Genomic DNA, 123,636 nt, shown 5'->3' on the forward strand with positions numbered 1-123,636 from the left:
CAACAATAGCAATGATTACCGGTAGCGCAGCAAAATTACGTATACTTTCGGAACATATTGCTAATACTTTCCTTCGTAAACATATATGTCTCGCGGAGGAACGGCATCGAAAGATAGACAAAGAGTAGTGGAGGGGGGGGGGGCGATAACTTTCGTCTAAAACCTATGAATTTCGTTTCGGGCCACACATGTGCACGGCAGTGTATTTATGCACGCGTATATATTTACAGGAGCCGCGCGTTGCAACTGTGCATAAATAAGTTCGGGGCAAAATGTATGGTACTCCCCCTGACCTACCCCACGTGGCGTAAAAAGGGCGTGAGAGGGGAGGGGGTTAAAAAAATAGGATCAAGAATATATGTAGGAGGGACAGAGAGTTATAGGGCGAGGGGAGGGTAGGCGATTTCTAGGAAAATGTACACCACCGGTATTTTTCCGCAAATTGTTTTCGCTCGGGGGCTATCGCGCGACTACAGCGGGCCACGCATCGCTAAACTGCGCTGGGCTCCCCTCCCGCTTATGCCAAGCTTCTGTTCCTTCGATCGCGCGTGTGCCGATGCAGCATCGTCCGGAGCTTATTGTTTTCACTGCTGAACTGCACTTGGATTTTGAACGCGCGAGTGGCAAAGTCCTGATGGCCTACATGCGGGAGCTGCAATTATCTGACTGGCTGCCGTTCAAATTATAAGCAAACAAACGACGAGCCAGGGATTTTTTTCTTTTGATTCTCATTAGGCAATCGACACAAATAACGATTGTTTTGCTTGAAAAGAAATCAGAAAAATAAAAAATTTTTTTAAAAAGAACTCTGTGGTGGGTCGGGGCAACTCGAGCCGCACGGAAGGATCTGACCCGATTCCGAGCCGATAGAATCAAATCGGGAGAGCAAAGAGAAAAATCGGACGTTTTCATCAATGTATGATACAGTATACACACATACACACAGCGCGGTCAGTCCGAGGGATGATTCGTTGGAGATTTCGCGGGCTAATGCACGCCCCTGCAATTTCTCTCTTGTCATCGGGTGTATACGGGCACGCGACTGCAGCACTCGTCCTCGTTGTCGTCCCTGATGTTGTCAGAGGGTCGTGTAGAGGGGGTGGGTCGGGGCAAGTCAACACCGCACCACGGGGCTGAAAGAGTCCGGTGATTGAATGTAGCGCTATACGTGAACTACGGCCTCTCCCGCTCGCTCTATCCGTCTCTGTGTGTGGCTTTTCAATGCCGATCCCGTAAATACGATCGGGGCAGGAAAAAAAAAAAAAAAAAAACCACACCTATACCCACGTCTCAGCGCGCCTGTGCATGTCCACCCTCCATTTCCTCCCACCCCCCATGTATGTATGTGCGCGCTACTGTTGGGGGTAGTCTGGTGTGCTCTCGCTTTTTCTTTCGGCTCTCGTTGGTCTGTCCGCCTGGACGTGGAAATGGATGGGTGTTTGCGTCTCTGACCTGTGTGTGTGTGTGTGTTTTGCGTTAATTGAACGAGCTGAAAAATCAGAAGATAAATCCGTGGCTCCCACCCACCCCGACCCTGCCCTACCTTTCTTTTTTCTTGGGAGTCTGTTGGTTGTCAGCCATACCGTTTGAAACATTGATTAGTTGAACATGTGCGGATTGGAGTGTGGATCTGTCGATGGTGTACTCGTCTAAAAGTATACGTCAAAGCTTTGCTCGGCATCTAAATAAACGTACGAATAAAAAAAGTCTCTGTTCAGCTCTCAACGATGCTAATACTCCTCCCACGACTTTTTTCGTCTTGTATAATCTCTAGCTTCGTAAATGTTGTTTTTGCTCTCTCTCTCTCGTTAAACTTTTGTACAGGTGAACTATCAAATGAGCTTGTGTTGATTAGCTTGAAAATACAATGTTAGTCACACTGATAACGAACGACGTACGTATGTTTTGATTTTAACAACACTCGATCGTTTGTCTCTTTTTTTCTTTTATTTTTTTTTTTTTTCTAAATTATAACATTGATAAATTTATGTCTCAAACAATCGTTTCCTTTTTTTTCTAGCAAATATAAACAATCTCCGTATGGAAGATACAATTTTTTCGATCCAACGTATACTCTTTCTCTCTCGTTGGCAATGACACGGCTGTTGGATACATAAACATTTAATAAAAATTCATTAAAAACTCAACTAAACAGCGATCGATCGATTGATTATCGGAACATCAGTCGTTAGTAGAAATAGTTTTGGAATTGGAAATTTTTTCAAAAATGTATCGGAAGAAAAATTGGTTGAAATATTCAATTAACTATTGATAGAAATCAGCGATAAATGGACAAGTTGAATAGGCAGTCGTCTGCCACTTTATTTCTCCGATCCAACAATCTGACGTATCGAGCGATGCGTGACTCCTCCCGTATAGTTTGTGGCACACCAAACATTGCAATTATGGGAATCATTCATCGAACCACTCACTCACACACACACACACGTACTCTGGCATACTCACTTTGCACTGACAAGAGCTACAGTGTCACGCCGCAAATATTGTAGTCCATATTTTCCTGTACGGACGATTCAAAGGTACGCTCAGTCCGGGCAGCTGGTATCTCGCTTTTTATATACAACTTTCCTGAATCTGGTTGGCCCTCCGGGTGACGACTTCGGGTCGATGGATCTTGCCGTCGGCGGATATCGACGAAGGAACCGGCCTGATGTGGGGTATCGTCGGTAAGCCGGTGTTTGGCCTCTGTAGACTGTAATATACCTGTGGAACGATCGATAAACAAAACAGGATATAACCACGTATAAAAACGCCATTTCCATGTATACGTATGCATTTTTCAGACTACTCTTTGTGGAAAACTTTTTTTTCACAAGAAAAAAAGAATTACTACAATTATGATTATTTAATTATTTTCACAATAAAGTAATAATATGAAGTTCCATAACCCCGAATCATAAAAATTTTTGCACATACGATCAGAAATGGCACTGTTGAATTAAAAATTTGCGGACAATATCGAAAACCGCAAAAAATCACCACGTCCAATCTCCGTGTGGTAACACCGGAGTTCACTCGGATCAGCAATTAATCAGCGTGAAATTAATACGATCGTTATGGTAAGGACGAAGAAACCAGATCATACGGCACGGAAACAGGGATGAAAACGATACCCACTGAGAGATTGGATCAGGGTATAAAAAAAAGCCCGGAATATTCGTCTTGGCTCATTCCTGCGTAGCGAAGAACCCAAAGTTCCGCGGGAAGGAGCCGAGCGCGAAAACTACCCGCTGACGGAGAGTACATATACACCTCGAGGAGGATAAAACCGGCCTCCCGAATTATCGAGAAAACTTCGGAGGTAATTAAACTTGCGAAAGTGCAGATAAACCCCGGGGGCCTCTGTATACATGTACCATGTATATACATATATATACATGTATACGTGCACATAACGAAAGGAGGAAAGTTTAAGTGGATGACTCATCATCCCCCTTCGCTCTTAATAACCTCGATTGAGCGATCGTTTACTCTATAGAGCCTTTCGTTTGTCCGTTCGGGGTGTATCGCCCGGAAATTAAAATATCCAACCCTCAAAACCCCCATCACCCCTATACCCATGATCTTGATAAAGCTCACAAGTATAATAATAATGATAATAATAATATTGATTGATAGTGGTTGGTGTCTCACATTTTGGTTGTGGTTACGCTGGTAGGCGTTGAAGGCCATCTGCTTGAAGTCGTCGATAGTGGGTGAGTTGGTGTACCCGGCGAGTTGGGCCAAGCCGGGCTTGTTGTAAAAGTGGTTCGGGGCGACGTAGGTCCGGGCCGACAGCGGCTCGTTCATCAGGTCGGCCTCGCCCAGGGCCCCGCTGACCCCCGCGTGCTGCAGCTCGAGGTTCGAGCGCTGCACCATCGGCTTCATTTCCGGTGACGAGCTCGGCTCGTCCGAGGGGCTGGCAATGCTTCCGTTGTTGTTAGCTCGAGCCCGTCGCCTCTGGGGTGGCGTCTTGTACTGCACCGGGGCGCTCGTCAGGGGTCTTCTCTCTGCCAATCCACACACGAGGCTCGGTATACTTCCAGAGAGAGAGAGAGAGAAGCCCTCTTCGGGGAGCTTAAGCCGCTGCTATTGTGCGTTACTCTAAGTCGATTAAGACGTGAGAACCCTTTTTCGTTCGTATGGGCGTCCCACCAACATCATAGGCTCCACGACATTTGCCGCGTGAAAAACCATTTTTTTTTTTTTTTTTTTTTTTTTTTTCGGTACCCGAGGTTTTTTGTTTTCCCCTCCAGTGCCATATATCGCCGGAGCTGTCAATGTTTTCAATTTCGATTCTCAAGCAAAGAAATACGCTCGAGCGGGAGAGGTGGAAAAAAAAAAAAATGCCTCGGATGGGCACTATTTTTTCAATGAATAGCCGCGCGCACGTTGACACCGAAATATATTTCACGTCCCGGTTCCATTCACGTCGGCCCGTCGATGATTTGTGGGGGGGTCCCGGAAAAATTCGCCAAACGAAAGAACAAAAAACCCGCGCCTCCATTCGTAAAACCTCAGCGGCGACTTAACAAAGCTACGGAAAAACAAAGGGCACCCTCCCCATTGTGGTTTTACATACACATTTTTTAATAGACGTTACACGCATGGATAGTGCATTATAAAATGTTGGCTTGCAAGTACATGGAAAAGGAGGTGGAAGGGAGGGTATATGTATGTATGTGTATACACGATGGGGTGGCAGCTTACCGTACTCGTTGGGTATGATGTCGGGGTCGATGTCGTCGACCGCCTGCTTGGTCTGCGGATGCACCGGAGTGGTGGAGCCGGCGTTGGCCGGCTCGCACGCGATGGCATGCTTTGGACTTCCGGCGAGACCGTTCGAGTGCTTCCTGTATATGCTGGCCGATATTTTGGCGACCAGCAGGGCCAGGATTATCGCCACCCCCACCAATCCAAGCAGCAACGGGTTGATCGCCGTGGCGTCTGCGTTTTCTGCGCAATCCAAAAGAAACAAAAAAACATCAGATTTCCAAGTTGGAGGACACGAGGAGGAGGAGAAGCTCCATATGTAATTCAAAGCCTTTTCTCGAATGGATGCGGATAAAAAGAAGAGCCCAAGAGCTCAACGAGCCGTCTAATACCAGTATATATACGTGTATAGCGGATGAAGGCCGTACTCGGAGCAAATTACACGCTCATCTTTGTCGATTTATCAGTGAATAATAGAGGACGTCCTCCCAATATGAGCCAGGAGCTACCTATCGCATTCCCTCTTTCTCGTCCTCGATATTGAGCGTCGCTATCGGCTTAATCCATCGTTGCCGGGTATTGGTGCTCCCCGTATATACCGCGCATACGTCGTTCGCGCGCCCGGACAATGCCAGCGGTGTGCATATATATATATCTAGGGTCCACCGCCACTATACCGTTACGTGTGGCTTAATGAGCGGGACAATAATTAACGAAGGTATGTCTATTACTCGGGCGTGTACTGTTCTGAACACTGCATCCATGGACCTGCCTGATTTTGGCGTCCAACGAGGGGAGGCCGACCCCAGCATCAAGTGTCGGGGAGTCTGAATTAGCAATGAACAGGAGTGGGCGCAAAAGTGTTTTGTGCGGTTGATTATTGAAAGGTAAAAAGAGTCACGCGCTCCCCCTCGGTCGTCTCTTTAATTTTACAAGATTAACGCGCATACGCGTGTTACTTTATAACCAAGGTGTATATAAACGTGTACTTTTTGTTTTATTTTCATTGTTTTCGGTTCGAAGGGCAATCATTTTTTATTTACAGCTTTTCTTTCCTTTAGACTGGCCGCTTCGGCCGATGAGTAATTAAGTTTTCATACTTTTGCTCGACGATCCCCCTGGACGGAAAGATCCTTCGTTTGAACGCGATTCAGTCATGGCTTATGCTACATGAATGGGTACGTCAAAGTTTTGTTCGTTGGCTCCAAACCGTGCAGCGCTTCCATAAGCAGATGAGCAAACAAAACACACACTCGACGCGTACTGCAGCGAAGCAGCACATATATATATATATATATATATAGAGAGAGAGAGAGAGAGAGAGGAGACAATAGTAATTGCATCGAGCTCTCAAGTCCATCAGGCGTCTTGTTCCTCACTCGCTCGGAGAAAGGTCCTGCACGGGTAGGTGCGTAGCTCGAGGCAAGACAGGAGGTGGCCCTTAAGTGCTCGCTGCGAGAGGATGCACCTCGGAGAGCGTGCAAATGGCGCTCGAGGCGGTCAGCTAGATGTCCTTCCCTTGTATAACGGTCCAAGGAAGGAGGGAACTGGTTTAGATGGACGAGCCAAGGAAATAATTGGGCTCGAGGGTGGTTTTTGCTTGTGGTCACGTGAGAGAATCTTGGATTCAATTGAACGCGCCTAATGACCTCTTTCTCTCTCGTCCGTTGGACGAACGGGATACATTCAGGGTACAGTTGGTCGCGAGCTTGACTTTACTATTAAACGGAGCAGGACAGGGGCTGCCGTGTGAGTGGGAAGGCGCGAGAAAAAAGCAGGACAGATGAGAGAGGGGAAAGAGGCTCTCTTTTGCTTTCTTGTTTCGCGTTGCAGCGGCGGCTCCGTAGTTAAACTTTCATGGAACTTTGATGGCCGGCTTGGAGAGAGCAAAGCAATTTAAAGTCGAGTGTCGCCGCCCGTAAAGCTCCGGGGTAGCGCCGTTTGCGCTGCTTTAGCTTCTTTACGGAAGCGCGAAATGCCATAGTCTTGCTAAACCGAGCGAGGGATGGAAAATACGGGGAGTCGAGGGATGCTAGATTTTTGCTTGGGTAAATACACGGATATTCCGAGCTCAATCAATGGTATCGCTATGAGTACCATTGCGCATATTACAGTAGTTATTTTAATAACAACAGAATCTTTATGCTGCACCAGACTGTAAAACAAAACAACAAAAAATTTTGAAGAAAAAAAATGGTTTGTCTCAATAGAAAAAGCAATGTCATATAATTTACAAAGTGTCAATTTTATTTTTCTTAAAATGTTTATCAATATTACTGTTATGCAATTTATAAAAAACATTCATTATTACACGCTATAAATCTGCAGTTTAACACACTCGGATTTAATGTATAGAGTTATGGAGTGACCTTTATGGTCTTTTGTCTGTTGTTGAGCTCGGAAACTGCGTTCGAAAAAAGTATTACACCAACTGAATTCGACTAGACCAAGTTCATTCGATCAAATGATTCACAAAAAAAAGTAATTTACAAAATAAAAAAAAAATAAAAAAACTTTACTACCATTTGAAGAGATAAAGCTAAATAAAAATTCGTAAAACCAGTTACAACCAAGTTTTATTGAAAAATGCCCATTTTAATTAACAATAGGTACATCGATCGCCGAACTTTTTGAAATTAAACACCAAAGTTTCCAACCCCGGGAATAACAGGCTGTGCTTCCTCCAGTTGTAATTATTCCTCCACGTATATCCGCAGCACCGCTTGCGACCGATGCAAACGGATAATCAAGGCAAGTGCGAGTATTTCCGGTTTTTGGCAAAATTAAATAGCCCGAGAGCCCCTGTAACCAGCTCGCTAAATGGGCTCGTAAACGAAAAATTTCACCACCACTTGCAATTTCTGCAAAATCGATCCATATACAGACACGACGCGTGTATATAGGCGATTTTTCAATTTCATCCGCGTCAAATGAACGCCCCGTGGTCTTCATTAAACTGAGTGAGGAAAAAAAAAAAAAAAAAAGAAGATGAAGAAAAAAGTTAAAACTCCTAGGCTTGTAACGGCCCCTGCAACACCCAACACGCACACGCGGCGCGGAATTACATACACGTGACGCCAGCGCGGTCCGGCGCAATTTGCCCTAAATCAAAGCGATTCCGCGGAAAGCCGAAACCAATTTTCGTAAGAATTGCATTCTAAAACCATTTGCACGCTCACCCGCTAAGCTCGGCCACACTGTATGGTGCAGTGTACCTACACACAGAGCGAGAAATATCGAACGCGAGAGCGCGCTTTGTGCTCTTCGTTGCAGCGTGCGCGGAAGGTGGTTTGTTTGCCACGTGAATGCGGCTGTGGCTAAAAATTGCCCTCCGCGTAATGGGGCCCGAGTGTCCCGCTGAGGATACGAGTTGGGTCGTTTCTGGGTATTACGTTTATTTGTCACTGGAAAAAATGTGCCCGAGAGTTCTCTGCTTATGGTCGGTCAATGAACTCGCGTTGGCTTTTACCACCCCTTTTTTTTATGCTCACTTTTTCAAACTCTTCTTTGAGGCCTATACTTGGAAAATTGGAAAAAAATTACAACAATGTGTAGGATGTACAACTAAATTCAATAAACATTACTTCATCACGAATGAAGAGAGTTTTGCTATTCATACCTATTAGGTTTAGGTAGGTACTCGTTATGCTTTTTTTTTTTTTTTTAATTAAAGTAAGAAAGATAACGTTGTTCCTATAGCTAACATAAGTTTGATTGCCAGCTACATCTGGTACGACAAAGAGGTGGTTTCGGTTCTTGATTCGTTGTGAGGATTGTCCGTGGCATTAAATTTCTCAAGTGGCCCTCATTTGAAAAATTAGGCCAAGAACAGAGGGAAAAGTTTCATTCCTTATTCGTTATTCGCAGCAGGAGTCGTTTCAAAGTAAAAGGACAAGGAAAATTTTGTCTACGTGACTGGTGGGCTCCAGGCTTCGTCATGCCTTAAATTTGCTAATGGATTAATCCGAACCAGAAAATAGCTTTTTTTTTTGCTTACTCATTAGTATTATTTGTTTCTTTTCTTCGATCCTCGACTTCTCTACGTACTTATTATTAAATAATACCACAGCTCACCACATCCAACACCCATTTCATTCAATTACAAAACATCAGCGTCATTCCGTAGCAATAAATTCATCAGCGTTTGTTTGTCAGTCACCAACGTGTACTTTCGCTTCGTAAAAATAACTCGAGATCAATAAATATACGAACCGGCGGTAACGAGAAGTATATATGTGTATGTAATACAAAGCACGTAATATTGCCGACGCCGATATTTCATTTTGCTCCTTGGGAGTGTATATACCTACTTCCCTCCTTTGCTTCCTCGACCTTTCGATATTTAGAGAAGAACAAACATCGGCAAAGGAAGAGAGGGCAAGGACCTCCGTCGTCATCGCAGCTCGTGATTTTCAATATCCCCGAGACTGAAAAAAAAGGGGGGAGGGGAGATAGAGGGCCAATACTACCTACGGCTGCTTATTGCTTCCTGCGAATATACGAGCGTACAATAAGTTCCCGGCGCCTCGTGCGTCCTCGTAACAACTAGGCACTTTGGCAAATATATGATCGTAGAAAAGGGAGCCGAGGAAGACGAGAAGGGGGATGGCTCATAAGGTGGTTCGAAGCCTATGACTTTGAGGCGATGGTATTACTCGCTTGATGACGAAACCTATTCAAGTGTGTACGTACGTCGGAAGCTCCATTGTGGTGGACAATAGGAAAAAAGTACCATTCTCAACACAGGACCGTATAATTAAACGTATAGCTATGTAACTAGTGATTTTCGGTACCGATTAAGCGCGGTTACCGAAATGAAATCCCCAGCTAAGGTTTGCCGTATGGATATTTTTTTTTTTTGCATCGTACGGACGTAACAATAATTACATCACTTTGGCCATTTTTTTTTCTGTTTACCATTAATATGAAACAAAGCAGCCTTTGTCCTGGCCATTTGCTCCATTTCTCGAGCACGCAATATTCAGGCTGCATGGGTATCGATTTTCATACATGATATACAACGTTGCGTCCGTTAAAAACTTGAATTTGAGGAGCAAACAAAAATTTCACCCTCAAAGGGCTCTATATAAAAGTGTACAGGAAAAATCACAACTATAAAATAAAAATCTATAACGATGGGAGATCCAATGCTATTCCCCCATCGACGCTCTTCTCGGTCTCATCCTTGTGTTATCCACAGGGCTGTACGAATTATCGCTTTTTCTTTCCCTTACGGCATTTCTATCTATACTATTCCCCATCGGGGTACCATTATTCTCGCTCCCGACCCTCGATGCATTTTCTCCCGTAAAATCTTAAAAATTGGGCACACGCTCGCGAATAAGAGTACATTGTATGTATATACACCAGGTGAAAGCCACGCAGTAGCCCTTCCGAATAAGTCGCGTTGTTTTGAGTAAGTTGTAGGGTAGGTACACATATTGACTCTCTCACACGCCACAATCGCCACACTCGTTACCACCGTTTACCCCCATGCACGCACCGTCAATGACTTTCCATTAAACGTACACGTATACGTGTATCCCTTCAAAGTTCATTACGCAACGTTGGCCTGCGAAGCGAATTTTCGCGCCGAAGCGACTCGGCCCTTTGGGGGTTGCTGCATCTCGCAATACGTACGGTGCGAACAATAGCCCCCCGTTTATGTTATTATCGCGAGATGAGGGGAGGAGCGTATGGCTTTCTAGGAGGGGGGGAGCACGCGAAACAAGGAGTTTGCAGTACACTACATCACGTTGTGCGTACTGGTGCGTGGGGGGGGGGGGGGCAGCAACGTTGCAGCTATTTTCGAGCGCCCTTGCCTATCCGCGTGGCGCAGTGCGTGTGTATATATACTTACACGCCGCGGTGGCTCTCTCAATATTTACCTTAGGCTTTTCAATTGCGGCTGCCGGTAATTTATAGATCAACGTGCACAACTGTGACACATATGGGTATACACGTATATATTGTATGGGTGGTCGACGATCGCCTTTGTACTCCACTGCGACGGTATACACGCAATACAAATAGGGATGATGGAGCGCGACTATTTAGGTGCTCTTATACCCTCTCCCCCTCCGTTTCTTTGGGTCCCGACTTTATTCGCTCGATTTTGTCGTCTGCGTGTTATTTGGTACATACCCATGAGGTAGGAAAGTGCACATATCTGCGAAAGAGAGAGGTATGGTGATTGAAGGAGGGAGACGGGGGCCACGATATAACGAGAAATCCCTACGAGTTTTGGTAGTGCCTTGCGAGTCTTCTTTATTAAATACATGGGAAAACGGAGGGGTGCTATCGTTTTGTTCGATTTCATGCCCGATAAATTGTTATCTTTTTTTTTTTATGTATACGGATGCTGTTACTAGTTATACCAAGTCTTCAAATTCAGTTATTTTAAATTGTTTGTGATATCGGGTGAGTGTATATTTTACGAGGCTCGAAATAAAATATTGATCAATCAATACGTGGAAAATCCGTACGACGCACGTGAACCAGGTCGCGTGACTTTGCAACCGATTCTACACACGAAATCTACGCGGCTGAGTGTTATTTACGGCTTAATTTATTAACGCACGATCGAGTGATCGTTTTGTTAATGCCTAAAGGCAAAGTAGCGGAAAAACCGCTGGAAAGAACAAATGTGGCGATCTAGTATTATTTTTTTTTTTGTAGGACACACAGTGAAATATGAGATACAACTGTTTTAATCACGTTTCACGGGAAGGGGTAATTTTCACCCTTCAAGTGCATGGATATGTATTTTTTTTTTTTTTTTTTTTTTTCATCAAGTTTCAGCATTAAAAAGTACTTTATTAAATCTACATATTTACCAGAGTTTTCATCATCATCAAGGAAATGTCCTGACGAGCGAAAGTATCTGATAAAATAAAGTATTGTTAAATGAAAAAAAAGCAACCCCCAGTATTAGAGCCACATCCAAAGACTGATTTTTTTTTTAATACAGTAAAATACTAGGATATACACGAATACTACGAGTCTTGGTCTGGTGAAACTACAAGGCACTCTCCTACTCCTAAAAAAAGGTAAATCCAAGCCATTTACAAAAAACTTTGGTTAATCCACCCAGGGTGGAGTAAAAACCCCACGAAATTTCAAAACCATTGACAATTGGATCGACGAAACCTGCGGGTCTTTTAAGGACGCGCTACAAACGCTCTCGCAGTTTTGCGGCAGACGCAGCCGACCGAACACGAGGGATATCCGAGAGGACGAAAGGGGGGCAGGGAAACGACCAACAGCAGTAGCACCTACACGGAAAGGAGAGTGCCCGTTGATTGAGAGTAATCTGTTTTGTTAATTGCAAACTCCGGCGAGAGCTGGGCCTCGATATCCGCGGTCGAATCCCTCCTATTCGGTCTCCCCCTCTTTTTCACCCCTGCACACATATACCCCCCCCCTCTCCCATAAACATGCCCATACCCACAGAGAGGAGGTTGAGCTACTCCATGCCATCACGGGAGGCCGGCTGCGCTCGGTTAACCGACTAATTGCAATACTGACGCGACTACTATCCACGGCTAGATACACCGGCTGTTTGCGCGATCGCCATCACGTGCAGTTGCGCCTATACACGCGTACATTCAGGCAGGACGGTATAGTTTGTCACCTATATGTGAACCTAGGTATAGGTACGCCATGGCACGGGGCCGTCAAAGGCATGACCCACCAGACGCTTCTTCGGTATCGCGTGGCTCCTTTGGCACCACACGCGCCCCGTAAACGCTCTCGCTTGTCCTTTAAGGATGTGGTGGGAAGTCGCGCTCCGTGGTACCTAATGAACATTCGGACGGAGAGGCTCGTGCGAGGGGCTACGCACTCTGAAGTCTTTTGGTGACTTACGAGATCTTCGAAAGACTTGGAATGACTTACAAAGTTTTTTTGAATGACTTCAAGAGTGCGCAGCCCCTCGGGCTCGTGAATAGTATGAAATCGTCGTATGGAGTACACCAATTTGACATATTATTATGAATTCATTTGCCAGCGGTAAGATGTTGGCACAAGGGAATGTACAACTCACCGGTGGTGTACATGGCAGCACCCTTGAGGGTGACCGGCTCGAGTACGGTGGCTTCGCTCCTGCCCTTGGCGTTGACCGCGTACAGGAAGAGCTTGTAGTTACGGCCGGCGGTGAGGCCGGCTACCCTTATCGTGGGTCCACCGGCACCGGAGGTGGCGAGGACCGTCTTGTTGAGGATCAGTTCCGAGCCCTCCTCCTCGTCGATCACCACTTCCACGAAGTAGTGCTGAATGGGCAGACCGCCGTCGTAGCCCTCGATGCAACGCACCAGTAGACCCGTAGCTGATGTTGCCCCGGTGCCGCTCGCCGATGCGGGTTTCACCAGCCCCGGATTTTCCAGCTCCGTTGCCTGCGACATCTCGGTCGCCGTGCAGTTGTGCAGGGCGTACGGTCGGCCGGCTGCTATTACCTGTTTCGGGGTTAGTTGGACATTTATAAGGGTTGGACGCTGTTTCACAAACTTTTCGTGTAAGGAGTATAATATAGACTGATATCAAGCACCGCAGTAAAAGATAATCCAAATTGTATTATTTTCCTTCATCTGCGGCCAAGAAGGGTGCAATAATAAAATGCATATTAGTTTGGCATATTTTTGAAACAATAGGGGGTATAGCGTTTAGATGCAGCATCTTTTTTCAATGATTACAGGCATAAAAAAAACGGATATCAAATCGAGACCGTGAGCTAATTTGGTACAACATCACGTGAACATCCATAAGGATTGATAGTTTCCAAAGAGCTGAATGTATTTCAGGAGTGCAACACAGTTTTCAGTGATAAAACAAGTTTGGTTTTTTACTACTTTTCGACCAAACAAACGTTAAAAATAAGACCACTCGATCCACAGACGCCAGGGCATGAACGTGATCCCAACTGACATTAAACTTGACAAGGTGCAATTAAGCATATCGCGTTTCGGGTGTAACGCGAAGAAAAAAAAAAAACAAAAAAAAACACAACTTCAAAAACACCGATGATCCCCCATATATATATATATATTACAACTGCAAGCGCATATATACATACACGAAGAGCCCAGAGTACAACTCGTAAATAACGCTAATTAAATCATCGTGGCGCTATTTTTGAGAATATAAAGACAAAAAAAGAGAGAGAGAGAGAGAGAAGGGCCTTTGGATGATTCGGATAATTAAGTAAGTATACAAGCGTGCTCGCGGCTGCTGTTGAGCGCTCGTATAAATAAACCACTGACGCCTGCCGTGCGTTTGGGAGATATTCCATAAATTAAGAGCCCCAGCAGAGTTGAAAAAGGAGAGAGATGGATACAAGTGAGTAATCACGCGCGTGCTACTCCAAGGAGGAGGGGGAATCTTATCCGAGCACGCGCCAGGCGGTAAATCTATAATAAGAAGAAGAATGGGGGAGGAGGAGGAGGAGGAGGATGGGGTAGAAGACGCGAGAAGGTCGAAAGGAGGAAAAAAAGAGATGTGGATTACCTGAAAGAGGCAGGGCGAGCCTTGCTTGCCCACTTGATTGCTGGCCCAGCAGGCGACGGTCCCGTACTCCATTTCCGTCGTGGGCGTGTAGTTCATCAGTGCCCCGCGAAATTGCTGGTACTCCCTTAAGTGGTTGTCCGTCTGATGCTGCTGTTGGTGGGACGTGGCTGAGGCTGGTGGAGTCGCGGGTGGTGCTCCGGTCGCCGTCGCGTGGTGAGAGTACCGGAGCTGGGGCACCTCAATCGGCTCGCCCGAATTGTTGAAGGTCCAGTGGAACGTCTCCGGGGGTGGGTGAGACTCGACCGAGCAGATGAGCGTCACTGTTTCCAGCTTCAGGGCACCTACCACCACCTCGCTCTTGCCCTCTTTGCACACCGGTGCGTCTGCAACACCATTTTTATTTCCACGTGTATTCTAAGCTTGATACGAAACTATCCTCGATAAACGATATAAATTGGTTAGAAAAATTCGAAAGTTCTTGAGACGCGTCAAAAGTATTGAAAATCTTATATATGGTCGAAATCGATGGTGCACTCTTAAGAAATACAGATTCATACAATATTGAAAGTTTGCAGCGATTTTAAATTAGTAAAAATTAAATTTACTTTTGATAATATTACAATAATAATGTACGAAATAAGTGTTCCGTCGGTTCGGTATCGAATATACATCTATAATAGCCGCGTCGGTCCAAAATTCGAGGAAGAAAGACTTTGCTTCCGTGCCACACATCCGCACTTGTACATGTACAGCAAGAGATGAGGAGGGAAAGAGAAAGAGACAGTTTTCACACTAATTAGTCGAGACATGGATCGAGTCTCCCCCTGCCTGAGTTGATGAGAGGGAGGGGGGAGAGTCTTGACCAGCGCCGACGCATCAGAACTAATAACCTTTTGTTTTAACTAATGAGGTGACTCTACGTCTGGCTCTCTTGGGACTCACCGTAGTAATTCGTGCCTATAGTTTTTCTGTGACCTCGTGTTTTGCTCACGTAGAGATTACGTTTAACTAACGCCGTGCTTTCTTGTGTGCTCTTTCTCAATCTCGCTTTCTGATCGATACGCCGGGGTATATTCACGTGTTCGCGACCGCGACGCACCAGCGTCCTCGTGGACACACCGAAGTGATCCGTGCCGCACGCGATCAGTGGCCCAGCCACCCACGACACCGTCGCTCTCGCATCAGCGCGAACGACCAGGCGCCGACCACCAAGTCAGCGACGCGCCGTCAACGAGCAGCTCTGAGTTGCATTCACACACACACACGTTGGCTCACATCTTTGTATTGTATTTTTTGTTCTTAGTTTATTCAGTGTATCATTTAACGTTCGTAATATTCAATTTAATTTAGTTTGCATTTAAATCCGGATAGTATTTGTTTTTATTTCATTAATAAATTGGGTTTTTTTTATGCCTCCTGGCTTTTTTCCCTAAGTGCAGTTTTTTTTTCTTCATCCTCTTCCCATAAAACATAACTACGAAGCCTAGTCAAACCGACAAGGTTTCGAGCGTACAATAAGATTTACATAATAAAAAAAATCTTTCATTTAAGGTAAAATTGTGTTAAATTTCGAAACAACTTGTTTAGCAGAGAGAACACAGAGTCTCCCTTTTTTTTTTTTTTTTTATAACACTTTGAGGTAAGTAAAAGCTCCAGCAAGTTGGCGTGTCGCAACGTACATGCACGTGTACGTACACATGCAACGCGGGCCCGCTCAAGTTATCGAAAAGTTCTCAAGCGGTTGGAAAATTCGATATCTAAAAAAGTCGAGCGACAATTTAAGTGAAAGTCTTAGAGAAGGATTTAAAAGTTCTGAATGCTTTTTGGTCTCCCTCCGTACTTTTATCCCCCCCTTCCTTCCGCCACCCCAAACTCTCTTTTCGTGGAAGGGTCTTTGGAAATTTTTAATTCATCGTACTCACTCGCGATAAAATTCACCATTGATATATATCTCCCCCCCCCTCGAAAACTCACGTGCGCGCGATCGAAACTTTCAGCGATGAAATTCTATTGAAAAACTGACTCGAACAGAGAAAAATCACTGCAGCTCTTTTGTTTTTGTTTTTTTTTCTCTCAAAAATCCAAGTCAAGTCGAAGCAATATGGTAGTATCGGCATCCCAAAAGTGATCGAAAAAGGAGCCACCTCCCATACACCTTTGCATCAAATCTGCATGACTCCCCGGAGAACGCTTGGACCACTTTGTCCAGCACCCAAGAGTCCAAAGTTACACACATATATTATCCATGTATACAGATCGGGGGGCGGGGGTGCCTTGCAAGAGTCCCGAACGTGAGGCGCCACTGGCGATTTATAGGCTAGATACCAAGGCGACACTGTCTTGTGGTGTCATGGGGGGGGGGGGTGTGCTTGCGGGCGACCGATTTCAATTCAATTGCCGGAGCTGCATTCGATTAACGAGCAAATGGACGCGTCTCTTGGGACCGTGGATTATTCTGTTTCGGATCCTCGGACAGCATCCGCTACAGTATGTATGCACGCGTATAGTTTACAAGACCATGAGAGAGAGAGTCGAGGAGCAAGAGAAAGATCCCTGATCACTCGAGTAAGGGGAGGCGGGGGTGGGTTGGGGTAAGAGAGACACTTGTCACAAGTAGAGGCGTCGTTTCGGTAACTCACCTAATGGAGCGAAACTCACCCCCCCCTCTCTCTACCCTCTGGCTTCCTTTGCCCGAGTTGACGCGCCACTTAGCATTTCACTCGAGCAAGTCGTCGTCTTCGGGAGAGATATACTGGGGGGGGCAAAAGTTCTTTTCCCGAGCGTAAAGTTGCTCAGGAGGTGCCAATCAAAGTACCATATCGAGTCTCAATTCCATTGTACACAGGAAGAGCCCGGAGTGTTGAATATCGCGCCACGTGGTTTGTCCATCCATGTTACATGTATTTTATAGCTATACGTAGAGAGAGAGAGAGAGAGGGGCCCGTGGTGTGGCTTAGCGCATTGCCAGGCAACCGACCGTACATGAATATGCAGCCGTGCGCGCTTTACATACATTGAATATGCATCGCGCGTGGGCTCTCCTTCCTTTCCACCCCCCACACCCCGAACTCTCTGCTCTTGGGTCATTTACGAGATGAAGATACGACGAGTTGGAAGGAGACCGGCCGGGAGAAAAGTCGCGCCGAAGGAGGAAACTGACTGATTTAATACAATGCAGCTCCCCCCCCCGCCCCCTGTTGCACACGATTTTTTTCACTTTCACTCAACGAGAGATCGATCAAACTCTTTTGTTATGTGTATACGATTGAAACATACGCGACCGCGTAAATCGGTAAACAATCAACTTTGTGATACACAATGTGCGTGTCGCGAAGAAACTGTACAGGTTGATATTGCAAATGCCCATCCGAATTCAGAGTCAAAGGAGGAAAAAAAAAAAAATCAAGCCGATTGGATCTTATTAGCTCGAGCGACGCCGAGAGCCATACGTTAGTCGATCGATATCGGTGTCGCCGTCGTCGTGTAAGAAAATACATATCGCTAATTACGCGCGATGCAGGCCGCGCAAACTCGATTATCCGGAGATAGCGTCCTTAATAAGTCCCTATCACCCCGTACGTGTATATACATACCGATCTTGAGGCCAGGGTGGTGTAGCATGTAGATGCACAGGTAAAAGCAGAGCACCATATATAATATACGGGGAGAAATCTCGCTGAGCTTTTAAGGAAAAACCGATCGAGGAGGAAGGGGCGTGTTTGGCAGGTTGACAAATTAGCAATTACTCACACTTGACGCGCAGAGGGACGGGGTTGCTCGAAGCTCCGCCCTCGGTGTTGACGGCCGTGCAGGTGTACTCGCCAGCCGAGCCACGGCTTATGCCCTGCAGGACGAGCGAGTGGTCGCTCCTCACTATGCCCAGGGTCACGTTGTTCCTCAGCTCTTTGCCCTGAAAATTCGACCAAGTATATCGGTTAGTTGCACAATATAGGTATCATATAGGTAATCATTAGAGAAACCGGAGCATCATACTCACGTCCTTGAACCAGGAGAGCTTGTAGATCTTGGGATTGGCGCGAACGTCGCACTCGAAGTATACGTCGTCACCCTCCTTTATGTCGTCGGGATTGAGGGAGGGGCCCATTTTGAGGCTCACCAGGGGCTGATGGTGCACGTCGAGGTGCCACTTGTCCTCGAGCGCGCTGTTGGTGATGTTGGGGTTTTCGGCGCGGCACGTCAGGTAGGCCCCGTTGTCCTTGATGCTCGGCACGAAGCTCAGTATGCTCAGGCTCTGATTGTTGCCCGGCGTGTACTGCAAAAGAGAGAGAGAGAGAAAAGACCAGTGAGACGAGGCACGTGATTTTATTTTGCACACGTATGCGCCGACCAGCTCTCCATATGTATATGTAGTTGGGTACACATCGGTATTTACGAACGACTCGACCAACTGGATTAAATTGATTCCCGGCAAATGCAATCGAGCAGCGCTGGTAGCCCGGAACTCTTTTTTACCCCCCTCCCTTACCAGCTTACTCTGGCTGCTTTAAAGTGGATGGCTCGAGTCAATATTCCTTCGATAGTGTACCTTGATATTTTTGCTCGAGTGCCACACTGCACGGCACGCGAGTGCTCTCGTGGTGTTAGCCGGGATCGAAAATCTTTGGGTGCTATTTTCAAAGTCGCGATAACTCCAATGGCTTACTCTATACTTTTTCCGCTCTGGCAAACTCTCGGGTACAAAAAATAAAAAAATAGTTCATTAGACTTAAAAAAAAAAATTGTAAGTAGTGTAGGCACTTGAGCCTTGCAATACACCGATATTGCGTTCGTCTCTCCGCTGAAAAAAAAAATCGTACATCCACTGTTGACGGTGCAACGCGCTGTCGCGAATACACAAACAGGTGGACAGGTCCCTGTTTTTCGCGATCCATGAAAAAAAAAAAAAAAAAAAAAAAATAAGAAAAGTAGTATACATACGTGCACAGAAAAGAGTCGAAGAGGAAATCAACGAAAAACAAACAGTAGCGGGGGAGAGAGTATACATGAGAAAAAGGCTGAAAGGTTAATGATGTAAACGGCCGTCGATACCCCGGCAAACAGCTCCGATTGCAAAGGCGATCGGTCGCTCTGACCCAAGGACCGGCTCTCACGTAAACGTTGGGAAAAAAAAAAAAAAAAAAAAAATTGGCAGAGCAGGCAAAAGTCAACAGAAGCCAGACGAGAGTAACATGTAGCTACGTCACATTACATATATTATATACAGACGTGCACGAAGCAGTACATAAAGGCAGTCCCTGTGGGCCTCCACGAGCGATTCGTTTGTCCATCCGTCCGTCGTCCACGCGTTTGTGTACAGGTATATATATATACACTCTCTGCGCTGCACCGAACCAACCGGAGACACACGCACGTGCAGCTGCCGTTCAATCATTTGATGGAGCGTTCCCGCGGTGTGGCGTCGAATTCGAGTCACACGCTCGAGCTTGCATATCTTTTTTTTTTTATTTCACTTTCCGGGCAACGCACTGCCCACGGAAGCATTTTCTCCTCTGATTGTAAGAGCCTTCGCCTACGAATAGTAATGGGCGCAGTGGAAGGGGGTTTTTGTGCGGACCCCCGAAATGAAAATCGGAGCGAGAAATATCGCGATGCGCGCTAAAGATGACGATTTTTCGTTGTACCCGTGCACGCGCGAGGATACGCGTGCGCCGAATGGAAATCGTCGGGTCGGAATGTTTATTACAGAAATGTGTAAACAAAAAAAAAATAAACCGAGCTTTTAGTAAGCGTGACCAGGGGTTTTTTTTTCTCAACGCGAATTTTAATCTTTGGTGGGAAAAAAAAGTTAGTTTCGCCGTTGATTAAATCGGGGGAAAAAGGGAGCAACGAGGGGGGATTTGGATATTTTTTCCCAAATACTCGGCTCCGGATAGTCAGAAATTTTCACTCGGTGCATGGCTTGATTATGGAAATTTTATTCCGCGAAAGATAAGCGGGTTAATATCACCGGCTTTGGGAGAAAAAAAAAACTGATCAGCACAGGGAGATAGCGGGACAATGACTGAGCTGCAAGTTTTTTTCTCCACTCTTTTTGGCTCGACTATCTGATCGTTGGAATGGTTACAAGTACGGAGCTAATAAACTGACAAAAATTACCGATCATTTAGATAATGTTTCAATAATTGAGTACCACTTGAAATTTAAAAGACAACAAGGGGTGTATTATAGTTAGAAACAAATACCAGATTTTCTACCCCAAATGATAGTAATTGGCAAAAATAATCAAAGAGGTGCGTGTATCGCCACAGGGCGTGTTATACGTACGAACGGCGTACGGTGTACGATAGTACGCGCGCGAGTAGGTATACGTATCATCCTTTGACGGCTCGTACCTAGCCTGATGAGGTCGAGTTGAAGGCTTGCCGCTGCATCGCTGTACCTGTCAAGTACATTAGCGTAGCAAAATCGATCCTCCCTCCCTCGGTGTAGTTTCTGTCTCTTTCGTTAGCGAGGATCGAGGGGGCTGTGTGGAGCTCTAACGAAGGTAACGCGAACGTAAAATTCACAGTCGAGCTGGCTGTAATTAACTCGATGCCGTTTAGCATGGCACCCTCGACTTTCCTCTCTCGCTCTACCGTATTACCACCACCGCTGCTACTACTACTATTACTACTTTCACTCGCATAATGAAGTAGCCGACAAGAGAGATTTTTAATTAAAAAAAAAAGAAAAAAAAAATGTAATCACTCTTCCGTGAAATACGCATCCGATTTGAATCATCCCATCAAATTGTCGGAGGTAATTTATAACTGCTTTATTTCGGTTCCCCCAACCCCCCCCACATTAGTCCAACAGAGGAATTGAACGGTGTTGGTCGGTTGGGTGAGCTTGAAAAGGCTTTTGGTTGTACATTCACGAAAACCACCCACTTTGAAAATTAAAGAAAATTAAAAAAAAAAAATCGAAAAAACAAGAAAGGAAAAACTCACAGTTTCGGTTTGGTTGTCGATTCGCTTGTTGGCCTTCCACCAGGTGATCACAGCTGCAGGCCTCGAGCCCGTGCTGCGGCACTCGACCTTGTACTTTTTGTCAGCTTTCACCGACATCTCTTTCGTCAATATGTGCACGTCCAGCGGCTTCACTGGAAAAAGAAAATAACAACAACATCACCCGAGTGTTTGTAGAACAAATAGCAACTGATTCCAGCGAAATGCGCAATCGAGAGCCGATCGATCGGCCTCAAAGTCCTCTCCGAACCACGGCTGGCGAACGATGAATCTTCATTATTTAATTTGACTTGTATTATCCCCCCGGTGCTACTCGTTATGGTGCAGCAACATATATATACGCGGATCACGGACGCGCGGATCGCGTTATCGCGCACCATCGGGAGGATCCAGGGGGTGTCTCGTGCAAACTCACGTGCGTGACGCGCACCACGAGGGCTGTCACGAGCGCCAGTCCGTCTATTTATGGTACACGCGTGCCCCTCCCGCTTTCCCTACAATGTATATAATATAACCCACTCGAGCTCGCAATCTCACAGTAAATCTCGCCTCGAGTCGCTTTGATTTCGATCTCTGGCGCTTTATTTATACTCCATCTCATCAACTCCTTTGATCCGAGTTTTTAGTTTTCCCCGTGATTTTGTTCGCCCTGCCTTCTTTTGAAAATACCTATATGTACAGAAAACCGGCTCTCTTCTCCTACTTTTTTTCATCAAAAAATGGGTAAAAGAAAAAAGCACGATACAAAAAAAAGTTTCTAGCACACGAAAGTATTTACCTGTGATACACGTAAGTATTTCCGGGAAAACCTAGTTAAACACGTATTGAGCGAAGGTGTTTAGCGTGACTCTGTATAAGGTGGGGGGGGGGTGAGGGTGCATTGGCGCTGTAGCGGTCGATTACCCCGGAGCGTCGATCGGTATAAGCCTAGTGCCAACACTAGCTATGTATACTGAATTAAGTATATGAAATACCCAGAGAAGAAGTTTTCTGGCTTGAGCGAAGCTCTTGGACGCGTGGCGGTGCTCAATCGATGGAAGCACTTGAAAAATCAAGCGAGCTGTAGATTAATCAAACGGCGAATGATTGCCGAAGACGCCGAGCTTCCGTTCTTTTGTTGCCTTTGATGCTGAATTTTTTTTTTCTTCCTTTTTTTTTTTATTTTTGCTTTCTCGAAGAGTTACGTTATTCGCGTTAAGAGTTATTGTATCTAGACTGGAAATAAAATGTAAAAAGTTCGAACGCGAAAAAAAAAAATAATCGAAAGGCACGTCTGCAGCAAGAATCAAAAGGATTTTTCTTTTCTCAATAGACTTTTAAAAGTATTATAGTTGTTGCAATTCTTACTCGTATACGATAAAACAACGGTCTGAATGTAATTTCGAATGTACTTGACGTCTAATGAGTGACATAAACCATTTTCCGTCAAAAAACTACCTTAGAATTAGACTACACATTATGTATATCAGCGCCCAAGCACACACAATATCTTTTTACTCCTACCCTTCGTGATACCCCTCCTTTAATATCATAAACGTAGCTCACATTCACACACCCAAACTCAGGGATTCGTATACATGCTATGAGCAATCACGACAAATATTAATTATTCAATTACCGCTTAACGGGATATAAAAGAGTTGTCACTGTGCGCGCTCGTAAAACGCTTCTTATTACCAACCCCTGATACAGTACATGAGCTTAGCGCACATACCCACGAGACTACAGAAGCAGAGAAGGACAGAAAGCGAGAGACGTCGACGATTGCAACAGTAGAGTCTTGATATACTTGTACGATTGTCTGTAGCACGGCATCCTTGCAGTAGGTAGGTATGTACAAAGGGACCTCGAGCTCTAGCTGGCCCATCAGTATATTATATACTTATGCATTCATCGGGAATACGTGTAGGCAGTATAAGGAAGGAAGGCAACGGTGCGGCTTCGCGTGTCGACGAGCCTTGATTGCCGCAATCACTGGTATTTTAACGGCTTTACAGAGGCCCCAGCAGCGGGGACCAGCCCCACCGGGCAATACACTTTTTATACCAGCCATCGGGTATTCGCTGCTACTGTTTATGTTGGTGTACAAAGCTATGTATACGTATTTACTTGTATGTATATTACATACACAGCCACACTCTGAGCGACTGCTCGATTAACTCCTTCGTGTTGAGCCAATCTCACGTGGCCCGCAAGCAAAGAATAAGGGAATTCACAATCCGTACTTACCTGTAGGATCAAGTTCCTGACGGGCAGTGCTTGGAACTTGCATGGTGAATCTTGGCGAGGGAAATTGGTTTCACGTAACGAGCTGGTGCTTTTTTTTTTTTTTTTTTTTTTCTTTTTCGAGAAACCAAAAAAAGAGGAAACGCGAAGAAAGCTCGGAGAAAATTGTTTTTCGTTGCAAGTGCGCTTGGGGTGTATCATTTTTATTTCAACTTTCGTCTGTTTCGACTGATAGATTTTTTTTTTTTTTTTCCCCCTCCGACCCGTAACTAATGAACACTAACGATTTTTCTGTAACGCCTGTAATCCTTCATCCTAAAAAAAAAAGACCGCGATTTTCCGATTTCGTAAAATTAATTACACCGATGGTATGGAAGCGCTTACGCTATCGGCAATACCTACGTGTATACAGACTACTCGACAACCAACAAAAAAATAAAAGCACCAAAATCGGCCGGTAATCGAACGACTGCCGTGCGAACCAGTTCCGACCAATTGGCCGGTTATTGGTCCCATCAGATTTTTTTTTTTTTTTTTTTTTTTTTTTCATCCCCCTCCCAAGTCGACTAAGCTCTACTAGGGCTAGCAGAGAGAGAGAACGCGTTGATTTATTGGTGCGACGCCTCCCTGTTTTCGGCCTCTCTCTCGCCGTCCGTCTGTGTTAGTTGGCCTCTGATGCCGGTCGGGCGATCGATTTTGGTTAGGCCACGAGCGTCGGCTACTGCACGGCTACGTCGTCTCTCACATTCGTGCCCAGCCGCATGTGCATTTATATTGGCGTTAACAAATTATTACCGGCAGATATTCGGCGGAGCGGTGTATGTATCACCGGCCGCCACCCCCTAATGGTCCTTTTCCCTTTTACTTAGCGTGTACGGCCGCTGAGCTCGTTTGCATAATTATATTCGTCGCATGTGACGTCCTGCGCGTGGGCGTGGGCCTCGGAAAAATACGGAAAAAGTGTTATTGTTCGTTGCGTGTTTTTTCAGGCCTCGCGCGGAAACACTCGGGCTCCTGATGGCACGCGCGCTCGTGACATCTCTCATTTGGACTTTTTTCTTTCTTTTTTTTTTCCACCCAAAAAATACGAGAATCATGTGTGTATATGAGTGTATTTTTTTTTACAGGTTGTGTTCCAAAAATGCGTGTATTTTTTCGAGGGCCATTAAGGAACGAGGGATATAAATTAGTGCTGGACGTGGTAGTTTTAATACGTGCAGTGACTGCTACTGCGGTTGTTATTGTTATTTTTTTTTAAGTTTCGAGGGTGCAGCTTTTATTAAAAAAAAAATAACAATAAACACGCTGATGTGTACTATGCCTGTATCTTATAATATTTGCTTCCGCCAAGGGTCAATTTTTATGACTTCACATACAATATCCTGTACATGAAATTCTCAATTTAATTAATTCCAACTTTTTTGGATAGCCCTTCAATTAAGTGGTTTACTTTATTATATGCGGAAAAAATTGTAAAGAGCAAACAATTAGTGTTAATTTAATTTTTTTTTTTTTTTTTTTTTCAGTTGGTCCATTTATTCGAGCAAAATACGCCATTATCTAGAAAACAACGTAAACTTTCGAGAAAAAACTTATGCACTCGATAAAATCGCATAAAAAGTTTTTTGTACGAAAAAATATCGGTTACACGCATGAAACATTTTTAAAATGCGCTTTTAAAAAACCTCGTTAAAAAGCTGTCTCTGTGAAAAAGCAGAAACAGAATAATCGCAAAGAGAACGAAACACGTATTGTTCGTCACCCCGGAAATCTCATTAAAAAGCAATCTGCGCGATTTCCGCCTAATAGCGTAAAATGAAAGTAAAGTAAGCTACACCCCCGCGCAATCCATGGAGAGTCGAGTACTTTTAATGTTGTTTTTTTTTTTTTTTTTTTTTTATTTTAAAGCTCATAAAAAAAAAAAAAAAAAAATGCTTTGCATTACAAAGAGCCGTCGTCATATAGAGCGTAGCCAAGCCTCTTATCTTCTCTACTCGATCTCAGCTGCGGCAAACACGATTCGACGCGTAATACTTTGAGCAAAACCACACGTGTGTCCCCTTATAATATTATTTATTTTTATATCTCGATTCAGCTAACGCGCACGGCTCCAATTTCTCGACGTCGATGAAAAACAAAAGTCTGCAACGAAAACAAGTGTGCATGGTAAAGTTGCAAAAGTATACAACGAGTGTTCCAAAAATGATAGCCAACGCGAAACGGAAGAGAAAAAAAAAAAAAAAGAATAGGGCAGCAAAGGGGTTGGAAACTTTTCTCACGTCGCGTGGACTGTTCACGACAGGTTCGCGGAAAACTACTGGCTTACTTGTGTAAGCCAGCCGAGAGCCAGCCGTCCACGTGTAAGAAAGCAATGTAGAAATTGATTGTACACAGCGTCGCGTCGAGCCCCTCCCCACGTCTCTCACCCGATGCCCAATGCAAAAACCCCCCCGTGGCGTGTCAGTGTGCACTTGTAAAGGTACACCTCGAGCTGCCGTGCGCGGCTGGCTGGGTGGCGTCTGCGAAACACAAAATCGAAAAACAGTAGTACAGAGGGTAAGTGCGAGCCTAATACGCGCGACACGCGATACTCTGATCCGTCTTCGGAGAGGCGTTACCCTTATCCCTCGGCTATCGCGCGAGTACCTCCCTGTAAAACCCCAAGTGGAAGAAAATGACCACCCTCGAGTGTCCACGCTTTGGCTAACGCTATGGCCAAAGGTCCCAATTCTCATTCCACCGTCCTAATGTATACTCTAGAGGTGTTTGTAATACCCAGTGTCGCTGTTGTCACCTAGAACGGGGTGAGCAAGAGAAGACAGCTGGTACACCATGTGGATGCAACAATATATACGTACGTAAAAGGCACATGTCATACAATGGGGGCCGAAGGAAACTGTCACGCGTCCACGGGAGACGTCGAGCATTATCGCGATCTCCGGGACTGACTTGCTCCCATTCTCTGGCGCTTCGAGCTTTATATGTGCAGCATATATACATGGTAAGCTCGCACCTACGGGAGTATACGCGTTAGGTAATTCTTGGCTTTCCTGCAGACCGGAACGCCACCCCCTCTTCTTCTTCTTCTTCTTCTTCTTCTTATTCCCCCTTCTTATTTTCTATGCAAGCTCGGGACGGTGGCAGCTTGAGAACACCTCCCGCTGGATTTGATTTAATTTCTCGCTCGCTCGCTCCGTTTCACGTTTCCGGGCGTTCCTCCCTCGCGTGACGCCTCCGTGTGTGTATAAATACATACACGCGTATACACCAACATTTTATGCATATACATATATAGATGGATACACGTGTAATTTGTACCTGGAGCGTAAGAAGGAAGCGCCGAAATTGGTATTATGTAAAGTCGCGTGATGTACGTATATTTTATTTTTCCTACCCCGTGGAGTGTAAGTGGGTGCATGTAATACGTACGCTTTCTCGTACCTATATAGACACACATGTTTGTATTTTTTTTTTTTTTTTTCATTCTCAATCTCGCTCCCACATCACCTAGTATTTTGGATGTTATTTCGTTATTCGTCAGGTAAATTGCCTTCCTCGTTACTTTCGTTGTAAAAGCTTGAAAAAAAGAAAAAGATAAAGAAAATAGTACTCTCTTCGCGTTGCGATGTTTTTGATCGCGAATAAAGGGGTCGAAGGAACGAGGGAATTTCCAATTAACGCGGCCCGTGTAGTAGTAATGTATACACGGGTGAGTTCAAAGTGACAAGCCGGCAAAAGTCTGGAAAGGCTCCGCCGGTCTTCTTTGGTAGCCAAACTCTGATGGGCCCGTGCGGTTCCCTCCCGCGGACGAGCAGACAAAACTCGATTCACCCGTCAGTCCATAATAGAGTTTGGACGAGCCGACCCTGTCGAATCGACATTTTGCGCCTGGTAAAAATGTTCTCGCTCCCCCCAAAAGAGTCGCACGAGTATTTTTTTAAAAAATTGTACGTAAGATATGTATACACTCACGATTGACGTCGAGAGTGACGTAGGCGCTCTGGGGCGTGCCGAGATTGGTGTTGCTGGCCTGGCAGATGAGCTGGGCGTTGCGGTGCTGCCGGTTTATACGCAAAAAGGACAAGTGATTCGTCGTTTCGCCACTCCCGGCTTTGTAATCGTACGAGTTGTCGATCACCGTGTTGTCCAGGAACCACACGAGCCTCGGCGCCGGTCGGCCACCCCTCGTCCGGCATATCAGCCGCAAATCGCTACCCTCGTTGTAGCTCTTGGCCTTGATCTGGATCGGCTTCAACGTGTCCCCGTCAATTATCTCCGGCTTACTCGGTGGCTCTGTAAATATACATATAATTAAAGCATTTGCACCGATTGCCACGCAAAAATTAAGTGTCCACTGGTTGGTTAACCAATCGAAGGCAGGGGCTGTTCGTACCGATCACGGTTAAATTTATGGTCTGCTTGGTCGTCGGCGAGTTGAGAAAGTCCACTCGGCACCTGTACAGCCCCTCGTCCTTGGACTTGAGGTCGTTGATGCTCAAGTGGGCGGGCTTCGTGGCAGTGCTGAAGTAAGCCCGACGGCCCAGCGCCTGTGGGGACGACCAGCGCGGCACGTCGTTGAACTGGCCCCTTCGTCGCGTGTCGAATCTGTAAAGGGTGACGCGTTTACTTTCGCCTTTTTCAGGATTACATTCATCTCTTACAGGGAAGTCTCTGACTGACATCATTAAAATCATTTATAAGCATCGGAGTGATCGTGTTTTGATAATAATGATTTCCATATGAATTAACCATTGTTATGTGTAGTGATAGTTTTGAACTAGTTGCTAATAACAATATACGTTGATGATGCTACGAGGAAAATAAGTCAATTTATATGGTTGCTTGTGAATTTTTCATATGTGTGCCCACCTGCTTTGCTCAATTGTTCTTGTACGAAAAAACTATTACGTTGTACGGTACTAATAAATACTAATTTTTTTTTTTTTTTTTTTTTTTTTACATTATAATTGGATAAAATCTGGTACTTAAAATATGTCAAACGTTAATGAAGATCAAACACATTGGTTAAAATGGAAATGTCATTGATTGCTCGTAGATGTTATTTTAATGATATTCCGACAGCTCATACATGATTCATACTTCACTGGTGATTGAACGAAAATCATAAATATTCGCTTCAATATATTTTTCAAATACAAATGGCATTATATACTCATATGTTTACTATTTTAATTCCAACCAAGAGGCCATGACACACCGAACGTATTTAAATATTGTAATTGGCTTTTAAAAATATCGTCACATGTTTCAAACGGCATCATAAATGCTTTATAGACCACTATTATTTTAATTAGGACATAACATATATCTCCATTTGTACGAGATGAAACCAAAATTATTCGTTATTAATCGAGTATAAAAATCGAAAGAAAGGAAAAGGCTAACGAAAGCACGTGGCACCATCGTCCCGACAGGGAGAAGACACGGGGAAACGGAGCGTTATAGCCCGGCGTGCGATTCCCAGCAAACGATCGTCCCCCTCGGACGAATCAGACCTCGGCAAGGGAATACGAGTACAGCAGACACAGCGTGCCACGCGGGATAATAATCTCTTTGCGATGACGAAGAAGGAGAGTATCGCCGGCAGCAATATACAGAGGGTATATATATATATAGGCTAAAGCGAGCCACCAGGGGCCCATCAGCGCGCGTGATTGCATACAAAGCATCCAGCCGAGAGAGAGAGAGGGCGCGTTTGATCTAACAGGTGCAAAGAATGCGCCGAGGACGAAAAGAGAAAGTTTTACAAGAGGCGCTTCGAGGTGGATTCCTCCCCCTCGCGAGCGAGCGACCGAAAGTTAAATTGCGTTCCAGGAGTGTGTACTCGCAGAGGGGGGGGGGGGTAGTTTAGATTTCCGGCTGCTCCCGCGACCAAGCACTATACTCCCCGAGCTTCGTACGGAAAAAGGAAGGCGACGACGTCATTGACGTTGAAATACGAGACTTAATCCTTCCACTTTGCACCCCCGCTCTGACTTTTCCTCTGTTGCTCGCGTTACAGGTTCAAATGACGATGGGCGGTGTCACCGATTCTGTCCACTTGACCGTTCATTTTCTCATTCCGTATAATAATTGGCATTGTCGTATCAAGCAACTGCAATCGCTTACTTTTAAACCGGCACTGCGATCAATAACGCCCCGGGGGTACATAGGTATACAATATATATATATAGCGCTGCGCAAGTCAGTCACACACGTGTAAGGTACAAAAATATGCAGTAGCGCGTAATACACGCCATTAGGATTCTTCCTTGGGGCTTGGCAACTTTCTTGTAATGTTCTTGGATGAAGTGCCTGGCGCGAGGACGATAAGCCCCGGGAAATTCATCGGGCACTAAATAATTTGAGCGCGGAGGAAAGTTTGCCGTGTAAAAGGTCGCTGCGCGGCGGGGTTGTCATGTACCTCGTGCACCTTGTCGGAGTCGAGGTGGAAAATTTTTCGAGCGCGGGACACGAGATAAGGCGAAAGTCGAGGGGGTTTTAAGGAAGAAAGCGGGGGATAAGGGAGAGTCCAAAGTGAAAGAGGCAGCGATTAGATAGCGTCACAAGAAATCGCTGCATATACATTGCACACGTGGACGGGAAATTAGAGCACGGAGGTTGGCGTAACTACATACAAAGCACGTTACACGTGAGATGCGTATGAAACACCGGTTTTGGTATATTTATATTTTGGTACTAAACGCGTGTACGGAAGTCACTCTTTGTTGTTGTTGAATGTCCAACGATAAGCGTCGCTGTAATCCTGCAATCGAAAAAAATCGTCTGAACTGCGTACACCGTAGCACCATGCACATGTAATATTACACGACAAACAATGTCACGACAAAATACCGGTGCATAAGCGTATACGTATATATGTAATACACCACACGAGCTTGTAATGGTAGATTCCCGTACGAATGACTGACATTAGCATAATTGCGGCAATAAGCGTATCCATTAAATTATATACGCATTCTATGGCCCCGGCTTTGATACGTACACGTGCCCCTTTTCTCTCTCGAGCGTACAGAGTACATACTAGATCTATGTATACGGTGTACGTACAAAGACGCGATGCGTATATATATATAATATACCTGTATACCATAGCAGCTTTGAGTTTGTTATACCTTATGGCCATTATTATGCGAAAGTTGCAAGTGAGCCCCAGGTTTGCAAGGATAAATAAAACAAAGAGAGGAGAAATAATAAGACGAGAAGACACGGGGCTCGAGAAAGGGGGGAAGGGTATTATGGAACGGGGCTCCGTGCATAGCGGCGGTCGGCGTATCTTACACCTTATTACGTCTCTTAAGTAGCATCTACCTGTATAGCCCGCGATACGAGAGAGAGAGAGAGGGGGGGAGAGCTCCGTCGTCGGCGTTTTGTATGAAAATTTCACGATTCGCAAAGCGGAAACTCTGCCCCCCATCCGCAAGAGCACGACTTGGCGTTCGTATCTCGAAGAGCCGAGAGTGGAGTATGGAAGGGGTGGATGGTTAAAGTTTGCCCGAAGGCGACGCGGCGTCGGCGGCGCGCAGTAAAGGAATTTAAAGCGCGCGCACGGCTATCCGCGTCGTGGAACAAGTGGCTTTTAGTCCACGTGAATTGTGGGACTCTAGCCGCTGCTTATTGCCCGATAAGGGGCAATTTGGCGTTATAACGTTTCCGGGTATCTGTACACGCGGACTGGGAGCTTTTTTTTCCAACCCTTTAGGGGTAATGTGCGTTTTAAAGTTGGGTATGAGATGCTGATGGGTGATTTTGTACTCAGTCGTGCCATTTGACGGTTCGGAAAATTAAATATTACTTGTCTTTAGTTGATACTTACGAATAAATTGGCTCGTTGCTCGATCCTTTGTACCAAACAACTATTAACGCCGTATCGCCCTCGAACTCGGGCTCCAAGTTGCAAGGCAATTGTACGCTGCCCTCGGCTACGCCTGAGACGCTGGTTACGTTACCTGAAACACAATGTGAACGGGTATAATTAATTTTAACGCTTCGTAGTAGATGAGGTTGAATAGTGTAAAGTAACATTATCATCATGAATAGTTTCGTAAAAGTATGCCAAGTGGAAAGTAATATAATTTTAAAAATAAGAATTTTTACGAAGCTTAAGGCGTCTCTTAATGTAGCATCTTGTTATTCGTATTGGATTTCGTTTGCTTATTTTCAATGGTTACTTATTCATTGATGTTGCTATTTTTCTTGGTGTTTTTTTTGTATCTGAATCAGCAATACAACATTTTCCATGGGACTGATTTGATGTATATCCAAGCAGAAAAGTACTCAGCAAGAATTTTATTTCTTTACGTAAGCTATAATAGAAACAATGGCAATAGTACACATTGAAAGAAACACGTGCAATATAAAATATATTAACTTTTAATAATAGTAATAATAATGGTAACTATGATAATTATAAGAGTAACAGTGTGAATAATAGTAAAAATAACAAAAATAACAGTTGTAGTGAAAAGTGTAAGAGAGAATATACACATGAGGGAAGTACAATTTATAGAAATAGTCAGTGTCTACATACAATGGTGTTGTCAAGCTTCAGTGTTTAGTATTATTGAAACATAAAAAAAATACGAAGAACGAAAGTACAAGGTATAAGTTTGTTTTGCAATGAAGATGATGATCTTCCAGGTGCTACGAGTTAAAAAAAAAAAAAAAATTACCAGTATTGGCTTGCATCTCTGTTTGCAACATTGGTAAGCGGATCACAACATACTTAAGCCTATTTTGTATCACAGGAACCCAGAAAATAAATGTTTATATGCATATAACCGTAACTTTAAAGGGGATTTATGTCTGCTGGCACACTGCAATAACGTATTTTGCTAGAAAATACACCCTTGGAAAATGTCCTCTTGAGAAAAAGCAGGAAATATTCAAATATTTGTCCAACACCGTAGAAAAAGCCTGTTATCGTAAGAAATACATTTTGTCCCGAGTCAAGAGAGAGCACTAAAAAAAAAAAAAAAAAAAAAAAAAAATGGAACGAAGAAAACCAGTTTGGCAGAATGAAACGTTCCAACAATTAATACCTTCCATCCGAATTTTTAACGATGAAAAGTTTCGGGCGATAAGGGTATAAATCCAGCCATCACCTCTGACCCTCAACCCACCCATCTTTACTTCATCCAGCAAAGCTCCGTTTTATGCGCCATTCTCCTTTACTGCATAGATCATCTGCTTCATCAGATTTACACGCCGATAGTTCGGAAGGAAGGAGGAGAGGTTGCGGGTGGCGGCGATTTAACGAATTTCGCGGTTCAACGTGCGACCAACTTTTCGCGCCCTTATCCCCCTTAAGCATAGGCTGGGGAAGAAAATTCTCGATTATCCGCGCGAGATGTGTAGAAAGAAGAAAGTGGGCGGAGTGTAGAAAGGAAGAAAGAAAAAAAGGGTATACGAGGGTGAGGGGGAGAGAAAAAAAAAAAAAGATAAGAGCGGAGGCAAGAAAGGGAAAGCCCCGACGACTGCACTCGTGGGAGGAAACCACTTTACTTCTAACAAATTACGCCGACCATACTACTAACACCACTGCTGGTATTGTGATTGTGACCGAGTCATTTTTTTTTTTTTTTTTTTTTTTTACGTCCAATTCGATTAACTTTACGATTTCCGTGAAAGCTCGGCGATGCGGGTTTTTTTTTGTTTCCCCCCCCCCTTTTTTTCTCTTTTTCATTTGCCCTGCTCAACTCATTAAATTCCCCCGTTTTTTTTTCTTTTTTTTTCTCTCCCCCGTTTGTTTTTTGTTCGACTTTTCGAGAATGAAATATTTGCAGCTTATTCGGCGGGGAGGTAAAAATTTTTCATCAAGTACCGTAAAAGCAGTGGAACTATTTTCCAGCGAATTTCCGTAAGTCGGTCGAATGAAAGAGAAAAAAGACAACTAGAACACGCACAGGTACTGCAAACTTTTTTTTCAAACACCCACGTGCATCTCTTTTCCGGGATTTTTGAAAGGGAGATTTTTACAAATAATCCTCTTTCGACTAATCCTCGATGAGGCTTAAAAATTCACGAGATTGTTATCAAACCAGTGCTTCAACGAAAGCTGCAAAAAATGATTCCTGCATACGAGAAATCGCTCCATCGTAATCAGACATCCCTATGGTATTATTTTGCATAAGGGTTTCATTGTTTCAAGAACCAAAGAAAAAAAAAACTAATAAAAACGTAAGACTGATTCATCCGCGAAAGCAGAGATTGGGAAAGCCAACGCCACAGCTGTATACATCATGACGATTAATCAATAATTCCGTCGTCAACAAGAGTCGCGCGCGAGCGCATAACGCCACGGGATTATAAAGGTGCGCGCGCCCGTGGAGATACTCGGGAACAATTTCATTTATCACGGGGAAAGAATGCGGGTTAAACTCGCTGGAAGTCCCCCCTCGCGGGTGCAGCTGCGCCTCCGTAAACTTTGTGGAGGCGCGCTATCTCATAGTGGCATCGCGAAAAGAGGGTTGGGGAGGGGCGAAAGAGGCACAGTCCGAAGGAACCCCGTGACTTTAAGGCAGTACAGTGGATTGGGGTGCTGGTGGTGGAGTAAGGAATAACTTGTACATTGCAGGGCAAGGGGGTGGAATCGAATGGGGTTGGTTGTATTTTGAAGGCAAAGGAAGATAATAATAGATGCGCACAACTAAATAAGGTGGGTGATACCCTTTTGTTCACGGAAGAACATTTGATTCAATAATAATAGGTGTATACGTGAGTACCGATGAAAGAAAAACACGATATTTGCTTGTATGAGAAGAAAACTCTTATTAGGGGCGCTTATGAGAGTCTAGCAAACGGCACAGTTGTATTTTCAACAAAAATATCCATGTATGATATTGCGAGAGGAGTTACGGAAAATTTATGTGCCGTACAATTTTAATACCATTTAGTCGTACGTGTGTGTACATTCGAGCTTTGCAATATGAAAAGCTCTCCAAGGGTGTAGCACAGGATGAAATTACAATATGTTATCCTAAAGTAACGTTACTTTTACTTCCGGGACTTTGAGGGTTGGCTTCCTTCTTTTTTCTTCTTTTTTTTCTCTTCTTCAATCATAAAAGTAATCTGGTGAGTAAAAGAAACGCTGATGGTACGTTTCATCATCCAGTCCCTCGGAAGTGAGAAGAGCAAATTGTATAAATCAAAGTTATCGTTCTTAATTGCATTCCGTAAGTATCCATGAAAACTACTTGAGTAACCTCATCAACTAAGTTTTATAATCCCAGATCATAAGTAACTCGTCATCCGTGACTCTTTACTGTACTTTATCGTTTGCTTTTTTCATCCCTTAAGTGATTAATAAAAAAAAAAACAAAAAAAAATAAAAAAAACCCTCATTAAAAATACTCAAGGTGCACGAAAAGAAAATAAAGTCCAACCGAAACGTGGACCAATCTACTTTCGATCGACCTTTGGCTTATCCATCATCCAATACGAGCCTACTCGAGCTTCTGTAGAGGAGTTGTCATTTAAAAATAAATACATCAGCCCTTTTTCTCTCTCAACCACCTCAAAGCCCTTTCCCCTCCCCAGTCCTTGCATGAAAATATCAAGGCTCAGTCCAGCTACGGATAGAATCCCTTCGCGAAAAATACAAAGGGCTACGTGCCAACAAAGAGATGGGCGGAGGATCTCTCGCTAGTTATTTTATCAGCCATTCGACCCGGTGCGACTACGAAATAACACAGGGTGTCTTTTGCATCGAGAGCTCAATGGTACTGTTTTTTTTTTTTTTTTTTTTTTCTGTTAGCGCCCGATCGACCCGACATTCTTTTGTTTTCCGTATATATACACGGTTCAAAGAGAGAAGGGTAAAGAAAAAAAAAAAATAAATAAAGATAAACGGGGGACATTTCGAGACACAGGCGCAACGCGAAATCGTTTCGTTTGCATAATTGCACCATCGAGAGCCCCCGCTAATTGAATTCTTTGAATTTTAATGCACCGCTTGTTCGGCTCCATTGAGCTGCGCTCTCTCTCTCTCTCTCTCTCTCTGTCGCGTATTTTATAGTTGTATGTACAGGTGTACGATTTTCACCCCCCCCCCTCCGTAAGTAGAGTATATAGTATTTGAGAAATTCTAGCTGGCTATACCTACTGATGAATAATTCATTTTAGCCTTAAAAGATTTCCGATCGCTCAGTTATCTAATTGAATCAAGTGCACCGAATAAAATATTATATGGGAAATACATGTCTCTTGAGATTAAAAATGTAACGAATAACGTGTGTTTGCTGCAGTTGACAAACTTGGGCCAACTGCGAGGTATATGGTTGCAAAGGAAGCGAAAGGAGAAATCGGGAAGAAAAAGCAACCCGATGAAACAAGAACGAGACGAAAGAGGGAGGAAATCATCGGCGTGATCGATAATAAATGTCTGGGTGTCTCCCTCGGCGTGTAACGAGAATTTTCTCGACGGTATTAAAAACGAAATCTCGAGAGCCGCTGATCGCCCCGACGGTCGCACTTATAAGTATGTATATATACATATATAAGGTACGCGTAATGAGAATACCGCTGCTCCGTCTTCGAGGCGAGGGATAAAAGATTTCCCAAGCGCAATATCGAAGCCGCAATATCTTAGGGGAAGTGAAAACAGCGACCGAGAGAGAAAGAGGCGAAGGGAAATAGATTTTCCTGCGAGGAGTCTCGGGGCATTTCTCGGCCCACAAAGCAGAGAGAGAGAGATAAAAAGGGGTTGGCCGGGGTGTACGCGGAAGGAGCGCAAAAGCCGGGTGGAAAGGCGAACCAAGATTACCTCATCGTGCGGTATGTACAGTGACTAAGGGAGAGCGCGAATCACAAACGTCGTCTACTCTCCCGAGGAGACAATAAAGGACCAACGCTGTATATGGGTATACAAGCTGTGGAAAAACCTTGAAAAATGAATAAAAAAAAAAAAAAAGGGGGAGAGGAGCTCCGTATATACACCTTAGAGGAGGCGCCGGGGAGAGGAGAGGAGCAGCATCCGGGACTTTATTTACGAGTTCCCTCTCCGTCTATACTCCTTTTTCCCGCTTGCACGGCGCTCGACGGCAATTACAAGGCGATTTATCGCGATTACAAGCTTGCCGCGCGGCCGAGGGAGATGCACTGCGCGTACGTGCCTCCTTCTTCGCGATGCTGCCTTCCCCGCAGGCTTCGGAAAGATCCTTGGCGTGTGCACTGCAGACAACTGGCTGTTCTTTCGCAACGAAGGGAGTACGGCTGATAATTATATCTCAGCCATCACCTGCTGGTTACCACGCGGATGGGACATAAAGGTTTGCACTGGTGCGCTAAACTGCTGGATAATCGACTAGTTACTCCTGTCCATGCGTTATACGGAACGAACAATGGACTCACGAGAGGGGAAAAAAATAGATAACGGAACGACTAGTGAATATCTCATTATTATCCCGGGTAGCTTTGAAACTGTACTGTCGCATCAGGTCGGCAAACGGTTATACGGGCTTATTATTGTACCCGTACCACCAATGAGAAGAAGGGGTGGGGAGGGCGATAACAGAGGGAGTTGAATGCAGTTATTAATCGTTAGCTCGCGTTTGGCGTTTGTCAGTGTCTCGTGTGTATTTAATCGTAGCGATGCTCTTTGTTTGAATCGGCTGGGGGGCATCGATAAACGTTTATAATCGTACCTACTGTGTAGCTATCTTGTTTTTTCTTTTTTCTTTTTTTTTTCCTACAAAGTAAATATATGTAGCTGTAAAGGGACGCTGATGCTTTTTCGAGAAAACTAGCGCGCGATCGGCTCTTTTTAAATTCTGATGGTATACGAGGAGGACTCGACGGATGTAAGTACACTCTACTGCGAAGATCGTGAGCTAAAGATATTTGTTCCGCCTGCGGGGGTGCAGATTAAAAGAATCGCGGGTAGTGTGATGAATCGGCACCTACTGCTACATCGTCGCCAATTACAATACTCACCATACACGGTTTTTTTGCGCACCTCCTCCACTTTTTTTTTTTCCTTTTTTTTTGGGTGCAACGATAATGTGTGCGCTCATAAGAGAAATATGGGCCCATATGGTGTGTACAGTTACGTGTATTTGATACGCATTGGATCATCGATTCGATGAATTATTCAGTGTTTCGTATAATACATACACTGGCGATGAAGATGATTTATGTGATTCCGAGGAAAAGAAAAAAAAAAAAAAAAAAAGAGAGAAAGGAAGAAAGAAACTGTTTAAGCTTACGACAGTGGTATCGATTCATGCGGGAACGTAATAACTGAGATTTAGCTCGGGTGCCGCTGCAGATTGGTAGCCAGGCCTTCCTATATACGGCTCCCCGTGAATAATGAGCTCTGTATCGCACACACATGTACATGATATACAATATAACGCGGAAACACACACGTGATGTATAATTCATGATGTGCTCTTTTTTCTTTTTTTTTCATTTGTTACAGCTCCTCTGCTATACCATCTCCACTTTTTCGGCACTATATTCTATAATATGAAGGATAAGTCTCGAGTGACGGTATTAATTAAATATGTTTGCGATGTGGCGCGTGTGACCCGTAAAATCGCGAAAAATCTCTTGAATGAGCAAAAGGACCGAGAGAGAGAGAAACGGCACAGGACTCGAAAAACAAAGTTAATAACAGGAGGTGCCAAACAATCGCGGGAGTTTTTGAGCATTACTAGAAAGCACAATAAAATACGTGCTCTATCCGTCCAAGCGCGCTTGTATACGGCAAATGGAGAGCCAGTGGGTATATGGGTCGCTAGGCTGCGTATAATTAAATTTCCACATGGAAAACATTCTCTCCCTGACTCTCCCTCTCGGTTGGTTTTTTTTTGCGTACACACACACACACACACGGAATGAGCACGAGCTCGCGAAATTGAGACACGCGAAGGTGCATACGCAAACAAATACGCGTATAAGGAGAGGTAAACACGGCGCTCCGCGAGATTTTCCGAGAGCATGCACTGGCTGTACAGTGTACACGTGTGCGTTTGCTGCTATACTGTATACACACAAGTGCCGCATGAGGAGAGAAGGAGGAGTGTATACCTACGTATTTTTTTTTTATCGCTAGCGAGGGCATGTACCGCGCGAGCCGATGAAAAGCTCGGCAAAAATATATTGGAGCGAGCCCGCCCTTTCTGGACCCCCCATTTCTGTGTTCCGTAATTTCTATCTCTGGGCGCGTGTTCTCGGGTTTTTTTTTTTGTTTTTTTTTTTTTTTTTTGTTTGTTCTCTCCCCTTTTCTTTTGCTTTTGTCTTTTTCCTTTTGTGTACGGATGCCGAGGATGGCCAGGAAAGGTCAAGGAATGGTCAATGATTGCGTGCGTCAAGAGATAATTAAATCCATGAATCACTTTATACTCTTGTAGGTGGATGTGGTCAGCGTGGCTCGGATTGAAAAAAATTCGACTCGAGTTTAACGGCCATTGCCTATCGATCAATGCTCTCGAGGCAGCTAGCCCACCCACGTTATCGATGATGGGCTATGATTTTCAATTTTCGTATTGAATAAATTCTCCGAGTCGGTTGAAAATTCAACGATATAAAACGAAAATAATATGCACGGAAGAAAAATGTGCCATAGCAGCAGTTTTCAAAGATTTCATGGCCTTTTGAGTAAATTAACGACAAAGAAATAAGAAAATAATACAAGAATACTGAAGGCCGAGGAGTTTATAATAGCTTGTAGACGCAGGTGTATCAAGCCAAAGTATTTTCCGACGGTGTGGAAAAATCATCGCAATGGCAACTCGATTTGGGTCAAAGATCTTTGTTCTTCCTCGAAAGTAAAAAAAAAAAAAAAAAAGAAAAAAAAAAGGTTTAGGCATCCCCAAGAGCAAAAGACGGACATACCCACTTTTTCCTTCCCTATAATATATAATGTACGCTGATATTGAAAAACTGGTACAGCTATACCCACACTGCTGGGCGAAAGATAACGAAGAAGAAAATACGGTCGCAGGATTCAGCCTACACTTGCAGTTTCAGCATCAGGGGGCATGCGGATGGAGGAGGAAGAAAATGGCCGACAGTTTCCTGCGTGCCAAATTCTTTTACATCGCCCCTCCCTCTCTTCGTTACCTCCTTATACTCAGTATGTGTCTATATTATGTAGGCGTAGGAGGCGTTCGTCCTCTTCCTCCCCTTTTCCGTAGCCAATTTCGAGCATCTCGATTGCCACTTGGGCATCTGTCCTACCCCTTTTTTTTCATCCCCTTTCTTCATCTGTGTGGGATATTTTTTGCTTTGTTTCACTCGCGTCCTATTCTTAGAATCCAAACATTTATTTTGCACTCGAAAAAAAAAAAGAAAAAAATAAAAAATAGAAGCAAGCAGCCCATCGTATAAAAGTTCGGTCTCCAACTTGTCGATTATAAGATTGTTCGCGAGACTAGTCCACCTTTGGCCTGTACGATTACGAAAACAATCGAGTTGAACACACCTGTTTTTCCTCCTACCTTGAAAACACACGAGTGTGCTCTTGGCCTCTTATAGGATATACTATTGTTACGGATCTGAGTACTGTGTAGGACCTCCAAGTCAAAACAGTACACTGAGTAAACAACCCCAACCAAACGACTCGTGCAAGTTGCGCGTGAAACACTCTATATATCACATCCCAGACAGGCTTTCCAGTGACGCCGAGCGAAAAACTTTTTCGCCTCTTCTTCTCAACCTGTAGGACAGCGCACCGACAGCCAGCCAATTCCATTGATTTTGTCACACCCCCCCACGGTGACACTCGTACACGCCACAGTATACTTTCGCACCCCATACTCAAGAGAATCAACCATTGACTCGACAAACATGGAAAACAACTTTCAACCCACCGCTGTATCGAACAACGAGGAAGTACTTACGGAAGTCTCGCGCGGATCGATGAGGTATTCCATCGGGCACGCGTCTTGCAAATCACCAAAAGCAAGGGGTATACGAGAGTGGGATTTGATGGAATCCCAGACAACCAGAACTCACAAATCGCTCGAGTTTCTCGAGTCCAATTTCCCTCTCTGTCTCTCGCGTTCTCGATCAGCCCTTGATCAACGCAGCGCGTAAGAGAGCAACTCACCTGTTGGTCACTCCGAGACACGTTCCTCTCTTTGGCGCTCGCTTTGCGTTCTTTTCAAGCTTTTTCCCCCTTTTTTTTTTCAACCGAGAAGTGAACGAATCATCGGGTTAGCACGCGTTTGTTAAACGAGTATACCGATGGTGACGACAGCCCACATAGCTATGCGCACACAAGCTGGCTCATTCTCCGGGATGGGCACGGAAGCGAGGGGAAGTTTCACGTCGGTCTTCTTTTATTCCAAGTGGGGGCGAGTTTGCTCGTTTCTGTAATATTCATGGTACTGGCTGGCGATGACGGTATATGTACATATAAACGTCCTTGACATCGCGATGATATGTTTGCGAGCTATGATTAGCCCACCCCGTTGACATTTGGCTCGCAATTGCTTGTTACTCGATACGTGTCGTTTATCGCGACGTTTTAATTTTTTTTTTTTTTTTTTTTTAATTACTATACGAAATAGAACACGAATAACCACACAGCCAAAGCAAATGAGCTTTGACGATCCTTAACTTTGATGTACAGATAAAAAAGAATACATCCATCGAAGCAGAGACCGCAGTTGGAATAAACGTCACGAAATGGCCATTTATAAAAGTACATGTACAGTAATTACGACACCGATAAAATTAGGTATTTCCTTGTCCTTTACTCAATGACCCACTGTACACATTATTCTTCGGGCATTATAAATGATCCAGTGATTCTTTGGACTGCATCCACCTTATATGTAAATTGGCATGAAAATTTTAGTGGGTGCAGTGTCTCGGCGCAGCGTCAACCAGCGTTACAGGACCTCTGAAACGCAAACGTCGTTATTCCGACAGTTTGCCCTACTAATGCATCCCCCCGTCATCCCACGGTAATATTTACTCTAGCCGTGCAGTGGCATAGTGTCTCGGTAAATTTTCACTTTGTCGCTCCCTCGCTGAACGTACACGTGTACACTGTAGGCCGCGCAGCAGTCGCTCTCTACACACACTGCCAAAGTGGATGCGCCTTTTGCAGGCGTCGATTTGCTTTTCGGCTTTGCCTCGGTTTATTAGGTATTCATGCGAAGCGGAACGTTTAGCGAGACCAGTTACTCGATGGCCGTGTTTTTTTTTTTTTTTTTTTTTTTTTTTTTTTCGGCCCATCGGTTAAAAATGAAAAGCTGCATTGCTACGGCCGATTAGAAGGGGGGAAAAAGAATATAAGAAAAAGCTCGTGGTAAGTCCGGTGTAGGCGACGAGCTTGGCTCCGCGGTGGAGGGGAAAAATTGATTCGACCTCTCGGGGATTTATTCCTTCGAAAATCACGCGTCTTTCCGGCCAGATGGATACCCCGCTCATTTCTCACGGCCGATAGCGCGTATAAATCGGATGGAAAAATCGCTACGGGCCACCCAGCGGCGCCGATATTTTATACACTGCAATAACTTTTTTAAAAAGCGCGGTATCCATGGTGCGGTGAATTTTATCGCCGTCGTTGTTATTGATAAAAAAAAAAAAAAAAAAAAAAAAGGAATGGACGACGCTAAAAATGCGTATACATGAGGGTGTATTATTATCGAAAATATATCAGCGGGTCAAATATTTATCCAGGTGTTGTTTCAATCAATCAGGGATGCAAAAGCTTTTTTGGCGAACACACAAAAATCAAGCTTTTAATTTCGCGCTCGCGCGCTTGTTTTTTTTCGCGGAGGGTATCGAATGACAAATATTTTCGTACCACTCGATAACATTGTCCAAACAATGAGAAACGTGTAGCGTACGAGAATCGAGCCAACGCGGCCCGAGCTTTGAAATTGATAAATAATCAAAGCGTTATTCGCTCCAATGAGCAAGGAAAAAAAAGGCGATACTCTCGGGAGCACATAAAACGAACGGTCGAATTATTCACTCGGTTAATATGAAATTTTCCCTCGTTTTCTGGCCCCGCGAACATTTCATTATAACCAAAGCCACGAAAGAACATTTTCATGCTAATGCAAGCGCCGCATCAATTCTCCCATCTCCGCCTTACCTGCCTCGTTGTTTTGGGATTGTACACTCTACTGTCCTTTTACATCCCTCCTTTCTTTTTTCCATGGCTTACTTTAGGTGCAGTAGAGGCGAATCAATCCCCCCAGCGTACGCATACAAATACTTGGAGAGAGAGAGGAGGGGGGGACGTATGTACACACCCAAAACGACGTATCGTATAGCGATGTATATCAACAGAACTGCCGTGGAGGTGGCCCACTTGGTTGTTTGCACGAGACAAAAAAAAAGGAGCTCGGGGGAGAAAATATTTGCGTTCGACCCTGTTTGACGAACGATGTAATGATCCAACGGAGGAGTATACACGTGCACACCCAACCATAACGAGCCCGCAAACTTTGGAGACACGGCCGAGCGGGGGAGGTACGACAAAAAACAGGTACTCAACAGCCCTTGAACTTGTCGCCAACAACAACAACAACGCGTACAATTTAATTCGTAATGAGCGATCGAGCGACGTGTATACATGTATGTATACATACAGGGACGAGGGAAAGAATAAGTTTGCCCGTCCGCGGATGTCTGCGGCGAACGAGAAACACCCGCGGGTGTATGACAGCGCCCCGAGCTCAATAGTAGCGAGCTCCAAGTTTGGTCAGACATACGTACTCGCGTATAGTGTATATAGAGGTATATATATATGTATATATGTGTGTACAGGCGCGTGCAGCTGTCGTGGGCTCTCCCTCTGCGCGGGACAGCGAGCTGAGCCAGCGTTTCGAAATACCTAGCCTGCAAAACTTTCAAACTTACCTCTCCTCCTCCGCGCTTCGTGTATCGGTGGTGCGCTGTTTATGGGTGTGCGTTATGGCAGCGGGGCTCAATGCACCACGGCTCTGACGACCCACTGCCATGGGAGGGAGGGGGGGGGGGGTGCAGCTTCCCCGGACGAGTTGTTGTTGACTGCACTGTTTGCTGGTTTATCGACTTGTTTGTAGGGGATCATCTTTTTCTTTTTTTCAAACCAGAACGCTTTTTATTTTAATGGCGAGGAGGGGATGTTCCTCGAGAGCTTTGCTGTATTTTAAGTTGGAGTACATAGGGACGTGGTGTTCTTTTTTTTCTTCCAAAAGTTCGTCAAGTAATAATGATTAGTCTTGGAGGGTATAAAAAAATAGAACCAAGCGAATCGTGAGATCGAAACGATAAGGAATAACCATCGTGTAGCTTCGACATGTTCATCCCCAGAGTGTATCCCCCGTTACGCTCAAGCAAGCCCAGTGGCCATAACGTGTCCATACACGGTGCCTTGTAATTACACGGTATATATATATACATATGCAGGACGACGGCTGGTGCTGTCACTGCGCTCCAACCGACCCGTCTCTCGGGCTCTCACTCTTTAACTGCGCGCGTGCATCGGGAATCTGGCATAACTCAGGGGCCAGAGGCCGCGGTAAGCCAACTGACGTCGTAAATTGCGGGTTTCCAATTTCCAGAAGCCGGTCCCCCCCCCTCCCTTTCGACCCTGTTTACTGCATATACGTGCATGTGCGCTCTCCCACACTGGTGCGTGTACGCTGTCTCGTTGCGTGTCGGTCAAAGGGATATAGGCGCTCAATTATCCAAGGGCCCTTTGCTGCCTCCCATTCCGCAGTGTCCCTTTTCCTCGTTCCTCCGAGTGTGTGTATACGCGTCGAGGGTCCCGTTGCAGTTTCAACTATTCATTAAACACCTTTGGCTCGCCAATCTACTGGATGCTGTGTATGTATGCGCACCAGCACGGCCATAGTCACTCGCGCGATGTAATAGAAGACGCGCGAGCTCAGACTTCCGATTGCGTCGATGCAAAGTGCATCGGGTATTTCACATCTCCCCCCCCCCGTCTTTTCTCGGGTACAAAGTCTGGAGGATAGAGGAGATAAATCTCTGCCGCGAGTGTTGGCTGTAGGTACAACTTGCGGAGGTTCACGCGGGGTGTTAGCTCAAGCTTCCCAAGAATGTGCCGGAAATGACGCGAAAGTTGGTCGAGCGTGTGTCGTCGCGCGTGCACATTCACCTGTGGTCAAGCGTCGATTGGGTCGGTTACATATATACGTTTTGTTGTTGGGTTGTTAGACGCCGATAAATTGCTTCCTCCTCCTCCTCTGTACCATGTGATGTATACACATATATCTACTTTGAGTAATATCGTCCATTGTTCAAGTTTTGATCGCCTAAGAGCTTTGGTGAGGTCACGTTGATGTTGCATGGGTCATTAATAATGATTATAATGTCTGGTGCTTTAAATTGGTCAATGTGTGTACAGGAGTCGATAAAGATCGTTAAGTCTTGATCCAGAGATTTTTGTCGTATTCTTGTACCTCCTGATTCTTAATTATGCCAACCATAAATTCTATATTAAAGAAAATATATTGTAATAAATTAAGTTAAATTGATAGGTGTTTTAGATGTACATGTATATGGGCTAAGTTTTGAAATCATTGAGAGAAGAAGCGATGCTTCATGGACCCCCACAAACAATCATCGCGAGTGTGTACTAACTCGAGCTCTCTATTATCTAGGCAATTACGATAGGAAACGCTTTTATCACGGGAAGAATAAACGGGATGTAAGATGCACTGTACGAAATTGGGTTGTCAAGCGACCGGCAAAAACCTAAAAATTTAATTTCTCTGCAGGGTGAAAAGGTCTTGTAATTTAATTTGCGTGATGAAACAAAATAACCACGCGACTAATTTGATGAGTTTTTTTTTTTTTTTCTTTTTAATTCCTATAAGCTTCCTGACTGTGACCCTTACACGCAGAGTTATTCGATCTAATACGACTGTTTGGAGAAACCACAAACGTTGATACCCCCACTTTGGACGAGCTCTCAATATTAGATGCAAAGGAAAAGCCCCATGAAAACACCCGCGTGGTTTTACAAGCTCGTCTTGCGCGAGTTACCTGGCCAGCCCCGTGAACCCGTGACTTTTTACAAGAAGCAAAGAACAAAAGAGAGGCCCGCAGGACGAACAAATCGTCCGATAAAAACACCGGGACGCGCGTAACTTTTCTCCCTCCACCCCATCCCCGTCCGGTTCCTACACGTATATGCCATTTCCACCATACCTTATGACCTCCCTCTCTTCCTTATTCTTCTGTCTTTTTATCGGTCAGAGCGAGAGAAAGAGAGAGTTCAAACTTTCGTTCCGCTCACTGTGTCTGTACTCCTACTTCCACCTCTTTGCCCTTCTGCAGCCCAGCATTTGTCTGTTGGCGCGCGTCCGACGTCTGTTCGTTTTACGACCATTCAAACTTTACTACCACCCCCCCCCCCCCTCCTTGCACCAGCAGCCCTTCGGTGCGTTATATACCTACGCTTCCTCCCACTTTCTTCAGGGTCCGCAAATTTAGAGGCCGAAATTCGCCACACACACACACAGACGTACAGGGAAGAAAGGAGAGAGAGTTTTATGGATTGCCACTTTTCTCTCTCGCCGCGCACTGCACAAACATTTGCTCCCGGCCGCGACGAACGGAAAATAAACAGAGAGAGAGAGAGCGAGTGGGCCACTATTTTTCCGTCCCACCCCCCTCCTTTTCTTTCTTTTGGATTGTACTCCTCTCGCTCTACTTTATCTCTCTCTCCTATCTCGTTCTCCTTGCTGCTGCAGCGCGATTTCTCTCCCCTCGCGCTCTACCCCTCCCCCCTCCCACCGTGTGTATACGTAACGCCGATGTTATTACTCGGCCTTGGGTTGTGCGCTTCTCCGTTCGTTGCCCCATTGCGAGGCGTTTCTGATCCCTCCTCCCGTTTCTTACTCTATTTTCCGATAATCGAGATCGTTTCGTCGTTCGATCCGATCGAAAGACGCGCTTCTTCCCGCGCCCGTCGTCAGCGACTCGCGGCTCAAATTAATTTATCGGATTGAAATCGCAAATCCGACCCTCCCCCCAACCGGTGACTTGCCGAGGGATGGGAAAAGGGGAGATTTATCGGGCTGGCTGAAAATCGTCTCCCAAAGGCCGACATCCGCGTGATTAAATTCTAGCTCGAAAGTCAAACCAAGGGAGGGGGCTGTCGGTCTTTTTTTTTTTTTTTTTACCTCCCACCCCTTTTTTAGAATAGAGGCAGAGTTGTTATGGGGGGGGGGCCTTTTATTTCATCCCCTCCCCCAGCGGGTAGCGGTTGCGTTATTTATTTCGACGCGAAACGCTTGCGCCCTGAAAAATATATGTTTACGCATCAGGGCGGGCGTTTATCAAGCTTTGCGGGGGCGCGTGGCTTTATCAATGGAAACTTTTCAGCGCGGCAGAACGCGAATGGAGCGGTATGAGCGATGATTGAATTAGCCGGGTGTATATTTTCAAAACAAGTTTCATCGAGGAGGGGAAAAAAAAACTCGATTGCCTCGAGCGCGTCCACGCGGTATATGGTGTAATTTATTATAATAAGCGATTTTACCTCGGCGTCACTTTGCGACTTGTTTGCTCTACGTCGTACCGGTATCGCCTATCGGGTTCCATTGGAATTCGCTGTATATACGCGTCCATGTGATCGCTTTGAACGTGAAATGGGTAATTTCGAGATGATTATGGGTACAATAAATCGAGATACGCGTACCATGAGCTTCCGTGTTGTGGGCAAAGTTTTTCCCTTTTTGCCTGTAGAGGGATATATCTTTTACCTCGCCAACTCTGAATAACGTAGGGTAATCGGTAACAAAAAAATCGTGCAACTGTCATTATTGGCTCCCCTCGGTGAGTTCACCGTTTGGGTGGGTTGTGCCTTTAGCCATAATTGTGCGTCGAGAAGGATGAGCAGAAACGTCGGGGATTCCCCTCTTTTGCTCTTAACGGACAAACAATGTTGGATCATCGCTATGCTGTATAAATATACCATATGGACTGAAATTAATCGAGGAAGATCTCCCCTTCCCGTCGACAGTATAAACCAACAGCCAACAAAGGAATTTTATGATTTTTCATGCCACGAGCTAGCCTCCCCTATTCCCGTTTCAACTCACGCGTCGCTGCCGATTCTTACGCAGTGACCAGAAAAATTCGGCTGGTTCTCGAGTATATACATGTATCTTGATATTTTTTTTTTTTTTTTTTTTTTTTTTTGGTCGAACGATGCGACGTTCGGTCAGTTGGCTCGCTCCACGTTTATCGGGGATCCGGGAGATTACGGCTTACCGAGGCGATTTGCCGCGCTCCACTGGAAATAGTAGATTCGCGTTTGGTGTGTATCATATTATCTGGTATTTTCAAGGTATAACGTACGTGTTAAATTTGATGCCGATGCGATCATTAGTTTGTTTCATGTTAAATTTCGAGGGACAGAGCATCGATGAGCCATTAAGGGATTGTTGTCAACGAAATTCACACCATCCAAGGGTGAATAGCACCAAGTCACGTCGTTTGTTTGAAAAACTGCATACATAATTTATGACAGGAAAAAGAAAAAACGGTCTCTCTATTGATGAACGCATCAATACATGTAATATATATTACGCAAGGGTGTCCAGTTGAAATTCCATTGATCACAAAGTGTACCCACGGACAAGCGCCGATACATCACGGGAGTTTAAAAGATTTTCCCGATCTAGATGGGCAGGTGGGGCGCAACCCTCGACAAAACTACCATCCCCTCAAACTCCTCAAACGCACCCGAGCCCATGCAGCAGTGAATAGGGGCTGGGGGAGGTGGCAGACAGATAGGGCCGTGCAGTGGCTCCGCGGGGGGAGGAGGAGAGGCGCCCAAAGTTTCGGCATCTGGCCACCACGAGCTCTGAGGGATGCATGCCTGGCGGTACGTAGCGCCGGGAGAGTTATCAGAGATGAGAAATGGCTCCCCTGGCGCTCCTTAGCTATTTTCTCCAAGACCGGGAGGACAAACGATACCGGCGAGCAAGCGAGACTTACTCGGATCTCGAGCTTTCATTGTCGCGCGGGACAGCCACGGTCGCGCGTCCTCGGGAATGAAGCGAGGACTTTATATAACAGCCCACCCCTTTTCCTCTTCCCTTCTGCCGACACTCCTTTGCTCCGATGCTTGTGAAATACGAGGGGAATTTGTCGCTTGTGCGCCTCATATGCGCTAATCATCACACTCTGGCAGCATAATAACTTACTTTTTCATTTGTTTATCTTATACAGCGGTAAGGGTTTTTCTTTGATGTAGCTTTGCAGCCGTATGACTATATATATTACATCACATGATGCGTCCGAATTTTTTATTGTACTCTTGGTTAAAATGAATCACTCAACATCGCCTGTGATGATGGAAAAATGATAATATCAGTTCTCTACGTTTACGCTGGAAATTAATTGCGATAACAGCACTTTGGTATACTTTTTGTCGAAGCACAGAGTGTGCATTTAGTGTTGTCACAGGAGTCACGAGCCTAGCTATGATACTTTTCTTTGGAAAACATCAAGTGTTGTTTGCTTACTTTGAATGATAAATTTAGACCCCCAGCATACCTATACGTGTAAACCCTTTGTTTAATATCCATTGCATATACTCATCATTTGTATCTATTTTTTCTTGGTATAACTGTATGCAATGTACTTTACGATGTACGTCTATGAAAAAAAAAAAAAAAAAAAAAAAAAAATAATGAGAAATACCTTATCTAAATATTTTTTTTCTACATACATTTCAACAAATCATTATTTGATATCAACCTTTTTTCAAACGAATGCAACATTATAAGTACATGTAGGTACTGTTCGTGTAATATTATCTGCTAAAGATGCACCGACACATTCACGTATAGTATTACATCTTATAGGAGTTGGGAAAAAAAATAAAAAAAATTTTTGTATATATATACGGATGGGTGGAGGCGAGCGAAATAAAGATATGTATAATTTTAACGCCAGCTTGTACTTTTAATATAACCTTTGCCGGTCTCTTGAGTTTCAAGCTTCACCCTTGAATGCCCGTGTGCGCGCACGTGTGCCCTTGCTGTTTGGCCCAACAAGTGAAAATTTACAACGCCAGAAGTGACATCCTCGGTCTTGCCTCCTCCTCTTTTTTTCCCCGATCCCTGTCTCTTCAGCTTCTTTCTTTTATTTTACACACCATGTTTTTTTACCGTGAAAACAAAAAAAAAAAAAAAAAAAAACTCATGCTAGCTTAACAAGCTTCCCTGAACCTTTTTAATTAGAGAAAAACGTGTTATTCCATGTAGAAATGCAAGCGAATGGTACCGGCATACCGTACAACGCGTTCTCGTGCGTTTTCATTATTGTGACATGACTTTTCATAAACCCACAGGAAAGGAGGAAAACCATCAAAGGGAGGCCTCGCGCGTTATGCCTTACCTCTTTGCAATATTAACGCAACTAGTGCGAGTAACGCGCGCGCGCGATGCTTTTTTTTGTCCCTCGAAAATTAAGTGCTCGACGTGACACAAAACTTTTTTTTTTATAGAAATGTGTATTCTATGCACACATCGATATTGGAGTTTTACTTACTCCTCCATTTATACCTCACTAACGACTACATAACACAACACACAACCTTTCACATTGGATTGAAGCCTCGGTCAAGCAAATTTTATTAATCAAGGATTATTGTTCGCAGGAGGAGGAGGGAAAAAAAGCACACCTTGTACGTTATTACGAGATCCCCATTTCTCTCCGTCCGGGAGATTTTCCTGTACATTAAGGGGCGTAACAGCAGCTGCGCTAATTGAAAAGCCTTGTTGCTTGATTTTTTTTTTTTTTTTTATTTCTTCCCCTCCAAGCAAGCGAGTAACAAGGAATCGATCAAAATTACGTCAGCGATAAGTGGAAAGGAGCGAGAGAAGAGAACATTGGAAGCGAAGGCTCGAGTTGAAACAACAGGAATCTGAGCTTGCACAACAATGTACGCGCGCGTATACAAAGGACGGACTCCCTCTGGCGTAACGTAATCACAAATCATCCTCCCTACATTTTTACCTTTTTCGCCAATTTATCATTTTGACCGACACCCGCTTCCTTCTGGTTTTCCCCCTCCTCGCGTTTTGCACTCTCTACATATATATTGCTCGAGACGCCATATCGTAATGATTCTCACGGACTCTTACACACGCGCTTCGAAAGGATCTTTAAAAAGTTAAAGGTGAAGTCTCTCGTTTTTTTCCTCTCGAGGTATATATATGTATAGGTGCTCTACACGAGCCAGCCCACGCGTCGAATAAAGCCGTAACCGATTCTGCGTGACCGGGATTTCCAAACGGCCCCTACATACCGAGCTGGACGTGTAGCATATTTTTTCCCTTCCCTCCCCCGTACCTATACGTACATAGCCCGAGAGACAGGACTTCCCGTTCTTGGATATACATAGATAAGTCTGCTGTTGAAGCGATTGCAAACGGTATCCTCTCCCGGATGCGCGAAAAGCTGGGTTGTATCGACCGATCGTTCGTTATGAACCTCTTCTCCCAACTATTTTTGTTTTTTATTCTTAACGAAATTGACGTCTTTTTGTATTATACTGTTATTGAAGTTAAACTCACGTAACGACCTTTGTATGGTGGAACAATGTTTTGGACAATGGCTGTTTTACTCACCTGAAACAAAACAAAAGACAAAACGACTTTAGTAGACAATCATACATCTAAGTTAAACGTTTAAGTATGTCTCTCATGCAATTGCAAGGAGATAGCATTATAATATCAACGAGTTAGGAGTTCTCTCGACTGCAAATACTTTGTTTTTCGTAACTGGCGCAAAAGCACCTCAGACATATGAATTATTCCAATGTAAAAACGAGCGAGTGCTCATTAGCTTGGATAGAAAAATCATTTATTCATCAATGCGTGTATACGTGACATTAATGAACCCTCGTCCCTTCCAACTCTCTCGTACGAAATGTATTCGTTGATGAATTATTCATTCTACCAAAGTAGATATAATCCGTTCAACTAGTTGATGCTCGTCAAATGTATGATGTACAATTTCCACCGGCTAAACTCATCGCTCGTGTAATAGACCGATAGAGCGAGCTCGTGAGCTTGTCGTCGACGTGTAACGATTGTAACCCTGCATTGCGGTCTTACGTCAGTTTAGCGTCTACGACTATACCTCCGAACGCGTATGGAGTACACACGTACACGTCTACGGCCCCGGGAGCAATTTGAAGGAGCTGGAGTAGTTTCGGTAGGTGCTCGCGGGAGAGATGGAATTTTGGAAATTCGAAAGGGCTCCGACTGACGGTTTCGAGGTAACCGCGATGAAGATTGTCAGTTGTTGTCGGCTCGGTGTGGAGATGCCCCACCTACTTTGAGTTTTCGAAAACAAGTTTCCGAAACGCGTGTATATACGTGTACATAATACATCCGTGTAACGTGTTTGACGTTTGTTGGATTGTTCTTTTTGAAAAACATGGCGTTTTGACCGATTGGCTCTGTTTCCATTGATGCTGTCAATTTAAAATGTGTGTTATTATTTCCATCGATGCACGGACAGATCGAGCGCCTCGAGATCTTGGGATTGCTATACATCACAAAAATCCAGAAATTAATTTTGCCCAGCAAACAAAGGTACAAATTGAACGGTATGTGTGCGTCAGTTACAACCGTGTGTGTATTCAATGCACGTGATGGTTGCACAAAAAAAAAAAAAAAAAAAAAAAAAGTTATACGCAGCCACCGAAGCGTACGCGATAAAAGTGGGGAATCTGAAAAATATTGGAAAAAAATAGAAACTCCAAGCCGGAACTAACTATACTAGTGGGGGTACGGGGGTAGGTGGGCGCGGGCGCTTGGGGGTTTGTTTGTTGTCCGATGTTATTGGGGGAAAAGCGCAGAGGTGTGCGGCTTGCGGCGCGAAAACCAGAATAATGGCGTGTCGATTTCACGCTCGTACCGTCGCAACCCTACCTGTACATATATAATATATAGATGTATGTATATAACATGTGTGTACTACAATGGTGGTGCAGTGGTGATGGCAACGGCGCGTGTACATCAATTATTTCGGCGGCTGGTTCGGCCGAATCAGCTGGTCTGCGCTCCCATACGTATATATATACGCCGAGCCGCACTAAATTATATGCGAGAAAGGGTATAACGAGGACGTGGCGAGGAATATTTGGCCGAAGCAAATAAATACGACCCGAGCCATTCTGGACCGCGTATGTTTACATTTTGACACTTTTGCACCCAAAGGGCCATTCAGGCGGGGCTAAAAATTTACTCGGTCTTTTTGCACGGGCATTAAACTTTGACGGGTGCTTGCGATGTGGTGATGCTGCCGTTACGAAGCTCGTTTACAGAAAATAACGGATCACTCAACTTTTTTCCCCTCCATTGTATACGAGCCTTGTTCTTGTACGAATGTTTTTGAGGCTGTCGACGAATCGATTGCAAAACTAATGTTTTCCGTTAGATTTGTGCGGCAAACGGGAAGAAAAACCTCAGTTTGAAAAAAAAAGGAAGAAAAAATGTTAAGCAAACAAAAAAGGGATACAATCTATGCACATGTTATGTAGGCCAGTCATGCAACGCTTTGACCGCATGCCGGAACACAAGTAAGGCAATGCACGGATCAGAAGAGACCCGTGAGAATCCCATCCATGAGTCTCGAGTGTCTCTTCAGGAGCTCGAGGAGTACGTATACGTACGGTACGTGTGCACGGAAAAGAAGAAAAGGAGTAGAAAACACCAGCCAGCCAGAGGCGGCTACTACGTGCGGTAATCTTTTCTCAATCTTTCATTGCAGCAGACCGCCATACACTTGTACGCGCGAGCGTGCCATCCTTGCATGTATGGCGTACACCCTCGATACACGTCTTCCGCCCCCCCCCCACCTCCCCATCCAAGAGTAATAACGCAATATCGACGCAGGGGTAGGTACGGAGGAGCGAAGATGTAAGCTGCTTTCGCAGCTACTTCCCGCCCGCGTAGTGGAACCGGAACTTCCTTCCTCCTCTTTTCCCGTGCTTTTCGAGTGCGCCACTGCTCCCCTCGTTCCTCCATTATTTATGAGGACTTCGTGCCGAGCATATACGCGGCCCATACGTTAGGTGGTGGGGAGGATCTTGGGAGACGGGGAGATAAGGAAGAGGAAAGTTGGACAGTCAGATTTAGTCCGGGAAAATCGATCTGTTCGACCGAACGTGCATGATTAGAGCATTACTTATTCGGCGAAATTGGAAGCTCGATGTTAAATTATACATGTTTCATCAATTTATGGGGCCTTGAAACTCGATTGTACGCCGTTATTTTTCGTGGATAAGGTGAGCCAGGTGCCATCCATTCGAATGCGTTTCAATTGAATTTGTCGAGTCATTTTTATGTTTTGCAAAACGAATACAACTTTTGAAACAGATGTATATTTATCAAATGATCCAAGTTTTTTTTTTCCCCCACAACAATGTCATGCAAATTCTTTTTTTCCCCCTTGTAAAAGACTAGTATGCTCCCATAGTTACAGGAGTTAAATTGCCATTGCCGGGGTAAAAGTTTTCCAGTTGTACGGGATAAAAAACGCTATTCCGCAAGTTTCGATGTGGTAGCCAACTTTTTCTTTCTTTCTTTTTTTTTTTTTTTTTTTTTTTTTCGTTCGCCCTCGCGTAAACTACCTCGTTTACGTGGTGTCGCTGTCAGTGGCGTCCTCCCGTTGATGAGCACATTTTTTCCACCCCACCCAGCTAAGCACGTGTTAATTAACTCGGACAGCTGTTTTATCACCCCGTCACGGATATACTTAATAAATTGTTAGCACACTCCTCGGCGTGGCTTGTAATTATTAATAAAAACGTCATAAAGATTACACAACTTTTCAGCGAATCTCACAAAGTCACTCAGCCGCAAATAACTCCTTGAGCTTCATTCGATCTGATCCGCGAGTCACGCTTGATTATATATTATACACTCCACGCGTCTCGTATACTCGTTGATAAGATTACGCACTTTATGTCCCATTCGCGCGAAACAAGTACACGCATCCTCCAGAAAAACAAATGAAAAAAAAAAAAAAAAATAGGAGAGAAAAATCATACGATCGCATCGATTTAGCGTCATGAAGATAATAAGCTCGCAAACGCGTCTCGATAGCTGTCACGCCGATAACAAACGGCACTTAAAACGAAATCAATGCACATACGCTCGGAGCAATCGCGAGCTTCGCCAGCTCTTGTATATTTCTCTCTCTCTCTCCGTTTCCTCGAACTCGGACAGATCGCACACCTACATATATATACACGCCGACCAATTGTGTCGCGGAGGAGATGTCAAGTCGCGCCTGACTGGCGTGCGCGTATACGTACACACATTTGACCGTTCAAAGTTGTTCGGAGAAATCGAGAAACGACGCGGGGGCAGAGAAGGAAACAAAAAAAAAAAAAAAAAGGAGCAAACGAAAGCAATTCGATTTTGAAGGAGGTATACGAAAAAAAAACTCCTGCCACTCTCCGTTGCTCTCCTCTTTACCTTTTACCGTTCTCTGCTTCGGTTTTTTTTTTTTTTTCTTCTTCCTCGAACGGCCCATATACATACAGATAGCGGGGCGGTATCGCAATCGCGTCGATATGCAAATATTTCCACTTAAGTTGCTCGAGGAATGGATTTTAAAGCTCTCTGCCGCCGCGCGGTGCGTGAACGATGTATACGAGCCAACAGGAGGAGGAGGAGGAGAGAAGAAAAAAAAAAATCGGAAGAATGGGGCTCGGGATGAAATTTACGAGCTCCCTCATCCCTTTGGCGCATCATTTTGCTGGGCAAATATTTGCGGAAGGCCGAGTAATTTTTCACGCTAACTGCATGATGTCGACCGAAAAACAATCGGCAATTTTCTCTCCCTCGCACCTCCTGCATATACCTGCCGGAGCCCGGCCTCAAATCATTACAATAAATATCTGCGCATACCCTCGGCGCCAAAGTGAATTATTATTATTTTACGCGCACTCGCTGCATCACGACAAGGGGAGACCAGAAGAGCCAAGAAAAAAAAAGGGGGGGGGGGGAGTCTCGTTTGTTGGCTTGTCGGGCTTATTTGTCGGGAAGATTGAAAATCGTACGCCCATTAGGTTCAACGACTGGGCCTCTTCGCCGTCGTACGCGTATAGCCCCAAGTGACGCAAAGGTGTAGACAAATTGATACTAAATCACCCGGGGGATGATTAATTTCATTAACATACGAATAACAGGTTGTTGCGGGCCATTCTCATCCTATACAGACTCAGCGAGTGTGTGCGTGTAACGTTTTTTCTTCATTTTTTCAACTTTGGCTGTTGGCTGGCGAATCGCCTCGCTAAACGGATCTCATATTTAATCATCGTGTGCTCCCTCCCTCCCGCTACTCTTTCTCTTTTATTAAAGGCTGTGCCATATATCCATGATTGATGCAACATGTATATATACCCTCGTGCTTTCACCGTGTCAGTGATTAAAATTTTTCGGTTAGCCAAAGACCGATGGTTTGAAATGAAATCAATTACGAAAGGGCTTTTCCATGAAACTCTACCAATTAGATACTCAATCGAAGCTGTTTGCACCTGAAATTTGATTGTTCGACAATTAAAGATGGCACATGTAAAGACGAGCCCCACCATCCAATACTATTTTCTCGATCACTTTGTCATTTTCCTACTTTGAAAAATGGCGTACAGCCAGTCAGTTTGTAATCGAATCCTTTGGGCACTTGCATAAATCTATGTATGAAATATGGATACGCCCATCTGCAAATTACAGTATAGTGGCGTAGCACACACGCAGTAATAATACGATAAATCACTCGATTCGTCGTCAGGATATGAGAGTTGGAGGAAGGAAGGTAGGTGGGTATAGGTAGGTATACGGTTGGGGTGGGAAAACAAACACCGGGAGGAAGAGAACAGCGAGAGCAGAGGGTTGGAAGACGGTGGTGCATGTGCGCGGAAGTGAAATTAATTCACTGCAGGATAAACGTGAAAGGCGAACTTTGGCAACGAGGCATATAATGGGCACGAAGTACAATTTACGTCGCACACGAGGAACCATGTACATATACCACCACCTATTCGCGGGAGAGAAGAAGCTATGCTCGGATATATTTATATATATATATATATATGTATACCACACGTTTCAGACCATATGTCCCGGTGCCGGTAACCCTGGGAGACAGAGAGAGTCAGTCGGGAGACGCCACAGCAGTGCTCGACTGGTGCAGCGTACATATACGTAATCGTACGTATGGATACGTTTACGGAGGTGTAAATCCGATTCCCAGTAACCTCCTGCCCCTCCTCTTTTGATGTATAGCGCGTGGAGGAGGCGAAGGTGCGCGAGCACACGCGTCCCGGCCGTGCATCATCCCCCGGTCCGGTAACCACAAGTCACTGTACACCATGTATAGCTGCACAGCCTCATCTCCCCACGACTCGAGTAGTCTGCCTGCCTATACGTTCGTGCTACATTGCTTTCACACACACACACACTCGCACACTGTGCTCACAGGAGCAGCAAAGAAAATAAGAAGGAAAATATCTACCAGTCGATATGCTCGCTTTCTTATCGGTTCTCCCCGTACCCCACTGCTTTTTCCCGGGAGGAGACGTGTCTCGTGATTTATCAGCTCACCCCAACTGCATGCGTGTGGGTGTGTGTTTGCGTCCATACACACATGACGTACATCACAAGCGCATCCTGATGGTAAACACGGTATATATACATCGAATGGGGAATTGATAGAGGCTCACTGCCAATCGTGTATACGCCTATATACGTGTGTGCCCCGCGCACTGTGGCTCGTGTTTGCGATGCTGTATATATTCGCGCGATACTCGGAGAAGGAGATGCCGAAAGGAGGTACACGTATATCTATTCCTCGGGAGTGCGCGATCGGCTCTGGTTGATAACTTATACCTGATGTGCGTACCTCTTCGTGGTGATCGGTATATGCCGTGTATATTGTTGGTGATAACTCGAGGCAAATTCGTTACCCTACGCCTCGATCATACGTCCACTTGGAGCGATGTCAAAGCGTTCGAGACGCGAACAACTTGAGGTTATTGTTTGGGTGGTAATGGTCTGGAGGATCAAACTTTTTCTTTTGGTTCGATTAGTGCACCAATTGCTTCTTTATCACGTGAAGACGTGGCGTGGGTAGAAGCTGTAATTGCCAGGGGCTGCTCTTGAGGGGGATAATTTCATGTCGTGGGCCCTTTTTCGATGGTGTTGTACACTCGTTGCAGCGTTGGATGAAACGAGAATAACTGAGAGAGAAAAAAGGCTCAATGGACCACTAGAAACGAAAATAATAGCCGGGGTTTGGCTTTCCGATTTTACATGTGTCATCCGCGATTCACATCTCTGGCCATGTATCTTTCGACACTTACACGTTCTCCGGATGCAATAACTCGTCGATACCTTTGCACAGGTTACAGATCGTTTTCTCCTGTATTGAACGTCTCAGTTGTGTGCAATGATAGTACTCGACTGAAAATTTTTCCATAGAAATTGTACGTGATTTTGTTTACCATTTTTGTGCCATTTTCGACAGCTGTAGGAGTAAGAGGATCGAAAAAGTACTGATATTCAAACGCGATGACAATACATTTATGAGAGCCTCTTAATGGTATTTTTTTCCCCCCTCTAACGCAATCACCCACAAAAACGCACGCTCACTCGTCCTTACATCCAAGAGAGAGAGAGAGAGAGAGAGAGAGAGAGAGAATGTAGGGCTCCTGAAATAACAGTGAGCCGCTACGGCTGCAGTGCAAAGGAAGGTATACACGGGGAAAGGAGAAAATACGGGTATAGGTGAGAGGAAATTCATTTCAAGGGGCTCGAATAACCTTCGAAATAGGGTCATTTGCCAGCTGAAAATTGACTCATTTTCCTTTCTTTGGCTGGCAGCTTCCGCCACTTTCCTCCTCCTCCTCCTTTCTTCCTCTCTTTTACTCGCTCCACCGGCACCTTCACTTTTCACATTTTCCGTCTCCCCAAGTGTGTTTCTCCCTTCTCGCGCGCTCACCACCCCACAAACGCACCAATACCCCCTTATATATTCTTATCACACGCTCTCAGCCGTTTCTCCTTCGTTACCCGCAACTGTGCATATATGCACGAATATGTATATTTCTCATTGAATCGTCTTCATTGCGCACTTGACTCGACACACCTTACCCATTCGTGTGTAGCCTTCCGCATCTCCTACTCCTATTTTTCGCACAATAAAAATTTCGAAGCAGCTATCGGAGAAGGCGATGTTTCACCTTCATGATATTGCAAGTCTGCAGCAGAGCCTGCGTCACTTGTGTTGAATCGTCTTGGTGTTACTTTGAAGGGTGACCCGGAACGTAGGATGCATGGAAGGGTTGCCTGGATTCGCGGTGGCTTTCCATGCATGCATACTTCGAACGGAGGCTATCGTCCGAGCACATCTACAAAGGTGATCCTCTGTAGAGGGTCAAAAGCCGCGTCGGGATATCTCAGACCCGTGTACGCGCGGTACACGTTTAAATTCGCCTCTTCTTGGGTCCAAAATACAGGGGAGGATCGGAGCAAAGGCTAAAGTGTTTAAGTGTTCCTTTCAGGCATCCGCCAACCCTCGACTCTTGCATGCATTCGAGCACTTGAAGTGCGCAGCTGTACGCTAAACAATCTCTAGTGCCTGTATACGCGTCCGCCTTTGCCGCGAGCCCCCTTTTATGGAGCAACCTCTTTTTCCCTTCTCTCCTTTTTCGTCGTCGTCGTCGTCGATCGTGAAATTCAATGATGCGGGCGAGCTCTACATCACGCGCGCCGCTCTTTACATGTACATACACGTACACACACACACTCCGACACGATTTACAACCCCCATCTTATACCCTGCCTTTTTCCTCCTTTAAGGGATGTCTTTTTTTCCCCTTTCTTCGTTCACTGACGATTTCCACGTATAAGAGGACGTAGAGGCTACTCCCGGTGGTAAAGTGGAATCTCACCGGAGAGCTTGGTATTAATCCAGTTTGGAGAGCCACTTTTCTCCCGATACCCCGAGGGTGGCACGTCAACGGGGTTATCGAGTACGGGAGATCAATCTCCTCGCAAATTATGATGGACCTTAGTTGTGTTTAAGAGCTTGATTTGGGCAGGTGACAAGTAAGTAAGTATATATACACGTGGGCATGGATATTAAAGTGGATGTCAAGGCTGTCGATGTTAGTGGTGCGCGTGTGATTAAAGAAAGAGGCCATGTGTAATAATTGTTAATCGGTTTACAAATAGGCTTAATCGAATTTTATTTCATTTTTTTTTGTTGAGTATGATACTGAAGAAAAAAAAGTAGAAATTCCCAAGAACAAAAGTAATGAAAAACAATGCACCTGTTGTAGTGATGAAATTCGTTTGCTGGAGTTGATCCATCGCGATAATAACAAGAAGGAACCAACCTCTGTTTTTCCCGAGTTTTTCGCTAGTCACGGTAAAACATATAATATATCGCTCCGGTTGCGATCGATATGTCGATGCTTTTTACAAAGAGCCAACAGTTCACGCGTATTTCATGAAAATTTAATATACCAGCTCACGCGACGCGCACCAAACTTCTTTCGTAACATACGCCGACTACCTTGAATAATCGCATTCTAAACTGTTTTTCGGTGCCATTCGTTCGTACACATATTTTTCATTACAATTTAATTTGTTTGGCGAATAAAGCCGGAGGCATGAAATTAAATTTTATCACAACACGAGAGAAATTTATCGTTGAAATGCACGAGGGATAAAAGTCACACGGGGTAATAAAAAATATTAGCCAGCGCACGGGGACGAGCCATTCGGAAGAGAAAGGGCGTGATTTCCTCTTCGGTGGAGCTGCAAGGAAGAGAGAGAAATATATATATATAGGTGCATGCAGAAAGGGAGCTATCCAGCGAGGAGGCGAGTGGAGGGGAAAAGTGCTTTTTCCCCGGGAAATCCACGCCAGCTATAGCCTCGAGCTCACGTAGCCACTATAACAGTATATACATACACGTAAGGGGGGTCTAGCGCTTGGATCTTCCGTAGCTTGAAAATCGAACGATCCCGCGATGATCATCGCTCCGGACGCTAAGCTCTATTCCCCGGTAAATTTCTTCCCCACTTATTCTTCTTCTTTTCTGCCCTACAGCTCTCCCGCCCATTACTTCTTTCCACTCCTTCTTCTTGTTCTTCCTTGTGATTTTACGATAGTAGCGACGGCATCTCCGGACGTGTAATCGCCGGCGTTTCATGCCGACTCCCAAACAATGCCACCGAGTTTATAACATCAGCTGCGGAAAAACAACAACGGGCATGCTCGGTCAAACCAGCTCGCGGCTTTTTAATTTAGCGGGGGATGATATGGACCGCGACGCCGGAGGTGGGGTTGAAGATTCGCGCCCTCAAAAGACGCGTGCTCTTTCTTCGCTGCGCAGATTATATCTCGTTCTGGTACGTGCAAGGGGAGGTTAACTATCATTAGCGGCTGAGAAAAGAGAGAGTCACGTTGACAAAAGGAAGGGAATAAAAGTGACGCGTCCGACTTGACAAAAGATGCGATTTTTTTACACAATACCACAAAACGCCTCTTCTCCTAAAATCAGCCGGAATCCCACAGAGGCAAACTACCAAATTGTCTATTAATTATAAAATCCATACACAGTGACAGGGCGCGTTTGATCAAACTTCACCTCGTATAAACAGCCTACAAATATGTATACGTTTGTACGAGGATATTGGCGCATCCACAAACGAGCAACACTATAATATATGCGCATGCCCATACGGGTATCGGACGATAATGGCACTTGCATCTGATGGTCGATACCCGAAAAAGAGAGGAAGTAGGTTGGGGGGATTGGAGGGTGTGTTATAATTGAGCGCTGAAATGGCACATTCGTCGGGAGTATGGAAGGGGGGTAAACACGGAAAATTTTCAAAGCCATCGGGCATAAGCCTGACCCACGCAACGATGTTAATTACTCCAGCGGTGCGTAAAAATTAAATTGCACGGTCTTGACGTGACGAGCAATACTATATAGCAGCAGCTCGGCACGGGTCAGCGTTAATTATAAAATGGAAAAGAGAGAAAATCGAGAATCGATAAGACGGGCCGTTCGGGTCATCGGCTTGCATTTTCCAACGGCTGTACCCTGCATGCACGGGCAGTTCGCGGGTGACAGAGGGGGGGTTTGTACAGCGCCGGGAATCGATAATGACGTGGAAGGGATCAACAATCGCGAACGAGCGGGAGGAAGTTGCGCCATGGCGTGAAATCGTTGCGGGAGTTTATAATGCTAAAAGTTGTCGGGAGCTTGCGCGCACCCGTACCTCGTGTCGATCGGGATATATTTTCGTCCAATTAACGGTTAATTTATCCCCCACTCGTGCAAACCGGCCGATGGAATAGCCTCTACGGCACCGATCGTACGATAAATATTTCAACGATTAATCAGTAAAAGTTGGAAGGGAGGATAATCAGTTGAAAAGCTGATTGATTTTTAATCGTGTCGTTATAGGTACACGCTCGAAAAGTTGAACTCGAGAGTAGGCGGGGGAGGTGCGCCGCGAACGGTACTCGGTTGTGTTGTACCGCGTGTGATCAGTTTCGGCGGACGCATTACTTGTTCGAAATACCCGATACGTGCTCGACTGCGTTCTGAGTTGTTTCGTTCCTACTTGATTACCATAAATTTTTGTGCTCCGATTTTTCTCGATTGACGTCGATTATGACACGTATCTCTTATCTGACATGGGTGATGATCAAATACTCGTATCGAAATGGACTTCCGGACCAACTATAGTGTTGTGATCGTTACCGGTTTATTTAAATTCCATACATATGAAAGATTTGTACTTTAGTAGGAATCACGATTGACTTTTCGACTTGAAATTGTTCGGAAGTGTTACATTTTCATCGCACGACCGTAGATGTACATTGCTGCTCGCGCTTATCAATTTATTGCACATTTTACAAAAGTCTAATTATTTTGAGGCGTTGTATGTATCGATAAAAAGAGACGTTACATTTCGTTGACTTGACAATAAAACAACCCTTCCTCCCATTCGACAGTCCTAGAGACAAATCTCCCTCCCACTAAACCCTTTGGGCACGTACCATATATCTATGTATAATGTGGGTGAGCGCATCTGCAGTAACAATAGTGACGTAGCACACACAATAATAATAGCAAATCTCAGAATATGCAGTGACTCTGCTAATGACCATTTCATTTGGAGGTGGAGCGAGACGACAGAGAAAATGTTTCGATGGACCAAAATGATCCTACTTTTTTTTTTTTTTTTTTTTTTTTTGCTGATACGTATAATGTTATATGCAATGGTGCGTAAAACACATCCATGTGTCCTCCAATTTTCAACAATAATAATGTCTTTGCAAGCAATATATTTTCCTTTTCATGCGTAATCGATATAAAAGTATTTCAATGACTATATGTTTGTTTTCTTTCAGGTAATTTATGCAGTGCCAACGCCCGATCCGACGTACTATGTACGTAGAAACTATACTGCTGACACTGCACGGCGAGAGTCTGTTTGAATCCACCATGGCAATCGGGATTCCCTCGTGCAGGTATCCGTCCCATCTTTTCGTGTGAGAAGAGGAGGGTAGGGGGCCAATGGATGTGATGCCGAGCCGTGATAAAAAAAATCCAAATTTTTCGGGGGAACCGCGCAGTTGAGGTGTGCCCTGCCTACTTTTGCCTCATGTGTATTTTTTTTTTTTTTTTTTTTTTTTTTTACTTTTTACGTTCGCGATCGCGTGAACTTTTATGGGTGCAGGAGCCTGCAGATATGAAAATAAAAAATAAAAAATGAAAGGAGGACCGCCGGAGGGTCGGTCCGTAATAGTCGACCATGTATCAGTCAGATCACACCGGAACGTGATTTGGACGTTTTGGTTCATGAGATGTAAATTTTAAATACTGCAGATTGATTTTTCTGCATTTTTATACATTTATTTATTTTGCTATGTATTTATATGTTTGTTAAATGAAGACATGACATTATTATGACGACTCGGTAACTTTGTCGGGGGGGAACAAATATTCAACTTTGCCCACTGGATATCAAAAGTATAGAGAAAAATATATTTAATTCAACCAATCCATCATTGATAAACAACGTTATAAAAGTCAGTGTAAACATACGAACTGTCAATTTGACGTATATTGACCAGAATATTGTAAAAGCATTGTTAATAAATAATATCATAATTGAACTTATATGTACTTATTAATTACGATTCATTATTTAGTTTTCAAGAAAAAACAAGAAAACTTATACGAAATCTAGAGTCATTCCACATACATAATTAATTATTGTCCCAAAACAATTTTCATAACTAGAACCAATCGTGCGATTATCGAAAAAATGATTGCTTAATTCGGATTTTCAAGCAAAAAAGGATCAGCTCTGTTTTAAGTAATAACACTTTAGTTCTTCTATAATTTTTCATCCAAAATAACAGTTGGACACTTATTTTGGAACTGAAGCTATCCTCTTTTTACCTCTTGTATCGAGTTGACCCATTTTAAGTCGTATATAGTACAGTTAACTTTTCTTTTACTTGGGCGACGAAAAAACATACAAGAAATAAGCTTAAAATGTTTGTTACCGTATGAAATTTTCTTCATTTGCGTTCACTCGTACACGAATGGACATACAATGGAGAGTAGCCCCGTATTCCTCGCAAGAGACATACACCTGCAGTGATGAGAAAGAGAGTGTTTTTTGCCGATTTCTCTGCGGCGATGGAGTTGCTCCGGGCAACGACGTTCTGATCCAATTCTTAGTATCAATAATAATAATAATACTTAGGTATCCCTGCGCGCTTCGTCTCTGCCGTTGTCAAATTAGCGCGCCATCCAAACCCAACAGAGGATATAAACCCATATGAATATGTATGACCGGTATATATAGGTACATGCATAACTCGATCGCCGAATCGCGGTTCTCCGGCACATGTATATATACCATTACTTATTAGTTATACCTGCATTGCACACTGTCACTGCAGCTACCGAGTACTTGTGCTTCGATTATACCATACGGGAAGCCAATCCACTGGCCAATACATCTGATATCGATGTACAGGATAGCGAGGAAGCTATGGAGGACGAAAGCCCCGCTCTGTCGCGTTTCAACCAAGTAGTAGGTAAGCGTGTTTATACAACTCCCCGGGCAAATATACGTAAATTGAATTAGGTCACCGGGGATAGGGCGTGCACATCTTTGTGTTGCTAACCATACGTGCGCCTGTGTTGGTGTGTACGTAGTTTGCTCGCCCCTCCCCCCCCCCTCGACGACATCCTCTCGCCCTCCACTGGATTCCCACTAGGAATGCACCTTTTTGCCCCCCCCCTCCCTCCTCCTCTTTCTCCCTGTCCTCTAGTCGTGTACGACTGAAGTTGGCCAAGCTAGCTCTCTCTCTGCCTCTCCAAATATTTGGGTTGCGGGAAACGTTTATTACGTTATTCGGGTAATTCGATGATGAGCACAAAGAGGAAGAGATATCGCGTGGCAGGGAAGAAGTGTCTCTCGTGGACGGTCTTTACGACGCGAGTGATTAATTTGAGCGTCGGATTGCGTTTCGTTGTGGTACCATTGGTTTACGTAATATTAATACCTACACGGTCTCCACTTCTCGGACCGTCCAAGGTGGTTACTTGTATCTTATATAATATATACATTATTGTCGTTTATTACCAGCATGAAAAAACTGATTGTATATTTTTTATTGTATTTGCTTGGAAAATCTTGTATTTCGTTGATTAAACATCCAATTACTCCAAATGTTGTCCCAAAACAGTTAACCCCGTTTTAATTTGTACACACTAATTCGGCAACTAACAGCGATGTACAATAAATTGGGGAAATGCAAACTAATACAATTACTTGGTGTACAATGCACTGTTCAGGAGATTCGAGAGGGTGACTATAATGTAAAACGTCAATACTTGGGGCCCAAGTAAACAAGTGTAAAAACAAACACCCGAAATGTGTATATAATATATACACCAATTCGCTCAATGTGTGATTGTAATCGTAATTATGAAATGACGTTCCCATTTCACGCGAGTTGGTTTCGAAACGAGTTGGAAAATACTTGGAGGGTGGTCGCAAAAATGAAGTCCTTCGGCAAAACGCGCGCACGACAAAATCTCGAGCAATTTCCGACCGAGGGAGACAGGCGCATGCCCTATATGCACATTCAACACACCCCCGGTCCCTCTTTTCGCCCGCATGATAGCACACACAACCCACTCCACGCTATATGCACCGACATTTGCACGTACAGACCCTGCAAAAGTAAGCCCTCGAGCAAACCTGGCAGTAATCCACACACTCCCGTGTATATACATACGCGTACAAGCGCGGGGGCAGAGCAAAGTTGCCGAGTAATTACCTATTAAGGGTCGACGTGTGCCGCGCGAGGCGTACACTCATGTATAGGTATATGTATTGTATAATATATACGGGACCGCGTCGATGGTTGACTAGCTCCGGGGTCGCCTGCAGTATATACAGGTTTCATTACGGTGACAGTTGACGCGAGTGCATATATATTTATACACCTGGTAGGAGTGCTCGTGCAGTCGCGGGCGACGGAATCACAACTAATGCAGCTATCCCGGCGACTCGAGCCGATCACTGCAACGAGGATAATAACCCGATTCATCGGAGTCCTCCCCTCCCCCCCCCACCCCGTAAATCGATATCTCGTCCTCGAGCTGGATGTTCCGTGCGGTATAAAAGTGCGCTCGTTAGGGGACCCTTACATAGCGTTGCGTCTTTACTCCCAGGCGCGCTTCTTTAAAAGTTCCGGGCACGAGATGATGGCTCGCGCTCGTATAATGTCATTAAATTACGGTATCGATTTTTCACCCGTAAGCGCTATGCACGCCAAACCTTGTGAGTGTGTGTGTTTATAATGGACTGAAATTTGCCGGTTGATCGTGTATTATCGTCGAGATGGAGCGGCTGATCCGATTTAATGCCACTATTATGTTAATTATTTTGTTACCTCTACATATATATGCGTAAGCATATACACAGATATACACAGGAGATTATTCGCGTGTATGTGTTGAATTCACGTGCTATACACGAGCGGATGATGTTGGAGTTATATTTTATCGTAGATTCAGGCTGTCCGTGGGGGCTAATATTATTTCCGACTACGATTAGGCAAATAATACTAATTTCACAGCTGTATTATCTATGCGAGAGCGCGTCCGCTGCGCGAGTGTGTACGGATAAAAATTTAATGAGCTACTCGCACTGCGTCGGAAATGTTGGTAGATCCGCGTGATTGGACGCTAAAATGTACGCGCTCTGTGGATGTTTGATGAATTTCACGGGCTTCCGTGCGATTTATTGCGCAATTCGCGTTAGCACGACGTGAAACAGTATTTGGAAATTAAATTCATTGCGAAATTCAAATTATAATAAAAGTGTACTCGTGTGAAAAAAAAAAAAAAAATTTCTTTTAATTGGTTGAACGAGGCAAAAGTTGTATTGATTTTGTTTTACCGTGAAACGCAGGTAATAAGCCCGGGAGGTATTGAAAAAAATCGATAAAGCCATAACAACATAATCATAATACAAGAAGTTCGCTTAGTATGCAGTACGACGCGTTTGTACTCGGTACGAGCTTGTTTACCGAGTGAAAACGGCGTAATTTTCAAAATTACATCCCCCTCCTGCCCCGCGTCTCATTAACTTTCGCGGTAAATAAACTTGTATTCATTTCGATAATCGCAGCCTCATTATAAGTTTCTCCAATCATTTTCTAATGGAACCCCTGCACGTCTGTACATATAGTCACAAGATCTGATGATAATAATATACAATCATATACGCGTGGAGGTATGTGTATATGTAAGTATGGAGAGGGGGGAGGAAAAACGAAACAAAAAAACCACGGTTCCGATTAAATTTTCGTCGCGCACGTGGTAAACTACAAAACCGGCTAGGACATACCCCCCCAACCTACCCTTTTTCCTCTAGACACGTTCGGGCAAATTGAATTTCCAACTGCAACTTAAAAAGTCATCGGGCGCAAAGTATAGGCGCCGACGCCTCCTCCCCTGTGTATAAAACACTAAAAGACGAGGCGCATCTTCTCACCCCTTCCAGCTGCTGGTGCACTTACGCGAATTTGATCGGCGATTCGCGCCGTGAAAATGGGAATCGAGCCAACGAGAGAGAGAGAGAGAGAGGAGGAAAGAGGGCGAGAGTCTTGATAAATTTTGCATCGGACCCGAGGACCGTAACTTCCTCCCCCATCCCTCGGATTCGGCTATACATATACCGAGCGCATGCAAATGCGATTGAAATTTTATATTTTGTTTTGTTTCTTTTCTCATCGTCAACGTCGTCGTTATTTGGGGATGAGTGACATTTTTTTGCACTGCTACATCGAAATCTTGGTTTTTTTTTTTTTTTATCTATCAAGGACACAATGCCAGTGACGCAAGTTTTCCTCGTTATTATTACGTTAGTTAGTCTCAATAGGAGCGAAACATCAGATCGTATCGTTGATTTCACGACAAGCCCATGAGGAAAAGGAATGAAATGGTATCTAATCGACAGTAATTTGCAACAATGAGTCACGATAACGGTGATAAGCGACGAAGTATTGGTATAGGGCAACAAAAAAAAAAAAAAAAAAAAAAAAAGGTGGACGAGCCATGGTAAACAAATTCGTGATGAGCAAATGATAAATTAAATAGCGATGAGAGGTGTCGGTAGTATTGGTAAGGTAGCGAAAAGTTTCGTATCTCATCGTACGTATCAATTTGGTTCTTCTGATGGTTTCCCTTGTATCCCAGGTGTATACATGGACTCTCTGTTGTGTCGCTGACACGAGTACTCACACGCTCTCATTTCTTGCCGAATTTTCGTGGAGGAATCGACTTGATCAGCCACTGATAGTGAAGTGATAAAAAAAAGACCAAAAGAAAGAAAGAAAGATAGAAAAAAAGGGATTAGCCGGTAGACGAAAAAAAAAAGGACAAAGGAGATCCATATAGATGCCGCGCGATAAAAGCTGATCGTCGTCCTTATTGGACCCCGTAAATGAACCCTAACGAGCTGACCTTTCTTTGCCGTGTGTGGTACACACGTGCGCCACCCTATACAAATATACCATGCCTCTAGACCATATAGACCGTACCCTCCTTGACACGAGAGCCAATTGACCTCTCACGTATCACTTAAGGTCTGTTCGCTAGTGCACCGTCGACACCACTGCCGCTGCCGCCCTATATGGACATACATCCACCCATGCCACGTAACTGTGTATACGGTACACACTAACGCGAAAACTCGTCCGGCTAAAGTCATTACCCCATCCACACCCGAGCACTGCACATGGGGTGTACGAGGTACGTTTGTACAGAGAGTGCGGCTCCGACTCGTGGGTGTAAATCTTTTTCCGTCCGTTTGTTTGTTTTTTTTTTCTTTCTTTCTCTCTCCCCCATCCATCCTCTACCCACCTTCCCCAGCTCCACCCACCCCCTTTTTTTTTTGTCTCGTCATTTGCACACTCTGCTTGATTATTTACAGCGGTGATTGATTCTCGCGGAACTCTAGGTTTTATTTCATTTCCCCATCCCCCCTTCGCTTGATTAAGACTAGACGAAAGACAAAATAAAAAAGGCAATCAAGGGAAAAAGGAGGAGGCAGGGGAAAAGCGAGCGAGAGAAAGAAACGTTTCGTCGCAAGAGGGAAAATAAAGTCGCGGTGTGGATCGGCTCCTCGCGTGTGACCTTTTTGCCGCCCCGCGCGTGCGGTGATTGGCTGTAATTAAAAATAGAACGTCCCGATGAAGCTGAAAAAATAAGGACGGCGTCATCGGTGATAACTGGAAGGAAAAAAAAAATTAAAATTAAGTACAGCCGCGGGGGGAGAGAAAAAAAAACGGAAGAGTAGGAAACAAGGTGAGCGGAAGAAAAAGTACCTTAACGCGGCAACTGAATCAAAAAAGCGAGAGCCCCGGGGGAAAGAAGCGGGAAGTCGAGTTTAATAAAAATTTATGAAGAAGATGCGGGTGTAGGGTGGATAACGTTTAGAAGTGTGGCAACAGGGGGAAAAAAAGAAAGAAAAAAAAAAAAAAAATGGTAAATGTACGGGGTGAACGAGAGCAAGGATGGTAGGGGGAGGGAGAGGAGGTGTGCAAAAGCGGAGGGTGAAAAAAAAAAGGAAGGAGAGAAGAATAGTAGGCCGTGTTGGTGTGGGGTGGTGGGTTGCACGGCAGAGCGCGTGGAGAGATTTGGAGCGATGCCAGGCTCATTCCGAGCGGCGTTCGACCGCTCGTGCAGTACCCTTCAAGCCCCCCTTGCTCCTCCTTGAGTCATCGCGTTGCACCACCAGCATCGCCTCATACGTTCTACTCTACGCCCTGCCTCTCCCCTTCCATCTACTCTTCTTCTTACTCTCTTACTTCTAACCATCTCTGTTATTGAAGTAGCTGGGAAACCTTGTTAAGCGACTTGTTTTCCCGCAATATCTTGTTCATATCGAGGAGGTCTTTGTGTGTACGCGGGGTGTGATGGTGAATGTGCCGGAAAGCCCTGCACTGCAGCACCAGTAGACTCGAAAACGTGCAAGTGCTTGCGTTCACACCTGCACATTTTCTATTTGTTTGTTGGTTTGTCTGTTGGCATACACTCGTACCCATATCTTTGGTCAATTGTTCTGAAAAAAATAAATAAATAAATAAAAAAATATTCAAGTGCGGGTATTTCACTTTTTTTGTTCACTGCTGGGATCGTAAACAACACAATGCAATCAGGACGGTTGTTATTTATCGTGACACGCGAATCACTGCACTGCGCGCACAATCGCTGCTTAACAAGATTTTTCTCCGAGACGTGATTTTAAAAACGACGAGCGCGACGGAGTTAAATTTAAACCCCGGCTTTTAAAGCGTCGCGTCGCAGTAAACATCAAAGCGAGGCAGCAGCGCGAAGGTGCGGAATCTCCGACGGTGGTCGATCTGATTTGCGAGGCGTCGTCAACCGTGACTAATGCCGCGAACGGAGGGAATACCACCTGGGCTCGATTGATTGAACGACCCTCGGCTCGGACATTAATCACCTCGAGGGTGGGGAGGAGCAGTTGTTCGTAAACACTCATCCGACCGATTCTCATTTATTCATTTAAATTCAACATTATATATTATTATTTTGCAGCTCTTATCTGCTCGTACAACGATTGTACTCGAGGAACTGGCGCAATTTGAAAATTCATTCGACAACAAAGGTACTGCACTCAAAAATTGGAGGGAAGAGGAAGGAAAAAACGAAAATCAACTCCAATCAATGATAACCAGCGCTGTGAAAAGAAGGAGGAGGAGGAGGAGGAGGAGGAAAAAAAGAGGGTCAGATCGGATATCTGTTCATACCTGTATACAAGCAATTAAGATCAAGAGCCCTCGAGCGTGCATCCCAGAGGAAAACAAGTACCGGGGGTAGTAAGACGCGCTCATCAAAAAACCACCAAAGCGCTGCATCAGCTATTTTTGCAAAAACAAAAAAAAAAAAAGAAGTGGATTTTCCGCCAAAGCTTCCTCGCAACAGCAAACTTGAGCTCTCACGCGTCCCGTGGGGGAGGTTGGCACGAGGTCAGATCGCTCGATACCCTCCGACATGTAAATACACAACACCTGTTCTGGCTAAATACGCGAGAAAAAATTTAGATGAACCGATCGTCCGTATAGGAAAAAATCACGGGAGGAGGAGGAGGAGGAGGAGGGTGGTATAAAAAAGACTGCACACAAAAGCCGGTGCCGGTACCCAAGGGAGCCCGGTGTCAGGTGGATTTAAATTTCTCTTGCTCGCGTCAAAGGAAAGCGAGCTGCTGTCACGCTCCTCCCGATTTTTCGATTACTTATTCGGGCCAGGCTAAGGATCCTCGTTCCATCTTCAAAGCATCGCCGTAAAAAAGGGAGGGGGAAGCCTCTAAATCTAGGCCACCCATCAATGTATCGTTCTACATGGCGCACACTACTTTTCTCGCAATTATCGAAAATTGCCAGTGCACTGTATAATCATACGCAGTACGCGTTAATAGACGCGCGTATATTATGTACATGATATGTAGAGCCAGTGGCTGCAATTACGCGGTCATTCATTGTGATTTATGGATTGTTCAGCGCCTTGGCCGTACACGTGTATGTATTGTGCACGCATGTACGAAGACGCGTCACGCGTAAATGCGATGAATGAGATGATCCATCTGAACTTCTCAGCAGAATGCCATTTATCTCTCTTTCTCCGTACTCATATTTCTTGTGGTGGATTTCATCGGTTACGTAGCCCTGAGTCTGTGCGTCGTTGCATCGGTGGCGACGTCCCTCTCCTGACATCGCACGTATACTTTGTACATTCGTGCTTGTTCAAAGAAACGAAAAAGAAAACGTGTCTAAAGAGACTCGTTGCGATTGACGCGAAAGAGGGAGGCTAAAAGTGTGCAGATGATGTGGGGCTGATGGCTGTATCAACTGAATGGTCGTACTCGCAGTACGACCATACTCTTTTCTGGAGGGTGGAGAGAGCGCTAAGTGGTTTTCCGCGAAATTGACGTATTGTGTATACAATATGTATATACGTACGGGGTACGCGTGCATTCATTATGGATCTCGGTTGGGTGTGTATAGATGTGCCAGTTGCACGAGCTAATTGGCAGATGCTCCGGGGGTTGCTTTTGATGAAACATTTGCAAGCTACGAGCTTTAGAATTTGTGATATTTTATTGAAGAAAGACCGACTCGTAGATGTATAGTATTTACTTTTATGAATAAAATGCATGGTTTTTGTTAAAGAAATTAAACGTATATTCAATTTTTTTTTTTTTTCTTTTGAAATTAAATGCTTCAGTATAGCTTTATAACTTTTGACTCTTTGCTAGAAAAATGACATAATCAAAGAAACAAAAAACAAGAGTAAACATTTTCAGTATTTTGTTTCTCCTGTCTCTGGTAATCAGTTGATTGAACAAATGTTCCCTCACCAAACTCGAACGCGAGGCCCAAGCATGTATCCAATGAAACGTCTGTGTTTACCTCACAATGTTGGACTATGGGTTTTCTCCTGTGCAATCAAACATAGCGGAATTCCATACACATGTCCACACATGTTCTAAAACAAGAGTGTACGATTACGTCTTTTCTCCCCGACCACAGACCCTCTTTTTTTTTTTTTTTACTCTTCAAGGACAACATTGCGACCCAAGTGAATTTATTTATTTAGCAAATACTCCACCAAGAGCCACTTGCGTTGTGTACACAATATTGCTAAATCGGCGAGTAGGAAAAAATAAAGCGCAAAGAAAGTACCATATAACATAATATATACCCACATCATGTACAATACACTCTCGCATAAAGAGAGATCGCGAATAGAATCAACGTGGTGTCCGCAATGTGCATGTATGTGACTGCACGTGTCGCGTGTGATGTGATAAAAATCAGTATCGATCAGAGAAATGTCACTTTTGCTCGACTCCAGCTGTCGAGCCACCTCCTCCCACAAGAGAGGAAAGGAAAGAGTTGTTCGCCTCTATATATACATATACATGATATGGTGCGCGCACATGTATACGTGCACCCGCTGAATTATTGATGAGCACAAGTGGTGGGCGCCCCGGACAACGAAGGTCACCTGTAATCAAGCCCTTTACGCCACCTCCTCGGTGCCAAAGAAACAAAAAAAATTTTTTCACCAACTATGCGACACCGAAATTCACTCGAAGCTGTACAAGAAAAAAAAAAAAAAAAAGGATGCAGCACGCAATATCGATGTGAATAATAAATAGGCGTTGCTCGACGAGTTAGTTTTTGCTCTTTGGTGGTGGACTTTCACGCGATCGTTTTGCTCATGTACGCGTGCGATGTACACGAGATAAAAACAATGGCCAAAAAAAAAAAAAAAAAAAAAAAAACATAGTAGCGGATAAAAAGCCCCACAGTATAGAGTGACGCGTACATACCGGTTCTCCGATAAAAAATGTACTCGCGACGGAGAAAGAAACTATTGAGTTGGTCCGAAATTTTTTTTTTTTCTCTCGTTCGTCCGTCTGCCGGTACAAATGTCTCCGCTTCGAGGCCAGGTGAGTTGGAGAGATCCTCTCAAGGGAATGCTTTTTCCAAAGCTTCTATACGCTTCATTTTTTTTTTTTTTTTTTTTTACCTGTGTACCCGACGAGACACGTGTTCGCGCTCGTGTCCGAGAGCTTCGCGTGCGAGCGTACGAAAAATTAGCCGAGCGAGGTACCCTTTATTTGTTTTCTAAGCGGCCTTTGTAACGCGTGATTAATGGCCTTTATAATAATCGAGATCGAATCTCACGTGCCCTGCTCTTTTTTTTCTAGGTCACTCGAGTTTAATAGATGAGTGTGTACTACTGTACGTTTGGGGTGGAAATCGCTGATTCTGCTTGATCGGATTTTATGGTTTTCAAGGAGGTTTTGAAGGTGTGCAATTTAAAAAGAGGATTTAGTTGAGAATTTGAAACACTGTACACTCCATTGCTACTATTATCATTGTATGACAAAAATGCTCCGTCGAGCTGGCAAAGTGAGTTAATTTATCAGCCGAGAGATTTGTACGTGTTATGTACTTATATCCAGTCGAGGTGAATAATGAATCTTTTGTTATCAGATTTCGTCTTTCTGCGTATTTTTCCCCTTGCAAGAGTTTATTTTTAATTTCACTAACGAGATTTTTTTTTTTTGGTGCATATATTTGCCGATCGATTCAAAAAGAACGAAACGCGTTATTCCTATATTTATAAGTACATACGCAAAAAGATACACTTTTATTATTTTCTTTTTTTCATTCATACGCAACCAATTAAACTTCCATAAGCATCAGAGACTGCGCGTTGGTAATTAGCAATGAAAAACAAACAAACAGGACATGGGTCACAACGATGGGTTTATCGTCCGTAACGAGGACAATTTATCACTCTGTGTTTTATCTCGACGCACCACCCAACTTTTGGGGCAAAAGAGCAAAGGGAGGAGGAGACGAGACATAGGGTCTCGCTGTAAGCTACTTTCCAACTCCAAGCAAACCGGCGGGGCTGCTCCCATTTGCAATACTACACCTCTTTCGGAAACTTTAATTGAATTTTCCATTGTCAGCTGCTTGTCGCTGGCTCAGTTTCCCCTTTAACCCGAAACCTTTTCTCCGCGAGTGATTACCCTGAGACAAAAATACAAAACTATCCCACTGTTGGTCGCTCAAATGTCAAAAGGCCCCCCTCCCCCCCTTCATCCCATATACATCGCGATACCACATTAAATCCTAATTTCACGGCACCGAGCCCCTATTATATACACACAGTCCCTCACGATTACACGGAGGACAGCCAGTGGGGCCCGAGATGTAATTTACAGGCACGCTTTGTTAATTAAGCATTCACGTCGCTCGCCAAGGTCCACGTATATACACACGCCAAGAGAGATGCCGAGAGTATAAGTATATATATATATTATACACGCGTGCAGTGAGAGAAGGGTTTAGGAGTAACAGTGGGACACGAGAAGCTGAAAAGGGTCGGTGCAGGTGGTGGGAAGGGCATCGCGGGTTATTACCAGAGACCAAATGGCTAAGCGGAACTTACGCACATGGGCACCGTGTATTTCATCGTGTCGTTGGGTCATGTGTGTATAGGTGGTAACGCACGCATTACCGTGGCGTTAATGTGACGTAGGTCTGATTCGCGGCACGTACCTACTCGTATGTGAGGATATTACATGAGTCGCACGCTCGGCAAGTCATCGCCTCGAGACGCGCGAGCTCTGCTGTCCGCGCTGTATATGCCCCGTGGGATATCTTCTTTTTTTTTTCCCGACTTTTTTGTTCCTGCCTATCTCGAAGGTACTGGATTAAATCGAGCGAGGAAAGCTCAATCGGGCAATTTTTTGCGTTGCGTCTCTCCGATGAGACGGATGGATGTCTGTTTTCCTGGAAATAATAACTAACTCGTACAGCACGAAAGTACGACGGCTCAAGAGAAAAAAAAAAAGGCGGTTATTTTACTTTTCTTCATAAGCTCTCGTGTTGGCATTTTTACAAAGTCATTAGATTTTACAGGGACACTCCATAGCGCGCGCGTACAATAAGTAATACATACGTTTTCCCAAAGAAGCGGCGCGTGCATATGTTAACGCGGCTCTTTCGGTGTGTGTATTTAAAGACCGAAGGAATTTTTCCGCTCCTCGAGAGCCGCGGCATCATAAAAATCAAACACCACACGCGCATGTGTATGCCCACTCGAGAGCATCCGACGATTTTACGATTCACCGAGAGAGAGAGAGACTGGCAAGTTGGATAAAAAGAAGCTCGACTTTCTCCTTCTGGAGTACGGGGCAACGGGCGAGAGAGCCGAGAGATGAGATGAAAAAACGACCGCACGACAAGAAGGACATCATTCACTTAAGAGCCCGTCGTTCGTTTCACGCTCCCTCCCTCCTTTTTCTAGCATCAGAGACGCGTCAGTGTCCGCCTGCATCTCCTCCGTCTTCATTTTTTTACGTTTCATCTCTCACGTTTCTGTTTTGTTTTTTTTTTTTTTTTTTTCCTTTCCTCTCCTTCCTTCCCTGTGCATACGCTCTGGCTCCTCCGATTCGTCGGGGTTTTCAAGAGCGCGCCTCTCTCTTTTCCTACCCTCCATTAAACGCGGTGACTCTCCGGTCACTCCCCGACGCATACGTACGATACCCCCCCTCGGCTCTTCAAATTCTCCCGACTGCTGCGCGCGGAATCTTAATAACCGCGCCGGCATCTCAGCGGGCAACCCTCTCTGAGATTGTTTGCTCCGTTTTTTTTTTTCCCCCCTTTTTGCATCTCCGCTCGAGCATCGCGGACCCCCGCGGTATGGGACACCGTAAGACGGGAATTCTCATTAGATGGGCGTTAATTAGCGCTTCGATCAACAAGCCGACGCAACTGGTTGCTTGCCCTCCCTCCTCCTCGAAAGGGGTGTTTTGTACTACGGACTGGTACACGAAACGATTACGATGTACCTACGGGCCGTTGGTATTGGGATGTATCTATTAGTTGTACTCAGGATCACTGGAGTGGATATTAATCTTAGATGTCAAATTGCATGTATACTTATCTCTTGTGATTGATAACTACCGGGATTTGTACATGTATAAGTATAGTTTCAGATAATTGTCAAGTTTTTGGTTCGTAAAGGGAGGAAAATTTTCGCCTCGGGAGATTTTCATGTGATTGGATACTTTTGTAAATTGATGCTATCCCAAAAAAACTAGGTGAAAATCATTAGCTGATTTACAGAGAAGTGTTGATAAATGTAGCACAATTGAGATCGATTGTAATATATTTTACCTATGTTTTTTGGTATTTCAAGATAAAAAGAGCGCAATACGCAGCCCGTTAACAATCACCCCAGAGCATACCAATTCCTGTATAGAAGTGAATAAACAATGGTACTGTGATGTGAGAGAGATTTTATTCGAAAATTCTCTACGTGTGAAAGCTCCCCCAAGTATACTATACATTTCAATCACGAAAATACAGTGTACCGAGCAACTTTTAGCGTTTGTCAAGTGAAAATTAATGAAACGCGTATCGGCCACCCGGCATTTTTGGCCGATAGCGATTGTGCAAATACACCGTTTGGAGAATGGAATCGTCGACCCTTAATTAACGCCCGACTGCTGAATCGGACGTAAACTCAATATTTATTTCGCCCACGCCAACTGTTGGGTGTACTTTGGATATTCGAACGTATTTTATTGTCTTTACAAAGCTGACACCAATTTGTACAGCTTCGATACGTAACATGCATTTCCGTGTATTTCAATTTGACGCCGAAACAAATGTAACACCTGCTCCCCTTTAAAAAATCTAAAATGTCTCAGTCGCCGAAATGCCAGATATTTGTTGTTCGCCGACTCTCTGCATTCAACGCCTGGTGCACGATATGACTATTGAACGAGGGTACCTATACATACAACACTGCTGCCATTGATGCTTGTAACGCAACTCGAAGTGCTTCGGGTACGCCTTTGACATTCAATACGTCACGCAGTGAAAAGAGTATTTTCATATACATTCATGTATGTCCGTTACCGAGTTTCAAGCGATAATTTTCATTACCTCTTTCGTAAAAAAGGCCATTTATGTTTATTCAAAAGTCGACCAAGGCATGAATTGAATAAATTTATTAAAACATGAAGTCGTTCATCTTTACAGGCGTATGTATACCTCCTTCAGAAACGCGAAGCGAGACGCTCGTCCCTCAATAACGGCAAAAAAATTAACCCCCGTTTTTCGGGGTCGAGTGTTTTAAATAACATTAGAAGGACTCAAGGGCATCCGCGAGCCATTGAACGACACTCGAGACTCCTCGCCGTTAAATGATCAACTCGTGCCCCATTTTTTTCGTCTCCGGCGCATCCTACATTCCCGTGCTCTAGCGTTTCGAAATATTTTACCTCCTTCACCGTGGCCCACTAAGGCTCGATTACTAAACAAAAAACCCCTGAAAAATCTCGATGCACCTCCGTGCACCGAAGAGCGGTCGAACCTTAATTTACCCTGCAGCGATGCGACAAAAAAAAAGTACCATTCAGCACGTAAAAAAAAAAAATTAAAAAAAACTCGTCTGCGCCAGTACAAAACAAGCATAGCCAGGGAGCTTCTTCGAGTCTGCAAAGACGAAACGGTGCATTAATTAAAGAGACGCGCGCCCGGGCTCTTATAGGTATACACACGATGTATCGAAGAACCCCCAGAGGCGGGCTCGTGTGTATATATATACCGCTCTGCGGCACTTCCAATTAGCACGCCCGCGTATACGTACGTGCACCCTCACACAAACTCGGAGTTACCTGCATGCACGCGTGTGTATACATTTGTACTCGTACGTATCGACATTTCGATCGAAACGCCACATCCAAATGATGCACTTCGACGGGGGGTGGGTGAGGGAGAGAGAGTCAAGAGGCTCAACGCCCGATTGCTACTGTATACACGTGTACTTACTCGTTACTGTCGCCGCCGAGTGCGGGATGTTGACAAAAGAGGCACGGGGAAGACGACAACTCGTCACTCGATGAGACAGAGAGAGATTTCGTCTGCAATCGAGTGCGTCGGGGAAGGGGGGGGGTGGTGAGGAGTTATTGGTTTCTACTTCTATGGTGGTTAATCAAGGGGATGTTTTTTTGGTTTCGTCCGGCGTGGTTGAAAGTAAAGAAAAGTCGAGAGGTCACGCAGGAGAGAGGCGCTACTGGATAATGATTACTATCGGCAAACGACACGAGACCGTCGCTGGTTCAATTATGTACGTGGCTTACTTGTACGAGACCACTGAATTTTTCCTTCACCCGTCGCGGGTTCATGAATTATTTTAGCGTCGACCACGCTGTGCTCGGGTATTGATTAATTCAATTATCGACGCTCGATTACGCACTTTTTTTTTTTTTTCCTTCCTAGAGCGCACACGGTGTGTAATTTAATGAACCCGCTCGACGAGCAATTTTTTCACGCTCCATTTGAACATTTCGCAGCTGCCGCATATCGGCACCAGCGGGGGGGGGGAGACTATACTTGCCCAGACGCGTCCCTGCATTATATACCCGAATCGCGTCATCCCGAATTTTTCATCCTTCTAATCTACCCATTTTCGCAGTCAATGTAATTCGCAAGGGGTGTTAATTATCATGATTTTTCCCTGGGGTGTTGCGTACATCCCGTCCTTTTTTCGTAGTGCTGCTCGCGAACGTCAATCAGCCGAGGAGATCCGAGTGGAAAGCGCTACTGTGGGAGGTGTGGGAAAAGAGAGGGACGGAACGAGACAAAAGAGTGGAAAGACGCGGAGCACCGCACTGTATATATATATTTATATGTGGTGACGATGGAAACAGCTGCACTCAGCCGGATTGTTGGTCCTTTTTTTTTTTTTTTTTTTTCGTTGTACCTCGGAAAAAAGACCACGATTTTTCCGCTCCCCAATGTATATATACACCAACGTTGGTATTTCAAACTCCGGTTAATTTTTTTTATTGTTTCAAGACTATCGATTCCCCACCACCCCGTGAGCTCTTCTGCGATGTATTCCATCGTTACATTATTATTACACACCTACCGAGTACAAGATAAGCGCTAAAAGTGTTTGTACAAATTAAAAAAAAAGAAAAGAAAGAAAGAAAGGTTTACTCGATATCATCGATTGAAAATCAAAGCTGGAAAAGTTGCTACTATGTAAAATCTGCATGAAAGCACGTGAAAATATCGACGCTATATAAAGTCACAGCGCAACATTCCACACAATGTATCACAAATGCACTTGTCGCCTCGCCTCTATACAACGTGTTACATATTATAATCCCACGCCTGTATACCCGAGGATCATTCCTATCCCCCCTAATGTCTGTCTATGGGTATAACTGGAAAATCCTCAGGCGAGACCCGCTGCTTTGTCCCCAAAAATAAATAAACAAATAATCCGATCCGATCTCCCTTTCGCCTACCTCCTACCATCCCTGTGCGGTGGCTCCCAGGGTTTTTACCCATAGTCTTCCTCCCGATACTCTTCCAGGCCGTGACTGAAAATCCACGAGCCACCATTCATGGGGTTTAATCCGCCGTCCGACCTCCAAGAGCTCGGTACCGCGAAAGGAAAATCCATACGCAGTTCAAATCATATGTGTACGCGGGAGCGGTAAAAAAAAGAAAAAAAAAAAAAAAAGGATAAATCCCAGATACAGGGAGGAGAGCTGCGGCGATGCGGTTGAAAATAGAACTCACGAGCCGGAAGTATATACGCCGTGTACCGTATAACAAACACAGACGCGCCGGGGACCAGACATATAGTCTGCAGTCGCGGTGTACCGCACGTGTGTGTAGCGTGTCTGCGTGTATATGTATACAAGTGTAACGCGTACACATTAAAGCGAGAAGCAGCGGTTGAAAGGATATACACAGGGAGGATGAAAGAAAAGAACGGAGGAGTAAAGATGCAGAGATAGCGCTGCAGTTATGAGAGAGAGAGCTTGTATCGTGTGTGTATGTACACCCAGTGATGTGTTTGCTCGCGGTGCATCTGGTCTTGTGAGGAGGGAAGAAGGAGGGGGAGGAATTCCATATGTTACGAGCTTACCTGCCATGCGCGGTGTCGCCTGCAGCCCACGGGTGGCTTCGATTAATAAGCCTAACCGCTTTATCATCGCCTTGGAGTTTTTTTTTTTAAGGAAGCCTACGTTTGGGTACGCACGTATATTTTTAGCCAGTGACGAGAGTCTGTTCGAGTCAACTCGGATAAGTGAATTATATGAAACCAGCATCCGTGCACTTGGATAATCTCCGCGCCGGAGGTCTTGGTGGAATGAATATTCATGTGGAAATATCGCTGCCGAATGCTCATTTTTCTTTCAATTTCGAGCAAAGTAGAGATTCAACGTTTCTGTGTAATGATAGATAGAAAAAAAAAGGAGGTATGCGATAAGTCGCATCGTGAGGGGAAGGATCGTAGAGTGGTAGGAAAGCCCCGGCTAAGTTGGACTTTGTTCCCAAAGTTCGGGGGCTTCCTCCTTGGCTGTAAAACCGTGCAACCACTCGCGAATATATTTATATATATATACACCAGAACGGGGATTAAGAGTAATCTGGCCGTGAAGCCGCGAGGCTGTGGACCCGCTTGTTGGAATCGCGGCTGCTGCGCGGGAGTAGATGTTGTTTAACGATCGTTTCGGCGAGTACCGATTCGTTGAACGCACAACGTTGCTGTGGGCCATCTTTCCGAGGAACGAGGTTGTAATCAAACTTTGGGATTGGCTGTGAAATTGGTAATGGTGGAGTACATCAACTTAGATCGATTGAGTAATAAATAAAAATTCAAGCGGTTATTCGAGATACTTGGATATTCGTATACTTGGTACTTTGTCTTGAATGATATTGAACAAAAAAGCTCTTTTAGTTTTGAATTGAAATTTTGGCGGAGAAATTGGGAGAAAACTTGTTATTATTGGTAATTTTTTCGTTTAAAAGCGTTTAGTTGACTTTTCGGGTAAGTTCCAAGGAGGTCTACAACTCGTGTAAAACGTCGATTGGCAAAGTTACAGGAAAAAGTTTAGATAGCAGAAGCAAAAGATTGAAATGTTCTTTTCCCTGGAATGAAACTATTGCATAGTTATAGTCCTACAAAGCCTCGATCTCCACAATGTATATAAAGTACTCCATTGACTGTAAATGACATTTTTACATGTACAACACAGGGTCATCGAGTCCTTGGCCAAGAGTAAATATTTCCAACTCTACAAGTGGCTAGTTTTTTTCTCCCCCTTCCAAAAAGAGGTACACTCATCTATAATAAGAGAAAGACACGTGTTTGCCGACATACCTATACACACACGCGCGAGAGACTCGAGAGAAATTAGTCAAAGGAAGGGTCCTGGCGCACCGCGTAGGTACATATAGGCTTCCCTTTAGCCATCAGCAGCAGGAGGAGGGAGAGCTACACAACGGAGAGGTGTACACACAGTAGGTACAGTCATTAAACACCTGTGTACAGCACCTATACACGTATATAGCCAGGTATACAGAGTAGGAGGAGGAGGAGAATATGCCCAGTGACCCCGGCTTCTTCGGGTCGTTACGCAAATACAAATGAAAGGGAGCTTCCAGCGTCCTCCTCGTCCTCTCTCTTGGTTCTCTGCTTGCAGAACACGGGCGAAGACACGAATTAGTGGCGAGTAACCAGTCGTTTGACCGACCACCGCTACCTACATACACGCGTACGAACACACACACACACACACACACTGTCACGATCGGTATGTATACACCTATATATCGTAATGGGCCGAGAGCACCGAGAGCGACGATCTTGTCGAACAAGCTTCCTGCACTAGCTTACCGAGGAACGGGGGTGTAGAGGGAGGTCCCGGCGATAGATTTACATGGATCCCCAACGGGATCGTCCTCTCGAGTTAGCCGCGAGCAACGTGTCGCTGTGTATACAGGAGGATCGATCCTCTCTCGCGCACCCTCCAGGCGACTTATCGGACCGAGGGGCGTGCAAATGGAAGGACGAAGCCCCCATTATGCCAAGGACACAACAACAGTGCGACTCTTGGTATACGACTAACCGGAACTTTTGTTCATCGGTGTCCGATTGCCACAGCCCCGAAAATAACTTGCACTGCCCGAGCGCAAGTATCGGTAAAAAACGATCGGCCCTGAAACTTGTGAAACCGATCGAGATGCGGCAAATCTCAATTTCGTTGTACGTTAGCGTCACGCTCTTTTCCATGGATATATCCATGCAAGTCTAGGTATAACGCTTATGGGAGGGTATATATAGGGTAGGTGGAGCACATAGTCGCGTACAAAGTATACACGGGCAGGATCGGCGGCTTCGGTGAGCCGCTAAATCACTACTGCTGCGGTACCCCTTTGTATACATATTACATACCCCGTGAGCGCGCGTGCACGCGGCCTGTGGATACCATGGCTCTAATGATCGCATGGTCCCTCCCGACGATGGTGTTCGTGTGGCGCGTTTTTAATTCTATACACAACTCTCTGGTGATGCTATTGTATATATAAATAAATACGGGTGGCAGGTGGAGGAGTACTGTACATTACATAGGTATAGAGTTGTGCTCGATCACGTCGAGGGCGTCGTTACCCGCGTGGCGTGTTGTGGGTATGCTATGTTTATGAACCTCAGAGCCCGAATTAGTCGGTCGTTCCGGTGAAACGAAAGCAACGACACACAGAAGGTGGTGCAAGTCGCGGAGAAATATTGATGGAAACGTTGTGTCGCGCTTGTGAGGGGCTGGTTGGTTGGGCGACAGTGGAGGTGCATTGACTTTGAATATGATTTGCATTAGCAACGCGTGGCCTCGATTATGGGCAAACTCGGGGACTGGTTATTACGGAATCTTGTTAACCCCGTCCTACAACTGCGTACAATGTGTGTGTGTGTGTGTATGTATACATCGGGGGCCGCTGCACGTACATATATATAATGTGGCCTTTGGCTTATGGGGAAGTTGTAATTAACGTTTGAGGAACGCTGTGTTGTGCAGGGTCTTTTGATATCGGGGAACGATTATTTGCCGGTTATATTGTCCTTGCGGTTTCGATGAGGAAAAGATTTATTTGATAAACGCGTAAAAATATGGATTTCTCGTTACCCCGTCAATCTTGTACGGAGGATGAAAAGTAATTTTCACTCAATTTCCAGGTTATTAATTTTATAATATTATTACATTGTTACAAAGTTACAGGGTGTAATGTATACTTTAGTTTGAGTTGATTAAATTTATTAGAAAACATATAATATACATGCAGACGCACACGCTTGATATGGTAGTTGTACCATACGGCAGAGATTATTTATCATTCCTCCGATTGCCAAAAAAAGAAACTACGTGAGAGAGAACAACTGTGTTTCCGTATAATTATACTCGGTATCAAATTAACGTACATGGCGCCGCGGCACAGGTCGAAAAAGAGGAACGAAAAGAGAATTAGCCAGGGGGGGTGGGGCGCGTGCACGTGCATATATATATACACAGGAGTGTGGGTTTCTAAATTGCTTTATTTTCTCGGCTCGGGGTTATATACTATATACATCAGCTCGCCAACACCACGTAATGACGTGATCGCGCTCGTTATGTCACTTATAAGCCACGTGCGCGTGTACCTATATTTTATAATACACTCCCAAGCGGCTGCCAACTTCTTTTGTGCACCGGCCTCCGGGGAATAATTGCCGGGATCACGCCTATACGATCGGAGCTATTAAATTGATAAATCGCCAAATTTGTTGCAATTTTTTCGCACCACCTTTTTCTTTTTTTTCTTTTTTTCTTTTACTTTACCCTTCACGATTACCCTCGATGATGCTCATTTTACAGCGATGCATCGCTCGATAAGCGTATTCCGTTTATACCTGCACGGGATTTAATTTCACCCGATTTCAACGCCCCGCTAATTGTATCGGTGCGCGTATACCTCGCGGGATCGAGTCCACGTCGGACGGGCGAGTAACGCTTTAAATTCCGATGCGCGCGTTCGCGAAGTGGACTAATGAACAGCCGATAAATATTACACCTCCCCTACGTGGAGTCCCTCGAAACGGCGTTTAAACGGGTCATTCGTCGCGATCACGATTTGCCGGTGTTAAGCTCCGATCTAGACTCAATACCGGTTTATTAAAAAACAAATGTCCCTATACCAAAATCTTGGGGTGAAACACATAGCATATATTATATAAACGCACGAGGGAGTTTCTTCGAAATGACAAACGACTCGGAGGATCATTAGATCCCACTGGATTCGCGCGTTGGCTCTTTTTCTGCGGCAAAAAGTTAATTACCTTCCACCCAACGCCCGACGGACCGGCAAAGACCTAATAGAGTTACCAGCAGTGCGGAAGAAAGGTGGAACTGTCGACGCACAAAAGAAGACGAAGGACGTCCCTTTTACATTCGCACACGTGGTCTGTGCTTTTGTGGGAGCCAAAGGGTGGAGTGCCAGGGAGGGGGGAAAAAAAGCCAACTAGTCCAGATTAACTCCCAACAACTTCAGCGCGGGTTCTTTTCGACGCTGAGAGAGGGGGAGGTCGGCGTTACCCTCGTCAACTCTAAGGTCACTTTCGTACAAAAGAAAACAGAATTGGCTTGTATAGTTTATTTATTCAACCATTCGCTGGAGAGTCCTTTTGCATGTAACACTTTCATTTTTTTTTCTTTTTTTTTTTTTCACCAAAAAGTAGTTCAAAATATCGCAAAAGCATTGATCCTGTCTCAATCAGTTCTGTATGTATACTTTTTGGACAGCGTTGCAGGTGGACGAATGTTTATGGTTTTTCCACCTCGCGAGTTGTAATTCAGCCCTTCGGAGCTCTCGCGAGAGCCAAAGAAAAAAGCGATGACGATGGACGCCCCCTCGCGCGCCACTGCAGACACATAAAGGTAACGCGTACACCACAGCGGAAGGATCTCACTGGCCAGCGGCGGCGTTCGTTACCACGCCGCTGCTGCTCGCAAATTGGCAGCTTTCGGAAAATAAATCCCCGAATGATTCGTGGCTTTCGCGCGCGCGTACCGTGGGGTTATAAATCTCGCGAAAGAGCGCAGGGTAGCGCCGGTGGACGAGGAGTGTAATTCTGGGTTTTTCCAGACTGCGGGAAAAAAAAAGGGGGGAAAAAAAAAAACCAACTGAAACGAAATGATCGCGATGGTTCATATGAGCGCGCGCTCGGGATATAGGGATTCGCTTGATAACGAAAGCCGTGATTTTTACACGTGATTTATCGGGGCTTTGGAAATTGCTTTTCAATTCTGTCCCGTGTCAGGCCGTACTCACAGGTAATGAGCAAAAAAGTTTCGGTATAGCAATACGTACAATTAAAACGAGCAACTTGCACGCGAAATCAATGGGAAAAATACCCGTACTTGTAATACAACGAAAGAGTTATTGTTATTAGGTATTTCATCCTCTCTACCCTCGTATACTCGATTCACAAAGTTAAATGGCTCGCGTCGACGAATTGAGTCCCCGGAGTTTCCGCGAAGTAAAACGAAACGGCGTCGTCGCGAAGTAGGAGCTGCAAAAAACAAAACCAGCAGAGTGGAGCAGCAGCGGAGGGCAAAACAACGCAAGAGACTCATCCGCGGAGAGTAAGTGTATTTAAGAAGAAGACGAAGAAGCCATGAATTCATAAGGCGGCGCTTAAACGGCTCCGCGCGCAATTTATGCGATTAGACTTTTACAGGGAACACGTCCTGATATCTTGTTCGGCTGCCCCTCCTTTTTATCCTCCGAGACGATACTCCTTGCATGCGAGAGAGGAGAGATACGGGATCGGGATAAATTGCACCGATCGTTTATACAAGCCGTCAGGCTTCATGAATATATAACCAGTCTGAGCCCGAAAATATTTTGCGTCCGTATCGACGTCCTCTTCCTTTTTTTCTTTGACGCCATAAATCCCTTTGGCGGATTAGCTCGTGCGGTGGTTTAATTAAACTAGTTGTTGATCTGTCTCTCGAAACTTTGTCTCTCCATGTACCCTTTGGGAGGAGCTGAACAAACGGATGGACCTGGAGAGCGCTGATTTATCAATTTTTGCAAGGTATAGCTTCCTCCGAACATTGTACTACGTGGCTGGTCAAATATATTTACGTGTATGCAAATTGAGTTGTGGTTGACCTTGGGTGGGTTTGCTCAAAAGTCGCACGTTTCATATAAGCGCACCTGCAGAGACGATGATGAAATCGACACGTTTCTCCTTTTTTTCCTCGTCTCTCCAAAAACTAGTAGCGGCTTTTAAATCCACTTAAATTACAAGCTTGACATCCTCGTCGCTGATTATTGTACGTATTTGCCGAGTAGGGTTGTTTCGAAGAGAAAAAAAAAAGTCATGTCTCGATTTTAGTTTAAAAGCGACGAAATCGACGATTTCCCCAAATGGCACTCGAGGCGAACTTTCAGCCCGTCCGACAATTTGGGATTTCGATCCAGTTGCATAATTCAATGCCGTCCCCGGGATTCAAACACCGCAACCAATCGGGGATTTTTTCTGCCCTGCATCTTTGATTTCGACCGAGTCAATAAAATATCCTCTTCACTCCGAGGGGGTGCTACGTGAAAATTTAAGCGAAATCCATGTCCGAAAATAACCCGATCGAACGATCGCAAATACGTTTGTTGCAGGTGTAAGCTAAACAGTACGGGTCCCCCAAAAAACTGGTATACCATTTCCGGCCAACAGCGCAATCTTGGCTAAACATATGCAGTTACACTCGAATCTCCGCTGTTACCCGACAGCATCTTTTAATCCCACCTTTTGTCCACACGCGCACAACGAACCTTCTCTTTCACTCGCTGGTGAGGGGCTCGGCAAAAATCTTTGGGATCTCGAGTCACAATACCTCGTACTTTTCGCGCAAGTACACCCAACCGAATATCGCGTAAACCGTATCCTGTATATATCCCAGTCTCCCACCGAGGATTACTACGATGCTGGTATTATTATTCTTATTATTATCATCGCCGGCGTTTCGCTTTATTGTTGCAGCAACTCTTTAGAGCACATGTTTTTTTTTTGCAACGATGGCCTTTGGTCCTAATGTCATATTCATTTTGATAAAAATACGGTCACACGATGATTACGTTTTTTCATTTATCCAGTGACAATCGGTTGTAAAATAACTCAGAGAGATAAAGTTTCAAGAAGGACAAGAGAAGCAAAGTTTCAAACGTAGCATCCAGTAACGTGATTCCTGCAGATATGGGTAGGTATACCCAGGCTTCGCAGAAACGATGATGAAAAAAAAAAAAAAAAAAAAAAAGTCGAAGAAATCCATTGGGTGTATAAGTGATAACTTACTTTGCTTATCTAGCTCGGACATCTCGGTGGTCAGGTACGTAGGGGCGACGGCTGCCCGCACGCAACAGCTCGCCGACAGGATCATCAGGAGCAGCAGCATCCCCAGCGATACCGGCATCGTTTTTTTCCTCCTCTTCGTGTGGCATCTCTCGACAACGGCACTCCTACTACCGATACCGCACAACCACCACCAACAACAACAAGCACAACGGGCCGCTACGCACTCGGTGGGCATCGTCATCATCATCATCCCTCTCTCGCAGTCCCATGCCCCACAAGCACCAGAACCACCACCACCACCGTACTATCTTCTTCTCAACGCGCAGACTGATACTACTGCCAACGCAGGGGGCCACCGCCACCCGCACCACCATGTATTATCGCAATATCGTCAACCCCCGATCCTCACTGCAACTACTTCTCTGCGGGGGTGCCTCCGATCCTCGATCGATGGCTGGCTCATCGTCGTTCCTCTCCTGTTGCAAAGTTACATCCTGATCATCCCTCGACACCTCTGCGTGAATATCGGCTTGGCTTCACTCGGGCATCGCTACCGATCTCGATGCCGATCAGCCGCAGCAGGTCACTGTGAGTTACCCCAAGTATACGCAAACGAGTTGCAGTAGCCGGACCCGTGCTTCAGGAGCCTCTGTACCGCTGCAACCCCGGGCAGGTGTATTTATGGTTGGCGGGCGTTTTTCCTCCCCTATGTCTGCCTGGACGCGTGCCGATTTTTTCCCTTCCACCCTTTTGGCTCTTGCTTGCTTAGTCGCGATTTTTCGCCGCTGGCTTTTTAATTCCTCGAAAGGAGCAGCGACCCCCGGAGACGCGCCAAGTCACGTGCGCCCTTTTATCGGGATGAAGTTTTTTGCAACCCCCCCCCCCCTTTACACCCCTACCGCTGCAATACTTTATTTTTTCTTCCTTTTGTCCTTCGCCTCCTCTCCCTTGCGTCGAGATGTCGCAGGGAGATTGCACTACTTGCACTGTCACCGGCAAATCACCTCCGGTCTTGGCGTCGACTCGTTGCCGCCGCTGTTACGGTCCTCCAGCTGAGCCAACATACTTGTTTCGCGATGAAACTTTTTTTTGTTTCTTTTTTTTCTTTTGTATTCCCTTCGAGCACAATTTGTATTAAAACACGAAAGCAAAGTCACTAGGGATCTCGAAGAAGAGGGAAAATAAGCAAAATTACCGATTACGGGATACACTTTGAGAGGCGGACGCAAGTATTACGCGTTGATCGATCGGATCGAAAAAGAGCGCGAGCCATGCACATAGAATACATACGCGTGGCGCGTCGAGTCCAGACCCACGGTGGCTCGGGCACTGAAGCCATAAGCCGAAGCCATTGAGCAGAGCCGGCACCAGAGATCGACTCGGTCGGCTCCGGTGTAGCTCGACTCCTCTCGGGCTACCCCCCTCGAGTTGCGCCTCTCGTGCAGTATATACATACAACACGCGCACGCGCTCGGTTCGGTTGTATATATGTATATATTTATTCACGTACGCGCGCGACGGGAGATCCGACCATTGGTATGATTTATCGCGACAGCTAATGACTCGCCCATAATCGCCGAGCCGTATGTACATTACGGACGCTGCTGTGCTCCCGGAGACCCGATTTACTAACTTTACTGCCGATAAATCGTTCAAAAGTATCGCGGCCGATGAAGGCTAAGCCCAGAAGCCCCCCTCCCTTCGGGCCGATCAAAGCCCAACGTTTTACCAGAGTTAGATGCACTGGGTATCGTATACAAAGTGTACTCGTACCAGCTGACTTTGACACGAGTACTTTGGATACATCGTAGGTGCTCAATTTGCATCTCGATGGGCTCGCTTCCGCGAAAGCTGACAGAGTTGGCGAACAATCAGAGGCCTCCAAGGCCCAAATTGACTCGAGCGCGGATGAGGGCGAAACAAGTGGTTTCGATTAATCACCGGATCGACGTGTGTTGTCGAAGCCCTCGTCTATAGGGGGTGCACACGCGGATTACTCTAACGATGTTTGACTCGACGCACAAGCGTCTACGTGCATCACCTGTGCACACCGTGTATTACCTTAGCGTGGAGATTAAGAGCTGATTCGTGGGTTCCTTTGACACAGCCGAAGAGGAGCGTCGTTGAAAATTCGACCTCGTGTCGTTGACGATGGATCACTCCGTTGATTACACATGTATTTTCACACGGATATGACTACATTTTCATTTTGGGCCAAAAGGCTGATGTAGTTCTCACGTCAATGGTGATTCGTTTTCTTTTTCACCGCGTCTGCCACCGGTACTTTTTTGTTAGCACGAGTGACCGATCGAGCTTTGGCGGCGTGGGCTATTATTTTGTGATGTTTTTTTTTTTTTTTTTTTTTTTTTTACGGCAGCGAATTTACGAGTCTGGTATCATTTATTTCGGCACCTCGTAAAGACAGCTCGCTCGGGCCCTGATGGATTTCGATTCGGCAATTTGATTAGTGGTGTGTGCTGCTGAATGGAACTTTTTTTTTTTTTTTTTTTTTCTCCCGAGAGGTACCATCGTCTCGCGACTTGTTTCTCCATCCAGCATATCAAGTGATAGTATAATAATATGATATACACAGGAGCATCGAGCGTCAATCACTTTGTCGATGGGATGTACGAATTAAATATAATCGAAGCCACTGCACGACCAACAATAAAATCCAATGGTATGGCGCACCCTCGTACACGTGCCAATCAATCGATCACCATTGATCTCCGACGGTGCTATCCAATGCGAGTCTTCTCATTAGAACCGTTGATCCCGCGACGTACATTTATTATAATTGCAAATTTATATGATACGAATAAAAAGAAAAATCGATCATCTGCAGCAACCCGATACGCTTTAGGGGTAAAAATACTCCATGTGCCCACCATGGAAAACCGTAAGTCTCTTTGTGCACGTGTATAAAAACTGACTGTAGGGACTGTGTGTATATATAACGCATGTAGGGGATGAGGGACGAGAAAATAAGAATGTCGATCGATCGGCGTTGCACTTGGCACTCGGTGCACGTCGGAGATAACAGACGAACCTCCTCCGACCTGGCTGTCTCCCTCGAAGCTGGTAAAGGAGGAGGAGCAGTGGCCGCAGCTGGAATCGAGATGAATTTCGGCTGCGGGACTTAATCCGTTATCGGCCGTTTCCCAAACCAAGGGAGCAATCCTCCCGGCCGACGCGTGCCAAATCATAAAGTTAGGCTGCATGTACAATCGTAGGTGTGTGGATATATATGTGTGTATACTCGATCGCGCCTTATCTCTCGGCGAGCAGCTATGGCACCGCTGGTGTGAGTAGTGGGCGAGTCTACATGTGATGCCGCGAGGCTAAAGGCAAGTGTGGCACGTGTGAAAAAACTTTCCGGCCCTTTGATCTTCCTCTTACGGGTCATAATTGCGCGTGGAAATCCATTTGCGTCGCCACGTACATTACGTGCGCGCTTCGCAAGTTTTTGTTTAATTGCACGTGTACACACCTCCTTTTCGAATAATCACCGTTTTTTTTTTGTTTTTTTTTCATTTTCTTCCTGCTGTTGCGTATTTATAATGATCCGTCATTAAAAAATAATGGCCCCTGAGAGCGATTAATAATACATCGATGGCCAACAGAAGCCGAATCGGCGCGCGGGTTAACTTACTTTACTGGCTCTGGTGCGATAATCACACGCGACTCAACAATCTTCCATCCACCCGAATGATGATTGAAACACGAGCAGGTATAATTTTTCCATTAGCTTTGGAGAGCCGGGCTCGATTAAAGTAGCTCTCATTTGTCCCGGTGGGATAGGTATGTATAGATAATCGGGGTGTGGTGACCAGCAACTCCATGAAGTTTACACTGTGGGTATTATTGCATTCATTATTGTATCGCAGCTAAGCCGATTACTTATATTAGCGTGCGTCCGGAGATTGGCGAGTCCCGAGAACTGCATGCAAATGCGTTTCTTTGTAGTGCACCCTTATACATCGCGTACTTATGCATGCCAGCATTCACAGAGAGAGTGAAAGTGAAGAGTATATGGTATATTACGCGACTGGTCGGGATGAAGGCATATTCGTGTATTGCCACTGTATACGAGCGATTTTTTAAGTATGGCTCCAGCACTGAGGTAGTGAAATACTTTTGTACTCGGTTGTGGGAAAGGAGTGTCCGAAGCATACAATTGACGGTGGAAATCAATCCAACCCAAAAAACTACAACATTTATTGCGACATCCACCATCAGATTGACATTCAGTGAGACAAATCAGGTGAAAATTAAAACAATAGATATGTAATCAATCGAATGTCAGTCAATCATCTTGACGTGGATACGTACTGCCAACAATAAATAATACTATTTCGTTACCCAGTGAGTAACAGTTTTTGCATTGGCAATTACTCTTACAGCTACCCTCGACTGAAGGAAAATGGAAATGGATGTCCTGAAAGGATACTTTTGTATCTTCATCCATTCTCCTCCCTTCTTAACGGTATACAAGTAATATCCTCGCATTTTGCCGATGAAATCTCTCCCCGGCATGAAATGAAATTTTGTCATTCAAGAACCTGGCCTCAATTTTTTCTTTTTTTTTTTTTTTTTTTCTTCTTTTTTCGAAATATTAAATCCCACCGACGAGTTTCAACAATACTTTTTACGCTCACAACTCTCAGTCGCTAAACTGCATCGAGTAGGTACTCGGTCTCTTTATCTGTACAGCAGACGTATACCTGATGGCATACATACTGCTCACGGCATTGCTGATGCGTCTCTCCCAGGGCTCCTGTAATCCGAGCACACGTGACATACAAGCTTCACTCTCGACATCCTCCCTCCTCTCCCTTGATATTTGTTGCTTCATAACACACAACTCTCTGTTTTTCCATCAAACGCTTGTAGACGGAAGTAAGTTCTGCCATTGATTATTCTCTTACCTGACGTTTACGCAATTGATTAGGCCCACTTAGGGGGGGGCATGATTATCTCGTCGTACGTAACACGTTCGTGTATTTACATGGTCGTCAAGTGCGCTGTCTCATTGAGTTGAAAGTGATGACATTTTCGTTTATCCAATACGTATACCTTCATACGCAATACCCGAGGGTATAACTATTGAAAGTCAACTTGGTATAAACATATATTGTAGAATATGCCTATACATGTTCTATCCCTCTCTCCTTGACACCCATACGAGTAGATCGCTGGATAGGATTGCAGATTGAAAATAAAATACGCACGATTTGAAGGCAAACGATAATCTCGCGATATCCCGATGCCCTTGGTGTACGCGTATAGCTTGCAAAATTTCCATCGATACGTTCGCACCCGCGCAGCGTATAGGTATATTTACATCGATTGCGCGAAATATAATTTTGGGGGGGTAAATCGTGAAAAACTCGGTACCCTCGTAAGCGGCTCAACACCCTCGTCCTCCTTTCAAATCCTTTCAAAAAGATATATATCCCCCCCCCCCGATGATAACACTTTGAGCCATCCCTACTTGGCTAACCCTCACCCATCTCTTGTATCCTCCCCTCCCCAACCCTCGAAAAAAAAAAAAAAAAAAAAAAAAAAAAAAAAAAAAAAAGAGGAACGAGTGCGAAAGAGGGAAAATAAAGTCCTTCTCGTCTACTATTACGGTGTAAGTGTACGCAGGGAGTGAAGTATTGTCTACAGCCAGAGTGTCGGAGTAAGTAGGTATATATAAGGCAGGGGCCATTACACCCCCACCGCCGCACCTACACTGAAATGTTATTTGCTCTCGGTCTCGTGATGTATACAGTTGCGTAATACAGCGGCGCTTACGACACGGCTCACTTTGGGGCTGATGCGAGTCGTTGGATTTCCTTTTTAGACTCTGTTATAGGTGTCTACCCACATGTATGTATATATACATATATACACGTATAGACGTAAGTACGTGGGCACCTTACATCGAAGGACAGTGTGATTGTGTGAGATATGGGTCGACGTCGCACGTGTCAACGCGTTGCACGTACAGCTGTCATTTGCGTCCTGAGCGTTATGGGAAGTCACGGGGGACCATCAAGGAGTATCACAGGGTAATTGTTTCGATTACGACAGGAAGAAGAATTTGGGCTTAAGGAACTAGGCTCATTGTCATCCTTATTTTATACATATACAATCGGTCAGTACGAAAGAGAGAGAGAGAGAGAGAGAGAGAGCTTGTGCTCCAGGGTATAGGTTGTACATTAAATCTGAATTTTTTTTATTTTATTACATCTTGTATACCCTTTTCGGACGAGGTAGGTCGTCATAGTGGCTGCCGCTGTGACAGTGGAATGGAAGAAGAAAAAAATAAAAAAGGGGTAGAAAGTGGAAGAGAAGAGCAAGGCGAGAAATACGCCGGTCTTTGTATTTCTCGCCGCGGGCTATTAACTTCCCTTCGCAGCCTCTCCCTCTCTCCTGTTCCGAAATGAGATTTCCGCGATACTCTAATTCCTTTGAAAGCTCGCTCCGTCCCTTTTGTCCCACGATACTTTTTTTTTTTTTCCTCTCCTCATTCCTACTCTCTGCTCCTATAGCTTGTCCGTCTTTCCGTACAGGTATAAATGTATATGTATTATATATATATACGTAGGCCAGTGTACGCGAGCGGTGAATTGAAATAAAGTTTCGCACGACCCTTTTTCTCTCATAATGGCCTTTCCCTCCCGATAACTTCATTGACCGGCCGCTCACGGGATGGAGTTCCGTTTGTTATACAAACGTCCCCTTTGACCCGCGGATCAGCCACCAACGGACCTTTAATTTTTTGTCTTCGTCATTCGCGTTAATTTTTCCATTTCTTTAGTTGATGTTTTTCCAGCTTCCTTCAAGAGCCTCCAAGTCTTCCAAAACATTTAATGAAAAGCCGTTTCTACGAAAATGGTTCAAGAAGCGAGTGGTAAAAAGAATACCGACACTCAGAGTTTTAACCCCAATTTAGCGTGGCGTGGATGAAAAATACACTTGACGAGCAAGGATAATTTGAAAAAAAATTGGCGTCGTATAAACCTACTCGAAGCATCCTGTGCTTCTGGGGACGCGTCTGTAGAAAAAGCCCCGACGAGAGAATCGGTGCTGCGTTCGGGGGGGGGGGAGGAAAAGTGATATTTCCTCCGTCACTTACACGACGCTTTCAAGGATTGGATGGCGCAATAAACGGCGAAACGACACGAGTATCAGCTCCGGCAAAGGAACCTACGCGAGGTGGGACAAAAAGACCCAAAGATTCCTCTTTGCCTCCGTTTCGCTCCGTTCCCTTATCGATAAGCCATCGTCGACTCCCTTTTTCATAAATAAACTGTGTATGCGCGCGTGTATCGGGAAAACCATTGCCGTCGACTAGTGGAACCTCAGGAAAACCAGACCTACAGACCGAGGCATAGATGATACGCTCTTCCATCCGTTCGCTTGCTTGTATATACTTAAAAACCAGCTACCGATGACTAGCTGCATGTGTATACACACGCGCGAGCGGGGGAAGATTGAAAGAGCCAAGCTACGGGCGTAGCTATAAAAAACGAAGCAGCAAACCCGGCCGCGACGAGGTATCGAGAGCAGGTTGTCTTGTGCCATTTGTTACATGTGCGCGTATGTAGCGCCAACGGTAGCAGCTGGTAGACTTATTGTTTTTTTTCACACTTGTTCTCACTGCCGTGCACTCAAATGAGCGCTGAAGAAAAGGGCCAGAGAGCACGAACGAAAGATATCCGTGGCAGAGAGTTAACGAGCTAACGAATAACGTCGTCAATCCAAACTCGTGGTGGAGGACGAGTGCCATTTTCGATGCACTTTTGTTGAAAAAGCGTGCACAGCTGTCGTTCGGCCGTCGTCACGTGGGGGCCTGATAATGGATACGCGGGTTTGTTGAGAAAATACACACTGCACCAGTGCAAGCTCGGAATTTCCGTTTTCGTGAAGGAAAATATTTACTCATGTGTACACTCGACAGCTACACACCGCGCACACGCTTGGGATTCGATAAAACGCAATCAAAGAAGGAGGTAAAAGTCACTCCGTGTACTTAAATTATATTTGTACACGTACACGTACGGAGTTGGTATGTGGGCATGTGTACGCTTGGCACTTACACGCCATAATTACCAGGCGATTAATTCTCGTACGGAGGCGATATGATCGTGAAAAGAAAAAAAAAAAAAAAAAAAAAAAAAGAAGAAGAAAAGAAAACCCGGGACACTTTTACGACACGCGCCAGCGAACGAAATAATTATGACAAAGTCGTAAGTGAAAGCACTTTGCGGCGAAATGAATAAATAAAGAAAAGTAAAGCCACGTATATACGTATGCACGCACACACACGCGGGGGATAAAAGAAGCTCGCTCTGCTCTCGTTGTATACATATATATATATTTGTAAATTTAATTGCAAATAATTGGCCATAAATCACGTCCGGTACAGTATACACGTTACACATGCATATAGGTGCACGCGCTCAAGGAGACACATATCACCTGATGTTGTATATATGTATATATATACCCTATGCGAGACAAAACGAAGAATCAAAGGGTAAGATAAATATATCCGATAAAATCTCTCTCTCGCGCTCTCGCACGCACGAGCTCGTAAATACAAAAGAGGGTTGTTATACATGTATACCGTACCCGTATACACTTCTCTCTTTGGCGCCCGACTCCCTTGCGGTCTTAAAACATTATCACGCCGCACGCATCAGATAGAGGCGTAATTAAAGCCCCATATATGTATACATGTGTACGAAAGGTACATACACAGAGAGCAGGGAAGATCGAAAAACAAGGAGGCGCCAGTTTGAGTGTTTCCGTACACCCTATCTATATTAATTTATAGGTGCTCTCTCTCTCTCTCTCTTGCGTGCTACGCACACTATGTGCACACAACACCATAACAACTAAATACGATTCGTGTACTGTGAAGCATCGGAGCGAGAGCTATACGAGGTACGTGTAGCGTAACGGAGGGAGGACGTGTACATGTATATACGTACTACAGCACCCGGTGATCACACACGCGGAAGAGCTGGCGCGCAGGTGGGTGCACATTGCAAAACGCCCACACCGGCAGCGGAGCTTTATATAATATGTATTTTGTGTGTGCAGCGGTACATGTTATACATACCCACACGCTCGGCGAGTCGAAATAATAAATTATCATCGGCGGGTTGCGCTCCACGCACACCGTCGAGCAAAATATTCATCACGCGCCCGCTAAACAAGCCGCTCACCTATACCCCACAGGTATATATAATTATGATACGAGCTTTTGCAATATATGTACGTCTGTACACCCAACAATGGCTATATAAGCTCGTGGTGCCTGATTCACCCCCTACCATCCCTCTTGGGTCCGGACGCACCAAAGCCGTATGGATGCAGTTTTTCTGTACTCCCCGTTTCGGTATGTGGGGTGTGTTGTATTCTTACTATATTTATGTATTTCCCGGATGCAGCACTACCCAGACTTTTGGTGCACATGTTTTCGAAAAGAGGTCGGAACGACCACACCCCCAAGCATAGGCAGACCGATGATTAGCAAAAAAAGAGTAGGAAACGCGTGAATCTCCCTTGAATGGAGCGAAAAAATCACTCGCGCGTGAAAGCGACAAAAAGATAAAAAGCGCCAATGATGAACGGACGTCGGTCGGCCGGGGTTGCCGCGGGAGGGTGAAAACAGAGCGAAATCGGAATGGTGTGCGGATCGAGCGTCGCGCTGCCGATTAACAATGACTCAGCAAACCGACAAACGGCCTTTTAGTCCTCGCGTGTGTATTCGCGAGATAGATGAGAGAGAGAGAGAGAGAAAAAAAAAAGCTCGAAGAGAAATTCTTGTGACGTGCGCGTAAAATTTCGTCGATGCGAGCTCTCTCGGTGACAGTGGCCCGATCGGTATATAGTCGCCCTGGATTTTACGTGGATGAATAAATAACCGTGATGGGTGTGCTCATGGATTGTGTGTGGGTGTGTGTATGTATACACGGGGAGATTCGTTATTTATTAGAAAGTCGAGAAAATATTCGTTATGGGTTTCGCGATGATTCAGCGGGCGAGACGTCAGTTGTACATAGTACGACCGGATGAGCACTTTTCGAGATTTTGAAATAACGCTGGCTCGTTCATATTTCCACTGGTATAGGTGTACGCTCGAACGTAGTACCTATACACGGCACACTGTATTGTTGATTGCGTTTAAATGTACATTTTTAATGGAATCAATATCAAGTCCGGAGGGGGGGGGAGGCGTAGTCCGCGCTAGTGGATTCAGGTGTGTACAGTATACGCACCGACCGAATCAGTATTATTTTTCCAGCAACGTCAAAGTATACATCGACACGCAACTCCCCTTGATTTCATTCGACGCGACATTTGTCACGTAATTATACGGCACTTAATTAGCGCACCAACAGCCGGTTGGCTTTATAAATCTCGCGCGTACATACAACGCGTCTCCGACTGGTTGCATGTATATATATACACAACCAATGTTGGGGATCCATATATACGGGGTATACGCGCGTTCGACGATTCAATTCCCTCCGAGTCGACGCGTTCCCTCTCCCCCAGAGTTCTTTGTTCGAGTTATTCTCATTTTTTTTTTTTTTTTTTCTTTTTTTCTGTTGGTTTGCGTTTGTACAAACGCGATACTTTAAACAGCTGCAGCTCGGGCGTGAAACAATTGTTTTCTTGGGCAAAAAAGAGAGCCGTTGGAAACTGATTGGGAGAGAGGGATACGGCTGTTCCCAGTTTTCTCGTCACACAATGACGTGGAGGATACGGGGGAAAGGGGGAACAAAAAGAACGCGGGTCGGGGTCTGTCGCCCAGATGTTGGGCTTTCTCTGAATGATGGCTTCACGAGCCAACAGCTCGGATAAACAGAGTATAATATGTGTTTGTGTGTGTATATACTCGCGGTTGCGAGTGACGATGCATATCCGTGCTTTTTATTCCAACGCCGATTTATCGTGTACCCGTGCCATTGATAACTGAAAATAAAGAAAAAAAGAAAAAAAAAATGAAACAAAAGCACAAAGATTTGATTGTCGTGCATCTCCATTGTTGGATTTTATACGGAAAACCCTGCAATTTGGCCGACTCTGCATTTGTGAGGAGAAAGAGAGACAAGTCAACTGTATGGTCACGTACACAATCAAATTAATTTAGCGAAATCTGACGCGAGCTTTCGGTACACGACAGAGTGTTTATTAAAAGCTAGGTGCCAATAAGCTTTCCAGCGAAATTCTATAGGCTGCAAAAGAAACAACGCAGAGTCTTCACCGAAGTGCAGCCGATTCTACGTTTAAGAAGAAGGAGACCATCAGACGGACAATGGCCTATCTATTATATATAGCGTTTGCACTGCACGGGCAGGCTAATGGTCAAGCGAACGAATGACAATTACACGAGAGCTTCTAGCGAAAAAACAATCGTAGGATGGCCACCGCGGGTCGATCAAAGACACCCTATGAATCAATCATATTCAGTGAAACACCCGTACGACGAGTCACGCGGTGTACACAATTGTATACAACACGAGTATCTAAAAGTTGTAACTCACCGGGTTATCGGTGCACAGCATCTGTGCATTGTATCCCTCGCCGTGATGTATACACGTTGGAGAGTGAAACACCCCCGGGGCCGGCTGCTGATTTACACCACGTGATCTCGAATTACCACTTGACGATTGGGATCGACAAAGGAGAGGAAAAGCTTTCAGTTTTCTTATAAGCTTATCATCGCTGATCTACGAACGACGTGTGTGTACTTTATATATGTATATACATGCATATTACACGCTCGTACATCGGAGCGCCTTCGATGCTATCGTCACCTTCGAGGAGCGAGGGCGATAAATAATACCAGTCCACGCACGCATCGGCCAGATTCGATGGAGAGACGCGATAAGCGCGGAGCTTAATTAAATAAACCCCCACAACTGTTTTGCTCCGAGTCTTGTAAAGAGTATATATAGCGCGTCCGGGTGAAATATTTACGCCACCGTGCGCTTGATTTTCATGCGCCAAACTAAATTCAAACGAGATGCGGAAACAAAACGATGGAAACGACAAAAACAAAAAAAAAAACAAAAAACATCAGCACCGGGACTATATAGTTAGGGGGGGGGGAATAAAAGCGCGACTTGTAAAAACAAAAGAGCAATTTGTGCGTTTCTATAGCCGGTGCAAATAAAAGCTCGTGTCCAAAAAAAGAGGGGAGGGGGGTGAGGATTACAATGAACTGTCAGAGGGGGGTCTGACAAATGGCTCCCAGGATTTACCGCTTGATTAAATAAAATGACTTTTAAATGTACCAATCAGTACAGCGCGTGTTTGTCCTCCCCCCCCCCTCTCCACTGCCGATGGTAAAAAAAGCGCAGCCCAGCAAGCTACGTACATACAGTGCCCGACCACAGCCAGCGCCGAGGGTTTTGCGGGCGGGCGTAATCCCCTGCGTACCCCCATGGGAGTATGGGGGAGAGAAAGACTCCAGTGCTCCGGCAAATCCTCGCACAGCGACGAAATTTCCACATCATTGTGATGCAAGAGAAAGGAGAGACGCTCGCGCGTCATTCTCGGTGAGCTCAGCAGAAACTGCCGAGATATCTCTCTCTCTCTCTCCTTTTAAACGTTGGAGAGCGTGTGGTATACATGTAGCGATCGTGAATTAATGACCCCCCCCGCCCACCCTCTGAGCATCAGCACGCTGCAAGATAATCATCATCATCATTATTTCACGTGCCTGCACACACGTGTGCATGTAGCGCTCCCATCAGCAGCTTTTGGCCCATCCATACGTGTATATACGTACATATAGGTGTATAACATCACTTGGCCGCGCCTTTGATTGCGTCGGCACCGCGGAGCTCCCTCACGGTCAACTTGCCCGATCCCATGGGTGGCCAAGCAGAAAATGAATTCCGCGGCTATCTCTCCGGCTGTGATGCGCGCACTTTACCGCCCGCCGTCCTCCCTGACGGGACTAACCCACTCCGTACCCGCCGCCCGCGCGTTTTTCTCTCCTGCAAATCTCTCGTCCCGCTAATCTTGCAGCCGATGCCATCGACCGGCGTTAGGGAGTTTCAATCCCGGGGCTTCCCGCCACCCATCGCCACTCGAGCGAAAGTGAAATTTTCACGCTCCCTCCACTAGCTCCTTTTTTTTCCTTTCACCCCCTCCCCATTCCTTTTTCAAGTTAAATATACTGCGACCGGTAATTTTCTTCGGGATTAAGAGTACAAGGGACCGTGAGCGCCTATACACCTCGCTTTGCAGGAAAACTCGATACATCGGACATATCGAAGGGAGTAACAATGGTTGATGCTGCGATGGGCTTCTGTCGCGTAGCCAAAAATCAAGTACGAGCACGCAGATCGTTAACTCGTAGGTCAAACACTCTGCCAAAGATGAATCTTGGGAAGAGAATTTCTAAAACCCATCAGGGCCAGACGTTTGTATTTAAAAAACGTATTGTATACGCGGTAATTGTCCACAAAATTGGGCGTCGTTTTCTCGGGTGGATCAACGAGTATTAACGAACCACTCGACAACAACACCTAATTGACACTCGGAGCTCTTTAGCCGATGACACGGATGCCCGGCAAAGCCGATGGATCAAAACTCGTCCCCTCTCGGAATATCAGCTCTCCTCCTTGTACTTTCACATTGGCCAAACTACACAGGTATACAAATACGCACCGACAACCCCCTCCCGATGCTATCCCTGATACCCCCTATATATATATTTATGTGGCGTATGTAGAATGCAAGCGCACACCTTGTAGTATAGATCTCTTCCATCAGAGGAGGAGGAAAAAACAGGACTGCGCGCGCGTTCCTATCGATATACAAGTACGCATGGACAGGGGGCGTCCGAGCTCCCCGGCTTATTTTCAAATAAATAGACACGGGTCGAGATACCAATCTCCCCCCACCCAATATTTCTGTATGAGTAGAACGAGAGAGAAGAGGAGCTCGATTTCCGAGGTATATAATTAACATATTCCCGACGTCGGATGCGGCACCTGAGGAGACTCGGCCGCCCGCTGGCGCGTACGATATACATCATCGTATGTATATATATGCTCGCTCGTCTTCTTCTCTCATCGGGGCCGCGTAGGTGTGTAAGTATACATGGGTGAGCGTCGAGGGACCACCTTCTGGATTCCACGCGTCCTCCCTTGCTGATCCTTCCGTGTATGTTTTGTTTTGTTTTTTTTTCTCCCCCCCCCCAATGACCCCCTAAGCGTAGAACGTTCCAGTACTTCACGTCCCCCCTTTGATAAGTCCTCCTTACCTCCCATGTACCGAGTACACAGGGGTACAAGAGGATCCTGTTTAAGGCTCGGGCCGAATTGGATAATGCAAATCGGCTGATTTCAAAGTCGAGTGGCACGTGTATGTATATGGGTATGGGTGCCCATCACCATAATACACCGGAGCTGTAAGTATTACTGTCTATATAGCAGAGTGTACACACGGATCTATTGGAAGGATAAAAAAAATGGTACAGAGCCAATTACGACACAGCGTCCATATATCGGTATGAAATTCGTGAAGAGCAGATCAGCTTGTGGGGTTTATTTTTTTTTTTCTTTTTCCTCTAGCTGCCACTTTCTTTCGGCTCGTCTACGTTCGTTGTTTGTCTGTTAGTCCATGAATGTGGCAACGCGAGACTCGTGCATACATATATATATCCTCGGCTGAATTTATCGGGACAGTAATGAGGCTTTCGTAAGATGAAAATTCGCCTAATGACGGGAGCGTATGTTTATACTGCCGAGCGTTCGGCTAATGATTTAATCGAGGGACGTGACTTGGCGACGATTCGGAGAAGAAGAAAAAAAAGTACGACACGGCATTAATTAGCTATACGCATCACTTGATATTTATGCCTCGGCAGAAATTGCCCCACGGAATTAGAAGTTTCGAGCGGCTTGCCCAATTTTCCATCCGTGTGACTGGGTCGCGTCCAACGTGACCAACCGTTAAACGCTGCCCCTCCGCTGCGTCTGAAAAGAGAGACATCAGAGGCATCTCTCGCGTTTTTTCCTCGAGATGAAGCAATCTTGTGGCGCGCTTCCATACGCGCTCAAAGCTCTCACTTTCCGTTCGCCGAGGCTCTGCTTTCCTCCCACCGGCAATCAGCCATCCGTGGAAAAGTAACTCGTCAACGCGGAGCCCCGACATGCAAATTGCTACTTGATAAAATCCTTAAAACTGTCGGCGCTGCTCCTTGTGCTTAAGCAGGTTGTACTCGGTTTTTCCCCCTTCGTGCGCGTGGGAGGGAGGCAGCGAAACTTTATCGCCGGCACTTTCAAACATTATTCCGAATGCAAAACACTCCTCCTCCTCCTCCTCCTTCAACGGGTTGTTTCGTTTTTCTTCAAGTTTCGTGCCGCTCGGGGCGGTGTTTTTTTTCCGAGGGGATAAAAACACATTAGGAATTGCAAAACGGGAGGAAACGGCTCCTCGAGAGTTCTTTTGGTTTCGCTTTCAGAGTCAGTCCGATTGTATTTTTAAATGCTCTTACGCGTCTTCCTTCGTCGCGTGCATTTATCAGATGGTTTTACGGAAAAATCGGGTTTAATGGAAGAGCAAAAACTGTTTTTTAAACGCCCCGATACCGTTTTCCGCTGCAGCGTCGACTAATGCTTGTGGACTTTTTTTTTCGAGGCAAGTGTAAACTTTCCCGTCTGCGGATGAAAGGGAGGAGTACTTGTTACTCGCAATCACTTGCAGAAAAAATAAAAAGGGAGAGAGAGACGAGTTTTTAGCGTGTAAATGCTTGGCAGGTCGAAGAGGTGAGTCTCGGCATGTCCTCGAAAGCCGTTCTTTGGCCCAACAAGTTTAACAGGCGGAAATAATTCCTAGGTGTACGAATTACATTTTCCCTTTTTTTTCCCCTATTTAAAAAAGCATGCAATTGATCATTACATTCAAGATTGTGCAAAAGTTAAACTTACCCTCGAGCGTAATTTATTCCGACTGACGTGAAGTTTCTGCAAAATCCTTCACTCGCTGGAAGTAAAATGAAGTTTACACAAGAGTGACTAAAAAACACTTGCCTCGATGGTATTTCTCATTTTTTAATTTTCATGAAAACATTTTCAAGTAAAGTGAGTGTTATTGTGTATCTTTTAAAATACTACGATATTAGTCATTTCAATCCAAATTCATGATTATATAGGGTACGTTGTTTTTGAAGATTTTAGCTAACAATTGTTAAAAAAATTTAATTCTGAATCAAAAAGTTAATTTATCAGTAGATACATTACAACCGATTATTTTAAATGAAGTATGTAAGGCAAGAATTTTAATTTAAATATTTTGTTTAAAAAAAGTGACAACTAATTTTAATTTTATGTAGTTTAAAACGCTGCACAAAACAGATGTACTCTATAGATCATTGAAAATAAATGCTCCGAGGAGCTAAATAAAACCGGTATTAGCTCATTGGTTGGTAAGAAAGAGAAAAAGGCACAAGGAAAGAAAAAGATGAAGAATGAAAAAAAGAACCAAAAAAAGGAGGGAAAAAGAATTAGGGGGTGTAAAAAACAAGATAAATCCTACAGCCTATGACTTTCCTCTACATTTGTTATAAATATGCATACACCCACGGGCTTCTAGTACGAAATATCCTTCCTGCAATTTTATCCCTGAAACGATATCACAAACAGTCGTCGCGCATTTATTCGTCGCAATATCACCACCGGACACATGACATGAGCGTAGACGAGTATTCCGTCGAGAATACCCAAAGAAGTGGCTCCTGCCGAGAAAGTTCTTCGCTTGCCCGTGTATAAACAGGCTTGATTGTTTTTTTTGTTGATTGTACGGGCACCTCGACGCTTGTTCTTCTCTGCATGGCTCCTCTTTTTTCCCCCGGAGAAAAAGAGGAGGGGAAACACAGGCCGGGAGTTTTTTTGCCACTCCACGTCTCAATTTCGAAGGGCCCTCTCTTTGGCGTCGCCAGAGATAAAGTACAGCGTGTCAGGGGGTACATATTTAATGCGGATCCGAGAGGGTGTCGAGAGCTCTCGCGCGAGATAGACCCTTTTTTTTTCCTCTCCCTCCGTCGCCTTCATTAATAGAATGGTTATTATGGTAATGACGTGTCGCGCCGCTGCTGGGATTCCCCGTAATTTATTACCTAGTTTTATTTTTAGAAAATTCCCTATACACGTATACACTTGCTTTAGTTAACTAACGAGCGTGTAAAGGTTCCACGCGATCGTTATATTCACAAAAGGATGGAGTGGATCTCTTTTAATCGGAATGGGAGATTCAAGGGAAACCTGGTGGTCGAATTTCGCAAGATAAGGTAAAGCGCGTGGATAAAATAATGTATACTCGGGTACGTTGGGTGCATTAAGCAGATGCGCGGGAAATGTATCAAGTAGCCGCGGCTGCCGGCGACGACGCTATCGTCCTATTATCCACGCCGCGGGTCCGTTTACACGTATGTAAATACGCGCGCGCTATCTCGACGAGTTTTAATTAAGTTTCTCGGAGTCGGTAACTTTCTAATTGGTTATTAAGGGGGACCAATTTTATTTAATTAGCTTCATTTCGCGCGCGTGTGTGTGCCCTCCACTGGGGTAATTTTCGTTCGTTTGTGTACAGGTACGGGTGCGGGTCTTGTATGCGTTTCTCTCGCAGATTACGCACCGAGTATTATCTGCAGCTCCGATCTGGTGCTCGGAGTTTACGCGTTTCGATGAATGGGACATTTTTGCCAACAAATTTGGAAGCGAGTTTTATTTGGAAAAGGAAAAAGAAAAAACACACATTTTTGCAGGTCAAGCATTTTGCATTGATTAAACGATAAAAATTAACGAGCTCCCGCGCAACATGCTCGTCCGTTTTGTAATTACGGTGACGCTTGGATGCGATAATTTCTCAACTGATTCACTGATAACCCGCGTACTCGCATTTTTTGTTGAATTTATTCAATTAATTGTGAAAAATCATACTTCTTGCTGTATAGGTGAAAAAAAAAAAAAAAAAATGAATTTTCCTACGATACTTTTCCAAAAATCTAATCGGCAGTAAAAAAAGTGCCCATGAAAAAAAAAAAAAAAAAAAAAAAAAAACTTTCCAGGGAAACCATTCAAAGGGACTTTCGTTCGATTACACTGCCGGTCGTAAAAATACACGACAGCGACTACGACGAGCCGGAGCTTTCGCGCTAACCCATCCCCTGCGCACAAAGTGCCGACAGGTTTTTCGGAAAAGCCAACACAGCGCGGATATCAACACCAGCACTCCCTTCGGTGTATTATCTCAGCTGCTGGGCATAAACGGTCGCGCGACGACGGACGTTGAGCAACGACGGCCGCGTCCTTTTACACGCGCTGGGCTCCGGGTTGGGTTACTTATTAAGAAACGCTGGTATACATACACGCAGGGAGGAAACAAAGAGCAGCATTGTGTGCGAGAAAGAGAAGAAAAAAGAGAGGGGAGTTGCAGTGGAGGCGTCTATTCGAGCTGTAAACAAGTAAACGATCACATCACGTGCACGTATACGCCCATACGAGAGATTATGTGCACAAAGAGCGGTGTATTCAGCACAATCTGGTGATTTGTTTCGCTACGGAGGAGAGAGAGAGTGACTACAGGATCATCGCAGGTGGTGGTCCATTTTCCCATTCTGGACGTTTTAGACGAAGCGGGTCTCCCTCCCGAGAGCCGAATAAATGATCTTTCGATGTTTGTATTGGGTTTTTGGGAATAGATTACGTCCCAGTGGAGCGTGAAAGACGCGGGTTCTGGGATTTTGGAGAAATTAGCGCTCGCGTGAGTGATGGTGATCGTTAAATTTTTCTTCTTTTTTTTTATACATATATTTTTTTCCTATTCGCGTGTGCATGAGTATTTATTTTGATATTTTTCATAGTCGGCTTAATATTTTCCTGCCAAGCTGACAGGGATTTTCGTTTCGTATTTGTTTCCCTCGATGTTTCGCATGGCGCAAAAATATAATAAAATAAACACGTGCACAAAAATGTGCACACAGAGAGAGAGACGCGTATAACGTTTCAACTGAAAGTCTACACTTACGTATGTTTTTGTTTATTTTACGATATTGTGAAAAATTGATGCTTAAAGCCTTTTATTTTTTCATTTATCACCACGTGCTCTTGTTTTGTTTGTTAAACGTCGATGTATCATCTTTTTAGCACAAAACCTGCGAAATAAATATTTTTTGAGACCCGAACTATTGGGCACGAAGCTTCCTCAAAGCTTTATTTACCACCACTTTATTCGAATTTTGAGTTATTTTACTTCAGTCGTACATAAATAATTTGTATCCTACCTTCTTTGAAGATTCGCCTTTGTTTGAATATCTATGTGTATATTGGTAAAAGCAAGCTGTCAAAAAAAATTCGTTTTTTAATGGTATCGTAGATAATGATTACACAATTTATTATCCGCAGGTGAGCCATTATTCAAGTGCTTACAAGAAATAAATGATTGAAAATTCATATATTTGAAAAGCATAAGAAATATTCCTTTTCGCTACCGTAGATAAAAAGAAAAAAAAAAAAAAAAAAAAAAAAAAAAAAAAAAAAAAAACACGTCAACATCGTGTCATAGCATTTGATACTCCGATGCCCAATGATAAGCTTCTTCAACGAGGAAGCAAAGTGAATGTAATCGTTCAACCCTAAAAAGCACCAGTCCACCTGCAACGCACCGACAGTTTCCTCCGAGTATCGATTTTCAGAAAAGTACTTTCCACACAGAAAAGGCAAAAAAAAACCATCCCGTATCCATATCCAACCTGTACTTAAGCAAGAGAAGATATCGCACGTATCAGCTCATGCATAAGGTATGACTTTACATAGGAAAATTAGCAACAGTATAGGAGCATTGGTGTAGGTATAGAGCATAGGTTCAGGCAGCTCGAGAAAGGCGAAGAGAGTTGGAGTAGCCGCGCGTGTTTACATACGTGTGCAGCATCACATGCACATGAGGGAGTTGCAAACTATATATACCTGTACGTACACGTAATGTAACACACAGAGTGGGTGGATATCGCGTGGCACGGGGAGGTATCATTTCATTCGGCAAGCCGATGCCTGCAGAGCAACCCATCCCCCCCCCCGTATTCAGCGCGCGACGATCAAAACTATCATGTATTGCAATGGCTCGTTGTTACTTACGCGCATACCTATGTTATGTATACTGTGGCGCTCACCACCCGTTCTATATGTACTGTTTATACGGACGTAACGCATACTTTTGCGAAAAAAAGACACCGGTCATTTTAACCGATCAGAGTCACAATGGAAATTCAGATTGATTCGCCGACGCGACCTCGAAAGGCCGTAAGAGATATTCTCGTTTTGCAGCTCGGAGCAAGTCTCCACGCATCGGTAGAGATGGCAAATGGTGCGAACGCAACACGTATATGCTTATATTACGGCGCAGTATAATGTACACCGCGAGTAAAATTGTTGTACGCTCGCAGTTACGATCTTAAAGGGGTGCACCGGCGTTTTATGCTGATGGCAACATTGGCAACTAATGCGGACTTGTCGGCTTGTAATTGAACATAAATATCGGCAGTAAAGTCATCCGGAAGAACGAATATGTTTTACCGTATGTTTATTTGCAAGCTGTATGTACCTCGATGTAAAATGATGATAAAATATAATTGTTATTACGGCGATGATGAACGAACGAAGCGCGAGAAGTTGTGGTGTCTATTGAGGTACACATGAGGGGGGTAATTGAATGGTAATGCTATTAGCGTCGAGGTGGTGGATTATACGCGTAACGTATAGGTACGATGGATCCTTGTTTTTCTATAATCGAAAAGTCGCTGTTGCCGATACAACCGATGTTGCATGTACAACGTATAATTTGAGCTATTGGTACACGAGTAAACAATTTTCTTTCGGTATTTTATCAGTTGTAAGGAACTATTTATCTAATTGGGTTCACGAAAATTAACGACTTTAGTGAGTTGTAGCTGTGTATGCTGATATAGTGTTGTTCCGCAAAATATGTACTTTTGGCAACGAGAAAAACAAAAAATATCGCACTGCTTCCTGTATCGATGAAAAACGAAAGTACGCCATTAGCGAGTAATAATTAACAATCAAGACCAGATCGGAGATCTGCGGCTGACGAAATTCGACGCAGTGGGTCTCTCTCGAAGAAACGAAAAAATCCCTCGATCAAAGTCACGAGGCATGGAAATGGCTCGCAATCAAATTTACGATTGACCCAATTCACCCGATTCGCAGATTTATTCCGTCCGGATGTACAATATTCAACGGTGTAGACACTCATCAACGTCGTCGCGCGAGCATACGATTGAAAGCCGTGGCAAAAATCGCGGACACGCGAGACGAATGTGTAAGGTTCACCGATTCAAAGTCCAACCGCAAAATTTTTTTTTCTCCATCAAAGTGTACAGCATATGGGGAGGGAGATAAAAAAAAGGAGGATAATCTAAAGGTCACGCAAAAAAGAGAGGGGCGATCGTAGCCTTGCTTTGCGAGCGCGCATAATTTACGCCCGAGAGATTCAGGCGCTAATGGGCATAATTGCACATTCCGTGGAATCAGTTTCTCGACGCTTCCCAGCGCGGTTTCTTCTCCTCTCTTGGGAAATCCTCTCTCCTCTCTGGTGCGTGTGCATTTTTCCGCGCTACAGCCCAGCTGCACAATGTCGCGCCCAATAGCCGATCGAAGGCTGTACATGTATATATACGTAACACGGGGTATGTAATTGAATCCCACTTGTCAAAACTGATTTTCAATCGAGGCACTGATTGCCGTAACTCACGCTCGTCGTTATACGTATCGCTGCTGGAAAATGGCGAAGAGAAGGACGTGCACACAAAGAGGAGGCTCGTGAACGAGAGCGTGTGGATATATTATGCAAGTGCGTGCGCCATCGATCAATGTTTGAAACGTTCATTTGAGTAGCGTTGAAAGCTATTATGCACGCGTATAGGAATATTTTACAGATGTATCGCTTGAAAAATAAAAAGGTCGAGCGTCTCTACTGTTCTCTTGTGGACCCGTGACTGCTTAAATTTGCCAAGCTGGTATACGTCGTCTAAAGTGCCTGAAAAGTTAGCATGCGTTTGAAACTCACGAGGGACAGAAACTCGATTAAGTTTATCTGCGAGATTCACGTTCAAAGAGGAGGTGCCTCTCACTCGTAGTCCATGTTTTTTGTATTTCATCCTTGATTTATTTTTTTATGCCACTTAGCGGTTTCTCACATGTAGGTATTGCGTGATACTATTTTCTACGGATTTTGTACTTTATTGGTTTAAATGTGTTTTTGTTTTGGTGGCCTTACGACCCATTAAACTTCATCTGGATTATGTATACGGATGTTTTTTTCGTTCATCCAAGGTACATTTTATGACTTGTTTAAAATTTAAATTTTACGATCGGTGGCGATGCGCCCGTTGGATGTTGGATTAACGCTTCTTTCTTAATTTTGAATAACTCAAAAGAACTACCGAAGAAACACAAACATAGAGTGAACATTTCGTATTCCTTATTTAGGCGAATGGCTTTCAACGGATTACCATGGAGTATGATATTTTTGAAACTCAATTCAATTCTGCCGTGAAAGCGAAACGCAAACAGTTTCTTTTTCATATAACACAATAACAAGCAAACAGTACATGGTAAATAAACGAGCAAAAGAAGACGAGGAACAAGAGCAGCTTGCCAATATGCTCTTACTCTTAGCATATAGGCAAATTAGCGTAATGTACGGCGAGATGAGCCTACAGCGGCGAAGACGAGAAGAAAAAAAGAAGAAGAGGCGCTGCTAAGAGAGCAGGAGCTCAAGACGAAGTACCTTAGCATAAACAGCAGAAATGAGGGAGAGAACGCTATAAAAAGCCGAGGCGCGCACGCGAGATTACAGAGGCACGTCGCACAATTTTTGCCCTCTCCTCCCCCCAGCTTTCCGTAATGTGTTTTTTTTTTTTTTTTTTTTTTTTCTTCTACTTTTTTACCCTCTCTTTCATCTCTCGTAATATGGCAGTTTGTGCTCGCGCTGAATCTAATTATCCTAACAACATGCTAGACAGACAAACGAGAGAAAGAGATGGGGCGGCGTAGCAGGGTGGGGGTAACGGTCGGTAATGATGGTGGCTCTCGGTCGTAAGCGCACGCGCGAGCGCGATCACTCCTCGGTGCTTTCTCTGTAGTTAGCGGGGCAATAATATCCCGCGGATTACTCGAGAGCAGCGGAAGAAAAATTATCCCCCTGGATTGAGCATCTTCCCTTGTTATCGCGTATACAACTCTGGTCTGCGATACAAATACACCCTAATAAATACACGCTGATGCGCGTAAGAGTTAGGTATACATCACTCGGGAGTATATGTGTAAGGGTACAGGAAGTGGAAACCGATCACCGCGTCAGTTCTTTATTTTCTTCTTTTGCTCCGTCTTCCTTTCGTAGGTCATCAATCGACAGACACACACGCGCGCTTGCGGGAGGATAGATTTTTATCTCGGCCTTGTCCGCTACAGCCGTATAATTAGAATGATTTCACGCCCGACCGGTTTTCAATCTTGCATTCGTGTGTATACTGCTTCCGTTCTCTTTCTCTCTGCATGCGAAACCTTAAAGGGAAGTGCCTTAAGCCCATCGCTATGCTCTTTCTCATAATACTCATTTGGTTATAATCTCCGGACGATAAAGTTCGGCATCAGCCAAGGAGTGGGCAGGTATAATGTCATAAATTGTCTGAAATTGACATTCCAATTGCACACGGTCGTCAATCAAGAGAGGGTTTACTGTTTTCCTTTTTTAATTGTTAATCTAAATCCGTGAATTTATATTCAAATGTAGATGTGCATATGTATACACAGCCACGACTTGGTGCGAGTTTATTACTCTGTATAATTGAATACCCAAGTTTCATTTAAGCTTCCATTAGATGACCATTAAAATTCATCACTTGGACTGGAAATACACGCGTGGTATACAAAGTTGAGAGCAAGAATTTTCTCCGCGCATATGAGCAGCTCCACGAAAAATATTTGCTCCTCAGAGTTTTTCTTAAGCTTTGCATGCTAAGAAATTTTTTTTTTATCTTGGGGGACTCTTAGTGATTATTTCTTGTAAAATCCCTCATACAGTTACGTAAAAATGTTATTTCAACACGCGTTTTATAAATTATGAGCTCCACGCACAATCTCGTATACACATGGATTTTTTTTCGACCACTTCGTTGTAAAAAAAACTGCATTTTTGCTTTTTCAAGATCAGGGGATTATTAAAAAATGCATATTCATTATGTACAAAACTAATCAGACTATATCCTTCTTCGCGAGTAAAAAATGCTACGTGATAAGGCAAGAAAACCAATTTTTTTATCTTGCAGAATGGTAGTATGAACGATCGATCTGTTCGTCAGCTACTCGGGAGCACGTGTATAGGTACCAAAGCGAGATTGTTCCTCTCTTTACCTGCATAGCTGCTGCTGAGATGAAGAGAACAGAGGGACATTGAGGCAGGCATTAGAAGCTCGACTCCGCTCTTCCAACCAAGATTTCACCGCGTCATTCACGTATTCTTGCGAGAGCCGATTTTCTCAGGCCCCACTCAATGTGGATATTTGTGCTGCTCGTTGAGCTCATTCTTTTATACATACGCGTGCATACACGAGCGATATAATCCAGCGTACGAGGACGCACGAGCTCGTGATAAAATACCCCTAAAAAGAGGAAAGAAGTCCAGGTAACATTAGAATAAAAAAGAAACTTGCGAGCACGATGAAAAAAAATGTGCGATCCAGAGGTCCACTTTTTTTTCGATTTTTCGTCCGATGCGTGCTCTTTCCAAGCGCGAGTCGTTTAAGCGCGTAATTATTGACGGTGCGCAAATAATAGAGGGTACAAAAAATGTAATCGCTCCCCGCTTGAGCATGTGCGTGCGAGTCACTACACGCGACGAATTATCGCATTAAATTTTAAAACCCTGGGAGATCGCTCGAGTCTCATCGATTTCTTTTTTTTTTTTTTTTTTTCCTTTGTTTCTTTTATTTTGCGAGGAAACACAAGAGTGAATTTATGGAAATAACACGAGTCCATAATACCACAGGTAATGCTAAAATGGCCCTCATCCTCATGCAGAATCCATCAAAATATCTACTCAATCGCGTTTATGTTTATAGTCAGTTCATATGCACAGGGAACGTGTGTATCTAGTTATAATGACACTTATGCGGTTTTCAACACAGTGCCCCACATAACTATACATACATAGTCAATTTTCCCTCAAGTTTTAAGTATGTCGTGATGTTTTCATGATTTTCCAATTGATGTGAGGTGAGAGGATTTCATAGTTTGTATTGAAGCAAAGTCTCATAACAGATATATTTATTTTTGGACCACCATACGATATCATATAGATCAGTGGTAAGAAACAATTTCTCACCATGTCAATCAATACGACAATCTGGAAATACATAAGGCAAGCGTTGCCCGTAGCAGCTGAAACGGGCGTAACATAGTTCAGTTAGTCTTGAATCTTAACTTGACGACTTATTCCGCAATTGATGTTTGATTATTTTAAGACGATTCGTGGTGGTCTGGAAACCTTAGTTTCTCTTTCAATGGAATCGTGGAGTACGATGAAGACAATGACAAAATAGATCATTACGTATACTCGTTTCCACTTGTATCTCGACTCAGGATAATGCACTTCTCGTTATTTTATAATGAATGTAGAAGATTTATCTCGAATCCATGTGGATTTTCTTTTTTTCTGTATATACGATCTGGAAATACGTCTCTCGGAGATCTCGAACGGAAATGAACGTTGCGATGTATCATTACTCGGCAACATAATTCTTTTGCTATTGGGAGTTGATTACTCCTGACGTTACGAGACAAGTTTGGAGTACACAATAAAAAATTCAACGGTACACTTACAATCCCGAGCCCCGTACTTTGCACAATCATAAATATTTCGTAACAACAGCGTTATTATTGTCATGGGTTACGAAACGAAAGGTAATAATGTTTTGAGAAGAAAAAGAATAAGGAAAAAGACCACGAGTGAGTACACGTCAATCTAAATCGATTTGAGGAACGTTATACATCGAAGGACTGTTATTTATTTTATTTTTTTTTTTGCTGATGCATTGCATATATTTTGATTGCCAAGCGCAAGGAATAATTTTCACAATAGATCTAGAGAAAAATCCTCGCTAGTGATGATTACTCAATGCATAAACATGAGACATCTCGTATTTATCGATGATTTTGACAAGCTCTCGACATTTTACAGTTGTAAAGTGATTTCTATTCCAAGCCAACGGAATATTGGTATTCTCTTTACATTAGAAATTCAAATTCCTCGGCGAAATGCTTAGAAATGGAAAAAAGGTCAAAACAGCAATCGAAATCGAATCACCAATACTGTCCATCCGTATAGCCAAGCCATCTTCCTCTCTAAAAAAACACACACAAGCACAACAGTGCAATTCGATTTGTACTGTGGCAAAATCGCACGGCCGCGATATAATGTAGACGTCAAACTGTATGTTCAAGAAAAGGTCATCATTACCATTTTTTCCCCTGCACGTCTTCCTCCTCCTTGTGTATTTTGTTCCCTTCCAGTTCGTGGGCACTTTGTCCCCGTGGCCTTTAACAGAGGTTCGCGTCCGCTCAGCTTATTGTAGGAGAGTTTTACGACGGCGTCGAATGGCCTATCGCCCATGCTCCGCTCGAGCACGATAGATAAAAAAAAAAAAAAAAAAAAAAAAAAAAAACAAGGGTGGGGGGAAGGGAAGAATCTCCGCTTCTCCAAGTATACAAGTACCACTGACACCCAGCTCGTTTTTCGCTCTCTGCCGTGTTTCCCTTTCCAGCTATAGTCACGCCCACCTGTTTTCTCATCATCGTTCCCTCCTACCTCCTCTCTAGCCCTTTGTTCCGTGTGTGCCAGAGAGGGACGCGGCACAAAGAGTTATATGGCGAAAAATAAATGAGCTACAACGTAGACGTCTTTGTCCCCGCGTCTATGCTCTGAACTTTCGTAATTCCAAGATTGAGAAAGAGAGAGAGAGAGAGTCGGTGCGAGCGTAGCGGTGTGGATATTAAATTTGAATTTTTACGAGGCATCGCCAAGTGAGTCGTCGTCGTTGCCGTTGTTGTTGTTGTTGGTGTTGTTGCTTCGTGGGTCCGGATTCAATGAGTTTTCGGTCTTGTTTGATTGCGGCGCATTTGCATAAACATTTTCGCCAACTGGTGCCCCCGTTGTCGCTGCTCCCCTCGGAAACCACGAACGGAGCAGCGTGGGCGTACTTTACAAGTGGATACTCGAGAAACAAAAAGTTTATTAAGTAGGTGCCGGGCTCGCTTTAACTTTATTTCGACATCCAGGCGCGGGGAGGGGTGGAAATTTGTCTTCTCAGCCGAAATTATTCCACCTCGAAAAATTGGGAAATGAAAAATTAATCGACCAAGGGTGTGAGGTCATGGGTGCTACACGTGACCATGGATGTTTTTGGGATTATGATACGCGCTATTTCTTTTTTTTTTTTTTTAAGTCTTGTCGGTACCAAGCGAAGCAAATCGACCATTCCTTGATGTACCACTTCTTAAAAAAAAAATTTTTTTTTAATTTTTTAAAATGGCTTCAAAGCAGTTAGTAGACTGGGAAATAAAAGTAGGTTTACGTTTACATCGTGCATCATACAACAATAAAACATCTCGGCAATAATTATCTTCAATTGTTACTGTATAATTGAATTTCGCATCGTTACGTAAACGCGGTATTATTTTGCTTGCTCGAATAAACGGGATGCCACTTTATTTCGAACTGCAAACTGTTATCCAGAAATAAGGGAGCCGAGGATAGACGAAAGGAGTGTCTCAATACTCAGGAATGGCAATAATTATTATCGAGGTATTAAAACATCCGACGAAACGCTCCTTCCACACAATAAAGTGGGGGGGAGAGAGAAAGATACCCTATCTGTTTCAACAGTACAGTATATGTTTTTCGACAAACACTTTATATACATTATATGTATATAGAAAAAAAAAAAAAAAAAAAAAAAAGGGATCTGATGGAAGTGGAGCTTAATTAAATTCATAACATGCTTGTTTAAATGCACTGTACGTGTATGTCGTGCATCCCTGAGCGTTTTCAAATAACTTGATATAGCGAAGTTAGCGTATACTCTCGATGCAAAATACACTTGCGTATCTACTGTACACACTCCTAATGGCATAATAATGAGTCTGTAGCTTTTGCGTTATGGTTTCAGATTTCAGGCGTCGACGGTGATGAAACTACTAAGTAACTACTTGTGCGAATCTTTTATACGAACACTGTTTTACTCGAAATGCAAAAAAAATTGTGGTACGAGAGATTTACGAAGCGGAAAAAAGGTGAGACTTTGTGTGATAGAGAATAAAAAAGGATTTGAAAAAGGTGTGTGCTAGACGAGAATGATGCTACGGTGAAAATAAAAAATTTCCCAGCAAGAGATGGAACATGCAGAGTGAGATTTTCATGTGCATATTTGAAATGACGGTGTTGTAAGCGACGTGTGCAAGTTGGTGAGGAACGAGTTTTCAAAAATTACGAAAACAATATAATACTTGTCAAGTGAGATTCACCGAGCCCCTTTTCAGGTTTCTTTCTTCTGGAACTGCTCGTTTATGGAACGAGTGGTCCGTGAAAAGAGACCATCTGTAGTTTAGGGGTCATAATTTCTGGACCAAAGGTTTTAATCGTAGAGCTGAATAATATATTATTCAGTTTTGACGTGCATATTCCAAACAATTAATGTTGTCAGTTCTCTTATTTGGTACATTAAAGAATATAGCGATCATCTTCACATTACGAATTCAAGAAATAACTCGAGAAATAAAAAAAAAAAGTACGTCATATTTCATAGGTCATTCGAGATTATCTGATATTATATCATGTAATTTTTACTGCGAATAAAAAAAGTCTTTGTTAGGTCTTATATAGAAAAAAAATAAAAAATAAAAAATTTTAAAATAAAACCCTGACTGAGTCCGACAAATGGTATATTCAATCATGAAAGCGTTTTATCAACTGAAAATTAAAAAAAAAAAAGAAAAAGAAAAAGAAAAAAAGGGAACATTTTTGTACAGACGCCAATTCCATAGCCGTTAGTGATGAAATTTTGTAACTTTGCGCGCAATCGTGGTAATGAAAAGTATATTTACCTTTCATAAGTAAACAGGGAATTTTTTTCATCAATCACACCCGTTTGGCTCGTTTCTCCAAAATTCAGGTATACACGGTTATTCATCAAACGAAGTTGTTTTTATTAAAATCTACATTTTTTATCTTTAGAGTTTGTTTTCTAAATACGCTTCAATAAAAAGTTAATGTAACCAGAAGCATATCCGATCTCGATTGAAAACATCTGTATTGGCACACCCTCCTCTCCTATATCATATAATCCATTCAAATTTGAAAAAAAAAAAAAAAACCATTAACTTGGTAAAATGATCAAATACAAACATTCAATTGCATGGTAAGCAAAAAAGTCGCACACAGTAGCAAAATTGTATCCCACAACAAGTACCTCTGTAAGCTCGTTATCGTTATAGTCACACTCACCGAAGGTCCACGTCAGCCTCCTCGAACCCTCGAGGTACACAGCATGTAGCTTCGCAACCGAGCGCATAACAAGCCCACTGTACGCTCGCATACATCCGTGCCATACATACAGAGCACACTCAACTTCAGACAGCGAGATTCGGCGCTCTTTCGTTTGATCCATAATACAAGAGCAGCGGAGACGATGCTATCTCGTCGATTTTACTTCAACCTCCCCCCCCCTTTTTTTTCCTCGCGTCTCGACCTCCAGCAACGACCAGGAGGACAAAAGTAAAGCTCTTTTCTCTACGTACCCTTCCCCTTTAACCTACATACTGGCCCATCCCAACTCCTCCTCCTCCTCCTCTCATGGATCCAGCATACCGCTAATCCCCCCGGCGCGCCACCAAAGTGTCAAAGGGCACCTGCTGATAAATAATTACCAGCCGTAAATAATCAGACCCACCCCCCTCCCCCTCGTGTCTCTGTTATACTGTATGCCCACGGTGGAAGAGCTTTCGTTGGGAGCCAATTCACCGCAAGCGCGAGGCGCCTCCCCGAATTCCCTCGATGCCTCGCCTAAACTCACCCCGTGTATACTTACGTGCATGCATGCACTCGCGCTGACGTACGATACCGCCGGGGAGCCAACAACGCGAGGATACGAGAGGCTTACTACTCGGGGCGTGTACTTAAGCCCCTGGTGAATCCATACCTATGAAGCGTAATTTCCATGTGTAGGACCAAGGAGGAGGAGACAGGGATAGGGTCAACGGGGATACCGCTGGGTGTACACAACGGAGGAGGGGGGTGGTGGAAGAGAGAAACCGCGAGCTCTCGCGCAAACTCTGCGATACTCAAGTCAATTGACGGGGACAGGTGTGCCCTTCGTTGGGGGATGAAGCACGTGCGTGGAAGCATGTATATATACATTATATACATATAAAGCGGGCACACGGCTTTACTTGGCTGTCAGCCGTAATTTTTCTCACTCCCTCCGGTGTTTGGGCCCTATACACCCTTGCTTAGCTCCCGTCCGGTGCGCGTCCTGAACGTTTCGGTTGGCTCTCTTTCTCAGTTGGACAAGTACAAGGTGTTTGCACCCGTAGTTCTGCTTATTGTCGTCCTCGCTGTTGTTGTTGCTCTTGTTTTCCTGCACTAGTGCATTACATGTGATTGAGCATCTAACTTTGATTTCAATTGAAATTGCTAGTATTGGCATCCCCAAGGTATTCCACAGTTTTTTTTTTCAATTTTCTTCCAACAATCATTGGATCTCGCCACCCCCGTGTGATCCTCTCCTCTCGTGATGAACTGTGACGCTCAACGTGATGGATTTCTCACTCAACTCTTCCCATTACCGCATCAATTTAGCCTCGAAGATAAGAACAACTCGCTCGCCCGCAAAGAGAAAGATTAAGAGGCGCCACAGTTGGGGGGGAAAAAAATCGCGGTATTTATCGCTTCAACGATATTATCTCGATTCCTACCCTCCAGCTCACCCGCCAAATAACGGATACAGCAACAGATTGCCGTCGTTGCAGGTACCCTCTCCCCTCCAGCCCCTTCTCATCCATCAATTACGAATCAGTTAAATTCAAGGGGTCTCTGGTCTCGCTCTCCATTAGACACGCCGTGCACCAGCAGCGTCGCTATATTGTTTAAATCCTCCCCTCGACTCCACACGCTTGGATTGAGCATCTCATCGGAGGATCGGCGCTTCGTCCTGGCCCTCCTGACGTCTCTTCTATCGATTCCGGGTGCCCGGGGAATCTCATTTGTTACCGGGTCCTCTATATTAGCGCCGAGATTGAGACCCCGGCTCCTTCGTTAGCCCAGATTTTTTGCCCCCTCCTCCTCCACCTCATCCTCTGGATTATTACGTGCGATGGAAAGGAGTTTCCCCCCACCCCCCCTCTTTTTCCCATACAGGTCCGTGATTACAAACTCCAGTTAACGGATCCCTTTGTGGTGGGGGGTGAACTTATTTTGGACGGGCTAAACTTACACTTTTTCGATACCTCGGCTACCCCCATTATTTGTACCTATAGTCAGAGAGTTCCGAGAGAGGGGTGTATCCCGTTTTGCGTATAAGGTGCTTAATGCATTATTCGCATAGGTATATAAATATATGCGGCTAACAAGCCGATTATCGGAAGCCACAATCGCATATATATATATATATGTATACGTGTCGTGCAGCTCGATAGCTATGCTCGTGTATGTACGCCGGTTATACGACAGTATAGCGGTAGATAGAGAGTGAGAGATTAACATACGTGCATAATATATCGTACGTATAAGCCCGCGGGAGACGTGTCGACGAATGAAGGCATCAGGTGAGAAGAGAGTATAATGTATGTGTTTTATTATGCGAACCTATACCAGTGGGTATACGCATTCACGCGCACAATTCTCGTCTGTTTATTTTTTCTTTTCACTTTTTTTCTCGTATTTATACTCTTGGAGCGTTTTAAAAGCCTTCCGGGTGCCTTTTGTTGATTTGGTCTATCTGCATTATCCGACGAACAGTGTCGTTTTTTTCTGTCTGTACCTATGGGTGCAGGAAAGAGGTACAATATGGATTTTATTATCAAGCCCGATGCCGCTAACGCTATCTCTGACGGTGTACCAAAACTGATACATCGAGCAATGCCTTCCAAGTCCGATGTACTCCATGTAAAAATTGTTGGACTGCTTGTGCGGGCCTCCCCGCAGTGGATTAGTGTAGAGTGGAATTTACAATTCATAATATGATGGCACTTAATTATCATGCTGAAATGTCCGACTGAATAATTTTGGGATCAATCGTTGTGATGAATAAATACTGTTGGGAATATGAGCTCCTGACAGAAAAAAAAAAAAAGGTTTAATCGATAAACTAACAATTGGTAAGAAAAATTCTTTGATTGATGACTCGCTATACCATTCGGTGTAACATATTTTTCATCTTTTCGTAATCAGTAAGTTGCAAAATTGAATCAGTGTGTATACCACGCCACATTAATTACGCAAGCGAGCGTGAATGAAAGAAAAAAAAAAAAAAAAAAAAAAACCCCAAATCTCATTAATGCGATTCAAGGGAGCCAAGCGAGCGTTGTAATTGTAATCCTCAAAATCCGTCTTTTCATCCTCCCTGCATTAAATCTCTCCGCTGAATCATCCGCGTACAAAACTAAGACCCCTCGCAATGCCGCGCGTTATGCAAGCCACTACACTGCATATACACACGTATACACATTTTATCTCTTGTTAAAAAAGAAAAATTTCGCCGAGTAATGCTAAATTTTTGCCTGCAGTATTGCTAAATCATTAGATAATACGCAAATGTATCGTTGGCAAAAAAAAAATTAAAGTTATCGAGGGTATACACGCGTGTGTACACTGTATTATCGAATGAATAGACACGCGCGTGTGCAAGCGCGGCTCGTATAATTTTATACATTAGACCATTAATTAGAAAGGCATGTCATCGCGTATATGTATACGCGAGCACACGGGAGGGGGGGCGCATCAATATTTATGGCTTCATTGCGGGTTCAATTTAGGCCTTATCGGTAATTTGTCTGTGTATACACTGTCTTTAGTGGCCGATGGAGAAAAAAAAAAAAAAAAAGAAAAAGAAGACACCAGTGCTTGATTTATTCGCATGTGGTGTATCTCTCGAGCTTTGGCGTCTCATCCGAGCCAACCGATTCCGCGGGCTTTACGATAGCAACCGAGCAAGTATAAAGCCATTCTGAAAAGGAAATTCAAAATTTCGAGAGCCAAATTTCCCTTTACCGTACAACTCCATGCAACATCATGTACACATAAATACATGGATGTACATACTGGTGGTGCCGAAACAGCAACAACAACCCCTAGAACGGTCTCGAAGTAAGTAGGAGGTGTATACCTACGTGCGAGGTGTATAAACAGTCCGAGAGCATCACCATATCACGTATAGCGAGCTGTTGCAGGTGTAGGTGTATAGGTATACGTACAGGTACGGGTATATAATAACAGTAGGTACATAGAGGCGATTTTACAGGAGAGTACGGGGGCCTGCATGAGAGAGAAAACGATCGGGTCACGCCATCGAGTATATAGAGGCGGGGAAACTACGCTCCCCCGGCGCGTAATGGCTAGTGCTATTACATTTCGCGAATACTATAATATATACACACGTACTGTAGGTACACACTTTTGCACGTATATACGCACACTGTCGGTTTTTAACTACTGCTCATGCGTACAATGTGCATGTACCTACTATGAGTTGGAGACTTTTTTTTTTAAGTAGACCACCTATTCGATGGATGATGGTGTCTCGGTACGAATATAATGAGAATTGCGTCGGAAACCTAAAGGACAATTTTTTTTTTTTTTTTTTCACACGGAACAAACATTTAGTCACTCGTTACTCTGACACATCACCAGGGCTTACAGTTTGTATTACCTATACACAGATCTAATGACGCTGAAATATGTAACAACCATAACGATTGTATATTCAAACAACTACCCAACGCGCTCTCAATCGTCCCAACTATACACCATAAAGTTGAGTGCGCGTAATTGCAACCACAGCAAACTCACGTAATCAAAGGCCTCGGGTACATTGCAGGTAACAATCATTGTAAAATACAACCACGATGATCCCGGTGTTTAGCCGATCTTTAGTCCCTGTTTACTATAAACCGGCATTCTATGGCTCGCATCGCGAGAAACGAGTCAGCAGGGAGGCGACGACGGCGGTGCAAAATTAACGCTGATTGCCACGTCCGTGCAACCTAATGAATCCTCGGCCCACGACGGCAGGTATAAGGAGCTCGGGCTAGAATTACGCCTTGACACCGGCTATTACTCCGGAAAAAGCTAAGCAGGGGATGGAGGCGGTATAGCGTTATTGTCAAACACCGTGAATTTAATACGTATGGAGAATCCTTGTGCACCCGCGGTCTTATACACTGGAGAGCTATATTGAATTACACAGTATTGATTAATCGCAGAGTTGGCCGAGTATAATATATGTATATGATTAATTATTTTAATACGTTATGCAGCTCCTTGGTCGTACTGCCTGGAATTGTCCGATTATTTTCCCGGATATATCGCCTGTGTATAGTACTAGGGTCTGGCAAATCGTGTTTGTGCTGCTGGTTCGGCAAAACCCACTGCGTAATTAAACATCGCACGCGTGTGTGTACTTGTACGTGGGTGCCGGAGAGAAGGGTAAACCCTGGGGTTGGCAATTGTAATTCGAAAAAGGCGTTTACGCGAGAAACAAACAACCAGCGATGCCTTTGCTCCGCATTGTACGCGCGTATGTGCGAAATGTTACTGACGGGGATCGTGTGTGTGTGCACGGGGTTGGATTGAGTTTACTTATCTTCCATCACACGCTGTATACCTTATACGCTTCTTCGCAAAAGGAAGCGCTGTATCTGCCGCCGCGGTAACAGTGCATCCGTATGTACTTGCACAAAAGGAAATAGTCTGCAAGAGTAAGTATACTATATATATGAGCTAAAAGAGGCTCTCTTCCTTGCAATGTTTGACTTTCTTTCCATTGTAAGGGCGCGTCGCGTCTTTGACTATACGGGGATTGCGTTTGCCACTTACGGCGCAGCTGCACTGATGATACTGCTGCACCACTTTCTCTTGATACTGGTGTATATATATATAAGTATACGTATACCTACTTGGACGCGTAAGAAAAGCCAATTCGGATGGCGCGCTTCCAAGAGGACTCGTTCGTAAATTACGAATGAGGAAAGCTTTTGTCTTCATTTTCGACTCTCCTTCCGTAAGCAATGAATCGTCAATTTGTTACTCTCCTCCCTTTAAAAAAAAAAAAAAAAAACGTCGGAGTCAAGTTTTTTCGTTCACGTTTAAAAAAAAAAAAAAAAAGATTCTTCGACCTAGTATCCTCGCGAACCTAATAAACAGTATCATTATCCCGATCTATGAGGATCACCCCTGCTACGTACTCACAAATTTTACCTCATATTTTGCGCCTTGAATTTCAAATGGATCGTGTTTTGCAAGCTGTACACGAATTCCTATATAAAAAAAAAAAAAAAAAAAAAAAAAAAAATACCCCAAAATTCGAGCCAAAATTTCACACACAGTAATCCTTATAACGATGATGATACACGCACTTGTTCGCTGACGCGTCCTTCGAAGGTCCTTAGATCAAGCCTCGAGGCTGCAATTTTATCACCTGTGCCCTCCTCGCTACTTTTTGCCGGATAATAAATAAATCGTCGTTACGTAATAATCATCGGGACGCGCGCCGTTTCGGCC

The 123,636-nt window shown here is 44.5% G+C and overlaps 1 protein-coding gene across 1 annotated transcript; it reads right to left on the bottom strand.

Moving 5' to 3' along the window:
- Window positions 1-2,439: 2,439 nt before the first annotated feature.
- On the bottom strand, window positions 2,440-87,875 carry LOC106637489 (neural cell adhesion molecule 2). Its single transcript, XM_089591395.1, has 12 exons — window positions 87,766-87,875; window positions 31,246-31,378; window positions 27,802-28,013; window positions 27,381-27,701; window positions 21,165-21,316; window positions 18,212-18,487; window positions 17,965-18,124; window positions 14,215-14,597; window positions 12,758-13,166; window positions 4,711-4,956; window positions 3,655-4,010; window positions 2,440-2,724 (listed from the first exon to the last, which is right to left on the bottom strand). Exons 1-12 carry the CDS (start codon window positions 87,863-87,865, stop codon window positions 2,575-2,577), a joined length of 2,898 nt encoding a protein of 965 aa, XP_089447521.1. The 5' UTR covers window positions 87,866-87,875; the 3' UTR covers window positions 2,440-2,574.
- Window positions 87,876-123,636: the final 35,761 nt, after the last annotated feature.

Source organism: Copidosoma floridanum, unplaced genomic scaffold (assembly GCF_036245765.1).
Source record: "Copidosoma floridanum isolate Cflo_tuat_1 unplaced genomic scaffold, Cflo_Japanese_pri ptg000013l, whole genome shotgun sequence".
Lineage (NCBI taxonomy): Eukaryota > Metazoa > Arthropoda > Insecta > Hymenoptera > Encyrtidae > Copidosoma > Copidosoma floridanum.

Bases quoted from the DNA above. Each gene is read 5' to 3' on its own strand.
- LOC106637489 (XM_089591395.1), bottom strand. From the start codon at position 87,865: ATGCTGCTGCTCCTGATGATCCTGTCGGCGAGCTGTTGCGTGCGGGCA. The intron at 27,702-27,801 runs GTACGAACAGCC...GTATATTTACAG, and splicing joins CATAAATTTAACCGTGATCG to AGCCACCGAGTAAGCCGGAG. The intron at 13,167-14,214 runs GTAATCCACATC...ACCCCGAAACAG, and splicing joins GCTCGCCCTGCCTCTTTCAG to GTAATAGCAGCCGGCCGACC.